Raw genomic sequence first — 124,106 nt, forward strand, 5'->3', positions numbered from 1 at the left:
CCTGAGAAGAAAGGAGAAAATCGGCAGCAGGAAGGCTGCAGCCTCAGCTGTGGAACCGGAGGCCTGCGGAGGGAGACGGAAGGGCAGCCCCACGCCCTCAGCGCAGGAGCCTGATAGAAGACATGCGTCAGTACCAGGGACCCGTGATCTCTGGGGGCCAGTGATGCCTGGGAGTTCTAGCAGGTACAGCAGAGGTGGCTCTGGGCACTCAGGGGTTCCAGGGTGGTCATCGTGCCGCCTGACAGCCAGAGGCTATACCGGACCATGGGGAAGACCAGAAATTTCTGGAGATGAATTCCCTTCACAGACAGAGAGGGGCTTGGATAGGACTCGATTTTTTTTTTTTCTGCACATTAATGTTTATTGCAGCTCAATTCACAATAGCTAAGACCTGGAATCAACCCAAATGTCCATCACCAGTAGACTGGATAAAGAAACCATGGGACATGTTCTCCATAGAACACTACACAGAAGTCAAAAACAATGAAATCCGGTCATTTACAACAAGATGGAGGAATCTGGAAAACATTATGCTGAGTGAATTAAGCCAGTCCCAATGTAACAAATATCATATGTTCTCCCTTATCGGTGACAACTAACTGAGCACCAAAGGGGAAACCCGTTGAAGTGAAGTGGACACCATGAGAAACAGTGACCCGATCAGCTCTTGTCCTGAGTGTTGATGTACAATGTAATACTTTATCCATTTTAACATTTTCTCTTTGTTTTGTTCTAGTACCATTGGTTGAACTCTGTGATTAACACACAATTTTTCTTAGGTGTTTAAATTTTAACTGAAAAGCAACCCCTGCTAAATATAACAGTGGGAATAAGAGAGGTGGAGATGTACAATTTGAGACATGCTTAATCTGACTTGCCCCAAATGGTGGAGTTAGAATCACGCCAGGGGATCCCAATACAATCCCATCAAGGTGGCATGTACCAATGCCATCTCACTAGTCCAAGTGATCAATTTCGGTTCACAATTGATCACACTGATAGGTCTAAGATTCAAAGGGATCACACAAACAAGATTAGTGTCTGCCAATACCAGCTGATATAATCAAAAAGGGAGAGAACGATCCATCATGGGAAGCGGGATACACAGCAGACTCATAGACTGGCAGATGTCCCAAACAGCACTCTGGCCTCAGAATCAGCCCTAAAGGCATTTGGATCTGGCTGAAGAGCCCATGAGAGCATTTCAGGCATGGGAAGCCAAAACACCCGTGGAAACTCTCGGGAGCACGTCCCCTTTCTTCAGGACACCTGGAGAGCAAAGCGGAAAGTGTGGGACAGGAGAAGTCGCTGGAACTTGGGGCCCACGGTGGCAGATGCAGAGGCACAGAAGCTGTGGGCGGCAGGTCTGGGGTGTGTGCTCCCAAACTGCCTGCAATTGCACTTGCAGAGCAAGACTCCCCAGTGAATGTGGGAGAAGGAGCAGTGCGGCCTCTCAGGGAACACTCTGATCAGTAAATGAGGACTCGATTTAATACTGCAGGTAGAGCTCCAATGTCAGTCTAAGTGATTTTTTGTTTGTTTGTTATACTGTATAATCAAACTGTATCCAGGCCTACAGAGCTAGGTTACAATATTTTTTTTTTTTTTACAGGCAGAGTGGACAGTGAGAGAGAGAGACAGAGAGAAAGATCTTCCTTTTTCCGTTGGTTCACTCCCAAATGGCCTCTGCGGCCGGCGCGCTGCGGCCGGTGCACCGCGCTGATCCGAAACCAGGAGCCAGGTGCTTCTCCTGGTCTCCCATGCAGGTGCAGGGCCCAAGCACTTGGGCCATCCTCCACTGCCTTCCCGGGCCGCAGCAGAGAGCTGGACTGGAAGAGGAGCGACCGGGACTAGAACCTGGGGTGCCGGCGCCGCAGGCGGAGGATTAGCCTATTGAGCCGTGGCGCCAGCCAGGTTACATTTTTAAAAATCCAAAATCTAGGGGCAGGCACTTGGCCTAACAGTTTAGATGCCATCCCAGTGCCTGGGTTTGATATCTGCCTCTGGCTCCTGACCCTGGCTTCCTACTAATGAAGCCCCCGGGAGGAGGTGGTGATACGCAAATATTTGGGATCCTGACACCCACGTGGAAGATCTGGATTGAGTAACTGACTCCCAGCTTTGGCTCGGCCCAACCCTGGCCATCCCAAGCATTTGAGGAGTGAACCAGTGGACAGGAGCTCGCTCTCTTTCTGTCTGTCTGTCTGCATTGCAAATAGTTAGATAAATTATTTAAAAACCAACTAAATCCACTCAAGGCAGAGATGGTTCCGTGGCCTCTTGAGGCCCCTAGGGAAACCTCCCTCAGCACTCCCAGCCCCCTCGGACTCATGCTCAGCAACCATCTTGCTAATTCTGCACCTGCATCTCCATACTAGGAGGTGCACTGGACAGAGGTGCATGAAACGCACTCTCTGCAAACATGTGGTCCAGGTGTGCCAGCTTGTCCGTCAGTCTGACATGACTTTGGCCAGCATCAGTCAGCAGCTAATGAACTTTTGAACCCATGCTTCTGCAGCCATGCACTGACTTCCTGGCACACCACACTTTCTGACAGGCCCGTGTCTCTCCAGTCAGTGTCCTTCACTGGCGAGGGACAGGGCAGACGAGACCTTGACCTTCCCCATCGTACCCCATGCCCACGCTTGTCTTATCGGGCACACAGTGCCAGTTTCAGGGATCTGTTTCCTGGAGGTTCTGAAACCACTACTCTGACTTCAAGTTAGTCCCCTGGATTCCTGCACACCCTCCTCCTCCCCCTCCTCCCCCTCTTCCTCAGCCCCCAACACAAGACAGGGTAGGCGTCTCTTTTATGCCTTTCATATCATGTCTTCGGCTTCCTGGCTCTGGCTGCCACTTCAGAAGACAAGGGCTGCTTTTGGAAACAATCCTTTGAAGCAAGTGTGATTATCCTCATTATGGACAGATAGGAAATCAATGATGAGAGAGTCAATTACCTCCGCCTTTGGTAGAAATGTGATTCCAGATCGGGATCTTGATTATGTTCAGTGGGAGCTGAATGAATGCAGAAAATTATTTCTCTCTGACAGAATCCAGTTTTCAAGCCCATTGTCCTCCCGTGGAATCCTATTTTGAATTTCAATAGATGCACATTCGCCCTTTCCTTCTCTTTATATTCCTACTGAAACAATTCTAATTCCACCAACAGACTGATGCCACACCAAATAAGGAGGGGGCAATTTCCTTGCTGGAGACAAAAAAGAAAAGGGTAAAAGTCAAAAACACATTAATCATTTCTCCTGCATTCTCCATCCCAGCTCCCTGCTCGCACCTGGTTCCCTGCTCCGAGGTCTGGAGACTTTTCATCTAGTTCATCTATGTGCAAGCACATATATGTGTGTGTAGGGACGAGAGCGTTGAGGAAAAAATGAACTCTCCAGTTATTCTTCCAAGCTGTTCTCTTTTTCTTTTTAATGTCATAGGTCTTGAAACTTCCAAGTCAAAAATTTGACTTACTGGGTGCCAGCATTGTGGCATAGTGAGTAACGCCACTGCCCATGATGCCAGCATTCCATATCGGCGCCAGTTTGAGTCCTGGCTGCTCCACTTCCTGTACAGCTCCCTGCTGATGCACCTGGGAAAGCAGCTGAAGATGGTGCAAGTGCGTGGGCCCCTGCACCCATGTGGGAGACTAGGATGAAGCTCCTAGCACCTGGCTTTGGCCTGGCCCCTCCTTGGCCATTGTGGCCATAAGGGACTGAACCAACAGATGGATGATCTCTGTCATTCCCTTTCTTCCTGTAACTCTGCCTTTCAAATAAGTGAGCAGATTTTTTAATTGATTCATTTATAATTGGTGTTCTATTATCACTTTTTTTTTTTTTTTGACAAGCAGAGTGGACAGTGAGAGAGAGAGACAGAGAGAAAGGTCTTCCTTTACCATTGGTTCAACCTCCAATGGCCACTGCGGCCGGCGCGCTGTGGCTGGAGCACTGCGCTGATCCGAAGCCAGGAGCCAGGTGCTTCTCCTGGTCTCCCATGGGGTGCAGGGCCCAAGCACTTGGGCCTTCCTCCACTGCACTCCCGGACCACAGCAGAGAGCTGGTCTGAAAGAGGGGCAACCTGGACAGAATCCAGCACCCCGACCGGGACTAGAACCCGGTGTGCCGGTGCCGCAGGAGGAGGATTAGCCTAGTGAGCCGCGGCGCCGGCCTCTATTATTCCTTTCTTTAGATAATGAAGCCAGAATACTTGGCTTTTATGGTGATACTAGGGAGAGGGAATGCAGGATAATAGGAAATATGAAATAATAGGTTAATATTTTTAAAAATCTTCTCTCTGTAGAATCTAAATCAGCAGCAACACGGATGGAAGAGAGGACAGTGGTGACCCAACCAAGCCGTTACAGAGCCGTCCAGCTGCTGGCTCCCTGACCGCTCTGGAGCAACACTCTGGCTCCGAGTCTCCCAGTGCAGAACAGTAAAGCCACGATTTATGAGTCTCAATACATACTAGGCAACATGTGATGTACATTTCATGTCATTTTATCTCCAAATGGTACCTTTTTTTTCTTAAAGATTTATTTATTTATTTGAAAGGCAGAATTACAGAGAGGCAGAGAGAGAGGGAGAGAAAGAGGTCTTCCATCTACTGGTTCACTCTCCATATGGCCACAACTGCCAGAGCTGGGCTAATCTGAAGCCTGGAGCTTCTTCCAGATCTCCCGTGTGGGTGCAGAGGCCCAAGGACTTGAGCCATCTTCCACTGCTTTCCCAGGCCATAGCAGAGAGCTGGATTGGAAGTGGAGCAGCTGGGACTCGAACTGGTGCCCATATGAGATGCCGGCATTGCAGACTGTAGCTTTACCCATTATGCCACAGCGCTGGCCCAGGGATGCACTGTCTTAACCACAGCGCCAAAAACCCACCCTCATACTCACTTATTAAAAAATGATCTATTTTGTTCATTTGAAAGGCACAGTTACAAAGAGAGAAGAGACAGAGAGAGAGAGATCTTCCATCCACTACTTTACTCTGCAAATGGCCACAATGGTTAGGGCTGGGCCAGGCCAAAGCCACTAGCCAGGAGATTCTTCTGGGTCTCAAGTGTGGGTACAGGGGCTCAGACACTTGGGCCACCTGCTGCTGCTTTCCCAAGCACGTTTGCAGGGAGCTGGATTAGAGGTGGAGCAGCCGGGAATCCAACAGGTGCCCGTATGGGATGCTGGTGCCGTAGGCAGCAGCCGAACCTGCTGTGCCATGGCGCCGGCTCCGTGGTCACTTTTTAATAACGAGGGAGCACAGGCTAAGAGGCTGAACAACCTCTCCAAGGCCACACAGCTAAACTACGAAGGAGGTGAGATTCCGACCCCGGCCCCTGGCACTGCTACACGTACTGTGCTTTCTCTGCATTTCCATTGTGCCAGCGCTATGGAGAGCACTCAGTACCGATGAGTGTTTTCTTCCTGTAGGAATTCATATTTTAAGACAAGAACAAAAATAAGTTTATGTAACCTGGATTTAAACCAGAGAGAGCAAGTTTAAGTCTGCTGCAGAGACAGCAGAAGCGGTGAGGCCGGCCCCCTGCTGTCTCCCCGCGGCTGGAGGGTGCTCATGCCAGGATGGGTCAGAAAGCCGCCCCATCAGGTGGTGCTGTTTGGGGCATTTCCCACTCTTGTCTTTAAACTTAGGCTTTTGAAGAATATAGCTATGGGTAAGGAAAAAAATGCCTATAGTTCATACTTTTTAAACGTTAAAATTCTAAAATGCATATTTTCAGCCTGTGCTATTTTTAAGTTTTGATTTAAAAAAAAATTATTTGCCGGCACCGCGGCTTACTAGGCTAATCCTCCGCCTAGCGGCGCCGGCACACCGGGTTCTAGTCCCGGTCGGGGCGCCGGATTCTGTCCCGGTTGCCCCTCTTCCAGGCCAGCTCTCTGCTGTGGCCAGGGAGTGCAGTGGAGGATGGCCCAAGTGCTTGGGCCCTGCACCCCATGGGAGACCAGGAGAAGCACCTGGCTCCTGCCATCAGATCAGCGCGGTGCGCCGGCCGCAGTGCGCCGGTCGCGGCGGCCATTGGAGGGTGAACCAACGGCAAAGGAAGACCTTTCTCTCTGTCTCTCTCTCACTGTCCACTCTGCCTGTCAAAAAAAAAAATTAAAAAAAAAAGATTTATTTTAAAAAATTGTTTGAAAATCAGAGAGAGAGAGAGAGAGAGAGAGCGCTTCTGTTTACTAGTTTACTCCCCAGATGTTGTAACAGTCGGGGCTGGGCCAGGCTGAAGCCAGGAGCCAGGAGCTCCTTCTGTGTCTCCCACGTGGGTACAGGGGCCCAAGCACTTGGGCTATATTCCACTTCTTTTCTCAGGCCATTAGCAGGGAGCTGGATCAGAAGTGGAACAGCTGGGACTTGAACCGGTGCCCCCATGGGATGCCAGTGTCACGGACAGTGGCTTCAGCGCTACACCGCAGTGCCGGCCCCCAACCTGTGCTTTTTGCAGTGTTCTGTTCAGCTTTGTTCAAGCACAGCTAAGTGTCAGCGGACCTTCCTGGCCCGTGGAAGAAGCCTCTCAAACACTCGCCTGGTTCAGTGTCGGGTATCTGCTGCCGTGTAACAAACTGCCCCACAACCGCATCTCACAGCAGCAGTCCTTTGAGTGTCTCTCAAGATTCGGTGGGCCAGGAATTGTGGCAGGGCCCCGCTCTGACCCCTGGGGTCTCTGCTCAGGGTGGGTTGCCCTGAGGACTTCCTCACTCCCACGTCCAGAGCCTCAGCGTGGAGGCCTCGAAAGGCTTGGCGGGGGGCGAGGGGCTGACGGGCACCCTCCACTGAGTGCTGTGTCCGGGGCGTCAGACCTTTTCAACAAGAGACTGTCCAGGAAGTTTGGCAAGAATGAAGAAGAGGAGGAGGAAGAGGAAGAAAGGAGGAAGAGGAGGAGGAAGGCCTAAACGTGCTGATAGCAGTTCTCAAGTAGCAGCCCAGCCAGGCCACTCTTCTGCCCACTCCATGCCTGCTGCTGACTTCCAGCTGGTACCCGTTGGAGACAGGGCAGAGCCAGGCCTCACTCGGGCCAGCGCTGCAGCACAGCAGGTTAAACCACCACCTGGCGTCCCATATGAGCACGCGTTTGAGTCCTGGCTGCTCCACTTCCAGTCCACCTCCCTGCTAATGTGCGTGAGAAAGCAGCAAAGATGACCCAAGTGCTTGAGCCCCTGTACCACGTGGGAGATCCAGATGGAGTTCTAGGCTCCTGGCTTTGGTCTGGCCCTGCCCCAGTCATTGTGGCTGCTTTAGAAGTGAGCCAGTGGATGGAAGAGCTCTCTCTCTCTAACTCTGATATTAAATAAATAAGTAAATCCTAAGAAAGAAAGAAAAAGAAAAGCAGAACCAGGACTTGCTCAGCCAGCACCTCTGGACCTGACACATGTCCATCTCCAACTCAAACCAGCTGGGTACAAGGGATGTCTAGACCACAACTGCAGAAGACCCCCTGCGGCCCTGTTAGTGACTTCCCCAACCCAGACACATGCCAAGAACAGCCTAATGCCACTGAATGTGACTTTCCTTGGGTGCAGTTGAGCAACGCCACCATTTTGAATGTGCTTTGTGCAAATAAACCAACAGCAGCCGTCAGAACACCGAGCCAGGTACCGGTGCAAACCGAAGTGACGTGTGCTGAGGGGAAACCAGCAGGCCTCCCCTCCCGATGGGAACCCTGCCCTACTCCCTCTGGGCACCAGTCAGCGGAGGCTCTTGCTGCTGTGCTGGCCATCCTGTGCTCCAGCAGGAGCCCCCAGTAAACCTTGTCTGCCTTACACGACGCCCTCTTGTCAGTGTCCACTACAATGGACCTACGGTCTGATCAGGAAGTCAGGGAAGGATACTCTGCCCTGGCACAAGAAGGTGGAAGTGCTAGGACATTAGCACTCCCAGCAGCAATTCCCTGCCACCGCCTGTGGCTCTGGGACGTGTAGGTACCCCCACTGCCTTGTGTTTGCTTGCAGCGACTCTGAGATGTGTGTTTCTCACCATCTTTCCAATGGTCCTCTGTAGGATTAAGCCTCAGTCACTCCTGGTTGTAGTTAGCATTCTTTTTTTTTAATATTTATTTATTTTTTTTAGACAGGTAGAGTTAAACAGTGAGAGAGAGAGACAGAGAGAAAGGTCTTCCTTCTGTTGGTTCACCCCCCAAATGGCCAGTAAGACCAGCTGCGCCGATCTGAAGCCAGGAGCCAGGTGCCTCCTCCTGGTCTCCCATGCAGGTGCAGGGCCCAAGCACTTGGGCCATCCTCCACTACCTTCCTGGGCCACAGCAGAGAGCTGGACTGGAAGAGGAGCAACCGAGTCTAGAACCTGGTACCCATATGGGATGCCAGCGCTGCAGGCAGAGGATTAACCAAGTGAGCCACGGCGCCGGCCCCGTAGTTAGCATTCTGACTGCCTTCATTCGGTGTCTCACCACACTCCCACTCAAACACAGGCCGCAGGGGCCACTGGTTGGGGGGGCACACTAAGACAATCACTTTAATGCTGCAAAGCCTCGTGCAAAATGAACAGAGCTTCTATTCAACTTTATTACTTATTTTTTAAAATATTTATTGGTTTATTTATTTGGAATGCAGGGCAACAGAGACACAGACGTAGAAAGAGATCTTCTGGCCGGCACCGTGGCTCACTAGGCTAATCCTCCACCTTGCGGCGCCGGCACACCGGGTTCTAGTCCCGGTTGGGGCGCCGGATTCTGTCCCGGTTGCCCCTCTTCCAGGCCAGCTCTCTGCTGTGGCCCAGGAGTGCAGTGGAGGATGGCCCAAGTGCTTGGGCCCTGCACCCCATGGGAGACCAGGAGAAGCACCTGGCTCCTGGCTTCGGATCAGCACGGTGAACCGGCCATTAGGGGTTGAATCAACGGTAAAGGAAGACCATTCTCTCTGTCTCTCTCTCTCATTGTCCACTCTGCCTGTAAAAAAAAAAAAAAAAAAAAAAAAAAAAGGTCTTCCATCCACTGGTTCATTCCCCAAATGGCGACAATAGCCAGGACTGGGCCAGGCCAAAGACAAGAGCCAGGAACTCCATCTTGGTCTCCCAAGTGTGGGTACAGGAGCCCAAGCATTTGGGCCATCTTCTGCTGGCTTCCCAAGCCCTTTTTTTTTTAAATTATTATTATTTTAGAAGATTTATTTATTTGAAAGACAGAGATGCAGAGGCATAGAGAGAGAGAGAGAGAGAAAGGTCTTCCATCCGCTGGTTCATTCCCCAGATGGCTGCAATGGCCAGAGCTACGCCCATCCGAAGCTGGGAGCCAGTAGCTTCTTCTAAGTCTCCCATGCAAGTGCAGGGGCCCAAGCACCTGGGCATCTTCCACTGCTTTCCCAGGCCACAGCAGAGAGCAGCATCGGAAGTGGAGCAGCCGGGACTTGAACTGTGGTGCAATGAGAAGGCCATGCCAAGATGGCCGCTGGCAAGCAAGCATCAGTTACTTAGGAATAACTTTGAAACCCCCTTGGCAATGGAGCCTGCCTGGCAATAGGCTGTGATTGGATGGCTTCAGATACTGCTTGGCAACAGGCTGTGATTGGTTAGGGCATAAACCGCCCCTTGGCTATATAAGCTGTTGTACCAACTGAAATAAACGAGTCTGTGGGCTGCTCACCTCTGGCCCGCTTTCACCTTGCTCCCGGGGTCTGTGTGGTGACTCCGCCCCTCTTGCCCCCACTACGCTCGTCCTCTCAGGACGAATCCACAGCAACATTGAACCAGCACCCACATGGGATGCTGACACTGCAGGCATCAGCTTTACCCACTATGCCACAGCACCGGCCTCCCCCTCCCCACCTCTAAGCCCTTTAGCAGGAAGCTGGATTAGAATTGGAGCAGACAGGACTCTGGCAGGATGCAGAAAGCTTAAACGGCTGCTCCACAATGCCAGCCCCAAATCAACTTTATAATGTCTTATTCTTTTTTTTTTAGCTTTTTTTTTAAGATTTATTTATTTTGCTTGAAAGTCAGAGTTACACAGAGAGATGAGAGGGAGAGGGAGAGAGAGAGAGAGAGAGGTCTTCCATCTGCTGGTTCACTCCCCAGATGGCCACAATGGCCAGAGCTGCGCTGATCCGAACCAGGAGCTAGGAGCTTCTTCCCGATCTCCCACGCAGGTGCAGGGTCCCAAGGACTTGGGCCATCTTCTGCTGCTTTCCCAGGCCATAGTAGAGAGCTGGATTGGAAGTGGAGCAGCCAGGTCTTGAACCGGTGCCCATATGGGATGCCAGCACTGCAGGAGGTGGCTTTACCCGCTATGCCACAGCGCCAGCGCCTATAATGCCTTATTCTTATACATAAAGAGGTGGTAAAGATGTCAGAAATATAAGCAAAATCTTTGACTTGAAATATATGAGAATACATCAAAAAGTTCATGGAAAATTTTTTAGATCCATGCATCATATTTTCATAATTTACATTTCCACGAATTTTTTGAAAATCCCTTGCATACATGGATTTCAAAATATTTTGTACCGACGGCAAAAGAGAAGAGACAGAGAGAGGTCTTCCAGCTGCTGGTTCACTCCCCAAATGGCCACAACAGCAGGAGCTGCACTGATCCAAAGCCAGGAGCCAGGAGGTACTTCTGGGTCTCCCTTGTGGGTGCAGAGGCCCAAGCACTTGGGCCATCCTCTGCTGCTTTCCCAGGCACATTAGCAGGGAGCTGGATTGGAAATTGTTCTGCTTCTGAACCAGCTCCCTGCTAATGGCCCGGGCAGGCAGTGGAAGATGACTCAAGTGCTTGGGCTCCTGTGTCCATGTAGGAGACCAGGAAGAAACTCCTAGTTCCTGGTTTTGGCTTGTCCCAGTGCTGGCCGTTGCGGCCATCTAGGGAGTGAATCAGCCAATGGAAAACCTCTCTCTCGCTGTCTGTTCCTTTCTCTCTGTAACTGATTTTCAAATAAATAAACAAATCTTTAAAAAAGCATACTATAGAAACATTCATAGAAAAAAATAGCACTCTTGAATATCAGGAAAAACTATGCTAGCAGAAATGAAAAAAAAACTAGGAAATTTGGAAGGTAAAGTTGTTGAAATTCCTCAGAAAGTAGAACAAAAAAGAAAGAAAAGGATTTTAAAAATTAGGGAGGGGTGGGGCCATGACTCACTTGGTTAATCCTCTGTCTGCATTGCCAGCACCCCATATGGGCACCAGATTCTGGTCCCAGTTGCTCCTCTTCCACTCCAGCTCTCTGCTGTGGTCTCGGAGTGCAGTGGAGGATGGCTCAAGTGCTTGGGCCCTGCACCCCATGGGAGACCAGGATAAGTACCTGGCTCCTGCCATAGGATCAGTGCAGTGTCGGCCGTAGCAGCCATCTGGGGAGTGAACCAACGGAAGGAAGACCTTTCTCTCTCTCTCTCTCTCTCTCTCTCTCTCTCTCTCTCTCCCTCTCACTGTCTATGACTCTACCTCTCAAATAAAAAAAATAAAAATGGGGAGGGGCAGGCAGCTGACACAGTGGCTGGGAAGCGGATGCAGTGCCCGTGATTCATGATGGCGTGCTGGTGTCCAAGTCCCAGATCCAGCATCTGATTCCAGTTCCTGCTAATCAACACCCTGGGAGGCAGCGGTGATGGCTCAAGGAATTGAGTTCCTACTGCCCACCTGAGTTCCCTCCACCCCAGTCACTTGGGGCATTTGCCGAGTGAATAGTGAAAGGGAGTGCTTGCCTGCTCCCCCACCCCCACCCCCACCCCAGTCTCTGCCTATGAAATAAACTTTTTTAAAAAATAATGAAAGGATGCAAAAAGAGATACTATGCAAACACTAATCAAAAGAAAGCAGACAGGTACATCAATACCAGATAGATTAAAATATACGAGGGCCAGCATTATGGCACAGTAGATTAAGCCACTGCTTGTAACGCCCCCATCCTGTATAGGACTGCTTGGTTCCAGTCCTGGTTACTCTGCTTCCAATCCAGCTTCCTACTAATGCGCCCAGGAAGGCAGGGGAAGATGGCACTTGAGACCCAGATGGAATTCCAGGCTGCTGACTTCAGCCTGGCTATTGTGGTCATTTGGAGAGTAAACCAGCAGATGGAAGCTCTCTCTCTCTCTCTCTCTCTCTCTCTCTCTCTCTGACACTTTTAACTTTCAAGTAAATAAATCTTTTTGAAATTATGAGCCTGGTCTCATGGCACAGCTGGTTAAGGTACCGCCTGTGATGCTGGCATCCCATATGAGTGCCGGTCTGAGTCCCTGCTGCTCCACTCCAATGCAACTCCCTGTTAATGCACCTGGGAAAGCAGCTGAAGATGATGACCTGAGTGCTTGGGCTCCTGCCACCCACGTGGGACACCCAGATGGAGTTCCAGGCTCCTGGTTTTGGCTTGGCCCAGACCTTATCTATTGCAACCCTTTGGGGAGTGAATTGGCAGATGGAAGATTTTCTCTCTCTCTCTCCTACTGTCTCTCCTTCTATCTCTATAATTATGCTTTTCAAATAAATCTTTAAACAAAATAAAAGAATATAACTAGGGATAAAGAGGGGTTAGAATGATAATGATAAAGAGGCATTCATGAAGAAGCTAACAGCCCTATGGTTCGTGCATCGAACACAATTTCAAAATATGCATTGTGGGGTGGGCGTTGTGGCACAGTGGGTTAAGCTGCCCCTTAGGATGCCCTCACCCCACTTCAGAGTGCTGGGGTTGAGTCCTGCCTTGGCCTCTGGTCCAGCTTCCTGATAATGCACGTGCTGGGAGGCCGAAGGTGATGGCTCAAGTGCTTGGGTCCCTGCCATCCACACGGGAGAACCAGATGGAATCCCAGGCTCCTGGCTTTCACCTGGCCTAACCCTGGCTGTTATAGGCCTTTGGGGAGTGACCAGGAGATAGAAGATTGATCTCTCTCTCTCTTTTTGCCTTTCAAGTAGATGAAAATAAATAAAAATAAACCTTACTGTAACACTCAAAGGACAGAAGGCAAAATAGATAAATCCACAATTACAGTTGGAGACTTCAACACGTCTGTTGTAATCAATAAAGCAAGTAGACAGAAAATCAATTAAGAATCTAGAAGACCCGGACACGCTGTCAACAGCTTTGATCTACCTGATATTTACTGTACACTTCATCTAACAGCAGAACACACGTTCTTTCCAAGGGTACACGGAGCATTCATCAAGACAGACCAAACTGGTCTATTCAACAAACCTCAACCAATCCGAAAGACTCGAAATCATAAAAAGTTGTTCTCTGACCATAACTGAATTAAAGTGACAATCAGTAACAGAAAGATATCTTAAAAACCCTCCAAATATTTGCAAAACAACACACTTCTAAAAAACCTCTGGGGCCAGCACTGTGAGTAAAACTGCCTCCTGCAGTGCTGATCTCCCACATGGACGCCGGTTCAAGTCTTAGCTGTTCCACTTCCAATCCAGCTCTCTGCTATGGCCTGGGAAAGCAGCAGAAGATGGCTCAAGTGCTTGGGGCCCTGCACCCACATGGGAGACCAAGAAGTTGTTCCTGGCTCCTGGCTTCAGATTGGCACAGCTCTGGCATTTGCAGCCTTTTGGGGAGTGAACCGTCAGATGGAAGACATATCTCTCTCTCCCTCCATCTCTCTCTCTTTCTCTCCCTCTGCCTCTCTGTAACTCTGCCTTTCAAATAAATAAGTAAATATTTAAAAATAAAATAAAAAACTTTTTGGTCAAAGACATTGGAAAATATTTTGAATTAAATGAAAATGAAGATATAAAATACATAAACTTGTGAGACAGGCAGGTGTTGTGGTGCAGCGGGTTTAGCTCCAATTTGGGACACCCACATCCAGTGTCAGAGTGCCAGTTCAAGTCCCCTCCCTTCACTTCCGATCCAGCTCCCTGCTAATGCGCCTGGGAAGGCAGCAGAGGATGACCCAAGTGCTTGGGCCCCTGCCACCCACATGGGAGACCCAGGCGGAGTTTCTGGCTCCTGGTTTCCACCTTGCCCAGCCCTGGTTGTTGTGGAAATATGGGGAGTGAACCAGCAGAAGGAAGATCTCTCTCTCTCTCTCTCTCTCTCTCTCTCTCTCTCTCTGTCCTTCCCTCTCTCACTGTCACTTTGTCTTCCAAATAAACAAATAAATCTTCAAAAAACTTTATGAGCCATAGTCAAAGTGGTGTTTACATGGGAATGCAAACAAAGAAGGAAATAAAGATTTAAGCAAAAATGAATGAATTGTTTCTTTTTTCTTTTTCAAAAATTTTTTTCTTCTTGCTTTTTAAAAATGCTTTTTTTTAAAGCAATGGAATTGATAACAGAAAAAGTAGAGAAAAATCGATTAAACCAAAATCTGCTTCTTTGGGAGCATCATTCAAATCAATAAACTTCTGGACAGCCACTCAAGAAAAATCTATTTTTAAAAAAATCTGTGAGGGGAAAAATCAATCAGTGCTTGCTGGGAGCTGCAGGCCGGGGTGGGAGCGTGAGGATTAACTACAAAGGAGCAGGAGGGGTACGTCAGGGGGTGGACCTGCTCTAGACGTCACTGCCGGGCTGCCCGCAGTTGTCTACATCAGGGGCCGGCGCTGTGGCGCAGCAGGTAAAGCCACCCGCTGCAGTGCCAGCACCCCATATGGGCGCCAGTCCCGGCTGCTCCACTTCCCATCCAGCTCTCTGCTATGGCCTGGGAAAGCGGTAGAAGATGGCCCAAGTCCTTGGGCCCCTGCACCCACATGGGAGACCGGGGGAAAAGCACCTGGCTCCTGGCTTCAGATCGACACAGCTCCGGCCATTGCGGCCATTTGGGGAGTGAATCAGCAGATGGAAGACCTCTCTCTCTGTCTCTCTCTGCCTCTACCCTTCTGTAACTTTGCCTTCTAAGTAAATATATACATCTTTTAAAAAAAAAAAAAAAAAAGACTCACAAACACATCCCACAACAGAAAAAGTAGGTCTGAACATCTGCCACAGCCAAAATAACAAACCACTCTGGTCTGTGTCAGGGAAGTGAAGCACCTGCACTCTCTCAACTGCCCTGTGTCCAGCTCTGAGGCGCAGGGTGGGGACCCAGCCATCAGGGGTGGGTGGGGGCAGAGAAGAAGAACACAAAGAAGCAGTCGGCGGCAGCCTGTCATAGCTGGCTGAGAGAAGAACTGCAATTCAGAACAAAGCTTGGAGGATTTTTTGTGCCAGGGATGGAGAAGATACACTTTCTGGTCTCGCGCCCATACAGGATGCCGGCACTGCAGGCAGTGGCTTTACCACTACGCCACAACGCCACAGCACAGGCCCCTTTTGTCTTTCATAAACTCACGATACCTTGAATTTGCCTAGGTGTTAGATTGCCTGCAATTTTCGGCCACTTCCTGTCTTTGGAGCCCCTTCAGTGGCCTCGGCAGCTACTGCTCTGGAATCAAAAGGTGGAGTTTGTGTGCGTCCTCCTTGAATCAGGACTGCCCTTGTGACTCGCACCGTGGGCCAGTGGGACGGAGGTAGGGCAGCAATGTGCGACCTCTGACTTCAGGCCCAGGGAGCTCTGAACCCCAGACAAGCTCGGGCTGGTCTTCTGGATGATGAGGTATGTGGTCCAGGCACCTGTCGTCACCCTCAACAACCCCCAGCCCACCTCCAGGGACCAGCAGCTGATCACAGACACATCATATGTATTTAATTTGTTCTACTTAGTCAATAAAAGGCTATATTCTTTAAAAAAAAATAAAGGAAGTGTGCTGAAATGAAAAGGATTGCCCGTATGAGCCCAGCCCATATCATGAACCATAAAATCATGAGCTGATTAAATGGTTATTTTAAGACACTAAGTTTGGGAGTATTTTCAACGCAACCCTCCTAACTGATAGAGTTGTTTAAGAAGTTATCTGTGCCAGGAGCTGCTGCTTGTGACACCGGCATCCCATATCACAGCACCAGTTTGAGTCCTGGCTGCCCTACTTCCAATCCAGCTTCCTGCTGATGTGCATGGGAAAGCAGCAGAGGATGGCCCAAGTGTTTGTGTCTCTGCCTCCCATGTAGGAGACCCAAATGGAGTTCCAGGCTCCTGACTTCGGCCCAGCCCAGGCTCGGTCATTGCATCCATTACAGGAGTGAACCAACAGATGAGATCTCTCTCTCTCTCTCTCTCCCCCCATCACTCTACCTTAAAATCTTAAAAAAAAAAAAAAAGTTATCTGCCAGGTGCATTCTGTTTCGTAATTTGCATGCCACAATTTTTATCATCCTTTCACTTTAAATATTTTGTCAGCTTTTAAAAGATTTTATTTTACTTGAAAGAGTGACAGAGAGAAGGAGAGAGAGAGAGAGATTCTTCTATCCACTGGTTTATTCTCCAAATGGCCACAACAGCCAGGGTTGGGCCAGGCTGAAGCCAGGAGCCAGGAGCTTCATCCAGGTCTCCCACACTTGGACCATTTTCCATTGCGTTCCCAGGCTCATTAGCAGGGAACTGGATCTGAAGTGGAGCAGCCAAGATTCAAAGGAGCACTCTATGTGATACGGTATGCCAGGCAGGCCACGGCTTAACCCACTGTGCCACAACACTGGCCCTTTCCTTATTATTATTTAGAAAAAGAAAACAGGAAAAGCAGTATTGTTTATCTTGGGTTTCTAAGCTATCTTTTTCCTGATTAAGGAGTTGACTTTAGCCTTGTGAGGGAGAGATTATTACTATCCTATTTTTTAAAGAAAGATTGATTGATTGATTGATTGATTGATTTGAAAGAGCTAGAGAGCTGGGGCAGAAAGGGTTCACTCCCCAAGTGGTTGCAATGGTCAGGACTGAGCAGAAAGCGTTCACTCCCTGTTGCAGTTGATTTCTCAACAATGTTGCAGTGGATTTGTTTTGTGGTGGGGGCAAGAGGCATGGAGTCAAGTGAAAGTAGGCCTGAGGTGAGCAGCCAGCAGTCTCGTTTATTTCAGTTGGTACAACAGGTTATATAACCAAGACCAGCCAATCCGGTCAAGGAGCGGTCTATGCCCCAACCAATCACAGCTTGTTGCCAGGCAGTTTCCAAAGCCATCCAATCACATCCTGTTGCCAGTCAGGCTCTTGTCGCCAGGCAGTTTCTGAAACCATCCATCAGTCAGGCTCTGTTGTCATGTGGTTTCCTCTGTTGTCATGTGGTTTCTGAAGCTATCCAATCACAGCCTGTTGCCAGGCAGTTTCTGTTGTCAGTGGCCATCTTGGCATGACCTTTTCACCTCATTCCACCACAACTCCCCAAGTGGTTACAATGGTCAGGACTGAGCCCAGCCAAAGCCAGGAGCCAGGAGCTCCATCCAGGTCTATTGCACGGGTGGTAGGGGACCAAACGCTTGGGTCATTCTCTGCTGCTTTTCCCAGGCTATCAGCAGGGAGCTGGATCCAAAGTGCGCAGCTAGGACTCAAACTGGTGCCTACATGGGATGCCGGTGTCACAGGCAGCAGCTTTACTCACTATACCACAATGATGGCCCTTACTATCCTATCTTATAGATAGTTAATCAGCTAAAGAAATTTTATGTTTTTATTTATTTCTTATTCAAAAGGCAGAAAGAGAGAGAGGGAGTGTTCCCATCTGCTGGTTCATTGCCCCAAAGCCTGCAATGGCCAGAGCTGGGCCAGGCTGGAGCTGTGAGCCTGGGGCTCAACTTGGGTCCCCCCTGTAGGTGCAGGTGGTACAGCTGATACAAACTCTGGCAACTCGTTATGGCAACTCGTTAACACTATCCACGACGAAGTATGAGGAAGAGGAACAAACCGAGAAGGCAATTTTTACCGAAAGACTTTTATTGAAAAGAGTGGAGAGATGGAAAGCGCAGAGGGAAAGCTCCCAGGGAAGCAGCTGGGAGGGGCTTCCTTGGGAAAAAGGGGGTGAAAGGCAGTGATGTGGGGCTTACACCCCTTGGGAAGTTTGTACAAAGTCCTTTTATTTTTTAAAGATTTGTTTATTTATTTGAAGGTCAGAGTTACACAGAGAAAGAAGGAAAGACAGAGAGAGAGGTCTTCCATCTGTTCGTTCACTCCTCAGTTGGCCACAACGGCCAGAGCTGCACTGATCCGAAGCCAGGAACCAGGAGCTTCCTCCAGGTCTCCCACGTGGGCGCAGGGGCCAAGGACTTGGGCCATCTTCTACTGCTTTCCCAGGCCATAGCAGAGAGCTGGATCAGAAGAGGAGCAGCTGGGTCTCGAACCAGCGCCCATATGGGATGCTGGCACTGCAGGCAGCAGCTTTACCCACTACGCCACAGCGCTGGCTTCTGTACAAGGTCCTTTTAGAAAAACACTTCCTGTGTGGTGAGCTCGTCCTGCCTTCTTATCTGCCCTCCTGCCTCTCGGTTATGACCGGCACAGGACAGAGGACAAGGCCTGTGGGTCGGGGGAGCTGTTGTCCTCAGCAAACTCCCAGCCAACCCAGCCACGGCGCCTGCTTCGTGGCCTGGACAGCAGAGCCTGCTTTTCTCCAGACCGAACAGTGAAACTCTTTGTCTCTTCTGTTATCACACTTGTTTTCCAGCTTAGGCCAGCTTCCCAGGCCCTTTGTCCTGTACACCTTCTTACCATCCCCGCTTAATGGGCTCCTTTCCAATTTGAGCCATCACCTGCTGTCTTCCAGGGTATGAGACCTGCAGCAGAGCCAGGACCAAACCCAGACACTCTGATGTGGACAAACACTCGCCCCAAGAAATTTAAAAACTGTGTCCACAGTCACTCTGCAGCGACAAGCAGAGCAGGAATGGGAACACAAGTAATGTGGCCCCAGGACTGATGCTATTAATGCTATCTATGCCGCTCCCTGCAACAGTTTTCCTTCTCCCCACAAACTTTTCGAAGACCCCTCGTATATAAAATATGCACTGCAGGGCCAGCGCTATGGCATAGTGGGTAAAGCCGCCACCTGCAGTGCCGGCATCCCATTTGGGCACTGGTTCGAGTCCCAGCTGCTCCACTTCTGATCCAGCTCTCTGCTGTGGCCTGGGAAAGCAGTAGAAGATGATCCAAGTCCTTGGGCCCCTGCACCTGAGTGGGAGACCAGGAAGAAGCTCCTGTCTCCTGGCTCTGGATTGGCCCAGCTCCAACCATTGCAGCCAACTGGGGAGTGAACCAGTGGATGGAAGACTCTCTCTCTCTCTCTCTCTGCCTCTGTGGCTCTGCCTTTCAAGTGAATAAATAAATAAATCTTTTAAAAAAACATATGCATTGCAGGAATGTGCATATTACTAAACTATTGGAAGTCGTTCTTCACCAGTAGATGAATGGTTAGATAAAAGCAACATTTATCCCCACAACAGAATGCAACAGAAAGCTTAAGAAGAATGAGACGGGCCAGTTGTACAGTAGCGGGTCAAGTCACTGCCTGTGATGCCAGCAGCGCGAATCAGAGCGCTGGTTCCAGGCCTGAGTGCTCAGCTTCCCATCAAGTTTCCTGCTAATGCACCTGGGAAGTCAGGAAGTAATAGTCCAGATGCTGGGGCCCTGCCACACACATGGGAGACCTGGATGAGGCTCCTGGCTCCAGTGTGGCCCAGACCTGGCTGATGCAGGCATTTGGAGAGTGAAACAGTAAATGGGGGATCCCCCTCTCTGTCTCTCTGTCTCTCTGTCTCTCTGTCTCTCTCTGTTACTATGCCTTTCAAATTTAAAAAAAAAATAATTGAGGCAACTCTATAAATGTTTGGTTTCAAGAGATTAAGTAAGAAAAGGCAAGGCAGAGTGTATTTTTGTATGTTTATGTATGCAAGTATGTGTAGTTACACAAATACATGCACCAGAAAGCAGTGCTGTGGTCTGAACAGGATTGGCCTTTTGAACTCACGGGGACACTTCAACCCCACAGTCTTAAGTGAGGGGTACTAAGAGTGGAAACCTAGCCCAATGACAGTGTGTAGGAGGTGCCTAGTGGGTGTTTCTGAGGTCACTGGGGGTGTGCCTTCAGAAGGTGGGTCTCAGGAGAGGGTTGGTTAATAAGGCCTCAGGTGGGAGGTGCCTACCTCCTGGCTCACTATGGGATCCCCCCAACATGTGACAATCTGTGGTGCCTCGGGGCTCCACCTGCAAGAACCCATCACCAGATGCTGAGCCAGTGGGGACGCCCGACCATGGCGGCAAGCCTTCAACACTGTGAGCCAAAATAAATTTCCTTTCTTCCTCAGTAGCTTGTCTTAGACACTTCGCTGCAGTAATGAAAAGCTGATTGACAGAACCCATAAGGGGCCTCACCCCGAGAGGCGCTCTGGGTGGTAGGGGACAGAGGACAACAAGCACGCACCTTGATCTCTTCGGGATTTTGTGCATGTGCTGTCCGTCCAATAGGAGGGGATTTTTGCAAATTAACTGCAACATCAAATCAATATAATTCCTAAGTGACTGGGATGATCAGGATAGCAATTTCTCAATTTCTGTCATTTTCAAGAGAAAAAAAGAGGATGGGTATATTTTGTTGGCTGTTTGTTGCAAGTATATGAAGACAACTATTATTTTATTTTTTAAAAGGTTTGCTTATTTATTTGTAAGAGTTACAGAGACAGGCAGAGAGAAAGGGAGATCTTCCATCTGCTGGTTCACTTCCCAAGTGGCTGCAACAGCCAGGACTGAGCCAGGTCAAAGTCAGGAGCCCAGAGTTTCATCCAGGTCTCCCACATGGGTGCAGGGGTCCAAGCACTTGGGTCATCTTCCACTGCTTTCCCAGGCCATAGCAGGGAGATGGATCAGAAGTGGAGCAGCCGGGACTTGAACCGACACCCACATGGGATGCCAGCATTGAAGGCGGCAGCTTAACAACCCGCAGTGCCACAGCCCCAGCCCCAACTATTGTTTTTTAAATGCCACAAAAATAAAATCTAGCTCTTACAATTGGACTTTCCACTTCTGTTGCTCTCACGGCACCCCCCCACCCCCCCCACCCCTGGTCTCTCACAACACGCTCTTCTGATACCGTCTCTTATCTAAAAGGAAGATTGTTACAGTTGTGCAAAGTTTTCCCTTCTGTTTCCTCGGTTCTCCTTTTTAAAAGTTTTTTCAATTAAAAAAATGTATTTATTTTTTTGAAAGGCAGAGTTACAGAAAAGCAGAGAGAGGTCTTCCATCCACTGATTCACTCCTCAAATGGCCCCAATGGCTGGAGCTGGGCTGATCCAAAGCCAGGAGCCAGGAGCTTCTTCCGGGTCTCCCACATGGGTGCAGGGGCCCAAGGAGTTGGGCCATCTTCTGCTGCTTTCCCAGGCCATAGCAGAGAGCTGGATCGGAAGTGGAGCAGCCGGGACTTGAACCAGCGCCCAGATGGGATGCAGGCAGCAGCTTCAACTGCTGCGCCACAGCGCCGCCCTTGGGTGCTCTTTTTCACTTTCTCATGTCTGAAGTCTTCCTCAAATATCTGGTGGTCCTTAACTAAGGATCCTGTTTAGGAGAGAGGGCCGCCCTTGAGCTGGTGGGCTGCTTGGTATGCCGGCTGGAACCAGCAGAACTAGTAGAACTAACACCACAATGTGACTGAGAGAGAGCCCAGCGTTTTCTTTCTTTGGGTAACACCCAAACGTCAATATCTGCGGGTGCGTCTTTTCATGGGGTCAGTTTCCTCAGAGATTCAGAATCCTGGGGGGTAAGAGTGCATTTCCAGCCCCCTGACAAACAGCAGGAGGGAGGGGCTGGATGAAGGCTCTTCTACCCAGAGTGTAGACTCCCACGGATTTTGAGCTCGCAGCCTTATCCCACTGGTTTGGCTCCACCCTCAGTGTGATGCGCAGGCCTGGAAGTTGCCTAATTACCAAGCAGAGGGTGAGGTCAGGGTGGAGAACTAGCCTCACAGAAGGTGGAATCTGTGTGTGTGTTTGTTTTAAAGATTTATTGCTTTTTTGAAAGGCAGAGTTACAGAGAGGCAGAAGGAGAGAGAGAGAGAGGTGGGGGGGGGGGTCTTCCATCTGCTGGTTCACTCCCCAGATGGCCCCAACAGCCAGAGCTGAGCTGAGCTGATCCGAAGCCGGAAGCCAGGAGCTTCTTCCGGGTCTCCCACATGGGTGCAGGGGCCCAAGGACTTGGGCCATCTTCTACTGCTTTCCCAGGCCACAGCAGAGAGCTGGGTCAGAAGTGAAGCACCCAGGACTTGAACCAGTGCTCATATAGGATGCCGGAACTGCAGGCGGCAGCTTTACCTGCCACACCACAGTGCCTGACTTACTTACAGAAAATCAATCCTAAAATTCATACAAAGCCAGAAAAGACCCTGAATATCAAAGCAGTCTTGAATAAAAAAGCAAAGCTTGGAGGCAATTTAATACCTCATCTGTAAGACATACTCAGTACTATAGTAAACAAACGGCATGGTACTAGCAGAAAGAAAAGACACACAGGCCAGTGGGCAAGCATGGAGATCCCAGAAATGAACCCACACATCTGCAGCTAACTGATTGGTGACAAGACACCAAAAATACACATAGAGAGGGGGTGGGCATTTAGCACAGGGCTAAGAAGCACACATACGGCCGGCGCCGTGGCTCACTAGGCTAATCCTCCGCCTTGCGGAGCCGGCACACCGGGTTCTAGTCCCGGTCAGGGCACCGGATTCTGTCCTGGTTGCGCCTCTTCCAGGCCAGCTCTCTGCTGTGGCCAGGGAGTGCAGTGGAGGATGGCCCAAGTGCTTGGGCCCTGCACCCCATGGGAGACCAGGAAAAGCACCTGGCTCCTGCCATCGGATCAGCATGGTGCGCCGGACGCAGCGCGCCGGCAGCGGCAGCCGTTGGAGGGTGAACCAACGGCAAAGGAGGACCTTTCTCTCTGTTTCTCTCTCTCACTGTCCACTCTGCCTGTCAAAAAAAAAAAAAAAAAGAAGAAGAAGCACACATACGACATCAGAGTGCCTGGGTTCGACTCCTGACTCCACTCTGGGTTCCATCTTCCTGCTGATATGTGCCCTGGGAGGCAGCAAGTGATGACTTGAGTAGTGGAGGCCCTGCTGTCCACGCTGGACATCCCCAAGATTGAATTCCCAGCTCTAGTCTTCAGCCTGGCCCAGCTCTGGCTGTTGCAGGCATTTGGGGAGTGAGCCAGCAAGATTGGAGATCTGTAGCTCTGCCTTTAAAATAAAATAAATTAAAATTTTAATAACCGTTCAAAATGATACACTGAGGAAAGGAGAGCCTCTTCAATAAATGGTTCTGGAGAAACAGAAGAGTGAAACTAGACTCTGTCTCTTGCCATATACAAAGTCAGCTCAAAATGGATCAAAGACCTAAACGTCAGACCTGAAACTATGAAACTACCAGAAGAAAACAGGAGAAATGCTTCAGGACATCAGTATAGGCAATGATTTTTCAGGTGAGACCCCAGAAGCACAGGCAACAAAAGTGGAAATAAATACATTGGGGGGCCAGCGCAGTGGCATAGCAGGTAAAGCTGCCACATGCAGTGTCGGCATCCCATATGGGAACCGGTTTGAGTCCTGGCTGCTCCACTTTTTTTTTTTTTTTTTTTTTTTTTTTGACAGGCAGAGTTAGACAGTGAGAGAGAGAGAGAGAGACAGAGAAAGGTCTTCCTTCCACTGGTTCACCCCCAAAATGGCTGCTACGGCCGGCGCACTGCACCGATCCGAAGCCAGGAGCCAGGTGCTTCCTCCTGGTCTCCCATGTGGGTGCAGGGCCCAAGCACTTGGGCCATCCTCCACTGCCTTCCCTGGCCACAACAGAGAGCTGTACTGGAAGAGGAGCAACCAGGACAGAACCAGCACCCCAAATGGGACTAGAACCCAGAGTGCCAGTGCCACAGGCGGGGGATTAGCCTAGTGAGCCGCAGGGCAGGCCACCGGCTTCTCCACTTCCAATCCAGCTCTCTACTATGGCCTGGAAAAGCAGTGGAGGATGGCCCAAGTCCTTGGGCCCCTGCACCAAGTGGGAGACCCAGAAGATCCTGGCTCCTGGCTTCGGATTGGCACAGCTCCAGCCATTGTAGCCAACTGGGGAGTGAACCAGCAGATGGAAGACCTCTCTCTGTCTCTCCTCTCTGTGTGTAACTCTGACTTTCAAATAAATAGATAAATCTTTAAATTAAAAAAAAAAAAAAAGAATGGCCAGCGCCCTGGCTCACTTGGCTAATCCTCCACCTGTGGCGCCAGCACCCCGGGTTCTAGTCCTGGATGGGGAGCCGGATTCTGTTCCAGTTGCTCCTCTTCCAGTCCAGCTCTCTGCTGTGGCCCGGGAAGGCAGTGGAGGATGGCCCAGGTGCTTGGGCCCTGCACCTGCATGGGAGACTAGGAGGAAGCACCTGGCTCCTGGCCTTGGATCAGTGCAGTGCGCCAACTGTAGTGGCCATTTGAGGGGTGAACCAATGGAAGGAAGACCTTTCTCTCTGTCTCTCTCTCTCACTGTCTAACTCTGCCTGTCAAAAAAAAAAAAAAAAAAAAAAGGAAAGAAAGAAAATAATGAACACGTTGGATTATATGAAACTAAGAATTTCCTGGGAGTAAAGGAAACAGTGAACAGAGTGAAAAGGCAACCTGCAGAAAACATCAGCCAACTACCCATCTGACAAGGAGTTAGCATACGGAATTCAACAGCAAAAAATAAAATAAAATAAAAAATAAATTCAATTTTAAAATGCTGCAATATTTTGAGTAAACGTGTCTCCCAAGGTATGCAGGCCCAGGTGTTTTGTACAGCGGTTATGACACTGCCTTAGATGCCCACGTCCTGCATTGGACTGCCTGGTTTGAATTCTGGCTCCTTCATTTCTGATCCAGCTTTCTGCTAATGTGTGCCCTCATAGGCATCTGGTGATGGCTCAAGTACTCGGGTCCCTGCCACTCAGGTGAGAGACGCAGACAAAGTTCCGGGTTTCTGGCTTCAGCCTGGCGTGGGTCTGACTGGCTGTTGTGAACATTTGGAGAGTAAACCAGTGGATGGAAAAATCTTTCTTCTCTCTGTCTTTCTCTTTTTGTCTCTGTCTCTCTGCCTTTCAAGTAAAATGAGTATTTATTTATTTAGAAACATTTTGAAAAGAAGACATAGAAGGGCCAGAAATAAATGAAAAAAATACCCACATCACTAATCATTAGGGAAATGCAAATCAAAACTACAAGGAGATGTAGATAAACTCTCACCTCGGTTGCAATGGCTCTAATCAAAAACACAAAGAGGCCGGCGCCGCGGCTCACTAGGCTAATCCTCCACCTAGCGGCGCCGGCACACGGGGTTCTAGTCCCGGTCGGGGCGCCGGATTCTGTCCCGGTTGCCCCTCTTCCAGGCCAGTCCTCTGCTGTGGTCAGGGAGTGCAGTGGAGGATGGCCCAGGTGCTTGGGCCCTGCACCCCATGGGAGACCAGGAAAAGCACCTGGCTCCTGGCTCCTGCCATCGGATCAGCGCGGTGCGCCGGCCGCAGCGCGCCGGCCGCGGCGGCCATTGGAGGGTGAACCAACGGCAAAGGAAGACCTTTCTCTCTGTCTCTCTCTCTCACTGTCCACTCTGCCTGTCAAAAAAAAAAAAAAAAAAAAACACAAAGAAATAACAAATACTGGTGAGGCTGTCGAGAAAGGGAAACTCTTATATCCTGCTGGTGGGAATGTAAATCAGTCCAGCCATTACGGAAAACAGTACGGAGGCTCCTCAGAAAACCAAAAATGCATCTGCCGTAGGATCCAGCTAGCCCTCTGCTGGGTTTACATCCAAAGGAAATGAAGTCAGCATGTCAAAGAGACACCCAACATTCCACACTGACTGCAGCACTATCTATAACAGCAATTTGGTACCCAACCAGGTGCCATCAGCAGATGAACAGACAGAAGAAACGTGTATTTTAATTCAGCTTTCCACAAACATTTTGAAGCCTCCTCTTGTTTATGGCAACATGGATGGAAATGGAGGACACTGTGTTAAGTAAGATAAGCCAGGACCCTTTAAAAAAATGATAAGGCAGGCACAGAAAGACAAGTACCAGATGTTCTCACTCATATGTGGAGGCTAAAATGTGGATTTCATGGTAGAAAGTGGAAAAGCGATTACTAAAGGCTAGGAAGGGGACGAAAGGGAGCCTGGAAATGGGTATCAACCTACAGTTACACAGGAGGGGTAAGTTCTAATGTACAGCACAGTGGGGTGACTACAATGCACAGCCGTTTACATGTATTCTGTAAAGACACGGAAGGCTGAAAGCTTCCAACACAAAGAAATGATAGATGTTTACGGAGATAGAGATGCAGATTACCCTCGTCTGACCATCCTACGTTGTATATTTATACTGAATGATCACACAATACTATGTGATTATGGACAGTCATTGTTTATGAATTTAAAAAGGAATTAAGAGGTGGGTGTTTGGCCTAGAATGCCCACAGCCTATGTCGTCAGAGTACTCAGGTGTGAGTCCTGGCTCTGCTCCCAAGTCCAGCTTCCTGCTCATGCAGGCCCCAGGGCAGCTCCCAGCTTTGGCCCGGCTCGGTCTAGCCATTTCTGGTAGCTGTCAGCTTTCTCTGTTTATGTTTATTTCTTTCTGCCTCAAATTAAAAAAAAAAAGCTTTTAAAAAAAGTAAAAAAGATTTTAAAAATTGAAATAAAAGTGATATAATATACTTTCAAAGAAATTGCCCCAAATTTAAAACTGATCAAGTAGGATGCCTGTGGGAATCTACATTTTTGGAAAGGAATTTTAACAATATCAAACAATTTATAAGTATTGTTCTCTTTCCATGTTAACCCAATTTGCACTTTTCTAGAGCTTTCCCAAAGAAAACATATACATTTGCCCAAGAACTTACATTCAGTGATCTCTATCTCTGCCTGATTAGTCATAAGAACAAATGAGACATAGTTTAGGCATCCATCAGAACGAGAATGATTAAATTAATTATGGCACAGTCATGGTTGGGCCAAAGTCAGGAGCCAGGAACTCAATCCAAATCTCCCATGTGGGTGGGAGGAGCCAGCCACTTCAGCCATCACTTGCTGCCTCCCAGGCTCTGCACTGGTCGGAAGCTGGAACTGGGGCAGAGCCAGGACTCAACCCAAGCATTTGATGTGGGATGCAGGCACCCCAAGCACCTAAGAACCATTTTGGAAGGCTTCCTAATTCATGCAGCATGGGTGCAATCACCTGTTGTTATAACCAACACTATTCAGGTCCCAAAGAAATGTGCTTCCACACAGCTTGTACTGTCGCTGAAGCAAAGGTGATGGTGACCAAATGCTGGCAAGATGTGTGCGACTGCCGATCCTAGAGAGGGGCCCTTGTTTAGAATTCAGGGAGAGGGAGAAGGGCTGGCACTTTGAGCGCAGCAGGTTAAGCCACTGCTGCAGCACTGGCATCCCACTTGGGTGCTGGCTGCTCTACCTCTGATTCAGCTCCCTGCTAATGCACCTGGGAAACTAGCAGGAGACCCAGAAGAAGTTCCTGGCTCCTGACTTCAACCTGGCCTAACCCTGGCCATTGCAGCTATCTGGGGAGTGAACCAGCAGATGGAAGATTCTCTCTCTCTCTCTCTCTCTCTCTGTAACTTCTCAAATAAATAAATCTTTTAAAAAATGGAATTCAGAGAGAACTTGAGCAGGAAAAGTGCTTCGGGAAGTGGAAAGACAAATTCATTAGCTTGTCAGCCTTTCTCTTACTCAGCATGAATGCAGACTTTTTTTCATAACTATCATTTCTTAGTGGCGCCACAGTTGCACGTGGTGGCTGAAAGATACTCTCTCACACTAAAATATTCATATTACATTCAAGTTGGTATACAGAGGCACTTTCATTCAGTCCCTATACACCCATCCTTAAGTTGAAAATGTCGCAAACAGAAAATGAATTCCATACATGTTCCTAAGCGACTGCATATCCTGCCTTAGGACGCAGGTTGAGGGTAGTTTTCCTTCCGGACTGCATGGATGACTGGCAGCTGTGGCTCTCTGCTGATGCCCATCAGAGAGAGTGTGGGACTGCATACCCTAGCCCCAGAAAAGATCCAAATTCAAAGTACAGTTTCTCCCAAATCTGTATCACTTTCACACCACCATAAGTTGAACAATGCAAATTGGGAACTGTATACGTGCATAACAAGTATGACCGTGAAGTCACACTGGCAACTTAGGCATCCAAGGCTTGAATTACAGTTTTATTTTTTAAAAAAGATTTATTTTTATTTATTTGAAATTCAGAGTTACAGATTGAGAGGGGGAGACAGAGAAATCTTCCATCTGCGGGTCTACTCCCCAAATGGCCACAACAACCAGAGCCAGGCCAGACTAAAGCCAGGAGCCTCTTCCTGGCTTCTTCCGGGTCTCCCATGCGGGTGCAGGGGCCCATCTTCCACTGCCTTCTCAGGTGCACCAGCAGGGAGCTGGATCAGAAGTGGAGCAGCTGGGATTCGAACCAGTGCCCTCATGGGATGTTGGCATCACAGGCAGAGGCTTCACCCCCTTCACCACAGTGCTGGCCCCTGGTCTTATTTTTATAAAATACTTAGAGCTGAGAGGTGTGCACAGCAGTTAAGATAATGCTTGAGACTCCCATAACCCACACCAGAGCCTGCATTCATGCCCCGGTTCTGCTTGCCATCCCAGCTCCCTGTTAATGTGCAGAGATGGCTCACATAGTCAGATCCCTGCACCCTGTGGGAGGTCTGGATTGAGTTCGCTCTCCCGGCTTCTGCCTGGCCCAGCACCTGTTGTAGGCATCTGGGGGGTGAAACTGGGTGGAAGGTCTCGCTCTGCCTCTCTTTCAAATAAAATACAAAAAATCAATTATTTAAAACTATATTTAATAAAATGTCAACTTTAATATATAACAACTTTATTTTAAATTTTAACAATTATAATTTGTATTTTGTACTTTAAGTAATTTATACATTAGAAAAATGTCATTTGAAAGCATGAAAATAATCTTAATTTAAAATTTTTATATAAAAATATATTCAAAGTATGTAAAGCTTATTTGCTTTTAATTTTTTAATTCTTTAATTCATTATCATTAATAGAATACAGATTATGTGAAAATCTTGATTTATAATAATAAAATTAGTGACTTCATTGAAATGAAGCCAAGAAAAAATTGATGGTGTGTGTGTATGTACTTGGGATGCCAGCATCCTGTTTGAGAGAGCTCTTTTTGAGTTCCTGCGGCTCGGCTTCTAATGCAGCGTTCTTGCTGATGCACCTGGGAAAGCAGTAGAAGATGGCCCAAGTACCTGGGCCTCTGCAACCCACGTGGGAGACCCGAAGAAGCTCCTGGCTCCTGGCCTTGGCTTGGCCCAGTTCTACACGTGTGACCCTTATGGGAGTGAAACAGCAGATGACCCCTCCCCCACCCCTTTGCTCTGCCTTTCAAATAAATACATACATAAATACATACGTAAATACTTTTTAACAAAATAATGTGTGCTTATTTTATCATTCATTCAACCATATCCGGTCTACCAACAGAAAACCTAAATACAGGCAATAATAACTAAATATAATTGGTTTTGATATTCTTCTGAATGTGTAACTCCAGTAAAAAAAAATTCCTTCCTTTCCTCTCCCACTCAATGCACAAAACGCTTCTGTGACCGGTTAGGTGTGAGTCTCCCCGGTGGACCCTCACTGCGTGTCCTCCATCCCTGGGGCTCCTGTGAGACCCCTCGGGGCGTGTGCAGGATGTCCTCCGCACTTCTGACTGGCCAGCTGCACCCCAGGCTCCTCCCGCCCCTCCCTGGGTCAGAGGACTCAGGGAAACACTTAGGTTTCCCGGTGCTTTCAATAAAGGACATAATTCAGGTGAACAGCCAGACGCGGAGGTACAGGGTCCCCGGGGCAGGCGCCACCCCGCCCACCCGGCAAGCTCATCAGCGCAGGCAGCTGCCCCAGCCCCTCCTGGAGCTGGGCGGCAGGACGCGAAGTTTCAACCCCAAACCAATCCTCTAATCCCTGTCTTTCTAGGGACCAGCCCCATCCGTAGGCTCTCTAGGGGGTTCCGCCTCATGCGCATAAACTCAGGCGTCCCGAAGGCAGCCTCTGGGGCCGCAGCCCCCACTGCGACCTGGGGAGCTGGACCCCACCCCTCGCCGCAGTGCCTCGCAGTCACACACCCTCGCCCCGCTGACCAATCCCAAACTTCCCGGCGGGACTCCGGTTGCGGTCCTCCCGCACCGCAGGGACCGGAAGTTAGGAACCCAGCGCTCCGGGACCGGCGACCGCCGCCCGCAGTGCTCCGTCCCGTGCTCGCTCTCTGAGGGGCCTGAGCCTTGAACCCAGGGCCCCAGCTCCAGGTCTTGTTTCTGTGTTGGCTTTCAGTTTGCAAACCACAGGACTTCACTGTGGTAAAGTTGAACAGAATTTAGGGGTCGTTTGGCCCAGGCCTTCCACATCGCATGCATGACTGAATAATTGTTCGGAAGGCTCAGAGGCCGCTCTCTCCTTTCTGGGGTGCGAATTAGGGTCAAGACCGGCAGGTGCAGTACGTCCACAGCGATGCCCCTTAATCCTGGCTGTGCTGACCAAGGGCTCCTAGCCCCAGCCAGCTGTCAGACCCTGGGTTAAGATGGCAGAAGAGGAAGGTGATGTGGATGAGGGGGATGTATTCCTAGCATTTGCCCAGGGGCCCTCTCTTCCCAGGGGTCCCATTCAACGCACCTTGGACAAGGTCTTCTTCATCTTCCTCACCCTCTTTCTGACCCTGCTCATGCTGGAGGCCGCTTACAAGCTTCTGTGGCCACTACCATGGGCCAAGTTTGGGGACTGGCTCTTGGGGAGCCCCCCGAAGGAGGAGGAGCTGGAGTTGTGACCACAGCGTGTTTGCCTGCCACAGAGGTGAGAGGGGAGCCGAGAGAGAGAGAGAGAGAGAGAGAGAGAGAGAGAAATGGGGCTGTTGGGGGCTGTGGAGGGGACACTTGGAGGGTGTACAGCAGTCACCCTAAGTTTCTGCATCTGTTCTTGAGGCAAATTTTTGGAAAAGTATGTAACCCCTCACACATTTCAAAAAATGTCTGACACATTCTAATTGTACATATTCGTGGGGAAAGTGTGATTTGACACATGTATTAGAGTGTGCGATATCAAATCAGGGTAATTTGCACACCTGTCAGTTCAAACATTTATCATCTCTTTGTGTTGGAAACTTTCAAGCATTCTCTAGCCATTTTGAAGTATACATTAACTGTAGTTACTCTACTGTGCTGTAGAACACTAGAATCGACTCCTCCTGTCTAACCTCATTGTCCCTGTCTCCCTCTGCTCCCCACCTTCCTAGCCATATTCTACTTTCTACTTCTAGAAGATCAATGTTTTTAGCTTCCACGTATGAACGAGAACATGCTTTGTCTTTCTGTGCCTGGCTCACTTTAACACAACGACTTACTCATGTTGCCACAGATGACAGGATTTCACTCTTTAGTGGCCAGACAATATTCTACTGTGTATATATACCACGTATTCTTTATCCATTCATCACAGATGGATACTAGGCAGAGCCCATACTTCATCATATATAGTCTGGGTTTCAATCCATTATTGGATGAATAGCTTTCAAACAGTTATTTTTTTCCCCATTCTGCAGGCTGTCTCTTCACTCTGATGCTTGTTTCCCTTGCTGTACAGGAACTGTTTGCTTTGCTATCCCTCACATATTTTTAAGTATTCATCTAAAATTTTTCATCATAGGTGCTGGTGTTGTTGGTCCCTTGCAAGGGACACCAGTGTCCCCTATAGAGTACTGGTTCAAGTCCCAGCTCCTGTGTTCCTGACCAAAATTCCTGCTGATGCACCTGGGAAAACAATGGAAGATGACCCAAGTACATGCCACCCATATGGGAGACCCAGATGAAGCTCTTGGATTCTGACTTTGGACTGGCCCAACCCTGGCTCTTGTGGACATTTGGGGAGTGGACAAGCTGACGGAAGATTTCTTTCTGTGTGTCTCTCCTTCTGTGTCACTCTGCCTTTCAAATAAACCCTTAGTGGCCAGCACTGTGGTGTGATAGGATAAGCCTCTGCCTTCATCAGTGGCATCCTGTGTTGCTGACAGTTCGAGTTCCGGCTGCTTTACTTCCCATCCAGCTCTCTGCTATGGCCTAGGAAAGCAGTGGGAGATGGCCCAAGTCCTTGGTCCCTTTACCCATGTGGGAGAACTGAAAGAAGCTTCTGGATCCTGGCTTTGGATCAGCTCATCTCTGGCTGTTATGGACATTTGGAGAGTGAACCAGCGGATGGAAGACCTTTGTCTCTGTCTCTCCCTCTCACTGTCTGTAACTCTACCTCTCAAATAAATAAAAAAGTTCAAAAATCTTTAAAGTGAATAAAAATTTCATAAATTAAAATTGTTTCTAGAATATAATTCTTGATATGTTAAAAATACTCAGTTTAAAATAATCATCTTTTTTGGGGGGCTAGCGCTGTGGCGCAGTGGGTTAATGACCTGGCCTAAAGCGCCAGCATCCCATATGGGTGCTGGTTGGAGTCCCGGCTGCTCCACTTCCCATCCAGCTCTCTGCTATGGCCTGGGAAAGCAGTAGAAGATGACCCAAGTCCTTGGGCCTCTGAACTCACATGGGAGACCCAGAAGAAGCTCCTGGTTCCTGGCTTCGGATCGGCGCAGCTCTGGCCGTTGCAGCCAATTGGGGCGTGAACCAGTGGATGGAAGACCTCTCTCTCTCTGCCTCTCCTCTCTGTGTATAACTCTGACTTTCAAATAAATAAAAAATCTTTTAAAAAATCATCTTTCTGAGTGGTCAAGAGAATAGAAATATTGTGACTTGGTACCCACCAACACCCACTTAAAATAAAAACAGTAGGGAACCATTTTTCTCTTCTTCATTTTTTTCTTCTTGAACTTGAACTCCTACCATTCCATCTCCCAACAGACTTCTTAAAATGTTTACTTATTTATATGTATTTGAAAAGGAGGGAGGGAGAGAGGGAATGAGAGAGAGAGAGAGAGAGATATGGAGAGAGATAGATATTTTCCATCAGTAGCCAGGACTTGAACTAACACCCAAGATAAAGGATGCAGGCATCCAGGCAGGGGCTTAACACCTTGCACAATGCCCACCCCCCACCCCAGACAACTATATGATTTTTATTCTTTTAAAGACATTCATTTAGGGGCCGGCACAGTGGCGGAGCGGGTTAGCACCCTGAAGCGCCAGCATCCTATATGGGCACCGGTTTGAGATTTGGCTGCTCCACTTGCGAGCCAGCTCTCTGCTATGGCCTGAGAAAGCAGTAGATGATGGCGCAAGTCCTTGGCCCCTGCACCCTCGTGGGAAACCCGGAAGAAGCTCCTGGCTCCTGGCTTCGGATTGGCACAGCTCCAGCCATTGTGGCCAACTGGGGAGTGAACCAGTAGATGGAAGACCTCTCTCTCTCTGCCTCTCCTCTCTGTGTAACTCTTTCAAATAAGTAAATCTTAAAAAAAAAAAAAATGTATTCATTTAGGGGGACTGGCACTGTGGTGTAGTGGGTAAAGCCACTGCCTGCAGTGTATGGGCACCAGTTCAAGTCCCAGCTGCACCACTTCCCATCCAGCTCTCTGCTGTGACCTGGGAAAGCAGAAGATGGCCCAAGTGCTTGGGCCCCTGCACCCACATGGGAGACCCAGAAGAAGCTCCTGGTTCCTAGCTTCAGCCTGGCCCAGCTCTGGCTGTTGTGGCCACTCAGGAAGTGAACCAGCAGATGGAAGACCTCTCTCTCTCTCTCTGCCTTTCAAATAAATCTTTTTATTTATTCATTTGAAAGGCAGAGGCAGAGAGAGAGGGAGAAAGAAAGAGAGAGGAAGTCTTTCATCTGCTGGTTCACTCCCCAAATGGCCAGTGCTGGGCCAGGCTGAAGCTTGGAACCAGGAGCTTCTTCCAGGTCCCCCAGGACCATTAGCAGGGAGCTGGATTGGAAGAGGAGCAGCCAGGACCTGAAATAGCACCCATATGGGATGCCAGTGCTACAGGCGGCGGCTTTGCCTGTTACTCCACAGCACCGACAGCAACTACATGCTCTTTTTATCTTTTTAAACATCTACTTGAAAGGCAGAACTACAGAGGCAGAGGCAGAGAGAGAGAGGTCTTCCATCCACTGGTTCACTCCCCAAATGGCTGCAACGACCAGAGCCAGGCCGATTCAAAGCCAGGAGCCAGGAGCTTCTTCCAGGTTTCCCACGCGAGTACAGGTGCTTAAAGAATTGAGCCATTTTCTACTGCTTTCCCAGGCCATAGCTGAGAGCTTGATTGAAAGTGGAGCAGCTGGGACTCGAACCATCACCCATACATGGGATGCCAGTGCCAGAGGCAGAGTCTTAATCCACAGCACCAACACCAACTATATGCTCTTATATTTGAAAATCTTTTATTGACCAACCTCTTACGTTTTCCTGAAGGTACATATATACTAATTGAGATGAAAAATGTCTTTCTTGGGGCCGGCGCCGTGGCTCACTTGGTTAATCCTCCACCTGCGGCGCCGGCATCCCATATGGGCACCGGGTTCTAGTCCCGGTTGCTCCTCTTCCAGTACAGCTCTCTGCTGTGGCCCGGGAAGGCAGTGGAGGATGGCCCAAGTGCCTGGGCCCTGCACCCGCATGGGAGACCAGGAGGAAGCACCTGGCTCCTGGCTTCGGATCCGCGCAGCGCCAGCCGTAGTGGCCATTTGGGGGGTGAACCAACGTAAGGAAGACCTTTCTCTCTGTCTCTAACTCTACCTGTCAAATAAAAAACATTTTTTTAAATAAAAAAGTCTTTCTTGCGATTTTGACTCTTTGTTAAAAATATTTATCGTTACAATTATGAAAAACGAATTTATCAAGCAGCACAAAGATTGTGCAAATTTTTGCATTACGAATTTTTAATAAGCTAGAAGATTGTGTTCATGGTGCATGGCTGAAATAGACCACGTGTCTTTTGACTTCAGCCAGGTAAGAGACCCAGGCAACTTCACGGCTGTGAATTATTATAAGATGGAGAAAGTCCATTGTGAAGGGGAAGGAAGAGGGAGAACCTCTACCGCAGGCGCTCGCTCTGGGAGCCCAATTTTGGGAAAGCTGAGAATCTGAAACTTAAATCCTCTTTGTCAAGACCCAGTGGTCTTGGCGAGTTTTGTTGCTCAATTTGAAGGCTGTAGGCCTGGACGACTGGCGAGAAGTGACAGGGATTCTCAAAGGAAGCGTCAGGGATGCAAGGGCGTCCGCGGGCCTGAGGCAGGAGGCCACCACCCGCGCGTGGGCTTCGCGCTGTCCCCGCAAGCGCGCCTCGGGACGCGGCCCGGCCTCCCCCACGCGAGGCGTCTCCTCCGGCTCCTTCCTCACTCTGTCCTCGGCTCTCCCTGAGGAGCAGGAGACCACCGCGTCTCCCCGCACGCGCGGGGGCCATCGCCCAGCTGCTCCCCCCAGCCCCCGGACCCCACGACAGAGCCTCGAGGGGCCGACGCCGCCGCAGCGTCCAGGCCCCACTCGGAGAACAGCGCAGCGCCGCTCGGGTCCCGCCGGCTTGGACGCTGATTAGTTCTGAGGCGGAGCTCGGAAAGCCAGTCAACAACAACGTAGCGATAGTAATACCACCACCACCACCTTCAGGGAGCGCGGTGCTCGTTTGTACGCATGCGTCGACATTTCCCGGCCGGGGACGTAGCACCTGGAAGTGGAAGCGGCGGCCGGGCAGCGGCGAGGGGCGCAAAGCCCATTAAGCGGTGGAAACCGGTACCTGGGAGATAGGAAAGCAGGACCGGAAGCCTCACTAATTGCCCAGCGGAAGGAAAAGGTTTTATTTCCCCGTTTAGACACGCCTGCCCTTTCCTGAAGCCATGCACAGCCTTGGCGACCCCAGTTCTTCAGCCAGCCTATTCCACTGCCCCCCTCCCACCCCTGGGAAAGGTGGCTCAGTGGTCTCGGCACGCGACTAGCTGGCGGTTGGGCTCGAGGCAGGAAGTTTCTGATTGGCGGAGTCCCAGAAGCACCAGGTGAAAATAACTCCGCCGGCTGAGGGCCCAAGTCACTGCAGAGCTGGGGCCGTACAACAAAATGGCGGCCCCCAGCAACTTCGGGACGCCCTGAAGGGGGCAGGCCCCGCCCCCTACAGGTCAGGGGGAAGGGAGTCGCGGGCTAGGTGGGCGGTACTAGGCACGCTCGGTAGGGCCTTCCGGAAGCAGGAAGGCTGGGCTCCGTACGACAATATGGCCGCGCTTATACGCATGTAGGCGGAAACTCCGCGGCTTCCGGTCTGTAGTGGGGCCTGCGGTGGGAGGGGGAAGGAAGGCGGAGGGAACCATGCGAGGTTCTGAGATCAGCGGCGAGGGTCGTCTCGTGAGACCGTTTCTGAGGTGCGGGCCGGACTGTGTGGGGAGCGAAAACGGGGGAGGGGATATCGAGGAGGCGGTACTGGGGAGACGCGGGCTCTGAGTCTGAGAGGCATGCTCTGGTACCTTATTCCTGAAGGGAAGTGGGGCGGCTAGGGGTCTGACCTGGGGGAGGGGGACTTGGCGGGAAGCTCATCTACCCTGCCGGCGCGACTCAAGGGTGGGATCCGAGAAGAATCGGGAGAGCCCACTGTAGGTCTCACGATCGGTTACAAGTCACAGAGAGCGACCAGGTAAAATCAGGGTGGGGTGAGAGGGAGGGCTCTTGAGGTGTCATACTCCAACCCAGTGCCCTGGTTTGAAGAAGCCCATCAGAGGGTGAAATACGGAGTTAATTCCAGGAGGGGAAAGGAGAATGGATCGTTGAGAGGACTGTTGGATTGTCTAGGAGTTGGGGTGATCATTAAGGGTGGGGTATGGGTTTGACATGTTTCGGGGTGAAAGGGGCCAGACGTGAGGCAGCCAGAGCGAGTGTGTTTTCCGTGTGTGAGGGTGTCATGGGAATCTGGGAAGCGGGACTGGGGTTGGAAGAACCAACTTGACAACTATGAGAAATAGTGGGGAGATGGAACAGAAAGACCGGAAGCCAATGTGAGAGGTAGAGCTGGGTGTGGCGATTGAATGTTTGCGGTTCCCTGTCCTGGGCCACTTGAAGGGCCCGGGAAGGCATCCAGAGCTAATGGTTGCAGAAGACAGGCAGTGAGGACACTGTTGGGCAGGGCTGGGTGTTGCTGAAACCCACGGAGATTGGAAACTGAGCTGAAGGGAGGGGCTATGCTGGAGGGGCTCTTTCTGAGGCCCCATCCCCTTCCAGCAGGAATTCTGAAACCCCCAACACTTCCTCCCTCCGGGGGATTTGATCCCTCATGGCCACCGCTAACAGCATCATTGTGCTGGATGATGATGACGAAGATGAAGCAGTCGCTCAGCCAGGGCCCTCCCACCCACCCCCCACTCCGGCCTCACCCCAGGCAGAAGCCCCTGGCTCCTCTGAGCCCCATGGGGCCGGAGGAAGCAGTAGTTCTGGCGGCAAGAAATGCTACAAGTTGGAGAATGAGAAGCTGTTTGAAGAGGTGAGCTTTAGGGGAGAAGATTCTTATACCCCAGGGAGGGGGATGGCGCACTGGCTCTCTGGTCCTCTCTCCCCCACTAACTGCACCCCCCCTTCTCTCTCTCAACCCCCTCCCTTGTCTCTTGTCCGCTCTCTTCTTCCCCTGAACCCTCCAGTTCCTTGAACTGTGTAAGACGCAGACAGCGGACCACCCTGAGGTGGTCCCGTTCCTCTCCAGTCGGCAGCAGCGTGCCCACTCTGTGTTTTTGGCCTCAGCGGAGTTCTGCAACATCCTCTCTCGGGTCCTGTCCCGGGCCCGGAGCCGGCCCGCCAAGCTCTACGTCTACATCAACGAGCTCTGCACCGTTCTCAAGGCCCACTCAGCCAAGAAGAAGCTGAACTTCGCTCCTGCTGCCACCGCCTCCAGTGAGCCCTCTGGGAGTAATACTTCTGCAGACCCGGCCTCGGAGCCCAGCAATGCTGAGGCCGCTGTCTCCGAGGCCCCAAGGACCCGTGGCTCCCGCCGGCAGATCCAGCGCCTAGAGCAGCTGCTGGCACTGTACGTGGCGGAGATCCGGAGGCTGCAGGAGAAGGAGCTGGATCTGTCAGAACTGGATGACCCAGACTCCACGTACCTGCAGGAGTCGCGCTTGAAGCGGAAGCTGATCCGCCTCTTTGGGCGACTGTGCGAGCTGAAAGACTGCTCTTCGCTGACCGGCCGGGTCATAGAGCAGCGCATCCCCTACCGCGGCACCCGCTACCCAGAGGTCAACAGGCGCATCGAGCGGCTCATAAACAAGCCAGGCCCCGACACCTTCCCCGACTACGGTGATGTGCTGCGGGCCGTAGAGAAGGCAGCTGTCCGGCACAGCCTCGGCCTCCCGCGCCAGCAGCTCCAGCTCATGGCCCAGGACGCCTTCCGAGATGTGGGCGTCAGGCTACAGGAGCGACGCCATCTCGACCTCATCTACAACTTCGGCTGCCACCTCACGGATGACTACAGGCCAGGTAGCGGGTTAGCGGGGTGCCCGTCGGAGGCAGAGGGGACCGCTCGCCCTCTCTGCCAGGGTGTGGGCTGAGTGCTCTGCTGTCATATCTTCCCATGTAGGCATTGACCCTGCACTGTCAGATCCTGCCTTGGCCCGGCGCCTTCGGGAAAACCGGACCTTGGCCTTGAGCCGCCTAGACGAGGTCATCTCCAAATACGCAATGATGCAAGACAGAAGTGAGGAAGGCGAGAGACAGAAGAGAAGAGCCCGCCTCCCCCAAGGCACCTCTTCCCAGCCTGCAGATTCCCCCACAGCCTCCTTGGATTCTGGTGAGGTGTGGAAGGGACAGCAGCCTTCAGAGAGACCTTGTCCTCCCCCTGCGCCGGCCGCTAGGGGTTCCAGGGTGATGGATGGGGGGGTACAGAGGGAATGCAAGAACCAAACCCCCTGAGGCCAGGGATTCCTTAGAGAAACTCCTTTGTCCTCCAGGGTCCCAGTGGAATGGCTTCCCAGGAGTGCCCTACTACCTCCAAAGCTGAGACAGATGATGAAGAAGATGAGGAAAGTGAGGAGGAGGAGGAAGAGGAGGAGGAGGAAGAGGAGGCCACAGATTCCGAAGAGGAGGAGGATCTGGAGCAGATGCAGGAAGGTCAGGGGGAAGATGAAGAGGAGGAGGAGGAGGAGGAGGAGGGAACAGGTATGTAAGCAGCGTGTCGCCCCGCTGTCAGTGCCTCCTGCGCGCGAGCCGCCCGTGGGAGACCTGGCCCTCGCCCAGCGGCGCTGTCTTCCGTTCTCACAGCAGCTGTCCCCTCTCCTTTTCCAGGTGAGGCTGGAGACAGGAGTCCCGGGCCTCCACCACAGGTCTCCACTGAAAAGAATCCGGAACCCGGCCGAGAGCTCGGCAGGTCTCCCAGGGAGCAGCACAACACAGGACTCAAAGCGCTAGCACCCTCACTGTTGGAAGAGCCCGCGGCCCGCCCCAGCGTGGGTGCGGAAAGGAACGGGGAGCAGCTTGCGGAGGTGCCCCCGGAGGAAGAGAGCCCCGTGTCTCAGCTCTTTGAGCTGGAGATTGAAGCCCTGCCCCTGGATACCACGTCTTCCCCTGAGGAGACGGACGTTTCCTCTTCCAGGAGGCACGCGGAGGAGCCCGTCACCACTGTCTTGGAGAACGGGGCAGCCGCGGTCACCTCCACCTCCTTCAATGGAGGTGTTTCTCCCCATGCCTGGGGAGGTGCCAGCCCCCCCTGTAAGAAGTCTCGGAAGGAGAACCGGCAGATAGCGTCCGGGCCTTTAGGAAACAGGTAACAGCGCCGGCGGGGGAAGAGGGAAGGAGCCAGAGGGATGCCAAGGGGCTCTCAGGCTGGACTCCCTCCAGCTCCAGCCCCGTGCCCCACTGTGAATTTGTTTCCGTACCCAGCTGCGTGGACCGGGAACGAGCCGTGCCTGAGAAGAACGGGAGGAGGAGCCGGCCCCTGCCCAGCCCACCCTCCCCGCTGGCTTCCACGGCCTCAGCCGCGGACTCCTCCACGAGGGTGGACTCTCCCAGCCATGGCCTGGTGACCAGCTCCCTCTGCAGCCCGTCGCCAGCCCGGCTGTCCCAAACCCTGCCGGCACAGCCTGCCCGGGCCAGCACTTACAAGGTAAGGGCGAGGCCCGCTGGTTGTCCCGCCCGCTCGAGCTCCCCGGGTGCGCGCCCTGACTGTGCCTCTGGTTCTCCGCAGACGAGCGTGGCCACGCAGTGCGACCCCGAGGAGATCATTGTGCTCTCGGACTCGGATTAGCTGCCCCGTCCTGCCTCCGTTCGTTCCGGGATGACAGTGGAGGGGGACGGGGGCGGGGGACTGAGTGACCCCTTCTGGTGGTTTCTTTTAAAAAATAAGCTTAAGTTTTACACAGAAACGTTAAAAACAATAAAATGCTTTTCTTACTGTATCCTGCCTGTTCCTTGTCTGCCGCTGAGGGCCGAGCTCCGGACTCGGATCTGCCCTTTCCTAGCCTGGCCCCTACACCGCTCTCCTGATGCCCCGGGTCCCCGGTGTCCGCTACCGAGAACTTTTTAAAAAAAATGTGCTTCGGCCTCCTAACGCGCTTTACTTTCTCACTCCTAGCGGTAGGAGTAAAAGGCCAATCAGGGCCCGACTCGAGGTTATCTGGCCAATCCAGGCCCGGAGGAAGGGGGCGGGGCTTCGAGGGTCTGTCAGCGCTGGGAAGAGGGCTCTCGGATCTCGCAGACCTGCTAATGGACACGGCTCGGAGGCGGGGCCTGGGGAGCGGCGGCCAGGACTCGTCGCCAATGGGAAAAGGCAGGCTGGTAAAATTAAAGGGGAAGGAAGACTTCGGCCGAAACAAGTTCCGAGTCTCCGGCGGAGGAGGGGGCCTGACACCTTTAAGGTGGGATGAGGCCACGGCTCTTTAAAGGAAAAGCAGCCGAGTCGGCCGAGTATTGCCCAGCGGCACGGGCGGGGTGCTTGTCTGTGCCTTTAAAGTCGGAGGGACGGGAGGCGGAGCGGAGGCGGAGGGCGGAGGGAGTCGGCGCAAGATGGCGGCGGGAGGGGCCCAGGCTGCAGCTCTGGCCGCCGAGTGAGGGGCGGGGGGGGCCCGGGGGCGCGCGGCCCGGTAAGCGGGGACGCGCGGGGTTGGGGGGCGCCTTCCGGGTGGGAGAGGAGGCCGAGGTAGCGCTTGGGGCGGAGCAGGCGGGGGCGGGGTCCGGCGGGGGCGGGGGTAGACAAGGGGCGGGGTCGAAGGGATCAAGGGGGGCGGAGCGCAAGGCAGGTTCAAAGGGGGCGTGGTTATAGGTGAGCTGGGGCGGAAGGGGCGTGGCCTGGGGAACTGGGGGGCAAGGGGAGATGGAGGTGGTGTTCTGTGGGGAGGCAGACGTGCCTTCTGTCGAAAAGGAAAGCACCAGACACCCAAAAGGTGGATTTTGGGAAGTCAGGCTCCCAGGGTTACAGGGTCTAGTTCCAAGAGAAGGCGCCCCACTCCCTAGGAGCACCGTATTTCCCTAACCTCCCAGGAAAGGGCCCTGAATTCGGAGTCAGGACACCTGCATTTGCTGGCAGTGGCACTTGCTGGCTGTGTGACCTTGAACGATCTCTTAATCATTCGGAGGCTCAGTTTCCTCATCCACCAAATGGGTTGAGAGGCATATCTGCCTGAGTTGTGGGGAGTTACTCAGGTGACCAGTGTGAACATGTTTCTAAACGGTGAAGGGCTGTGTCGTTTTAAGGTCTTAGCGCTCTTCTCTCTTTTTTCTCCCCAGAGACCCCCCCGGCCGCCCTTCTCCTTCCTTTGTTCCTGTGGCTGGGGGGGGTATCCCCTCCCACCACAACATGGAGCCATCTCCTCTCTCCCCCAGCGGGGCCGCACTCCCCCTGCCTCTGTCGCTGGCTCCACCCCCGCTGCCCCTGCCTGCAGCCGCGGTGGTACATGTGTCCTTCCCCGAGGTGACCAGTGCCCTCCTGGAGTCCCTCAATCAGCAGCGGCTGCAGGGCCAGCTCTGTGACGTGTCCATCCGAGTGCAGGGCCGGGAGTTCCGGGCTCATCGGGCTGTCCTGGCCGCCTCCTCCCCTTACTTCCATGACCAGGTCCTACTCAAGGGCATGACCTCCATCTCACTACCCAGTGTCATGGACCCCGGCGCCTTTGAGACTGTCTTGGCCTCCGCGTACACTGGCCGCCTCAGCATGGCTGCTGCTGACATTGTCAACTTCCTCACGGTGGGCTCCGTGCTCCAGATGTGGCACATTGTGGACAAGTGCACTGAACTCCTCCGAGAAGGCCGGGCCTCTGCCAGCACCACCACCGTCACTACTGCTGCAGCCACCTCTGTCACTGTCCCTGGTGCCGGCGCCCCATCAGGGAGCGGAGGCACCTTGGCCCCCACCTCCGTGGGCTCCGGGCGCTCCCATGCCTCCAGCCGGGCCAGTGAAAATCAGTCTCCCAGCAGCAGCAACTACTTCAGCCCCCGGGAGTCCGCTGATTTCTCGTCTTCCTCCCAAGAGGCATTCACGGCTTCTGCCGTGGGCAATGGGGAGCGGCGAGGAGGCGGCCCTGTATTCCCAGCCCCCGTGGTTGGCAGTGGGGGAGCCAGCTCTGGGAAGCTGCTGTTGGAGGCAGACGAGCTGTGTGATGATGGCGGAGATGGGAGGGGTGCGGTGGTCCCTGGGGCTGGGCTCCGGCGACCCGCTTACACCCCTCCCAGCATCGTGCCGCAGAAACACTGGGTCTATGTGAAGCGGGGTGGGATCTGCCCAGCACCAGCACCCCTTGTTCCCCAAGACCCAGACCTAGAGGAGGAGGAGGAGGAAGATCTGGTGTTGACCTGTGAGGATGATGAAGATGAGGAGCTGGGGGCTAGCTCTGGGGTCCCATCAGGGGGAGGGCCTGAGGCCACCCTCAGCATAAGCGATGTCCGGACTCTGACGGAGCCGCCGGACAAGGGGGAGGAGCAGGTCAACTTCTGTGAGTCCTCCAATGACTTTGGCCCCTATGAGGGTGGGGGTCCTGGGGCCGGGCTTGACGACTCAGGGGGGCCGACCCCCTCCTCCTACGTCCCCTCCCACCCCCCAAGAGCCCTCCTTCCCTTGGACATGCAGGGCAACCAGATCCTGGTTTTCCCGTCATCTTCGTCCTCCTCCTCCTCCTCCTCTCAGGCTCCAGGCCAGCCACCAGGAAGCCAAGGGGAACACGGGCCGACAACGCTGGGGGGCACGTCCTCCGCGGGGAGCCTGGGCGTGGCCAGCACCCCCGGGGGGACTGGCAGTGGGGACGGAAACAAGATCTTTCTGTGCCACTGTGGAAAAGCTTTCTCCCACAAGAGCATGCGGGACCGGCACGTGAACATGCACCTCAACCTGCGGCCCTTTGACTGCCCTGTGTGCAACAAAAAGTTCAAGATGAAACACCACCTGACCGAGCACATGAAGACCCACACAGGCCTCAAGCCCTACGAGTGCGGTGTCTGCGCCAAGAAGTTCATGTGGCGAGACAGCTTCATGCGCCACCGGGGACACTGTGAGCGCCGGCACCGCATGGGTGGGGGTGGGGCCGGACCCGGACCTGGACCCGGACCAGGACCAGGGGGGCCCACCGCACCAGCCCTGCCGCCCAAAAGAGAGTCCCCTGGAGCTGGTGGGGGCAGCGGCGATGAGGCGGGTGGGGCCACACCCCCGTCCAGTCAACGCGGCTGGTCCCCCGCCAGTGTCCCCAAGGTGGAGATGGGCTTCAGTGGGGGTGGAGCAGCAAACTGAAGGGGCAGGCTCCTTGGAGTAGCTTCAGAAGAGAGAACAGGAGCGCCGCCATGGCCCCTGGGTGGTTTCCCACCACCCTTACTGTCTTCCTTGTATCTCTACGGACTTGTACATATGCTGGAGGGGGAACCACGGTGCCTCCCAAGGTATCCCTGGAGCTAAGCCCTTCCTTCCCCTCTGATGGGTACACCCAAGCCCCAGCTCCGCAGAGCAAGGCGCACATTGTGGTGGGGAGGGGAGGGCAGGGGTTCGGCATCCTGGAGTCAAGGGTTAAGGGTCAGGTGATTGTAGTCTGTGCCTGAAGTCTGTGTTTGTGTCGTCGTGGAGACCAGGCCTTTGACCCCCACCCTTGTCCTAGAACCTACCTTCTGTGGCAGGAAGCATCCCTCATTTCTGTCCTGTCTCAGCCCGTGGGGATCCCCAACTCCGTTCTCATGGGGTGTGGGTGGAGGGCGAGGGAGTGAGTCTTAGGAGTACAAGGTTTTAATTTTTTTAAACAATAATTAAAATATTTATTGGTCATTTCACTTGGCTTCCGGACCGCCCCTATGTGTTTGCTGGTTACCCAGCAGAGGTAGAGGAAAGCTAGGATAATGGTTCTGGGGGAACGGGAGGGGAGGGGCGGGCAGGTGCGGGGAGGTTCTCTGAGAGGGAGCCCAGGTTCCGGGAGGGTTCCAACTTGGCGCTGCTGGGTGGTCCAGGAGGGCGCGGCAGGGCCGAGGTGCCCACCTGAACTGGGGAGGATGCTCCTCGGTCCCTACGTGGCCAGTGCGGGAGGCACCCGCCGCCCACGCACGCGCCCTCACCTAACCGAGCGGGGATTTCCTCCGTCCGGTTCTGCTGGCTTTCGGAGGAAAGTGAAAGTGAAAGAGGGAACTGGAACGAGAGGCTTCGGGGCTGAGAAGACTGAGGAGAGCGCAGCGCCATGAAGCCCCTGTCCCTGCTCGTCGCCGTGGCTTTGGGTGAGCGACCCCCGCGACTCCTCGCCCGGGAGCTGCGAGATGGAAATGGAGGGAGGCGGTTGCATCCCGCGCCAGGGTGAAGGGTGGGTCACCCGACGTCCCGGCCGCCCCCCTCACTCGCGCCGCTCTCCCCCAGGCCTGGTGACCCGCGTCTCGGCTGGACCCGCGGTGATCGAGTGCTGGTTCGTGGAGGACGCGCGCGGGGGCGGCCTGAACAAGAGGCCCGCGGCACTGCTGCTGCGCCAGGGACCCGGGGGACCGCCGCCCCGGCCGGACCTCGACCCTGAGCTCTACCTCAGCGTGCACGGTGAGTCTTCTGGGACTCGCCCTCCCCTCTGCCGCCCCACCTGAAGCCCCTGCCCTTTGGATAACCTCAGTTTCCCCCTCGGTGACTGAAGCTGGCCCAGCCTCACCTCACTACCGGTAGTCCGTGCATTTGAAATTCCCCGAACGCTGCCCTTCCAGCCCCTTTCCCCGCCGTGCGCCTACAACTGCAACTCCCCTCCTGGGCTCTCGCAGATCCCGCGGGCGCCCTGCAAGGCGCCTTCAGGCGGTATCCCCGAGACGCCCCTGCGCCCCACTGCGAGATGACCCGCTTCGTCCCGCTCCCGGCCTCCGCCAAGTGGGCCAGCCGCCTGACCCCGGAGCAGGACTGCCCGCGGGCCCTGGACGGGGCTTGGCTGATGGTCAGCGTGTCCAGCCCGGTCCTCAGCCTCTCCAGCCTCCTGCGACCTCAGCCGGAGCCTCAGCCGGAGCCGGCTCTCATCACCATGGCAACAGGTAGCGGGGTGGAGGGAGGTGGAGATGGGCGGGTGCCGGCTGCGGGTCCCGATCGGCCGGCGACTCGCAGTGCGGACCAGGTTCAGTTTCCGCTTTTGTAAAGCGGAGCGGGTCGGCCTGAGCTACTCTACCTCTACCGCGCCTGCCACCCAGCAGAAGAGGGCGGGAACCGCGGCGGGGCGGGGCTTCCGCCCCGGGGCCTCAGCCCTGCGAGGTGATGGGGCAGGGAGGGGCTCGGGAGCGGAACTTCTGTCTTCGCTTCTCCCCGAGCTGTGCCTTGCCAAGCACCCTCGCCTTTGGCAGTTCACCTGTTTCAAAATCCAGCCTCCGAGCCTCGCCCGTGCCCACCCCGCGCGCGGCGGCCGCCTCTCTCAGGCGCACGGGCCTGCGGTGGCTCGGCTCGCCCGAAAGAGGGCGCTAGCGGGCCGTGGGGCCGCGGCGAGAACGGCGGAGCCCGCTCAGTGCGCAGGCCCAGGCGGTTCGGGTGCCCCCGGGGCCCTGGGGCGAGCCTGTCGCGGGGCTCGGCCGGGGTGCGGAGTCGGGGGCTGGTTTCTGCCTGGGCTGCCTGGGAGCGTTCCCGCTCCGTAGTCGGGGCCAGGGTAGCGGCCCGGCCTCCCTCAATCTCGTTTTAGTTAACAGTCCAGCCCGCAGACAGGTGGATCACAGCCGAGCCCCTGCACCCCGCTTCCGCCGTGCTCTCCTTTCTGCGGGTCACCCGCAGGACCCGAGGAACGGACGGCCCCCAGCCCGAGCCCCCAGTTCTGCCCAGGGCTGCGCTCTTAGCCCCAGCGCCTCCTGAGGCGGGGCGGCACTGGGGAGGGGTGTGTCGGAGGGCTGCGGGCTTCCCCGAGGTGGGGGGCGAAGGCGCTTCCAACTGTGAAATGTGGATGCTACTTCCCGGCTGCCTTCCTGTTGTTGTGACTCTCAGGGGAGGCAGTGTGTTAATTTATTCACTGAGTCAATAAACATGTATTAGCACCAAGAATAAACTGGGGCTCAGTAATTCGCAGTCCAGGCTGCAAATAAGAATCTTCCTGAAAGCTAAAGAATACCCACACCAGTGGGTATACTCTCTCCAGGCCAATTACCAGACTCTGTTGGGTGGCCTGGAGCACTATTTTTTCTTCTTTTTTATAAAACTCACCGGAATGTTATGCTTGAAGAATACAGCATATGAAATCACAAGAAGGTCCAAATGAAGTCACTAGGCTTCAAACGTATAATACATTATCAGATGCAGCAAAATATTAATTAACCTGAATTCCGCATCAGAAAGAAAACAGGTGTGGAAAATAGCTAAGTTTACTTGAGAAACAGATGTACTGAAAATAGAAAGTGTAAGGATGTGACAGTACAAATTAGAAAAGCCAACACTTACTAACTTATTAACTAACCTTTGGTACTTAAACGTTTTATTTTTATTTATTTATTTTTTAAATTTATTTATTGGGGCCAGCGCTGTGGTGCAGTAGGTTAAAGCCCTGGCCTGAAGCGCCAGCATCCCATATGGGCACTGGTTCTAGTCCCAGCTGCTCCTCTTCCAATCTGGCTCTCTGCTGTGGCCTGGGAAAGCAGTAGAAGATGGCCCTCGTCCTTGGGCCCCTGCACTTATGTGGGAGACCTGGAGGAGGCTCCTGGCTTCAGATTGGTGTGGCTCTGGCCGTTGCGGCCATTGTGGAGTGAACCAGTGATGGAAGACCTCTCTTTCTCTCTCTACTTCTCTCTGTAACTCTGTCTTTCAAATAAATAAAATAGATCTTTCGATTTTTAATAAATCTTTATTTTGCAGAGGCAAAAAGACAGAAGAGATCTTCTGGCCCCTAAACTTTTTTTAAAAGACAATTCCTTCTACCTTATCCAAATGCACTTCGTGTGTATGACATCCATGAAGTGACTTCAACTTAAAACATTCAGCAAAATCAATATTTTTGTTATACAGGAATGTGTCCTTAATAAATGTACAAGATTTTCCTTTTTCTAAAACTGTGAAAATATGATCATTAAGAAATTTAATATTTTACTTATTTAGCCTTCCAATTAAAATTGGAATTCTGGCTGTCACAATCTATTTTGGGGCTTGGGAATATAGAAATTTAAATGATTTGGCAATTGACAGAAATTCAATTACTTCATACTAGCTTTTTTTAAAAAGAAATTATTTATTTATTTGAAACTCAGAGTTACACAGAGATAGAAGGAGAGGAAGAGAGAGAGGTCTTCCATCTGCTGGTTCACTCCCCAATTGGCCGCAATGTCTGGAGCTGCGCCAATCTAAAGCAAAGAGCCAGGAGCTTCTTCTGGGTCTTCCATGTGGGTGCAGGGGCCCAAGGACTTGGGCCATCTTCTACTGCTTTCCCAGGCCACAGCAGAGAGCTGGATTGGAAGAAGAGCAGCCAAGACTAGAACCGGCACCCATATGGGATGCCGGCATTGGAGGTGTCGGCTTTACCCGCTATGCCACAGTGCTGGCCCCTACTTCAAACTATCTTAAGTGGCTTTTCCTTTCTGGTTCCAAAATACAAACAATATGCCTTTCTTCAACACACTGGATTCCAATAATCACTGCCACACTTCATTGAAATCAAATTAAATCTCCCTTTTAACGAGCAGGTTAAACTGTTTTTCATTTAGGGCTGATCAGTGATGACAGGCTTTCCTGAAACCAATCTCAAAGTATCACTCAATTATGCTGAAGGAGACAATGATGCCATTTCAAAAGGTAGCATTGGACTATCTAGGCCATCTGGTCAAGAAAATGAAAATATAATGTTAAAAACAATAAGTAAACTGTAAGTTAAGTTAAAAAACAAAACCCTCTTTCATAGTAAGCATGCTCCTTAACTTTTATTTCTTTCCCCTGGCAAAGCTTTGCCTATTAATGAACCTCAGTTAAACCTCAGAACCCAAGCAATTGTTTCACAAGCCCTGGAGTACTTTTTTTTTTTTTTTTTTTTTTTTTTTTTGACAGGCAGAGTGGACAGTGAGAGAGAGAGACACAGAGAGAAAGGTCTTCCTTTGCCGTTGGTTCACCCTCCAATGGCCGCCGCGGATGGCAGGAGCCAGGTACTTATCCTGGTCTCCCATGGGGTGCAGGGCCCAAGCACTTGGGCCATCCTCCACTGCACTCCCGGGCCACAGCAGAGAGCTGGCCTGGAAGGGGAGAAACCGGGACAGAATCCGGTGCCCCAACCGGGACTAGAACTCGGTGTGCCGGCGCCGCAACGCGGAGGATTAGCCTAGTGAGCCGCAGTGCCGGCCAGTCCTGGGGTACTTTCAAGGGTTGAAGAGATGATCAGGTAGATGTACACCTGCTCTAAAGGGCGTCCGGGCAGCGTGAGGGGCAGACCAGCTCAAGCCAATGCAGGAAGTGCAGGTGGGGTCCCTGACGGTTCACCAGGCAGGAGGATGGTCCGCAGCTCACAAAGCAGGCAAAAACCAAGGACCTGTGTTCTGTCTTTTCAAGATTTTCTGCTTGATAAGGGATTTCAGGAAATGGATGCTGTTGTTTTGTGTGACATTTCTCCAATGCTGAGATCATTGATAATCTTGCTAATATACATTTATACATTTTTAAAGATTTCTTTCTTTATTTGAAAGACAGGAAGAGAGAGAGAGAGTGAGTAATCTTCCATCTGCTGGTTCACTCCCCCAGATGGCCACAATGACCCAGGCTGGGCCAGGCCCAAGCCAGGAACCAGGAACTTCTTCCAGGTCTCCCACCTGGGTGCAGGGGCCCAAGCACTTGTGCTATCTTCCACTACATTCTCAGGCCAGAAGCAGGGAGCTGGATCAGAAGAGGAACAGCTGGGACATGAACTGGTGCCCATATGAGATGCCGGCACTGTAGGCAGAGGCTTTACCTGCCAAGCCACAGTGCTGGCCCCAATACATTCTTCCTTACTAAGTAGCTTAGCGTGTTTGTTGACAAATCTCCTTTCTCAACATACTTTGTATGTACATGCTGTTTAGTTTTCACCATTCTAAAACATTGCTATCAAAATCTCAAATTTACAAAAGTAGGGATAGGATAATGGAGCCCTCTGTGTTTACCCTGCCCGCTTGTGTAGCTATTACATTTTACCAAAATCTTCACTTATCCTACCTCTCCTCCATGTTTTTTTTAAAATCATTTTAAAGCACATCCCAGGCATCCTATTATTTTACTCATAAATTCTCAGTAAGCATCCCTGAGGATAATTTGTGGGAGGCAGGGCTAAAATTGCTTCCAATAACCCTGTTAGCTTAGGGGTTAAACTTTAAACATCTTCCTGTGGATCTTTTCCACCAGTTCAATAGGTTTTTGGATTTTGAGAAACTAATTGAAATTTCAGACCTTCTTTCTTTTCTCTACTGAACTAAGACAATCTGATGAAGTTGAGAAAAGTTTTTTAAAAGATTTATTTATTTGTTTGAAAGGCAGAGAGTTTCAGAGAGAGAGAGAGAGAGACAGAGAGACAGAGAGATCTTACATCTGCTGGTTCACTCCCCAAATGGCCACAATGGCCAGAGCTGTGCCGATCTGAAGCCAGGAGCCAGGAGCTTCTTCCAGGTCTCCCACATGGGGGCAGCGGCCCAAGCACTTGGGCCATCCTCCACTGCTTTTGAAGGCGGGTTAGCAGAGAGCTGGATCGGAAGTGAAGTAGCTGAGACTTGAACTGGTGCCCACATGGGATGCTGATGTCCCAGGCAGATTTACCCATGATGCCACAGCCGGCCCTGAGAAAACTTTATAGGCCTCAGCAGCTGGGATTAAAAAATAACAAGAGAAAAAAATGACTTCTATGTATAGAACCTCGTCCCTTGTAGGAGGGAACAGCAGTGGCACTGAGCTTGAAGGACATGGAATACGTGGATGTTAGAAAACTGGAAAGACGTGGGAAACGGAAGGAATTGTATGACCTAGGCAGAGCGGTGCTCAGGGATTCAAGTTGCTTGCTTCTTTGAAAGCTAAGCCACAACGCCAGCCCATGATTCGAGTTTCTTTGGGGTACAAGAGAGGGACTCTATGTGGCTGGTTCTTAGGGCATAGGGGAAATATGAAGAGATGATTAGGGGCTGGATTTTCAAATATGTTGAAAGTGAGAGGGGCCAGTGCCATGGTGCAGATTAATCTTCCGCCTGCAGCGCCAGCATCCCATATGGGCGCTGGTTCTAGTCCTGGCTGCTCCACTTCTGATCCAGCTCTCTGCTGTGGCCTGGGAAAGCAGTAGAAGATGGTCCAAGTCCTTGGGCCTCTGCACCCACATAGGAGACCGGGAAAAAGTACCTGGCTCCTGGCCTCAGATCGGCACAGCTCCGGCCGTTGTGGCCATTTGGGGAGTGAACCAATGGAAGGAAGACCTTTCTCTCTGTCTCTCCCTCTCACTGTCTGTAATTCTACCTCTCAAATAAATAAATAAATAAATAAAATCTTTAAAAAAAAAAAGTGAGGCTTTATTCTGCAGATGACAGTGAATGTCAGAAGTTGGGTGTATTTTGGGGGAGGAGAAACATTATTCTAAAAAGCCTATTCTTTTGATTCTTATAAAAGGTAGGTGAGGGGGGTGGTGTTTTGGCACAGTGGGTGAAGCCACTGCTTGTTGTGTTGCCAGCAGCCCATGTGGGCATGGGTTCAAGTCCTGGCTGCTCTGCTTCCAACCCAGCTTCCTGCTAATTCACCTGGGAAAGCAGCAGATGATGGCCCAAGTGCTTGGGCCCCTGTACTCACAAGGGAGACATAGATGAAGCTCCTGACTCCTGGTTTTGGCCTGCCCAGCCTCAGCTGTTGTGGCCATCTGAAGAGTGAACCAGCAGATGGAAGATCTCTCTCTCTCTCTCTCTCTCTCTCTCTCTCTCTCTGTAACTTTTTAAATAAATAAAAATTTTAAAAGAAAAAAAGTAGGCAAGGATCAGATCATTGAACTAGTAAGCAGAATATAGGTCAAGAGATTTTCCCAAGATACCTAGCAAGCCCATGATGGTAATGAGAACAGCAAGAGCTAACATCATCAAGCATATTCTAGATACCAGACCCTGTTCTAAGCAGTTCTCTGCACAGTCTCTTTTATTCTGCTTCATAATCATCAGACATGGGTATTAATGCTATCCCCAGATTGCAGATGAAGAAATCTGAGGCACAGAGCAGTTAGGTAACTTATCCAAGGACACACAGTTTGTAAAAATCAGGGCTAGAAATTGAACTGTGTCGTTAGCTGCTGACTTCCCAGGTAGCTTGGTTTTAAACAGGCCAGGGACCTGATCGGACTTGTAGCCACACGTTTGACTTCCACGTGAAGGAGGAGTTGAAGGGGAGAGAGACTGAGGATAAGGCAGACAAAAGAGGAAGCTGTTGTCATTTTCCAAAAATATGTTGATGAGAACCTGAGTGAGTACCGGATGTGAGATCTGTTAGGGTCTGGTGGAGACAGCACACAATGTGTGATTTCTGGCAATCCGAGGCCAGGGACTTCTGTCTTGCTCACTGTTCTCTACCTCTACATGATTATATCCTGAACATCCGTGGTGCTTAATAAATACTTATTGAATGAGCAAATGAGAGGAGGTCTGAGTGCCTCCAAGTGTTTGCCCTTCGTGTCTGGGGGCTGATGGTGCATTCTTCACAGCCAGGAAAGGTGGGCGTAGGGGCAGCATGGGCGTGTTGGAGAGATGTGATGTGTTGGAGCCCATGAAGTGTGCCTGGCAGACAGTTAAGTGTGAGCAAAACGAGCAGCAGACGTAGTGCATTTCAGGCTCTGTGGTAAGCACCTGCCATGGATTGAATCCCAAAGCAGGAAGTTACTGGATATGGCTAGCAAGAGAAGTTAAGTGATCTACTCCTCACAAGGACCCCAGGAGGTAACTAATATTCTTATCATAACTATCTTAGAGATTAAGCTGAGCCATGGAAAAGGGACCCAAGACTATACAATTAAGCTGCTGAGTTTGTTTTGTTGTTGATTTATTTATTTGAAAGAGAGAGAGAGAGAGAGTGAGCGCTCCCATCTGCTTATTTACTCTTCGGATGGCCACAACAGCCAGGGTTGGGCCAGGCCAAACTCAGGAGCCTGGAACTCTCCCACGTGGGTGCAGGGGCCCAAGCACTTGGCTCATCATCCGCTGCCTTCCCAGGTGAGAAAGTGAGAGAGCTGGATTGGAAGTGGAGCAGCTGGCACTTGAACAAGTCTGGAGTGTCGGTGTTGGGTGTTGCAAGCAGTAGCTCAACTTGCTGTGCTGCAGTGCTGGCCCCTAGAGTTGTTTTGAACGAAGACAGCGAGGCTCCAGGCCCTTAACCATTGCGCTACACTGCTTCAGGAGACAAAGGTGTCTGTGCAAAAGCCAGACTTCTGGAGTCAGTAAATGTTCTATACAGTAGCAGAAGGGTCGACAGCCGTAGCTTCATCGGGAACCGGGGAAGCCCTGGCTTTTCACGGGTGGTGCCTGAAGACTGGGTTGGTACAGATGGTGTCAGAAATGCCCTCAGATGTCACTGGCCCCAGAACCTGAGTGGGCCGTGTCTTCAGAGCCGGCTTCCAGGCCTGCACCCGCTCACCATCCCTGGGCACCCTTACACTAGAAAGGTCTCACCCTCAGCCACACCGGCTCCCACCCAGTCCCAGGGCAAAGGAGACCTGTAGGGAGGCCTGGCAGAGATGAGTATCAGAAAAGGTGTCCTCAGGGGTGGGAAAACTGGAATTCAGGGCTCCCTCTAACTCCACTTCTCTCCCTCTCCTTCTCTCCCTCATGCCCACCCCCCTCCTGTCCTTCCCAGCGGTACTGACCGTCCTCACCCACACCCCTGCCCCTCGAGTCCGTCTGGGACGAGACGCCATGCTGGACTTGAGCTTCGCCTACATGCCCCCAACCCCTGCAGCTGCTACCTCGCTGGCCCCAGGCCCTCCTCCCTTTGGACTCGAGTGGCGACGCCAGCACCTGGGTAAGGGGCACCTGCTCCTGGCTGCAACTCCTGGGCTGAATGGGCAGATGCCAGCTGCCCAGGAGGGGGCGGTGGCATTCGCTGCTTGGGACGATGATGAGCCCTCAGGCCCATGGACCGGAAATGGGACCTTCTGGCTGCCTGCAGTGCGGCCCTTTCAGGAGGGCACCTACCTGGCCACCGTACACCTGCCATACCTTCAAGGGCAGGTCACCCTGGAGCTTGCTGTGCACAGTGAGTTGGGGATGAAAGTCGCCAAGGGTAGAGGGTGGGACCTGGGGTTAGGGGGTACCCTGGGAGGGATGGGGATGCTGAAGAAGTAGTCAGGCAAGGGAAGCCGGTGGACGATCGGTGGCCACCTGAGGAGCTACGGGACAAAGGCAGGAAGGTGAAGTGAGGGTCCCTGAAAATTGGGGGGAGGGTTAAACGGGATTCCCGTGAAGCACCAATGGGGAGATAGCGGGGGTCCCCATGGCAGAAGAGAAAACCTGGCTAGAGCCCCGTATGGAGGCAGCTAGGGGAGGCGGGAAAACCCAGGACCTCAGAGGGAGAACGTTGTGGGTCCACTCTCTCATGCTCCGTTCCTACTCTGCCCAGAGCCCCCCACGGTGTCCCTGAAGCCCGCTCCCGTCGTGTGGGCTGCCCCCGGGGAGGCACCCCCGGAGTTGCTCTGCCTCGTGTCCCACTTCTACCCTTCCGAGGACCTGGAGGTGGAGTGGGAGCTCCGGGGCGGCGCCGAGGGCGGCTCGCGGAAGGTCGGGGGGCAGAGCTGGCTCTCCGCCCTGCGCCACCATTCCGACGGCTCCGTCAGCCTCTCCGCGCACCTGCGGCCGCCTCCGGTCAGCGCCGAGCAGCACGGGGCGCGCTACGCCTGCCGCGTCCTCCACCCCAGCCTGCCTGCCTCGGGGCGCAGCGCCGAGGTCACCCTGGAGGTGGCAGGTGAGTGGGGGGGCTCTGGGGAGCCTGGGCCAGCGGCGGGGACAACTCGGAGCTCACGAGCCCCTTCCGCGTGCCAGGTCTCTCGGGGCCCTCGCTGGAGGACAGCGTCGGCCTTTTCCTGTCTGCTTTCTTCCTCCTGGGACTCATCAAGGCGCTGGGCTGGGTCGGTGAGTGTGGTTCTCAGGCGGTGGGCATTCCCCCCACCCTGCCCCGCGAGCACTCCTACAGCGTTCCTTCTCATTCTTTCCCCACAGCTGCCTGCCGGTCCACTCGTCCGGGTTCAGAGGAGAAGGTAACCGCACTCAGCCTCCCCCTGTCTTTCTCTCATTGTACCCTCCTCCCCAGCTGTCACCGCAGGAGAGGGGGCCCAGACCAGGAATTCACGGAGCTGGGTTAACTGCCTGCAGGCCCCGTGACCACGCTGCTGAGGCTACAGCTGTGTCCTTGGCTGTGGGGATTGAGTTTATTTAAGCTGTGCTGTCCAATAGGAATAGAACGTATACATTTATATATGTAAATTTAAACAATGTGGTTAAACAGGCACAATTAATGGAACAAGACACTTTAAGTAATATATCCACATACTGCCATTTTACATGTATACAATCAGTCTTGTTTGCATTCTAAGTCTTCACAAACAAGTGTTCATTCTAGATGGTCAGCACATCTCCGCGGGGACTGGCTGCCCTCCACACGGGGGTGGGGCCTTTGGAGACTCAGTGCCGGGCTGGCAGGCAGTCAGCAAAGCCCCATGCTTCTCCCACAGAGGTTCACGTTTGTGGATGGGCCCCTCAGCCTACCTCCTTAAGTCCCCCAATTCCTTACCCCCTTCTTGCTTCTCTTCCAGAAAACCCAGTGAGGGCACCCGCCACCACCACGCGGACGCCTCCATCATCTCTGGCCCGAGCTACTGCAGTGGCCCCGCAAAATATTACCGCACCATCTGCTCCTACTCCCTCGTTTCCAGCCACTGAGTGGCTTTTCTAAAAGACACAAATCACAGGGCATTCATCTTCGAACTCTAGGGCAATGGTTCTCACAGTTTTTGGTCTCAGGACCTCTTAGAAATCATCAAGGACCTCAGAGAGCTGTGTGCATGACGAGTAGCGCTATTTACCGTATTTAAAGCTATTTACCGTATTTAAATGACACGCACACGTCCCATTTGCTGTGAGGGGGACGGTGTGGCTTCACATCAGGTGGCTTTCTGGGCAGCGCCACCGCACACTCCCTGAAAATGATGCTGGACACGATGTTGGCGCGATCCGCTCTTGATTCTACATACCCCCCCCCCAGAACTAGACTCGGGGGCCTCGGGGACAGAGACCACACTTGAAGAACCAGGGCTCTAGGGCCAGATCCATTCTTCTGGCTCCTGCCAACGTGTCCCCTCGCGCGGGAGCCCCCAGCCTCCTCCCGGCGCCCCTTCCACAGGACGGCTCTCCTTTCCCCCGGTGAGCTCAACGCCGCCCGCCGGGCCCGGGCCCGGGCCCGGGCCCCAGCGCTCTGCCCCCTCTGCTGGTCACCCCTCACGCTCCCTGGGCTACAGGCCGGGTCAGCCTCCTCGTCCTCCCGGGCTGGGGGCTTCTCCAGGGCAGGCAGCGGCCCGGCGACGCCCACCAGAGGGCGCTCCTCTAAAAGCTGCTGATGCTGGAGGACGGGAGCGGCGACCGCGCGGCTTAGGGACTCTGAGGGGGCGGGGGTCGGGTCTAATCGTGTGGCAATAAAGTTGTCTTCCGGTACTTCCAACTGGATCTCATTCTGCCCCAATGAACCTTCCAGTCACATCGGGCCCCGATCTCCCAAAGGGGCCCAGAGCATCCACCACCCAGGCGAAACAGTTTGAGTGCTCGCCACAGGTCGCCAAGGAGCCGACTCCCCGCGGGAGCGAGACGACGCCGCGCGCCAGCGGAGGTCCAGGCCCCGAGCACCGGAAACCCCGGAGCCCCGAACCTGGGACCGGAAGTGGCGGCTTCCTGTCCCGCCTCCTCACAAGAGGGCGGGAACTGGGGGCTCTTCGGAAAACCCGGAGTGGATTTCGGTCCGCTGCCAGGCTTGGTTGCAATGGGGAGTGTGGCCCGGGGGTAGGAGCCCGGGGTCTTTCCCCGCCTAGAATGCTTGCCGCGGGAGATTTAGCCTCGCTCTTGTGGAGAAGGCATTGTTTAATTCTGCATCTGTCCTCCCCGGGGTCTAGAGACTGGAATCTTTAGTCCCACTCAGTGCGCGGCGACGTGGGCTCCGGAATCCCCGAGTGGGGGCGGGGAGGACACTGGCGCCGGGGACCCGCGCTCCCGGGTCCCGGACCCTGGGCCGTCCAGCGCTGCCCTGGTCCGCGGCCCTGGCTCCTGTTCTCACTTCCTTCCCCTTTTGGCTCCTGCTCTCGGAGCGGGCGGACGCGGGGGGGAGCGGAAAGGGCGGGAGGGCCAGAGAGCGGACGGAGGGGTGCAAGGGGGGTGGTGCGGCGAAGCCGAGGAGGGGACTCGGTCGGGGGCCAGAGGACGACCGGAACAGCGGCCTGGGACCCACGCTGCCCCCACCCCTCCCGAGCAGGTCAGAGCCAGAGCACCCTGTGACCCTGCCCGCTCCCCGTCCTTGTGAGCCTCTCCTCTGCAGAGCGCACCCAGGGCCCCCAGTGTCCAACCCCCGCGTCGCCCGCCTGCCCCGGCCTCCTGCAGGACTCTCATCTGGGCGCCTGGACGCTCGCGCCCGCCTGACCCCGCCACCCGCACCCCTCCCCCGTCTCTCTCCAGGCGCCCCCATGGCCCGACCCCGCTGACTCCTGCACTCGGCCATGCTCCCGCGGCCCCTGCGGCTGCTTTTGGACACGAGCCCCCCCGGGGGAGTCGTGCTGAGCAGCTTCCGGAGCCGAGACCCCGAAGCGGGTGGGGACCCAGGTGGCCGGGTCGTGGGCGGGGGGCAGGCGCAAGAGGAGGAGGAGGAAGAAGAAGAGGTGAGACGCGGGCGGCGGGAGGCAGGGGCGTGAACGTGGCCGAGACTGTCCGCCTTTCTCCCGCTGCCTCTGGGCCCTGCCTCTCCCCTCCCTCCCAGCTCCAGGGACTTCCGCGCCTCGGCCTGGGTGTGTGCCAGCCGCCCTGCCGCAGGGAGTGCTGGCGTCTGTGGTTTGTGTCAGTGCGGCTCGGGAGCTGTCCGCAGGAACATGCCCTGGTCCTGCCCGGCCGTCCCGGCTGGTCCCCGGCCCTCCCTGCCTACACCTGATCTGGGCGCTGGGGTCGCGCTCCCCGTCGCCCTCCTGGGTTTTGTTTGGCGGGGAGGGGTTTGTTGCCACAGTAACCAGCTTCTCTGACTCTGGGATTGGGGAGGGAACCCTCTGGTTTCTTGACCCCTCCCCTTCCCAGCGTCCCTCCCCCTCCCGCTGCCTGGTGCTTAGGCCGAGGCTGGACACACGGGGTGGTCATCTGCTTTTCCTGGGGACGAATGATGGTGGCCAGGAGCAGGGTTTGGGGCCTCAAGAGAGGCCGGAAGTTGGTTTTGGGGCCCTCGGGCCCTGGACTCCCGGGTCCAGACACTGAGTGAAGGCAGGGAGACTGGCAGGGCTGGTTTTTCGAGATTGGCAGGGGGGAGGGGCTGGGGCCACGTGACTCTTGAGTCCACCCCCCCCATCATCCCCACTTCCCCTTCTCCTTCCTGTATTGGGATTGGAGCAGCTACCTTTGGGGTCCCCAGGACTGAGATAGTGGAGGCCCCCTAGCCGGGGGACCAGGGTAGAAGAGGGCGGGGGAGAAGGAGGGTCCTTGGTTGGGAGGGCGGGGCATGAGGCCGCTCTGCCGGTGACTGGGCTTTCAGCTTCTCTGTGCCTCTGGTGCTCTGCCTCTCCTGCCCTTTGCGCCCTGCTCCTCTGCTGTGTTGGGGTTCAGCTCTGGGGGGAAGGGGCTTTGGGGGTCTCCAGGATCAGAGTTTCTGCACTCCATCCGCTCCCCAACTGCAATCCCCTCGACTCCATCGGGCCCTGAGGCGGCTGGGGGGGGGCTGTCTGGGCCCCAGTGGGAGAGACCTGGGGTCGCCAGCCCCCCCGGCCCCCCGCACCCGCTGGTACTGGTCCCTGCCGCCACAGGTGAGGGGTGCAGAGGGAGGCGGAGGGCCCGGGCGAGGGCTGGGCAGTGGGCGGTGGTGTGTGGAACTCTATGACTTCCCCTTCCTCGCCGCTGCAGGCCCCCGTGTCTGTGTGGGAAGAGGAGGAGGATGGCGCCACGTTTACCGTCACAAGCCGCCAGTACCGGCCTCTTGACCCCTCGGTGAGATGGTGGCTCTGACTCCGCTCTGGCTGACTTTCTGGCCCGAGTGCTAGGTTGGACATCTGCTGTCCTGATGGTCTTTGGCCCCTCTCTGGGTCTCAGCAACATGAACTGGCTTAACGTCTAGATCTGGGACTGTCCCCGAGACCCAGGGGCAGAACTGAGGGCGGAAGTCAGTGATGGGTCTTCTGCATCCTGCAGGCTCCCCTGCCTCCCCCGCGTTCTTCCCGACGGCTCCGAGCTGGCACCCTGGTGGCTTTGGTCAGACACCTGCTGGACCCTCAGACGTCAGGGGCTGATGTGACCTTCGTGTCCGCCCTCCTGGCCACCCACCGGGCCTTCACCTCCACGCCTGCCCTGCTAGGGCTCATGGCTGACAGGTGAGGGACCTAAGGGACCAAGGATCATGGCGGTGTCGGGATTTCCTGAAGCCCCAGCATCCCACAGCGGGGCGAGGTGGGCAGGGGGATGTGGTTGGAGAGATGTCCTTCCCTCTGCAGACTGGAAGCACTTGAGTCTCATCCTGCTGATGAACTAGAGCGGACAACAGGGTGAGTGACCCCGGATTCTTAGCCTCGCCGTCCCCTCCGCACCAGCTGCAGCCTGACCTCTGACCCTTGGCTGATTCCCCTTCTCCCAGGGTAGCCATCTCTGTCCTGTCCACCTGGCTGGCCTCTCACCCTGAGGATTTTGGCTCTGAGGTCAAGGGTCAGCTTGACCGCCTTGAGAGCTTCTTGCTCCGGACAGGGTATGCAGCAGGGGAGGGTGTTGGGGGGGGCACCGCTGACCTCATCCGAAACCTCCGGTCTCGGGTGGACCCCCAGGCCCCCGACCTTCCTAAGCCCCTGGCCCTCCCCGGCGATCCCCCTGCTGACCCCACGGATGTCCTGGTGTTCCTCGCTGACCACTTGGCCGAACAGCTGACCCTGCTAGATGCGGTGAGACCCTGACCTTTGCCCCCATGCCCCCAGCCCTTTACTAACCTCTCCTCGGCTCCACACCCTTCCCTTGCCTCCACCTCTTCCCGATCCAGCTCCCAGCCTCCTCAAATCCCACTTGACCTTTCCCCTTTCCCCTTGGTTGTTACCCTTCAAACCCCGGGCCGCTCTGGTTCCCTGGCCACCCGAGATCCTCAGATCCCTGATATTGGAAGTCTGGCCTCATATGGCTTTGAACTTTAATCTTTGACCTCTGCCTTCCAGGAGCTGTTCCTCAATCTGGTCCCCTCTCAGTGCTTGGGGGGCCTGTGGGGCCACAGAGACCGGCCGGGACACTCCCATCTCTGCCCATCTGTCAGAGCTACTGTGACACAGTTCAACAAGGTGGCAGGGGCAGTGGTCAGCTCTGTCCTGGGGGCCACCTCAACTGGAGAGGGGCCTGGGGAGGTGACCATACGGCCACTGCGACCCCCGCAGAGGGCCCGGCTCCTGGAGAAGTGGATCCGCGTGGCAGAGGTGAGAGGGGATTGCCTTGTTGGGGGCGGGGGTGTGCACAGGGGTCCCACAGCCTTGGCCTCCCTCTCGGACCCCCGCAGGAGTGCCGACTGCTGCGGAACTTCTCGTCCGTGTACGCCGTGGTGTCGGCCCTGCAGTCCAGCCCCATCCACCGGCTCCGGGCAGCCTGGGGGGAAGCAGCCAGGTGGGGCAGCCAGGCGCTGCACTGGGCGTGGCGACCCCTCCGAGGGCTGGGGAGTAGGGGTGGCCACATCAGGCCTGCCCTCACGGCCGCCATGTCCCCTCCTCCAGGGACAGCCTCAGAGTCTTTTCCAACCTCTGCCAGATTTTCTCCGAGGAAGATAATTATTCCCAGAGCAGGGAGCTCCTGGCACAGGTGAGGCTCTGCCTTCCGGCGTTCCTGGCCACCCTTGCCCCTGCCCCCACCCCTGCCCCTCCTCCACATCTCCTTGTTCCGTCACCAGCAGGAGGGGAAGCTGCAGGCCCCTCTGGAGCCACACTCCAAGAAGCCCCCGAGGTCTGGCTCCCGGGGTGGGGTGAGTGACTGGCAGGGGTGCTTGCGAGGGAGTAGGGAGCGTGTTATGGGGGTTGCAGCCCGAAGGGTGGGACAGGGCCAGGAGAATGAAATCTGTCCTCTGGGGCACTGGGGAGGCAGAGTGGGCAGGTGGGACGCGGCAGGAGCCTCTGACCCTGACCCTTGACCTCAGGGTGTGGTCCCATACCTTGGCACCTTCCTTAAGGACCTGGTGATGCTGGATGCAGCCTCCAAGGATGAGCTGGAGGTGAGTGGGGTGTGTGTGTGTTTGTGTGTGTGTGGTGCTGGAGGTGAGTGGGGTGTGTGTGTGTGTGTGTGGTGCTGGAGGTGAGTGGGGTGTGTGTGTGTTTGTGTGTGTGTGGTGCTGGAGGTGAGTGGAGTGTGTGGTGCTGGAGGTGAGGAGTGTGTGTGTGTGTGTGGTGCTGGAGGTGAGCGGGGTGTGTGTGTGTTTGTGTGTGTGTGGTGCTGGAGGTGAGTGGAGTGTGTGTGTGTGTGTGTGTGTGTGATGCTGGAGGTGATGGGGTGTGTGTGTGTGGTTCACGTTACAGCGACGTAATGAGTGGGCCCCAGAGGCAGGCAGACCTCCCCCCAGAAAAGCAGAGCCTAAGCAGCTGAAAAAGCCAGATTGTGGGGTGCTCACTCTGACCCTCCGACAAGTCGCTTAACCTCTCTGGGCCTGGCTGGTCTGTAAGTGGGCGTGCATATGGGTTCAGTGGGAGGGCGCGCCTGAAGCGTCAGCATAGTTTGTTAAAGTTCCTCATCCTCTGAGCCCCAGTTTTCTTATCCATAAAACAGGCACCTTTAGAAATTTGTATCTACTTATTTGGAAGGCAGGGTTACAAAAAAAGGCAGAGAGAGAGATCTTCCATCTGCTGGTTCACTCCCCAGATGTCAGCAATGGCTGGGGCTGAGCCAGGCTGAAGTCAGGAGCCTGGAACTCCATGCTGGTCTCCCACGCAAGTGCATGGGCCCAAGGACTTGGGCCATCCTCCATTGCTTCCTCAGGCGCATTAGCAGGGAAATGGATCAGAAGTGGAGCACCTAGGCCTTGAACTGGCGCCCATATGGGATGCCAGTGCTGCAGGTGGCAGCTTAACCTGTGCTACAGTGCCAGCCTCAGCAAGCACGTTTTCTAACCAAGATACTCAATTCTCTTTTAAAGATTTTATTTATTTGAGAAGTAGAGTAATAGAGAGAGAGAGAGAGAGAGAGAGAGAGAGAGAGAGAGAGAATCTTCTATCCACTGTTTTACTCCCCAAATGGCCACAATGACTGGAGCGGAGCTGATCCAAAGCCAGGAGCCAGGAACTTCTTCCTAGTCGCCTATATGAGTGCAGGGGCCCAAGGACTTGGGCCATCTTCCACTGCTTTCCCAGGCCAGAAGCAGGGAACTGGATGGGAAAAGGAGCAGCTGGGACTAGAACTGACGCCCATTTGGGATGCCAGGACTGCAGGCGGAGGCTTAGCCTATTACGCCACATTGCCCTCCCACCCCCCGCCAAGATACTCGGTGTAAAGGGCCAAGTGGAGTGCTGAGGGCAGGGTGGACGTGAGGGGCGGGCAGGGGGGGTGGGAGGCATGTGCTGTGTGGCCTGGAAGGCAGGGCCAGGCCATTCGCCCCACCCCCATTTTTAATCCTTGCAGAATGGATACATCAATTTTGACAAGCGGAGGAAGGTGAGAGGCGCGTGCGAGCTGGATGCCGGCCATCCCTGTCGCTGTCCCAGGAAGGGGGCACGGGGACGTCAGGGGTCCCTGGGTTTCGGCCCCTGCAGTTGGAGGACTCCTTCCTAGGAGTTCGCTGTCCTGTCTGAGTTGCGGCGGCTCCAGAACGAGTGTCGCGGCTATGACCTCCGACCCGACCCTGACATCCAGCAGTGGCTACAGGGGCTCCGGCCACTGACAGAGGCCCAGAGGTGACTGGCTGGGTGAGGCTGGGACTCCGGGGCCCTGGCTGGGCATGGGGAAGCTGTCCTGTCCTGACCTCCGCCTATCACCCCTTCTGCAGTCACCGCGTGTCCTGCGAGGTGGAGCCGCCGGGTACCAGTGACTCTCCTGCCCCCAGAGTGCTGCGGCCAACCCTGGTCATCTCACAGTGGACAGAGTGAGGCAGGGGGCGCCTAGGGGGTGGTTTCCTGGGAACGCGCCGCCCTCCCTCTGACCCTGTCCATCTCCTGCCATTCCAGGGTTCTGGGCTCTGTCGGGGGCCCCACCCCCATGGTGTCCTGGGACCGGCCCAGTGTTGGGGGAGAGGAGGCGCCTGGAACCCCTGCTCCTCTGCTGACCCGCTTGGCCCAGGTGCGCGCTGCTCCCGACCCCGACTCTGAAGGCTCCCTGCTGACCCTGCCTGCCCTCATGCCGCCTCTCACGCTGTCTGTCTCCAGCACATGAAGTGGCCATCCGTCTCCTCTCTGGACTCTGCCCTGGAAAGCAGCGTGTCCCTGCACAGCCCCGCTGACCCCACTCACCTCTCTCCCCCAGCCTCCTCCCCCAGGCCCTCTCGAGGTCACCGGCGCTCCGCCTCCTGTGGCTCCCCACTGAGTGGGGGTGCAGAAGGGGCCTCCAGGGGGCCTGGATGTGGGGGAGGGGCATCTGGGCCAGGGGCCTCTGACTGCCGAATCATCCGAGTCCAGATGGAGCTGGGGGAAGATGGCAGTGTCTACAAGAGCATCCTGGTGAGCGGCCGTGGCTGCGGTGCGGTTGGGGCGTGCCTGGTCGGACCGTAAATGTTGTCTTAGGTCTGGGCAGCCAAATGATTCCAGTTTTACTTCATTTTTGAAGAGTTACTTATTTGAAAGGCAGAGCTACAAGGAGAGGGAAAGGGCTTCCACCCGCTGGGTCCCTCCCCAAGTGGGTGCAACAGCTGAGGCTGGGCCTAGCTGAAACCAGAAGCCAGGAACTCCATCTGGTTTCCCAGATGTGGCAGACCTGGGAGTTCTTGCTTCTCGGCTTCCTGGCCTGGCCTGGCCCCAGCCATTGCGGCCATTTGGAGAGCGAACCAGCAGATGGAAGATCTCTATATGTATTTCTCACTCTCTCTAAGTCTGCCTTTCAAATAAATAAGAATAATTTTTTAAATTATTATTTATTTGAAAGAGTTACAGAGAGAGGTGGATACACAGCTAGGTCTTCCATCCACTGGTTCACTTCCCAAATGGCCCCAACAGCCAGAGCTGAGGCAGTCTGAAGCCAGGGGCTTCTTCTCCCACGTGGGCACAGGGGCCCTCGGACTTGGGCCATCTACTGCTTTCCCAGGTGCATTAGCAGGGAGTTGGATGAAAGTAGAGCAGATGGGTCTTGAACCTGCACCCGTATGGGATGTTGGTGCTCCAGACTAGGGCTTTAACCTGCTGCGCCACAGCGCTGGCCCCAAAGTAAATATTAAAAAAAAAAAAAAAAAAAAGTGGAGCAACTGGGACTTGAACTGGTGCCCACGTGGGATGGCAGTGTTGCAGGTGGCAGCCTAACCTGCTGCACCGCACTGGCCCCTCCTCTAGTTTTAATCCATTACCAGGTTTTCAGAACCAACTGCAGTCTCCTCACTGGGAAGCAGCCTCTCCCTTTTTTAAAAAAATTTTTTACTTATTTGAAAGGCAGAGAGGCATAGACAGAGCTCTTCCATCTGCTGGTTCACTCCCCAGATGCCTTCAACAACTGGTACTGGGCCAGGCTGAAGCCAGGAGCCCAGAACTCAGTCTGAGTGTCCCAAGGGGTGGCAGGGACCCAAGTACTTGAGCCATGCGTCACCCGCTGCCTCCCAGGGTGTGCATTAGCAGGAAACTGGAACCTGTAGTGGGGCGGGGACTTAGAGGATAATGGGATGTGGGTATCTGAGTGGCAGTGTGTTAACTGCTGTGCCAGCAGCCCTCTTGCACTGGGCACCACATGGGCTGGCTTTATGGGGTACAGGGACCCACCCTGTTCATTTTAAAGTGTTGGGCAAAGGTAACCGTTTATGGTTGGGGCAGTGGCTGATTGGAAGGATGGGGAGCAGTGGTCATCAGGGCCACTCTTCTGCTCTTTTGGTCCCTGTTCTACCAGGTGACAAGCCAGGACAAGGCTCCAAGTGTCATCAGTCGTGTCCTTAAGAAAAACAATCGTGATCACGCGGTGGCTTCCGAGTACGAGCTGGTCCAGCTGCTACCAGGGGAGCGAGGTGAGGGGCCACGAGGGAGATGTGGATGTGGGAGGAGTGGCGCCCCTCGGTGGAGTTGTCAGGGGCCCCGTCTTGTGCTTGACGCCCACCCTGTGACCCGACAGAGCTGACCATCCCGCCCTCGGCTAACGTCTTCTACGCTATGGATGGCGCATCGCACGACTTCCTGCTGCGCCAGCGGCGGAGGCCTTCTGCTGCTACCCCGGGCTCCACCAGCGGCCCCTCGGCCTCAGGAACTCCCCCAAGTGAGGGAGGAGGTGGCTCCTTTCCCAGGATCAAAGCCACAGGGAGGAAGATTGCACGGGCCCTGTTCTGAAGAGGAAGCCCCGTTGGCTCGAAGAAGTCATGGTGTTCATGGCAGACGTGGGAGGTGCCCTGGGTGGGGCTGATGGGTCACACCGGGACAGAACTTCCTAACGGCGGCCAGCCACCCTGGGGCGGTGAAGTGCCACCGGCTTACCAGACTGAGAGATCCAGTCCTGTGGGAGCTGGCAACCTTGCAACCAAGTTGGATACCTGTACACAGCTCCCTACCTCTCGTCAATGTGCCACGTAACTAGTTGTGGAGAAAGGCACTGGTTTCTGATTCCTGGCCACATCCTAGCAGCAGCGGGCCAAGGAAAAGCCTGGAGGCCTAGAAACGCAGGATAGAGATGGGGCAGGGAAGGGCAAGGCCGAGGCTCTGAGCCCCAGGGCACATGGGGACGGCTGGTGGGTTCTAGTGGGAGCGCCTTTTCCCACGCTGGGGGTTCCTGTCACTGTGACAACACTAATAAACCAAAACACTACCTGGACTGTCCGTGGTCTTGCAGTGCATCCGCCTTGGCCAAGGATAAAGCTGGGGAACAGGGCAGCAGTGTTTTCTACCCCCATGATGAGCAGAGTGAAGTCTCCGTGAAAATGGTTTCCATAGAATAATGTGTTCTTTCCTTCATTTACTCTGAAGATTTTCTCATTTGTCATGACCCACGTGAGGCAGGAGCCCCAAATTAAAGCCATCTGTATGAAGGACTCCCCTGGCTGCAAATTAAGAAACAATTTTAGGACAAAGAAATGCAAGAACCACTTTGTGGGCGATGTAAAACTTGGAAATCTCCTAACAATGTAAAGCATTATGTGTTGGGATTTTTAAATCAGTCTAAACTACACATTCTAGGCAGGCAGAAGCTACAGAGAACTAGGATTCCTGGGCTTCCTGGTGGATGTACGAGGGCACTGCAAAAAGTTCATGAAAAAACAGAACACGAGAGAGATGGTTATTTTGGTACAGAAGCTTTGGAGTCATGCATGTGATGGGTCTTCAAAGAGTACATGGAAAATGCTTAAAAAAAAAAAAAACCATGCATGATTCAAAATGTCTTGCATGGAAATATTTTTATTAAGTTGAGAAGCAGAGTCAAAAGCCCCCACCTGCTGTAACCCAACCTTTTATTTCCATTTTCCCATGAGCCCTACGGAGCACTTGTATTCACAGCAAGGGGAGGAGTCACATTTCATCCTGGGTTCTCAGAGAATTCTGAGTTCTTCAATTTAAACGACACTCCCAACAATATGCTTAGGTTGTAAATGTCCTTGTGTTTCCTAAAAGGCCGTGTCTTAGGAAAATAACGGAGAATTAAGGGCTGTACATACGAGTACAGGTGAGGAGCAGCTTTGAGACATTTTAGAGTTTAGTTCCAGAGACTGCAGGTGCTGGAATGTGGGCTTGAGGGAGTAACAGTGGTGTGTGGTGTGTGGGTCAGGTGATGGAGGCCGGGGGAACAGACAAGCAGGACAACAGAGCCAGGTGTTTACATTTTATTAGGTACTTAGAGTGGCCCATCCCACCCCGCCCCGCCCCGAGGTCAGGCCTTCCCGGGAGCCCCTGCCTTGGCCGCCTGGGCCCGCTGGAACTCCTGCTGCAGCTGGGCCAGGGTCTCCCTCTGCTGCTCTGACTGCCGTTCCAGGTCCCGGAGCTGGGATTCGTATCGCTTACTGAGGAGAGGCCAGGGGCCAGAGAAGACAGGGAGAAGTTAGAGGGACTTGCTAGGGGGAGGGGCAGACCGCGTTAAAAGGGGAGGCTTCCGTGGGCTGCTCCGAAGGGCAATCCACTCAGGTCCCCAGCACCCGCCGGCCGACAGCCAGGGCAGTGGGACAAAAACTCACATTTCAGCTGTGATGTAGTCCAGCCTCTTCCCCACCGTGGCCCGCGCCTCCCCCAGCTCCTGCTTAACCAGCACCGGCCCCAGCAGTTTAAAGACCACGTTGGACCCGTCCAGCAGAGCCAGTTCCTGGTGGGCGAGCGGGACGGGTCTGATCAGAACCGCAGCCGGTCCAGGCTGCTCCGCCCCCACAACTCCCGGCCCCTCACCTCCTTCACGATGTTGTTTTCCGTTAGTTGGGCTTCAAGCTTCTGCCTCCCTGACATGGATTTACTCAAGTCTAGGGAGGAAGGGAGACGTGAGTGGGACACCAAGAGTGCCACGGGCTCCCACAGTCCTGGCCCAGAAGGCGGATGTGAGGAAGCAGACCGGGAAGAAGGGGCGAGTATACAGGCGGGGAAGGAGCGGGCCTGGCTGGGGCGGAGAGCTCGTTTCGGCTAGTCTGCGGGCTGCGGCGAGACTACGCCCACCCGGTCCCTTACCCTTCTGTAGCTGTTGATACTTCTCCACTTCTCCCTGCAGCTTCTTCTGGATCAGCTCGGCCATGGCGGGGATGAAAGCCTGCGGGAACGGGAGAGGGGCGCTGGGGTCGAGCTCCCCTTTCTGGTCGGGCCGACGGAAATGACAGTCCTCTTGAGAGGCAGTCCTTCGGGGCACCGCGGCCTCTCCCTGTCCGGGAAGTCGAATCGACCCGACCCCAGTGGGTGCAGGACGAAAAGAAACGCAAAACCCCTGAAACGGTACCCTAACCTACTCACGTTCTCCCTTCTGTATTAATCAACCCGGAAGTAAACATGGACTGCTGGGAAAATCAATCCGGAAGTTGCCTCCAGGTTGCATGTCGGGAAATGTAGTTCTAACATTTTTAATAAGCGGCATTCGGCTGAAATGACTGGACTCAGAAGGTTTTAGGCAAGACAGAGAAGTTAATCCGGAAAAAGACTATTCTGTTACTGGTTTCTGGCCCGGACTTGACTTTTTTTCCCCATTCCTCGGGTATAAGCTGCGGCGCCCGAGGGAGATGCCACAGCATGCCCCGCCCCTTAAAGGAGAGTGTGCCCTCACTCAAGATGGCGTGCTCAAGACTTCATCCTTGGAACGATGCTGATTGGCTGAGGCGGAACAGAAGACTTCCGGGAGAGTCTAAGCCGACTGTGGGACAGCTGAGAGATTTGCACGTGGATCGTTGTTCCAGTGGGCGAGATGGAGACAGTCCCAAAGGCCAGTCAGGATGCCCCACCCAAGAAGGACAAACCTCAGGCCAAGAGGAAGGTACAGGCCTCTCTGGACGGGCAGGGAGGTTTTAGCTGTGGGGTTCGGGGGCGGGACGTGGGCCGCGGAGTTCCAGGGCTCCTGATCTGCCCGTAGAAACCGCGGCGATACTGGGAAGTGGACACCACTCCGAGCGCCACCGGCGCCTCTCCAGGCCCGCCTCCTAAGAAGAAGCGGAACCGGGAGCTCCGGCCCCAGAGACCAAAGAACACTCAGGTCACAAAGAAGTCGCGCATCTCCAAGAAGACCCTGGTCGCGAGGAAGTCTCGAGGGCCGAAGAAGCCGGAGCCCCAGCGGAGCTTGTCTGGGGTGAGCCTGCACCGCGGCAGGGTGGCGGGGGCAGGTTTCTCTGTGCTTTGCGAGTGAAAGGGTTGGGGGGTCAGCCCGAAGCTGTGAGCTGACTGCCTCCTCTCTGCCCCAGGCCCAGGACCCCTTCCCGGGCCCCGCCCCCGTCCCGGTGGAGGCAGCCCGGAAGTTCCGTCGCATTGACAAATCTAAAAAGGTAAGAATCGCTGGACGGTGGGGAAGGACTGGAGGCTGGGAGCGCCTGGGTGAGAAGGATGGAGGTGGGGCCCGGTGGCTCTGCTGTGATTCTCCGTGTTCTCCCTCCGCTCCTCCTCCTCCTCCTCCTCCTCCACTCCCAACGCTGTTGTAGCTGCCGCCTTCCAAGTCCAAGACGCGCAGCAGACTTGAGGCAGCTGAAGCTGAGGAAGAGGAAACCAGCGTCCAAGCTGCCCGCTCAGAGTTGCTGCTTGCTGAGGAGCCTGGGTGAGTGGACCCCGACCTGGCCCTGCCGGCCCTCGTCTCGCGGGATTTCCCTGCCTCCTTTTATGTTGGCGCGCCCACTTCATAGAGGGAGCTTTACTGCAGTATGGACGCTCTTCCAGGTTCCTGGAAGGGGAGGATGGGGAAGACACAGCAAAGATCCGCCAGGCTGACATTGTGGAGGCCGTGGACATCGCAAGTGCAGCCAAGGTGAGGCTGAGGAGGGAAGGAGCCCCCGGGCTGATCGGGGGAGAGCAGCAGAGGCAATACGGAGGGGAGCCCATTCGCTCCTCTGTAGCGTTTACCGGAAAGTCAGACACAGAGAGAGACAGGGAAATCCCATTTGCTGGTTCACTCAACAAACGCCTGCCACACCAGGGCCAAAGCTGAAAGCCATGAATGCAGTCTGGGTCTCCCACGTGGGTGGCAGGAACGAAGTGACTTACGCCATTATTGCTGCCTCCGGAGTGGAGCTGGGAATTGAACCCCAGTCTTTCTGGATTTTTTCTTTTCCTTTCAAACTCCCCTCTCCCGCAGCACTTTGACTTGAATCTGCGGCAGTTTGGACCGTACCGGCTGCATTACTCTCGAACTGGAAGGTAAGGCTGAACTCCAGTGACCCTTGAAGCAAGACGTGGCCAGGCTTTCTGAAACGCCTCAGCCATGCCCACCGCGGCCTCACACAGTGTGTGTGGGGTCGTGGGTGTGGGGAAAGGCTTGAGATTTGCTTGGATGTCACATCTCTCCCCTTACCCTGGACAGGGAGCTGGCACGGGGTGGACCTCCTGCTCTTTGAGTCCCGGGGTTCCGCCTGGACTAACGTGTGCCTCTTCCTCACTTTTAACAGACACCTGGCTTTAGGCGGGCGTCGGGGTCACGTGGCTGCATTCGACTGGGTGACAAAAAAGCTCATGTGTGAGATCAATGTCATGGAGGCAGTGCGGGACATCCGGTCAGTGGCCTCGCTGTCGTCGGTCGGGGGCTAGGACAGCCCACTCGTGGTGGACCCCACGGCGTCCCATTGACCCCCTCCTCCTCGGCCCCAAGGTTCCTTCATTCCGAGACTCTGCTTGCCGTCGCTCAGAACCGCTGGCTCCACATCTACGACAACCAGGGCATCGAGCTGCACTGCGTCCGCCGCTGTGACCGAGTGACGCGCCTGGAGTTCCTGCCCTTCCATTTCCTCCTGGCCACGGCTGTGAGTGCCCGTGGAGCCCGGGCCCGGGGCAGCCCTGGGAAGGGCCTGTGAGAGGGCAGATGGAGGACCATCAGGACTCCTCTCTCTCTCTCAGTCAGAGACAGGGTTTCTGACCTACCTGGATGTGTCGGTGGGGAAGATCGTGGCCGCTCTGAACGCCCGGGCTGGGCGGCTCCGCGTCATGGCTCAGAACCCTTACAATGCCGTCATCCACCTTGGGCACAGCAACGGTCAGTCCCCGGCTCCGCCGCAACGTCTCCCGTAGGGTTGATAGCTTCAGGCTTGGGTTTGCGTTAGTAACTTCGGCTCTCCCCTCTCATTTCCAGGCACGGTGTCGTTATGGAGTCCGGCCATGAAGGAGCCCCTGGTGAAGATTCTCTGCCACCGTGGTGGCGTCCAGGCTGTGGCAGTAGATGCCACAGGCACGTAAGTTAGTGATTGGGGACAAAGGGTTGGGGCTCACAGGGGCAAGGTCTGAGAGATACCTTTAGAAGCACAGGTGCTATGGCCAGGCCACCTGGGTTTCAATTCTAGTGTGCCCACTGCCTGGCCAGGCACACCTCTGGGTGCTAGAATTTTCCAACCCTGGCTCAAGGGCAGGAAAAACCTTCTTTGAAGAGGTAGATGGTAAATGTTATAGACTTTGCTGGCCAGGAGGCAAAATGAAGGGTATTATGTAGATTTTTTTTTTTTTTTTTTTTGAAAGAGTTAGAGAGGGAAGAGAGACAAAGATCTTCCATCTGCTGGTTTTCTATCCAAATGGCTATAACAGCTGGGGCTGGGCCAGGCTGAGGCCAGGAGCTTCATCTGGGTTTCTTATGTGGGTGGCAGGAGCCCAAGTGCTTGGGCCATCTTCTGCTGCTTTCCTAGATGTATTAGCAGGGAGCTGGATAGAATCTCCTAAGATTTATTTTCTTATTTATTTGAAAGGCAGAGCAGTGGAGACAGGGAGAGAGCGAGCGAGCTCTTTCATCCACTGGTTCCCTCCCACGAATGCCGCAACAGCCAAGGCTGTATCAGGTGGAAGCCAGGAGCCTGGAACTCCATCCAGGCCTCCCACATGGCTGGCAGGGGCCCAAGCACGTGAGCTATCATTGCTGCCTCCCAGGGTGTGTTAGCAGAAAGCTGAATTGGAAGTGTGACAGTTGGAACTGGAATCAGGCATCCTGCTCTGCGATGTGGCATCCCAGGGGATGGCGTAACTGACTGTCCCACCCGCCCCATCACAGCATTTGAAATGGTGAACTTAAAAATGTAATGATTATGGTATTCTTGTAATACAGGTCCGCTAATGGGAAGAACTGAGTTACTCTTTCTGAAAATAACATTTTGCTTAATTGAGGTTCAAGGTTAGTGTTCCAGACTATGAAAGTTGAGTGTTCATCTGTTAATGCTGACCTGTAGAGACTTTACATATTTTATCTTTTGGGCCTTTTTCATATGTTCGTTTTTTTAAGATTTATTTATTTGAAAGGCAGAGTGACAGAGAGACACAGAGACAGAGGTCTTCCATCCATTGGTTCACTCTCCAGGTGGTTGCGACAGTCGAGGCTGGGCAGACCAAAGCCAGGATCCTGAAACCTCATCCAGTTCTCCCACATGGGCACAGGGGCCCAAGAACTTGGGGCCATCTTCCTCTGCTTTCCCAGGTGCACTAGCAGGGAGCTGGATCAGAAGTGGAGCAGCAGGAACTCAAACTGGCATACATATGAAATGCCAGCCTGATAAAATGGCTTACCCTCTGTGCCATAACACTGGCCCCCATATTTCAACTTTAAATTTAAAGGTTTGTTTATTTGAAAGAGTGACAGGGGGCTGGCACTGTGGCACAGCAGGTTAAAGCCCCGGTCTGCAGCACTGGCATCCCATATGGGCACTAGTTCGAGTCCCAGCTGCTCCTCTTCCAATCCAGATCTTTGCTATGGCCTGGGAAAGCAGCAGAGGATGGCCCAAGTGCTTGGGCCCTTGTACTTATGTAGGAGACCTGGGAGAAGCTCCTGGCTCCTGGCTTTGGCCTGGCCCAGCCCCAGTCATTGCGGTCATTTGGGGAGTGAACCAGTGGATGGAAAACCTCCTCTGTCTGTCTATCTCTACCTCTCTCTGTAACTCTACCTTTCAAATAAATCTTAAAAAAAAAAAAAAAAAGTTACAGAGAGAAGAGACAGAGACCTTCCATCTGCTGCTTCACTCCCCAAATGGCTGTGATGGCTAGGGCTGGGCCAGGACAAAGCCAGGAGCTTCATCTGGGTCTCCCACGTAGGTGTAGGAGTCCAAGCATTTGGGTCATCTTTTGCTTTCCCAGGCACATTGGCATGTAACAGGATCAGAAGTGGAGCAGCCAGGACTTGAACCAGAGCCTATATAAGATGGGCATTGCAGGCAATGACTTAACCCACTATACGACTCCATCGGCCCCCATAGTTTATCTTTTTTTTTTTTTTTTTGACAGGCAGAGTGGACAGTGAGAGAGAGAGACAGAGAGAAAGGTCTTCCTTTTTGCAGTTGGTTCACCCTACAATGGCCGCCGTGGCCAGCGCGCTGCGGCCGGAGCACCGCACTGATCCAATGGCAGGAGCCAGGTGCTTCTCCTGGTCTCCAGTGGGGTGCAGGGCCCAAGTACTTGGGCCATCTTCCACTGCACTCCCGGGCCACAGCAGAGAGCTGGCCTGGAAGAGGGGCAACCAGCAAAGAATCCGGCACCCCGACCGGAACTAGAACCCAGTGTGCCCGCGCCACAAGGTGGAGGATTAGCCTAGTGAGCCGCGGCGCCGGCCCCCATAGTTTATCTTTGCAAATGTCTTTTCACACAGATAGGTAAGGAGGTCGGTGGTATGTGACATACTCTGAGTGCTGTCAAGGTTTAGCACTGGTCGTGCTTCCAGTCCCAGCCTCTGCCTCGTGCACCCTGATGATGACTTACATCTGTAGGTCCCGGAATCCCATGTCGGAGAGCTGGATTGAGTTCTGGGCTCCTGGCCTCAGCCTGGCCCAGCCCTGGCTGTTGCTGGCATTTAGGGAGTGAATCGGGGTGGGAGTTCTGTCGGTCTCTGCAGTTCTGCCTGGTGAAGTGAGGGTGGGCTGGTGAGCCTGCTGTGGACTCCTCGCTGGAGAGGCCAACTGCTCTGCACTGCTGTCCTGATTCCTTCCACCTGCCAGGCTGTCACTGGCGTCTGTTTCAGGCTGGGTTCTGTGTCGAGGTCCTGAGGATGACCATGATTCGTTGAGGCTGCCCTAGTGTGGTGTTCCAGTTATGCTGTCTTTTTTTTTTTTTTAAAAAAAGATTTTATTTATTTACTTGAGAGGTAGTTATAGACAGACAGAGGGAGAGACAGGAGAGAGAGAAAGGTCTTCCATCGGCTGGTTCACTCCTCAAATGGCCATAATTGCCAGAGCTGGGCCAATCTAAAGCCAGGAGCCAGGAGTTTGTTCCAGGTCGCCCACGTGAGTGCAGGGGCCCCAAGCACTTGGGCCATCCTCCACTGCTTTCCCAGGCCACCGCAGAGAGCTGAATGGGAAGAGGGAAGAGGAACAGCTGAGACTTGAACCACCACCCATATGGGATGCCAGTGCCACAGGTGGAGGCTTAGCCTACTACACCACAGTGCCGGCCCCCAGTTACGCTTTTTATACAAAACCAGGTGACCTTAATTTATAGGGATGATTGGCCAGTTGATCCATTTCATTTCCACCTAGTTCTTTTTTTTTTTTTTTTTTTTTTAAGTGCAATATTATTTACTTGAGAGAAAGAGCAAGAACGGTTAACTCCCCAAACGCCCTCAATGGCTAGATCTGGCCATTGCCAAAGCTGGGAGCTGGGAAGTCAATCCAGATCTCCCACATGGAGGGCAGGAACCCACCTTCTTGAGCCATCACCACTGCCTCACAGGGCCCGACAGGAAGCTGGAGTTAGGAACCAGAACCAGGAATTCAGCCCAGTGTGAGAAGCCGGCATCATCCCTTCCTGCTCAGTCATTATCTGTTGTCCCCGATGGAGTGTGTCCAGCACTGGAGAGGTCTTCCCACTCCCAGGACTCCTGTAGCTGCCCGACCCCCAGAATTTCTCTTTCCTGCAGCTGGCCCCGTGGCAGCCCCGTGGCTCCTGCGTTCTTCAGCCTTCAGGACTCACAGGAATCGAGGGCGCTGTTTCCTGAGTGTTTTCTGGGTCCGCAGGCAGTGATACTTTGGGGGAGTGCTTCTTTGACTATCCATGATCACCTCTGGGATTCGGGCTGCTCTTGCTCAGGGTTCCCTCCCAGGTCAGCTCCTCTCCCTCCTTGAAATCTCCCATGGGCATGAACCTTACAGCCGGTTTCCAGCCCCAGGTCTTCCTAGCATTGTCCGGGCGCTGTTGTCACATGATCTTTCCTGTAAAATGCTTTCATTGTGTACCTGCTGCTCAGGAATCTTCTATAATATGTATAGAATATTTAAGGGTTTTTGTTATTTTTAAAAAATATTTATTATTTATTTTATTTGACAGATAGAGTTAGTGAGAGAGAGACAGAAAGGTCTTCCTTCCGTTTGGTTTATCCCCCAAATGGCCGCTATGGCCGGAGCTACACCGATCTGAAGCCAGGAGCCAGGTGCTTTCTCCTGGTCTCCCATGTGGGTGCAGGGCCCAAGCACTTGGGCCATCCTCCACTGCCTTCCCGGGCCACAGCAGAGAGCTGGACTGGAAGAGGAACAACCGGGACTAGAACCCGGTGCCCATATGGGATGCCGACGCCACAGGCGGAGGATTAACCAAGTGAGCCATGGCACCGGCCAATATTTATTTATTTATTTGAAGGAGTTAAAGAGAGTTTCCATCTGCTAGTTCACTTCCCAAGTGGCTGCAATGGCCAGGGCTGAGCCAGGTCGAAGCCAGGAGCCAGGAGCTTCGTCTGGGTCTCCCACTAGGGTGGCAGGGGCCCAAGTACTTGGGCTATTGTCCGTTGTTTTTCCCAGGACATTTGCAGGGAGTTAGATAGGAGGTAGACCTGCTGGGACTTGAACCAGTGCCCATATAGGATGCTGGCATCACAGGTGACGGCTTTACCCACTACACTACAATGCCAGCCCCTGTTTGTTCTTAAACTCTGTTAAAGAAAATCAGTGAGCAAATGCACCTGGAAATGGAAAACCCAGTGGTCACCAACTTATGCCTTTGGGATGCTCGGACCCCCTGGGCCTTGCATAGTTGTAGCTTTGTGGCCAAGTAATTTGGCTCTACCCTGTTTTTACTCCCCTGTCGGCAGTGGGATGGCCCTGAGAAGGTGGCATTGTCTGCTCAAGGCTTCCTGCAATCTATGAGTCCCTGGGCCTATGCTGTCATTTGTCTCACAGGCCGCCTGGGTCAGCCACTCCTCTGCCGCAGCCTTAGGCACTTAGTTCACTGAAGCCCGGGATTTGCTCATACCAACACCCTGGTGCAGTAGTTCTGGTCCTCAGGCACCCATGCTCATCTTGTCCTCCTCAGCTCTGCAGACAGGCTATGGGGACACCAGGGACGAAGCTGAGCATCTTCCTCCTGCAGCTTTGTGGAGTCTTGCGTTAGGATTGGACTGGATTCTCAATGTTGTATTGCCTCTTGCAAGTCTAGTACGGCAGTGAGGCCTGGACTCCTGGCCTAGTGTTTACCCAGGTTTGCTGGGCAGAGGGGAGCTGCGTGTGCTCAGGGGCTGTAGGTAATTCCTGCTGCAGACGGCCTTTGTCTCTGGCCGAGTCAGGGCCCTGGTTATCTTGTCAGAAGTGTCCCCCTGGGCCTGTGTTGGGCTCCCTCACTGGCTGAATCTCTACTCATAGGACTGCTTTAGTTCCCTCCTGGGCTCACAACCAGGGTGAAAAAGAGACTCCTATGTTCTGCAAACATGTCCCCTTCAGCCTCGCTCTCTGAGAAACTAGGACAGAAACCCAGCCTCCTCAAGGAAGCAACGGAAGCGGCGCAGGCAGGGTGGGAATCTGCTCCCTGACCTCGTGCTTTCTCTGGGCTCCTGGCTTCCACCTGGCCCAGCCTTGGCTGCTGTGGGCATCTGGGGAGTGACCCAGTGGGTGGAAAATCCCTGTCTCCTGCCTTTCAAGTAGATAAAAGCAAACTTCTTCTTCTTCTTCTTCTTTTTTTTTTTTTTTTTTTTGACAGGCAGAGTGGACAGAGAGAGAGAGAGAGAGGGAAAGGTCTTCCTTTTGCCATTGGTTCACCCTCTAATGGCCGCCACGGCTGGTGCGCTGCGGCCAGCGCATCGCGCTGATCCGAAGCCAGAAGCCAGGTGCTTCTCCTGGTCTCCCAAAAAGCAAACATTTTAAAAAATAAACAGAAAACACAGGCCTGAGTTGAATTCCAGCCCCACATTCACTCAGATTTGCTTGCTCTGTGCCTCAGACTCCTCACTGTGACAGGGAAATCCGCAGAGGGGTGGTGTGCAGCAGCTTCTGCTGCCACTTGGGGTGACCCCAATCCTGCCGGGGGGCCTAGTGTGTGTCCCAGCTTCTCCACTTCCAATCCAGCGTCCTGCTAAGGCACGTGGGAGGTAGCAAATGACAGGTACTTCCTCCCCCAACCTCTACTGCCCCAACCCAGCCAGAGTGCCTAGGGAGTGAGCCAGAGAATGGAAGATCTTCCTCTTGTCTCCCTCTGTGACTGTATCTTTCAAAGAAGCAAATAAATCTTTAAAAAGTAAGTCAGAATGTGTGAAGCTGAGTTGAGATGCTGTTGGTGCATCTAATGTGACGGTAGCGGTAGTAGTTAGTATCAGTCTCCTCTCCACGCAGATCTGACATCTAGACGTAGCCACAAGCCTGCTTAGTAACCCAGCGCGCCGATTCCCCTTCCCCTCCCAGGTACATGGCCACCTCCGGCCTAGACCACCAGCTGAAGATCTTTGACCTGCGGGGGACATTCCAGCCTCTGAGTGCTCGGACGCTGCCCCAGGGAGCAGGGCACCTGACCTTCTCCCAGCGAGGACTGCTGGCTGCGGGAATGGGCGACGTTGTCAGCATCTGGGCCGGGCAGGGCAAGGCCAGCCTGCCCTCCCTAGAGAAGCCCTACCTCACCCACCGGCTCACAGGCCATGCCCATGGCCTTCAGTTCTGCCCCTTTGAAGATGTTCTGGGAGTGGGACACAGTGGGGGCATCACTAGCATGCTGGTGCCCGGTGAGTGGCCAGGGAACGGGGCAGTCAGTGAACTCCAGGTGGGAATCAGTGGGTCCTTGATGGCAGGAGCAAGGGGCTTGGCTGGCTGGAGCTATAGGCGTTTCTCCTCACGGCTCCGTGCTCCTCTCTTCAGGGGCTGCTGAGCCCAACTTTGATGGTCTGGAGAGTAACCCGTACCGGAGCCGGAAGCAGCGCCAGGAGTGGGAGGTGAAGGCCTTGCTGGAGAAGGTGAGCTGCTCCCTGCTGGAGGCGTCTGTGCGCACTTCGGGGCTGGGAAGAGTGGGGCTCAGCCGCATCCCTGGCTTCTGTCCCTCTGGTGCCACCCCCAGGTTCCTGCAGAGCTCATCTGTTTGGACCCACGAGCCCTGGCCGAAGTGGACGTCATCTCTCTGGAGCAGGAAAAGAAGGAGCGGATAGAGAGGCTGGTATGGAGCAGACCCCCAGCACCCAGAGCGTCTCACTCCCACTTCCTCATTCCACCATGGCCTGCCCCCAGAAGTGTGGTGCGCGGGGGTGTGTGTTTCCTGCCAGTTCCCTGACCCTGGTGCTTGTTGGGATTTCACTTCTGTCCCCATAGGGCTATGACCCCGAGGCCAAGGCTCCCTTCCAGCCAAAGCCAAAGCAGAAGGGCCGCAGCTCCACAGCGAACGTGGTGAAGAGAAAGAAGAAGGTCATGGACAAGGAGCACAGGGTAACAGCCCTGGCGGGGCGGACTGCACCTCCTGCACGTGGCCCTGGCCTTCCAGCCGGCTGCTTTTCACCACACCGCTGTCTTCCTCTTATCTGTCCCCAGGACAAGGTCCGGCAGAGCCTCGAGCAGCAGCAGCAGCAGCAGCAGCAGGAGGAGAAGCCCAAGCCCACGGGGGCCCGGCCATCTGCCCTGGACAGATTCGTGCACTGAGCCGGGCTCCGGCTTGGCTGGGAACAACCATCTTTCACCAAGATCACCTGTATGGAAATGACGATTTCTTGGAATATCAGGGCAAGGTGGGAGGGGGCAGTGTGCCCCCTTCCTGGGGTGGGCTGGTATTAAAGAGGAAAGTGGTTTATTTTTTGGATAATACATCTGGATCATCCTGTGGACCTGCTCCCTACCCTGCATGGGCCTGTTCTAGGATCAGCAGGGTCATAGGGCCCTGCCTCCATCTCTCCCCTATCCCTGTGGTTGCTGTGGCCTTAGCTTTGCCTTTTTTTTTTTTTTTTTTTTTTTTTAATTTGAAAGGCAGAGTTACAAAGAAAACAAGAGAGAAATCTCCCATTTGCTGGGTCATTCCTCAGTGGCCTCTATAACCAGGGCTGGACCAGGCTGAAGCCAGACGCCAGGTCTCCCATGTAGTTGTAGGGGCCCAAGCACTTGGGCCACCTTTGCTGCTTTTCCAGGTGCATCAGCAAGGAGCTGGATAGGAAGTGGAGCAGCCGGGACTTGAACCAGCACCCATATGGGATGTCAGGACTGCAGCCAGCAGCTTCACCCGCTGCGCCGCAGCACTGGCCCCCTTAGCCTTGCGTTCTAGAGACCTGCCCAGAGAGGCTCTCCCCTCTCCACTGTCCCTGCAGATGTCCTTTCCATCCAGCAGGCCTGGCAGCCTCTGGGTTCCAGGAGTCCTGGTGAAGACCACACTGCACTCGGAGAGGTGGAGAGACAAGTTTATTGAGGAGCTCATGCCCCTCTCCTGCCTGACTGGGAGAAACAGCTCCAGCAGTTTTTTTCTCTTACTGAAGACCATCTTTGGGGCTGGTCAGCCAGGGCCCTAGATATCTCCTACACCTGTCTTTGGTGACAGACAGGGTCTACTGTGAACACATAACAGCCACAGCCCAGCGAGGGCCCCAGCCTTAGGCTGGCCTGGGCCCTACCACGGCTCTCTCCTCTTCCGTGGCCCCGGCTACACTCAGCTGTGGAGCCAGGCCATGACCCGACACCGCAGGATGCCCAGGGTCCCCTGGAGCCAGGAGCAGAAGGGCGCAATCCTTTCCCCATCAGAGCCGCCCACCAGCTTCCAGGCTTCCTGCATCTCCCAGGGGTCCAGCTTGTGGGACGTCAGCAGGAACTTGCCGTAGCAGCAGCGGTCCAGTGGGTAGTGGGTAGCACCAGCCAGCCTGACACAGTGGGTTGGGGCAAGGCCGCCTCGTCGAGCACTTACCCCCACAAAGACGTCCTCCAACGGGAGAGGGGGTGCCTGGCTGGCCACCCTCAGAACGAGCTGCACGGCAGAAGCGGACAGCACGTACCCCGTGCCCGAGGCATAGGGTGGAAAGGGGCCCAACGTGTGAGGCCACTGCTTCTCTGATACGTGGTGGCGGCCCCCTGGCAGCCGAGAGGGATTCACCCTCCAGTGCACCCGGCCTAGGTACAGGAGAGGTGTGGCCTTGGCACCCAGAGCCAGGCTGCCCTCCCACGTTTTGTCTTCATGTGCAGCCTTCCTCTGGGACTCCTCAACCCTCTCCCATTGCTCCCAACGGCCCCCTCGCAGAACCAGTTCGGATACCAGTTCCGGGACATTGACATACACATCATCGTCTGTTTTGAGGATGTAGCGGGCCAAGGGGCAGTGTTTGTCGGCCCAATTAAGCCCACTGAGGGTCTTGAGGGTGAGGTTTCGGTAGGAGTCCTGGAAGGCTGCCTGTAGGATATCCCGCTGTGTGGCTGACTCCCACGCCAGGTCGTGCCCGTGAGAGCCCCACGCTGGTTGTGGCCAATTGGGTTCTCCCAGCAGGAAGAGCGTCTGCACCCTGAGCCCCCGGGCCTCACGCAGCCCGCCCCACGAGGCCCGGATGGCATTTCTCTGCTGCAGGTTCTCCGGGGCTGTGCACACCAGGATTAGCAGGAACGGGGGAGCTCCGGGACCACCGCAGGCCTCCCGGTTGGGTATCAAGAGGCGGGGCAGGGCCAGGGGCGGGCCGGGCGAGGCAGGGGCTGGGAGCCAGGAGGCCAGGGAGAGGCTCAGCAGCTCCTCCCCGATGCCCGAAGGCCCAAAGAGGGTCCAGACGATCACCAGCAGCAAAGCGGCAAGGAGGAGGCGCCGGAAGGGGCTGAGGGGCATGGTGTAGCAGCCAACTGGGATCTGCAAGGAAAGTAGGGCGTTAAGGCGGGGGCCTGGCCCGAGCTGCGGGGCGGGGCGGGCGGCCGGCACCCATGCACAGGGCGGATGCGGGGAGCGACGCGGCAGGGGCGGCTTACCTACCTTGTGGCCACGCCGCGGCCAGGCCGGGCTCCATGGCGGCCCGCAGCCGCGCCGGCCGCCCGCCCTGCTTCCTCTCGGCGCCGCGCGTCCGCATCATCGCCGCCGCCGGAAGCTGCGCCGGAGCGCGGGGGCGGGGGGCGGGGGGCGCGCGTGTGCCGCTCTCCCGCATCTGCCGGCGCCGCCGCCCTCAGCTCTCCCGCACCAGCCCGTCCCTCACACAGGCCAAGTCCTGGAGTGACTCACCGGAGCCGCTACGCGCTGCTCAGCTACCGCCCACGTGTCGCCCAACGCCGGCGGGTGTCGCCCGACTGAGCCGGACTCCCCCTCGAGGCCGCGCGCGGGGTCTGTGCCACCCGCTCCACCCGCCAGGGACCCCACAGCTGTACACATTCCCCGCAACGCGGTGGCCAGCACTGCGGCTTCACAGGGCAGCGGTCAGCCTCGCTAGCGTGTGGGGTGTGCGTGTAGACCGACAGAAGGGCACTGCACGGCCGCCCAGCACTGGGACTTCAGAGGGCCGGCTGTCTGCGCGTGTTTGGGGTCGGCTCGTGTGTGTGGGGGGCTGTCGGGTCCTGTCGTGGTGGGGGCTGTGTACAGTGTGTGATGGTGGTGGTGGTGGTGGGGTGGCCTCAGCACCGCCCAGCCGCCCCATGGGGCACCTCCAGCCACCTGGAAAGCAGGGTAGCATCCCCTTTCAGCGGCACCAGAGGAAGGAGAAAGCACAGAGGAAGCCATAGGTACAGAAACTATTTATTAACAGAGAAAGCCCACAGACTCATTTCTTCTTGGACACACCCACAGTCCGGCCGCGGCGGCCCGTGGTCTTGGTGTGCTGGCCTCGGACGCGAAGGCTGCAAGGGAGAAGGGTCACAGGTGAGGCAGGCGGGCACGGAAAGGGCTGGAGACGCTGCGCCCGCCCGCCCGCCGGCACTCACCCCCAGAAGTGGCGCAGCCCCCGATGGGCGCGGATCTTCTTCAGCCGCTCCAGGTCCTCCCGGAGCTTGTTATCCAGACCGTTGGCCAGGACCTACATTGGGAGGGGCCAGGATGTCTTACCCCTAAGCTCTTAGGTCCAGTGCTATTTGGGGGGCGTCCCCAATCCCCGTGAGAATACACACCTGGCTGTACTTTCCATCCTTGACGTCCTTCTGTCTGTTCAAGAACCAGTCCGGGATCTTGTACTGACGCGGGTTCTGCATGATGGTGATCACCCGTTCCACCTGGCAAGCGATGTCAGAGCTAGCCGGGCCCTTTGCCAAGGAAGGCCAGGCCTCCCACCCCCTCCCGGTCCTCCCGTCCTCACCTCGTCCTCAGTGAGCTCTCCTGCCCTCTTGGTCAGGTCAATGTCTGCTTTCCTCAGCACAACATGGGCGTACCTTCGTCCCACACCCTGGAATTACAGATTTCAGTCACTCAATTTTTACGTTTCCCATATAGGTCCGTTATTTAAAAAGGTATGCCAAGGTAGGATCTGCAATAACGGAGTACGTCACCATCTCCCAGGTCATGCTTCCCTCACCCACTTTTCTGGACACAAAGCCTACCGCTTAAACATAAAGGAGGGGACCAGCACTGTGGCGTCATGGGTGAAACTGCCCTGCTCACATCCAATCCAGCTCCCTGCCTACCTGCCTGGGAAAGCTACTTGGGTCCCTGCATGCATGTGGGAGACCCGAATGAAGCTCCTGGCCTGCCCAGCACCTGCTGCTGTGGCCATGTGGGGAGTGAACTGGCAGATAGAAGATCTCTGTCTCTCCCTAACTGCCTCTCAAATAAAATAAATCTTGGGGGGGGGGGGGAACCATAAAGAAGATACTTTGTTCTGGGGCAGGGTCGGACCAGTAACAGAAAACTTGGGACAATAACCTACAGAAAGCAAGAAGCCTTCTTTCTCCTCACTGCCTAGCAAATGCAGTTGTTAGTAAGTGGCCTGATTCCTGCATTGTGGACAATTAAGGTTTTGCTTCTCCAAGCTGATGCAGCAAAACTAGGCTTTTGGTGAGGCTAAGTGGGTTAATCAAGTTGTAGGATTGTCAGTTATTCAGGGTCCCAATTCGTTGGGGAAGTTATCTTATCCTCCTGAAAAGTTCTCCAAGATCACACACTGATTGTCAGTGCCAAGAGATAACCAGTGCCTAGTGACCAATGCTTATGTCTATGGCACCCCATCAACGCCAGTGACCACTGCCGGCACCCTTGCCGCCTGTATTCAGAAACCACACTGATCCGGACAGTGAAGGAAAGCGCGCTGGCTCAAAAGCTGCCCGTTCGTCTACCTGGATCACAGTGACATTTGGAACTAAGATCTTTGTGGAGAGAGGAAACGAGAAATCAGAGCCCTAAAGCCCATGACTCACTGTGATGAACTGGTGATGGGGGGCAAGGAAGGACTCAGCGCTGAGGGGAAGCTCGGCCCTGCTGATGCAGAATTCGGGCTTTGCTGAGAATGTACATTTCTGTTGTGTTAAGTGAGTTAACTTCTTACCAACAGTGCTGGGAAACTAACACATGGTACTTCTCCTCTTTATCTTAAAGCAACCTCCTAAAACCAAATTATCAGGCTGATTCTAACAGAGAAGGTCTAAGTCTCCCTCAGATTTAAATATTTAAGCAGATGAAACAGTACACGAGATTTACTTCAAAATGGAAGCAAGCAGATCTACTCTTGAATGTTTCCCTTTTTCTTCTTTGTAGTCCAAGGGTGTGGCACCTCACAGAAGAGTTGATACCAACTTAGCATTATTCAAGTACTTAGAGCAGGGGCGGGCACTGTGGCCAAGCACTGTGGCCAAGCTCGTAGAGCAACCGCCAGTAGTGCTGGCATCTCATCCAGCTAATGCGCCTGGGAAAAACAGCAGCAGACTGGGCTCCTGCACCCACGTAGGAGACCCAGAAGCTGCTCCTGACCGACACAGGCCTGGCTGTTGTTTCCATTTGGAGAGTGAACCAACTGATGCAAGACTCCGTCTCTCTACCTTTCAAATAAATCAATCTTAAACGTTTCCCATGGGGACAGTGGCATTTTGGTAGGTCAAGAATTCTAGTAAACCTGGTCAGTCGGTATCTCACAGGTTTCAACCAGCCCCAACCTCTCCCCAGTTTCCAAATCTCTGCCAATGACAGGCAGACCATCCTGACCTAGAGCACAGGCAGATGACAGCCCATGGGATGGTGCTGTAATGCACATGTAAGGCCAATCTCATTCTCCATCCTACACAGGCGGATTTACTTTGCTTACCACTGCTTTAACCACCCCTTCCCATACTCACCTTCCCTTTTCTTGGCTCAGTCTTCCAATGTCCAAGAATTATTCTGCCAGCTATACAAATCCATCCAAGATTCCCTCCCCCCAGTTTTAATACTCTCACCAGGGGAAGAGTTCATTGTTTCCCCACATAATTAGCAAAGCCTCAGTATTCATCTAACTTTAGAAACAGCCTTTCCCAGTGACAAGTAGTGCTGCAGAATCCCCAGGAGACATCACAGGTTAGGTCACTCAGTGCCTGAAAAGTGACTTAGTCAAACTGTTCTTCCCATGTGTTGTAAACTTAGTTGATGTTTGTTGGCATGTCGACTCACGCCCACCCAAAATAAAAAAGCCACCTAATTTGGGGGGCATCCACACTTTACAGGAAGGGTTGCTGTTATGATGCACTGGGGAGAAAGGAAAAGCCGAAGGAACCCATTCTAGAAATATCACCAGCCCAAGAGCCCCAGGAAAATCCTAGCGCGTTCAGACAGTCAACCTGCCCCACTCCCCGCCTCCCCAGATGGGAGGCTTGGACCTCAGACCTCCGTTAGGTTTTGATTACTTTCTGCCATAAATGCGCCATGTCAAGGGGACTGATTTGTCAGCCGTGCCCTTAGCCATTTTTGTCAGCCCAGCAGCGGAAGCGATATGGCCGTTAACGGCTCAACCCTGCCTCGTTCACGGTTTAAACCTTAACAGCCCCCAAACTCCTTACTTACTTTACCTTAATGGCAGTGATGGCGAAGGCTATTTTGCGCCGCCCATCGATATTGGTGTTGAGTACTCGCAAAATGTGCTGGAACTTCTCAGGGATCACTAGAGACTGATTGAAAAATACAGGAGAGAAAATCAGACGCTCAATTACCCTTGGCCCCCAAGGTCGCTCAGGCGCACAGCCACCTCCGCAGGAGCCACGACCACCACCCTCCGCTTCAATTTCGTACCACAGCAAACTCTGCAGTAACAGCAGGAATGTGAAGTGGTCAAGCTCGGGAAAGCGTCGTCTCTTGACGGTGTCCTGCCCGTTCCCAAAAGTGCAACCCGCGCGGCGGAAGCTGGGGGGCTCTACACACGCCCAAACCTGCGGCAGCTTGCGCGCGCCGGGGCCGCGACCCTTCCCCGGGGCCCCGCTTCCCGGAATTGGAAGCCTTTGGTCGACCCTCCCCAGAGTCGCGACCCAAGACTCCACACGGAAAGCTGCAGGCCCCCACAGTATGCTATTCTTGGCATTCTGACACCAAACCTTCCCTGCCCCGGTTCCGATGTCGCAGGATTCCGGTACCGATCTCAGGCTTACCATGGTGGCGGCAGAACCGGCGCCGAGCAGGCCTTCTGTGGAAGAGAGAACGGAAGTGACGTAGTGTCCTTTTATAGCCCCAGGGCGGAAGAGGCGTGGCTATGTCGGGAAAAACGCTTCCGGAAACTCAGTGGGAACCGACTCGATTTCTGATAGTTCGTCTGGAGAGCCACAACTTCCGGTGCGGTGTCTCTTTACAGTCCGTAAAGTTCCTGCGTATGAAAGCAGCGAAGGTTCCGGAGGGAAGTTGTGCTTGAAACTTCCGCATCTCTATTTGCATTTGGGTGAAGTGCTCTGAGCTGAAAAGGGAAAGCGAGAATCACGCAATTTATATGAAATATCTAGGGACGATTTCGCGGTGTGCCAGACACCCTGGGATTGGGAGTTCCACTCCGGGTAACGGACTCACCTGGACTGTCAGCTGCCGGAAGTGAGGCTGTGAGGAATGGCCGCTGCGGCGACCATGGCGGCCGCTGCGCGAGAGCTGGTGCTGCGGGCTGGGGCCTCAGATATGGAGGAGGAGGAGGGCCCGCTGGTGAGCACCTGGGGCTGTTTCTCCCCAGCAGTCCCGTCCAGTCTTCCTGTGTCCTAGGATGGGTTTAGGCACCAGGGCTGGAGCTCGCCAGCTACCGATACCTGTTTGGCTCCCCACACCCCTTTTTGGGAGGGACCCGACCCCGAGTGCGAAACAGAACGGAGAAATCCAGGTTCTGGAGGCACAAGTTCAACTTCCCTCCACATTTTTTGTAGAATAGAGAAGCAGGAAGATGTAAAGGTTAAGAATATGTAGACTCTGAAGCCAGTCCACCTTGTGTTCGAATTCCAGCTCTGCCACTTACACGCTGTGTCCTTGGCAAGTTAACCAGCTTCTCTGTGCTGCCACTTTCCACAGACCATAATTGGACCTACCCTATAAGTAGGTTGTCGTTAGGGTTAGATGGCATCTGATAAACATCATGTGTTTGCTGATATTTCTAGAAGTCCGGGTGTTCCCTAGGAAAGTGGTGACAGAAGGAGCCTGAGGGCTTTAAAATTCAGCTGCAACTTCTGCTGTGTCTTCAACAACCTTTATTTTTCCTCATTCGGGCCCTTCTGCTGTTACTGATTGCCTGACTCCTTGTCATATCCCCTCCCGGTTAGCCCAGCATAACTGAGTGCACTGTGAGAATTAGACATTTTTGACTCCATACAAACAGCCTCAGGAAAAACAGCCCCCTCACTTGAAGGACTAGAGGCATCCAATTTTGTTTTATTCTCCCCCTCTCTCCTGTACGCCCTTCCCATCAACCTGTTCCTTTCCAGGGAGCCGGTCCAGGGCTTCAGGAGCCGCTGCAGCTTGGCGAGTTGGATATCACTTCTGATGAGTTCATCCTGGACGAAGTGGACGGTGAGTGACGGCAAGGGCGGGTGCAGAGCACAGTTCTCCATTATCCTTAAGGGATATCTCCCAAGACCCTGGCACATGCCTGGAACTGTGGGACATATAAAACCCTTTTTGCCATTTTTCCCTATGTATACGTACATAGGAGCCACTGATAAAGTTTAGTTTCTAAATTAAGTACAGTTAGCATGTTATGATAAAATTGCCGGCATCACCATTGCTCTTTGGAGCCATGATTAAGTCAAGTGAGTGTTTTGAGAACACGGGCTCTGGCAGCCCAGCGTCTGCCGAGAGGGCTGTTAAGTGGGTCACACACGCAGCACGGGTGATCTGGAAAGGGGGATGCACTGCTGCGTGGTAGGGAGCAGGGCGGCATCAGATTTCATAAACCACTCAGCAGGGTGCGTGACTTAAAATTCACGAATTGTTGACTTCTAGAATTTTCCATGGGCTATTTTCGGGGCTACCTGAAACCGTGGAAAGCAATAGTGCTTATAAGGGGAGACTGCTCTCCCTGATGATCTGGAAGGAATAAGGCAGAGATTGGTGTGTCCATGTCAGGTACAGGTAGGAAGCTGTGAGGCCTGGGTGCTTATTGTAAACTTTTATTTCCAGTTCACATTCAGGCAAATCTGGAGGATGAATTAGTAAAGGAAGCTCTTAAAACGGTGAGGCTTTCCACTGTACTAATCTGTTCCCCTTGATCCAGTCTCCCTCCAAAAGAAAAAAAAAAAAAAAAAAAAACAGCTCTTCCCTTGACATCCTACTCACCAGCCCTTCACTGCTTCTGCTCCTGTATCCCATCACTGCGTTGTCCTCCTAACCTGCCACCTTTGTGTTTGCCTAGGGTGTGGATCTCCGTCACTATTCAAAGCAAGTCGAGCTGGAATTACAGCAGATTGAGCAGAAATCCATTCGGGATTGTATCCTGCAGCTCCGGGGAGGGGTGGTGGTACAGACGTTGGTGGGATGTGGTGCAGCCAGCCCTGTGGGTCCAGTGTCTTCTCTCTGAGGTTTCTGTGCCTCCAGGAAGGGCTTGGAGGAGTGCTGCAGGCTAGGCTCTCCATCTCCACCGCGAGGCCCCTTGACTTTCTGTGGGTTAGATATCCAAGAGAGTGAGAACATAGCTTCACTGCACAACCAGATCACAGCCTGTGATGCCGTCCTGGAGGTTAGTGTGGGACCTGTGACCCCCTGCCAACTCTGGGCCAGGCCATGGCCTCTGCTGCTGTTCTTTGCTTCATTGCCCTCAGCTGAGGACAGGTGGGGTCACTTTCAGGATGGCCTCCAGCACCTGCTTTGTTGTTAGTGTCGTAACTAATGCTGTTTCCCGCGACCTTGGGGGCACTTTATCATCTTCCTCCTCATGGATGGGAAGGCACTGGGGACTTTGCCAAGACTCAGAAGGCCCACTTGTCCCCTGCCAACCTGCAGCACTGCAGCGCCTTCTTCTGTCCTCCCCCCAGCGCATGGAGCAGATGCTGGGAGCTTTTCAGAGTGACCTCAGCTCCATCAGCTCTGAGATTCGGACACTGCAGGAACAGTCAGGAGCCATGAACATTCGCCTTCGTAACCGCCAGGCAGTGCGGGGGAAACTTGGGGAGCTGGTGGATGGGCTGGTGGTGCCCTCTGCTCTGGTCACGTGAGTCACTGGTTGGAAGCGTCACAATGTCCCCAGCAGGTGGACGGCTGGGGTGACCTACCCTGTTTACCTCCTGGGTCTCCTGGCTCCCGGTCATCTGGTGCCTTCCAAAAATTAGTGGGTGGGTTGACAACCATTTTCTTTCTTTTTGTTTTGTTTGATAGGCAGAAAGACAGAAGAGACAGAAATACAGACAGATCTTCTATCTACTGGTTTATGTCCCAAGTGCCTGCAACAGCAGAGGCTGTTCCAGGCTGGAGCCACACACTCCACGTGGGTCTCCCACATGGGTGTCGGGGACCCAAGTACTTTAGCCATCATCTGCTGCCTCCCAGGGTGTTCATTAGCAAGAAGTTAGACTTGGAAGTGGAACCAGGACTTGAACCCAGGCCCTCTGATACAGGATGTGGGCTTTCCGAGAGGCATCTTAGCTGTTGCATCAAATACCCGCTCTGTTGACAGCTGTTCTAACCTCGGTGTATGCTTCAGGTATCCCAGGTTAGGTACCTAGGAAGGGGATCTAGGACTAGAAGCTGTACGTACGTCCTGACTGAACAGTGCAGGGTAAGGAGGTAGAGGTGACAGGCTAGAGGTAAGGGCTGTGGTTCGGGTCGAGTTTAGGGGTGTCGGTCTCGCTTCTAATCCAGCCCACACCTGCCTGCTAACAGGGCGATTCTGGAGGCTCCAGTGACGGAGCCCAGGTTCCTAGAGCAGCTGCAGGAGTTGGATGCCAAGGCAGCCGCAGTCCGAGAGCAGGAGGCCAGGGGCACTGCAGCCTGTGCAGACGTCAGAGGCGTGCTTGACCGGCTCCGGGTCAAGGTAGGCAGAAGTGGGGGTGGAGACCCCGGAGACCCCTGGAGCTGGCCTTTCTAGAATCTTCCCTCTGGACTTCCCTGGCAGGTCTCATTGTAGCCTGTCTCCAGGAGCCTCACCCCTGCCTCCTCCTGGCAGGGCTCAGCCCTGTTCCCTGAGCTTCCCTGAAAATCTTAAGGAAAACTGGAGAGCTGCTCTCTGCCCTTCCTCCTGCACTTGCTCCCACATCTAGGCAGTGACGAAGATCCGAGAGTTCATCCTGCAGAAGATTTATTCCTTCAGAAAACCGATGACCAACTATCAGATCCCTCAGACGGCACTGCTGAAGTACAGGTCACCTTGCGAGGGAGGGGATGGTGCCCCAGGCGTTAGAACAGCGCACAGTGAGTGGCTTGTTTCTTGGCGGTCAGGAAGACTGACTTATCCTCGGCTCCTCCAGGTTCTTCTATCAGTTCCTGCTGGGTAACGAGCGAGCGACAGCGAAGGAGATCAGGGATGAATACGTGGAGACGCTGAGCAAGATCTACCTTTCTTACTACCGCTCTTACTTGGGGCGGCTCATGAAGGTGCAGGTGAGGCCAAGGACAGGCATTCCTGGGCCCGTGGAGCAGGGGACAACCCCGGCAAGGAAGGAGTGGGATTTTCTGCTGTGCTGTGGGAAGAGATGGCCACCAGTTCTCTTTTCTCTTTTCCCTAGTATGAGGAAGTAGCTGAGAAGGATGACCTAATGGGCGTGGAAGATACAGCGAAGAAAGATATCCTGGAGCTGGGGACCCTCCAGCCAGGCCTTCAGGGTGGGGGACCCTAGTGCCACTCTCCAAGGGCCTGCTTCTTACCTCTCTCTGTCTCCAAGATCTACTTCTTGCCTTTTTCTGTCCCCAAAACTTGGGAGAATGCGGTGAAAGCTGTGGACCCTCTTCCCAGATAAAGGCACCTGCCATCTAGACACGGTTTGTCACGTGATCTCCTGGAGTATGGACTCCCTGGTGCCCATTCACAGATGTCAGGTGAAGTGGGGCCCTGTCATTAGAAAGAGCAATACGGGGGCTGTCGCTCTTTCTTGAGTGATAGTCCCGAGGTGCTAAGTCCCCGGGTCCAGTTGTGTTCTCATTGGTTCCCCTGACTCGGGCCGTTCCCACGATTCTTCTCGAAGCCGTCGCTCCGCAGCAGGAACACCATCTTCACCCTGGGGACCCGTGGCTCTGTCATCTCCCCCACTGAACTTGAGGCCCCCATCTTGGTGCCTCACACAGCCCAGCGGGGAGAGCAAAGGGTACGTGCGAAGAGGAAGAAGCTCTGTCGCTGTGGGACTCCGTGTGTGGGGCAGGAGGGAGAGATCGCTGGGCAGTTTCCCAGCTCGCGGCTCCAGCATCAGTACCCTGAGCCCTGGGAGCACCTTCTGCACTCGCTGCAGCCTGCCGTGATGGGATGGGGTTGGCAACCACCGAAGGAAGGGCATGCCGAGGGGAGGGGAGGGGAGGGGGGCTGGTGTTGCGGTGGGTGCAGGAGTGCAACCCTGGCTGGGGGATAGGCTCTTCCTCTCGGGGCCCTCATGCTCCCCGACTTTTTCAGTGCCTATTCAGGGTGCTCTTTTAGCCTGGACTGAGATGGGATGGGAAGGGTCTGCCGAGCTCTTGTTACCGGGGTTGCTGATTTGCCAGTCATATGCACGGAGGGGTCAGTGTGGGGGCCACCCCTTTGCCTCTCTTTACTTCTCCTCTAGTATCCATTCGAGGCCCTGTTCCGCAGCCAGCACTATGCCCTCCTGGACAATTCCTGCCGTGAATATCTTTTCATCTGTGAATTTTTTGTCGTGTCTGGCCCAGCCGCCCACGACCTATTCCACGCTGTCATGGGCCGTACACTCACCATGACCCTGGTAAGATCCTTGTGCTCGTCCCAATGCGCACCACAGCAGGGCCATAACTCCTGCAGTACTGCACTAGGACCTGCCTCCCCCATTCTAGAATGCCTGAGCCTCGAGCTCGCGGTATGACTCCCCATGAAACCCTCAAAGCCTGAGGTCCACAGAGACTGCTCCTATTTCTGATCCACAAACCAGGCAGTAACTCCTGAAGACTGAGGGACCCCTAAACCTTGGCACTCCAGCTCAGCCCTGAGTTCCACTGGGATAGAGCCTGCTGGGCAGGGCACTTGAGCAGCCAGTGCCCAGGGAAGGGGGGCATTTTCCTTCTAGATATCGTCCTTCCCTGCTACCTCATCCCCAAAGGAGCCCATGCACTTATCCGGAGGCACTGGGATGCCAGACTAACGCTCTTGCAATCTGCGTGTTCCCAAATCACAGAAACATCTGGAGTCCTATCTAGCTGACTGCTACGATGCCATTGCTGTTTTCCTCTGTATCCACATCGTTCTCCGATTCCGCAACATCGCAGCGAAGAGGGATGTTCCTGCCCTGGACAGGTCACTGAGTTCTGGTCCTTGATGCCCTGCAGGCCTTGCATTCTTGGTCTTAACGCGACTCTACCCTCATCCCGGGCCCCTGCTGACCTGACACCTTTGGCCCTTCCTCCCTGTCACCTGTTCAGAGGCCAGCTCACCCTTCACACACCCCTGCCCCTCGGTCAGCCGTCAGCCAGTAACCTCAGGTCAGCCGCCGCCGCTCCCCATTCCTTGCCAGCTGACCTCCGATTCTGATTGAGCCCACAGGTACTGGGAGCAGGTGCTCGCCCTTCTGTGGCCACGGTTTGAGATGATCCTGGAGATGAACGTCCAGAGCGTCCGAAGCACTGACCCTCAGCGCCTGGGTGGGCTGGATACTCGGCCCCACTACGTGAGAAGGGGCAGGGGTAACCAAGGGCTTCCTGAAGGCAGGGCTCCCAGCTGCACCGAGGGGCTGGCCAAGGTCACACTTGTGGTTTGGGCCACACTGTGAGAGGCAGTCTAGGTGTATGGTATAACTCACCCTGGGTTGGTCGGAGGGAGTAGAGGCGGGAGTCGTGTGGAGGGTGGTTGGCCAAGGGAGTTGGGAGTTGGCGTTGACTGGACCAGGAGGGTGGTGTGATTTTCTTCCCGCCTCTTGCTCCTAGATCACACGCCGGTATGCCGAGTTCTCCTCTGCTCTTGTCAGCATCAACCAGACAATTCCCAATGAGCGGACCATGCAGCTGCTGGGACAACTACAGGTGAGGGCAGGCCTGCTGCGGGCGGCCGTGAGGAGGGGCGGGGGCCCTTGCTTCCCCTTGTCACCGCCTCCTGTCCGTGCTTGCAGGTGGAGGTGGAGAATTTTGTCCTGCGGGTGGCAGCTGAGTTCTCGTCACGGAAGGAGCAGCTGGTGTTTCTGATCAACAACTACGACATGATGCTGGGCGTGCTGATGGTAACAGACGCGGTTTCCCCACGGCGCTCTGTCAGTTCCGCGAGGGCAGAGAGTTTTGTTCAGTGGCAACTTTTGAGTCAGGCAGAGCCTGGCCGTGTCCAGTAAGTAGAGGACTGCTGTGCCCTGACGTGGCGTTCCGCGCCTGTGTTCCCTCAGGAGCGGGCTGCAGACGACAGCAAGGAGGTGGAGAGCTTCCAGCAGCTGCTCAATGCGCGGACTCAGGTAGGAGGGGGCGGGGCGTGAGGGGCCTCCGGGACACAGCTCTTAGTTCACAACATGCTGTTGTTGGTATATTAATTTTTTTAAAAAATGCTTGTTTTTGTTTGAAAGGCAGAGTTGTAGAGAGAGGTGAGATAGAGGTAGAGAGAGAGAGATCTTCCGTCTGCTGGCTCACTCCCCAGATGGCTACAGTTCCCAAGGACAGGCAGGCCAAACCTAGGAGCCAGGAGCTTCTTCCAGGTCTCCCACAAGGGTGCCAGAGGTTCAAGGACTTGGCCGTCTTCTGCTGCTTTCCCAGGCCATAGCAGGGAGTTGGATCAGAAGGGAGCAGCCAGGATTTAACTGGAGCCTGTATGGGATGGTGGCTTAACCCACCTGCCACAACACCAGCCCAATTAATTTTTAAGTGATCTGAACACCTGTGGTCCTACTGTACAAGCCAAGAACTCGCATCTTGACAAAAACCAACATCAAACTGTGAAGTCCTGCCCTGCCACTGTGCCTCTCATGCACCAGCACTGATTGACCTAAATGTTATGTTTATCATGTTCTTGCTTTTCAGAATTTAAGTATGCCAAAACCATGATTGGTTCTGTTTTTCAGTGTTGTGAAAACAGAATCATGGGATTTTTTCATATAGAATTTGTGTAATATTGTCACAATCCCGCATGTGGACTCTAGCTCACTCTCTGTCATTGCCATGTCACCTTACATGTGTGAACATGAATTTCCCCCGTAAGTGGGTGTTAGGATTGCTTCCAGTTGTTTGTTTCTGGCAACATTATTTTATGAACAATCTTAGATATTGATAAGCTTTATCAAAAGTTTCTCTTGGAGACAGCGTTTGGCTTAGCAGTTAAGACAATGGTTAAGAGGCCTCCATCCCACATTGGAGTACTGGGCTGAGTTCTCAGTTCCAGCTCTTGACGCCAGCTTCCTGCTAATGTCTCTCTCAGGAAGCAGCAGTGATGGCACAGGTAATTGGCTTCTTACCATCCACCTGAAAGACCTGAGCCAAGTTCCTGGCTCCCAGTGCTGGCCTAGCACCAGTGTTGCAGGCATTTGGGGTGTGAACCAATGAATGGAAGCTTGCCTCTCAAACTAATTACATTTTTTAAAGATTTATTTATTTGAAAGGCAGAGCAACAGAGACAGGAGGGGGGTCTTCCATCTGCTGGCTCACTTTCCAAATGACTGCAACAGCAAGGTGTGGGCCAGGCCAAAGCCAGGAGCCAGGAGCCAGGAACTCAACCCTAGTCTCCCACATAGGTGGCAGGGGTGAGGTCCTTGGGTCATCATCTGCTGCCTTCCCAGGGGTATTAGCAGGGAGCTGAATCAGAAATGGAGCATCAGGGACTGAAATTGGCACGCTGGGATGGGATGTCAGTGTCAGATGCAGCAGCGTAGCCCTCTGTGCCACAATGCTGTTCCCCTTTTTTGGTTTGTTCATTTTTAATTTTCCTCTTCTTTTTTAAAAATTTGATTATTTTTCTTTGAAAATTCTAATTAAAAAAATTTTTTTCAATTTTCAATTTATTTGAAGGGCAAAGAGAGAGAGGCCCAGACAGAGCTCTCCCATCTGTGAGTTCACTCCCCAGATGCCCACAGTAGCCTGGGTTGGGTCAAAGACAGGGGTGTGGAACTCAATCTGGGCTTCCCACCTGGCTGGCAGGGACCCCAGTACTGGAGCCACCACCTGCCGCCCCCCAGTCTGCGTTAGCAGGGAGGTGGAATCGGAAGTGCAGCTGAGCCTTGAACCCCAGGCGCTCCCAGTATGGGATTCGGGTTTCACAGGCCTGTCTGAAATGCTGAGCCAAACATCAACCCCAAATTCAACTTTTTATTGTGGAAAATTTCAAATAGGGTGAGCCCGAGGTACCATCACTGATCTCCCCACCAGTAACAATGTACAATTTTGTTTTGTGTGCAGCGTTACTCATTCTCTTCCCAGAACACCCTCCCCCAGTTATTCTGAATGAAATCTTACGCATCATTATCACTACAGCTGAATCTGTGTTTTATAAAACACAATACATTATCAGACTTCATAATTTTTAATTATCTCATTTTAAATAGCTAGTATGCAAATGTCTTCAGTTACCTCATGTTTTATATGGTTCAAATGAAGATTGATATAGGGTCCATACGTGTCTTTTTACAAAAGATTGGTTTATTTGAAAGGCAGAGTGATAGAGAGAGAGAGAGAGAGAGAGAGAGAGAGAGAGAGAGCACTGCCATCCACTGGTTCACTCTTCAAAAGGCCACCAGGGGCTGTGCTGTGGTGCAGTAGGTTAATCCTCCTGTGGCGCTGGCATCCCATATGGTCGCGAGTTTTAGTCTCGGCTGCTCCTCTTCTGATCCAGCTCTCTGCTGTGGCCTGGGAAAGTCCTTGAAGATGGCCCCTGTACCTGCATGGGAGACCCAGAAGAAGCTCCTGGCTCCTGGCTTTGGATTAGTGCAGCTTTGGTCATTGCAGCCCTTTAGAGAGTGAACCAGCGGATGGAAGACCTTTCTCTATCTCTCCCTCTCACTGTATGTAACTCTACCTCTCAAATAAATAAATAAAAATCTTAAAAAAAAAAAAAAAAAGCCGCCAAAAGACAGGCCTGGGCCAGACTGAAGTGAGGAACCCCACCTGGATCTCCCACATGAGTTGCAGGGACTCAAATACTTGGGCCCTCCTCTGCTGCCTTCCCAGGTGCATTAGCAGGGAGCTGGATCAGAAGTGGAGCAGCCAGGACACGAACCGGCACCCATATGGGATGCTGGCACCACAGCTCTGGCCCCCACATACCTTTTTTAAATCTGCAGGCTTTCTTTCCTTCTTTCCCCCACTACTCTGCAATTTGTCAGAGAAACTGAGTCATTGAGTCATTTGTCAGGTAGAATGATGGACAGTCTAGGTCTTGCTCGTTGCAATTGCATGGTGTGGCTAAACTGTTCCTGTCTAGAGTATTTCCCATAAATGTTTAGTAAGATGGAAAGACTTGATCAAGTTCCAACTAGATTTTTTTTAACAAGGATTTTAAGAATAATTAATTTGAAAGGCAGAGAAAGAGAGTTCCCATCCACTGTACACTGCCCAAATACCCACCACAACCCCTGCTAGGCTGAGCTAAACCTGGGAGCCGGGAGCTCAGTCCAGGTCTCCCACGTGGGTGGCAGGGACCCAGCCACCTGAACCATCACTTTCTGCCTTCCAGGGTGCACATCAGCAGGAAGCTGGTATCAGGAGCCAGAACCAGGGGGGCTGGTGCTGTGACGTAGTGGGTAAAGTGCCTGCATCCCATATGGGTGCCAGTTTGAGTCCCAGCTGCTCCACTTCCAATCCAGCTCTCTGCTACAGCCTGGGAACGCAGTGGAAGATGGCCTAAGTGCTTGGGCCCCTGCACCCATGTGGGAAACCTAGAAGCAGCTCCTGGCTTCAGATTGGCCCACTCTGGCCATTGCAGCCATTTGGATAGTGAACTAGCAGGTGGAAGATATCTCTCTCTGCCTCTGCCTGTCTGTAACTCTGCCTTTCAAATAAATAAATAAATCTTTAAAAGAAAAAAAAAAAAAAAAAGAACCATGACTCAAACCCAGGCACTCTGATAATGAGATATTAGCATCCTAACCAGTGTTTTTTAATTGCTAGGCTAAATACCCACCCCTACATTGGTGTCTCTTTGAGGCTCTCAAAAGAGACTGAGCCTTGGTTTCCCCACCCAAGACGGTATCAGACCCAGTTTCTGGATATCAGAGTTGCCAAGTTATTTGCCTTGTGGTATCCCTGCTGCTCCCACCCCCTGGGCTCCAGCTCTGATCCCAATTCCCTGTTTTTGTGCTCCCAGCTCAAGTTAGTTTTTTGTTTTTAAAAAGGGAGATCCTTGGAGATTTCCGCTATCTGTTATGAAACCAGCGATGTCTTAAAGTGTATGACCTTCTCAGAGATGCGCTGTTCTGCTGTGGGCGTGTACTGAGCACCTACCTGGAAGTCTGCTGACTGGGACACTTGCCCGTGTGTGTGTGTGTGTGTGTGTGCTTCTCTCCAGGAATTTATTGAAGAGTTGCTGTCTCCCCCTTTTGGGGGTCTGGTGGCATTTGTGAAGGAGGCCGAAGCTTTGATCGAGCGTGGGCAGGCTGAGCGACTCCGAGGGGAAGAAGGTGTGGACGCAGTGTGGTAATGGGGTGAATGGAAAAGAAAAATGCCAGGACACAGGTTACTTGGGGAGGAAGTGAGGCAGGAAAGATGGGCTTGATAGGGCGGATGGCTGTGCCTTGGGGAGGGCTTAGTGGGCTCCGTGGTCACCTGACCTCGTCCCTGTCTATTACTCTCCTTTTCCTCCTGCTGCCAGCCCGGGTGACTCAGCTGATCCGCGGTTTTGGCAGCTCCTGGAAGTCCTCAGTGGAGTCTCTGAGTCAGGACGTAATGCGGAGTTTCACCAACTTCAGAAATGGAACGAGTATCATCCAGGTGACCTGCGGCTCCCGTGTGTCCCCATGGCTGCTTACTGCCCTTTCCCCTGGGCTCGGCGTCAGCCCAGCCACCCTCGCTCTTCACCACCGGCGGTGCTGGACGATTCCTAGTCATCCTCCCTAGCGCCACCCCACTCCCCAGTCTGACCCCTCGGTGGCTTCTCTGACCAGGGGGCGTTGACCCAGCTGATCCAGCTCTACCATCGCTTCCACCGGGTGCTGTCCCAGCCCCAGCTCCGCGCCCTCCCTGCCCGGGCTGAGCTCATCAACATTCACCACCTCATGGTGGAGCTCAAGAAGCACAAGCCCAACTTCTGAGGCGCCGGGACCTCTCCAGGGACGCCGCACCCCAGCTCCTGCCCTTCTCCTCCTGGGCGTCCCCTTCCTGTTGGCCCCGGCCCCCCAGGCCTTTGACATGCCCCAGTCTGCCCTCGCTCCCGGGACCCTGCTCCGCAGGGTGAGCTGGAGCCCTTGGCCTGCTGAATCTCCCAGTGTCTTCAGGCTGCCCCGGACTCTCTCCTGGTTTTCCAAACGACCTTCCTCCTATTCCCAATTTTGTCAGCCTCCTCCTCTGCCCCCACACACCCCAGGCTCTTCCCCAGTGAAAACCTTTGCTGCCTCCGTCTCTCACTCAGCTCTTGGCAAGGGGAGATTGCCTCCAAGTCATTTCTTTATTCTTTCACTCAAAGTGATGCATTTTCGGGAGCTTTCTGACCTGAGATCTCAGCAGTGTGAACACTAACCCATTCCCTCCTGGCTGGAGGATTAGGCCAAGGCCAGTCTGCAGAAAACAATAAATATTTAATACGACTTGATACTCTTCACCCATTTTCTTGCTCCTGCCTCCTGGGGCCTCCAAGGGTTCATCTCATCTCCAGAGTCCGTTCCTTCTCTGACCACTTCCTGGGCTCACAGCCTTTTGGGGGATGTCTCTAAGGAAGGGGCAGGGATAGTAACATCTGACCTCTAGTGGCCTCAGGGAGGGGACTAGTTCGTGAGTAACCAAGCTACTGGAGGACGGCGGCTTCTGGTTAAAATGGCAGATGCGGGCAGGCACTGTGGCACAGCAGGTTAAGTTGCCAGTTAGGATGCCCATATCCCAGGTGAGAGTTCTGACCTCGGTCTCAGCTGCTCTCTCCTTATTCCAGCCTCCTCTAATGCCTGGGAGGCAGCAGGTGGTGGCCCAGCAACTGGGTCCCTGCCACTCACCTGGGAGACCGATGTAGTTCCTGGCTCCTGGCTTTGGCCTGGACCAGCCCTGGCTGTTGAGAGTATTTGGGGAATGAACCAGAAGATAGAAGATCTGCCTTTCAAATAATTTTTAAAAGACATTTATTTGAAAGCGTCACAGAGACAGCTTTCATCTGCTGGTTCACTCCCCAAATGGCTGCAACAGCCGGAACTCGGCTGATCTGAAGTCAGGAGCCAGGAGCTTCTTCCAGTCTCCCAACATGGGTGTAGGGGCCCAAGCATTTGGGCCGCCTTCCACTGCTTTCCCGAAGACCATTAGCAGGGCGCTGGATCAGAAGTGGAGCACCCAGGTCTCAACACGGTGCCCATAAGGGATGCTGACGACGCAGTTTACCCACTACACAACAGCACTGAAAATGCTTTTCATGTGAATGGTTTAAAACATATTTAAATGGCAGGTACCTCGGTGCACGAGGCACAGCTGTGCAGCCCCGGCACTGTCCCTAGTTACCTGTGATGATTCGACTGTTTCCATGACTCCCCTAGCGGCGGACACAGCCTCTAGCTGGAAGTGTAGCACCCACGCGCACCCTGTAGCGTGCGGCAGGGCCGGAGCAGCCTCCCGATTTATCTCATCCGTTTGCGTGTTTGACGTGGAGCCTGCTTGCTGCCTTCCCTCCTCCCATACACCTCATTTGAACCGAGGCTCTCGCTGGAGAGACGCAGGGCCGCCTCTACGTGCTCAGGGGAAGGGAAAGTGGGAATTCAGGGATGTTTCCTCCATTCCTATGGCCTAGCCTCCCTCCCAAGGTCCCGGGCGAGTCGGGGGAGGAAGGCGGTTTCCGCTCTTCCCTCGGGCCCCCGGGCTGCGGGCTGAGCCGCTGGGACCGGAGGGCTGAGCCGCGGAGTCCCGGGCGTGGCAGCGCGACAGAACTGACTCCGCTCCCGCCTTCCTCGGGCTCCGATTGAAGCTGTCTGATTGGCTTTGGAAACTCAGCTTTTCGGCCTATCCGCTTTGAGAGTCTGAGGCCGAATCGCAGAGGAGGGCGGGGACCTGGCGGCTCCTGACTGGTCTGATTCATCGGGGGCGGGGTCACGGTTGTCTTTGAGCGATCTCGCCCCGCCCACGGCCACTTTCCCCGCCCCTTGGCGTAGTTCCAGCTCTCACGCTGAATGCTCCCCACGCACGTTCGTTTGGGCCTCCTGGTGCTGCGTTAGGGTTTGCGGGCCCGCGAACTCTCCCCAGACGCCGGTCCCGGGGATCCTCGGTCTCTACTTTCTTCCCGCTTCTAACTCTTCGCCCTACTCCCCTCCGCTTTCCATGAATAACCAGACGTTCAGCGCCGGGAGGACGGCGGAAGACCAAGGGTTGGGATTCGGGACTGGAGAGGCATAAGCTGTTTGACAGAGGTGGGTTCCAATAGAAAGGGCTCCCGGATACCCTTTGGGAGGCGTGCAGCTGGCTCGTGGCTCGTCACAGCTCTGATCTTTCCTTCGCCTGCCATCCCCGAGCCCAGACATGCAGTCTGGACCGGTAATTGCATGTCTTTGCAGATCTCACTGACGGACAGTGCTGGAATGACAGTCGTGGGGCTAAGGGATAGCTGTGGAGGCTCTGGTTCTGGAAGCCGGTGGAACACACAGTGTTCGGAGACATCTAACTCCCGCGGGGGTCCTCAGATCCCTGGTCCAGAACTGGGAACCTGGAAAGCACGGCGCGAAGGGAAGCCGCGACTCACACACTGACCTGCAGGGGGCAGCACGCACCGGGGCTGGAGCTCTTCGACAGCTCACATCCCCAGAGGTCCACTGTGGTCCACCGTGGTCCACCTGCTCACCCGGGCGGCGAGGCCTCCCCTTCTCACTGAAGCCTCTCAGGGGCTTTTCCATCAGCTCTCCCAATATCTATTCTGTGGCTTAGAAAGGGCCTTGTGATCCGTAGGCGGAGCATCACACCCCTCAAATTTCTCCCTCACTTCTTTCGCTGACGGCAAACACAGTGGCCTCCCAGATCCCACATCTGGGGTCACTGTGTCCGACAGAGCCGCGTGAATTTGCTGCTTCTCTCTGCTAATCCCTGAGGCAGTATCCGGTACAGAGGGGCCCCAGCACTGTTCCTGGACCCCTGTCCTGTAAAGAAGCACCCCTTTTCCCCTGTATTTCCCTACTTTGTGCCTCACATTGCCCTGCTGCTTTGCTGGGCTCCCTGGGAAATGTTGACTCTGTTTTCCACAGCGCTGCCTCCACATAAGGGGACGCCCACCTTGGCTCAGTTTCAGAGCTGTTGAATCTGGACATGTGCCTTGAGGACCACAAAAAAAGTGAGGGAACATTCCCCTTTCTTCTCATTCAATAAATAGGGACCAGCTACCTTCCTCACAAGAACGGTAGATTTTTTGATTTTCTGGCACTATGGGGAGAAGACAAATTGGCTGAGTTCCAAAGTAAACTAGATCTATTATAACGACTCAAGGAAAGAAAGACAAAGCAAGACCAGGATATAACTGAGAAGGAGAAGTCAGCTCTCTCCTGCCGGGCAGAACGGACACAGCCATCGTGTCACCTGCTAGACAAACCACGTGTTTTCGGATGCAATAGTCATAAAGCCAGCACATTTACTGATGCCCTCTCTGGGCTCTGTGACAGGCACTGTGGCTTCAGCAGAGAGTGAATCGAATCCCTAATCTCACAGAGGACGTATTTCATCTCTCTGAGTGTAGGGACCAGTGCTTTTGCCTGTTTCATGTAATGAAATTGAATTTCAAATAATGAGCTCAAAATCATAAAGCCACGTACTGGGTGGAACCTTCTGTGTCCACATTCACCTCTCTCCTGAGTCCATAAAGAGTCATGGGACAGAGGAAGCAGCCAGTGATAGAGAAGCAATAGATTAAGAGGTAAAAGTGAGGCCAGTGCCGTGGCTCACTAGGCTAATCCTCTGCCTTGTGGCGCCGGCACACCAGGTTCTAGTCCCAGTCGGGGGTGCCGGATTCTGTCCCGGTTGCCCCTCTTCCAGGCCAGCTCTCTGCTGTGGCCAGGTGTCGCTCCCCCTCTTCGTGGAGGAGCAACACAGGACCCTGTGCTGTTCTTTCGTCTGCTCGGCCCTCCCCGGGTTTGCTGCTGGTTCTTCCCGGGTTGGCTACTGTCCCTTCCACCTCCGTGGAAGGGCGGTTCCCCCTGCCACATTCCCCACTTCTGCAGGGGAGCGGCACACCGCCGGCCGGCTCTCTCGGGGGCTGCACAGGCGTTCCTTCAGATGTTCCCCTTAGATGTTCCCCATAGATGTTCCTGGTGCATGCCGTCTCTCTCCTCCTTTATAGTCCTCCTCCGCCAATCCCAACTCGGCTGCCCACACGCCGAGTACGCTGCTCTCCAATCAGGAGCAAGTCCTACAGTTTATTGGTTGAACTGGAGGCAGCTGTGCGGAAGCTGTTTACTTCTCTCCCAGCGCCATATTGTGGGAGAGCAGATGCATAGAATAAGTCCTAATTCCAGTAACTCAGTCCAGTCCGGGCTGCTCCCCACAGCCAGGGAGTGCAGTGGAGGATGGCCCAAGTGCTTGGACCCTGCACCCCATGGGAGACCAGGATAAGTACCTGGCTCCTGCCATCGGATCAGCACGGTGCGCTGGCCGTGGCGGCCATTGGAGGGTGAACCAACGGCAAAGGAAGACCTTTCTCTCTGTTTCTCTCTTTCACTGTCCACTCCGCCTGTCAAAAAAAAAAAAATTAAAAAAAAAAAGAGGTAAAAGTGAATGATTGGAAGGATGTTTGTGGGACTGAAGGAAAGCTGGACAGGAGTCTTTGGAGAGGAAAGAAGTCAGGAGACTCTGGCATGCAGGCAGCCAGGGTCAGTGCTCCTGCCCCGGCTCCACGGAGAGAACTCTGGGTTGGCTGAGTCGGGGGCCTTGGCTGAGGGCTGCAGGGTCCTTTGACTAACAGTGCCGCCAGACTGTTCCATGAGGGGGAGCAGTGGCCCCAAAGCAAAAATGGGAGCCCGCTGGGGAATAGATGCTAGGTGGCCAAATCCAACAGATGTCCCTTTGTTCAAATACTGATTCCAGCATCACAGACATGCAACTCTTGGAGTACCCGTTAGATGACTGTCAGATCTCTTTTCCTCTCACCGCTGTGGTACACGCAGTAGTCACCATGTCTCCCTACAAGACTCGTAAGATCAAGCAGTGTTTTTTTTTTTTGTTGTTTGTTTTTTTTTTTTTTTTTTTGGACAGGCAGAGTTAGACAGTGAGAGAGACAGAGAGAAAGGTCTTCCTTCCATTGGTTCACCCCCGCAAAAGGCCCCTATGGCTGGTGCTGCACCGATCTGAAGTCAGGAGCCAGGTGCCTCCTCCTGGTCTCCCATGCGTGTGCAGGACCCAAGCACTTGGGCCCTCTTCCACTGCACTCCCAGGCCACAGCAGAGAGCTGAACTGGAAGAGGAGCAACCGGGACAGAACCGGCGCCCCAACCGGGACTAAAACCCAGAGTGCTGGCGCCGCAGGTGGAGGATTAGCCTAGTGAGCCATGGCGCCGGCCAAGATCAAGCAGTTTTTAATAAAAGAATGAAAGCAAAGGGGCCGGCGCTGTGGCATAGCCAGTAATGCTGCCTCCTGCAGTGCTGACATCCCATATGAGTGCCAGTTCAAGTCGCGGCTGCTCCTCTTCCAATCCAGCTCTCCTCTATGACCTGGGAAAGCAGTGGAAGATGGCCCAAGCCCAGAAGAAGCCCCTGGCTCCTGATCAGCGCAGCTCCAGATGTTGCAGCCATCAGGGTAGTGAACCATCAGATGGAAGATCTCTCTCTCTCTCTCTCTCTCTCTCTCTCTGCCCCACCTCTTTCTGTGTAACTCTGACTTTCAATAAATAAATCTTTAAAAAAATAATAAAAGCAGAACTCTTTATTGTCTTAGCCAATTCAAACGTAAACTAGTAATGGTAAGTGTAACTCAAAGAGGGTTCATTGGAGGACCAAGAGCAACTTGGAAGGAGCAGCGCACAACGCTGTGTGTCCGATGGAGAAAGCGTTTGTTCTGCCCCAGGTACAAGTCATGTCCAAGCCTCCCTCAACAGAAGCTTGCCTCCATCTCCATTGGAAGAAGTTTATTTAAAATACTGCTTTAGGGGCCAGCACTGTGCCATAGCAGGTAAGTTACCTCCTGCAACGCTGGCATCGCATATGGATGCAAGACCTGGCTGCTCCACTTCCAATCCAACTCCCTGCTAATGTGCCTGGGAAAGCGGTGGAAGGTGGCCCAAGTGCTTGGGCCCCTGCACCCACGTGGGAGACCTGGAAGAAGCTCCTGGCTTCAGATCTGTGTAGCTCTGGCTGTTGTGGCCATCTGGGGAGTGAACCAACAGATGGAAGACCTCTCTTTGTGTGTGTGTTTGTGTGTGTTCCTGTGTGTCTCTCTGTAATTCTTTCAAATCAATAATCTTTTTAAAAAATAAATAAATAAGGGGCCGGCACTGTGGCTCAGTGGGTTAATGCCCTGGCCTGAAGTGCCAGCACTCCATATGGGCGCCGGTTCTAGTCCCGGCTGCTCCGCTTCCGATCCTGTTCTCTGCTATGGCCTGGGAAAGCAGTGGAAGATGGCCCGGGTCCTTGGGACCCTGCACCCAGGTGGGAGACCTGGGGGAGGCTCCTGGCTCCTGGCTTCAGATTGGCTCAGTTCTGGCCATTGTGGCCATCTGGGGAGTGAACCAGCAGATGGAAGACCTCTCTCTCTGTCTCTACCTCTCTCTATAACTCTGCCTGTCAAATTAAATAAATAAATAAATAAAATAAAAATAAATTAAATGCTGCTTTAGGGGTCGACGCTGTGGTGTTGCAGGTCAAACCACTGCCTACCACTCTGCATCCCTTATGGGCACCAATTCATGTCCCAGATGCTCCACTTCTGCCCTGGAAAAGCAGTGGAAGATGGCCCAAATATTTGGGACCCTGCCACCCATGTGGGAGACCTGGAAGAAGCTCCTGACTCCTGGCTTCAGATTGACTGGGCCCTGGCCACTGGGCCATTTGGGGAGTGAACCAGCTTATGGAAGGTCTCTCTCTCTCTCTCTCTCTCTCTCTCTCTCCCTCTCTCTCTTTGTAACTGACTTTTTTTTTTTTTTTTGACAGGCAGAGTGGACAGTGAGAGAGAGAGACAGAGAGAAAGGTCTTCCTTTGCCGTTGGTTCACCCTCCAATGGCTGCCGCAGCCGGCGCGCTGCAGCCGACGCACCGCGCTGATCCGATGGCAGGAGCCAGGAGCCAGGTGCTTTTCCTGGTCTCCCATGGGGTGCAGGGCCCAAGCACCTGGGCCATCCTCCACTGCACTCCCTGGCCACAGCAGAGGGCTGGCTTGGAAGAGGGGCAACCGGGACAGAATCCGGCGCCCCGACCGGGACTAGAACCCGGTGTGCCGGCACCGCTAGGCGGAGGATTAGCCTAGTGAGCCGCGGCGCCGGCCTGTAACTGACTTTTAAATAAATAATCTTTAAAAAATGAAAAGAAAGCAAAACAAAGCACGTGCTTTATGAAGGAATAGTGATGATGAATGTGAGATCCAAAACGTGCTGGGCCCTGGTGCAAAGCAGATCCTTGGGAAGTGTTAGTTCGCCAGGAGCTCCCGCTGGGTCTCCCATGCGAGTGCAGGGGCCCAAGCACTTGGGCCATCATCTACTGCTTTCCTAGGCCACAGCAGAGAGCTGGATCAAAAGTGGAGCAGCCGGGACTTGAACTGGTGCCTATATGGGATGCTGGCACTGTAGGCTACAGCTTTACCCACTACGCCACAGCCCCAGTCCCTCCATTATCTTTTTTTTTTTTTAAGATTTATTTTATTTACTTGAAAGAGTTACAGAGAGAGGTAGAGAGAGAGAGAGAGAGAGAGAGAGAGAGAGATTTTCCATTCCTATGGTTCACTCCCCAAAGGACAGCAACGGCCAGAGCTGCACTGATCTGAAGCCAGGAGCCAGGAACTTCCTCCAGTTCTCCTACACAGGTGCAGGGGCCCAAGGACTTGGGCTATCTTCTGCTGCTTTCCCAGGCCATAGCAGAGAGCTGGATTGGAAGTGGAGCAACAGGGCTTGAATCAGTTCCCATATGGGATGCCGGCATTGCAGGCTGGGGCTTTAACCTGCTGCACCACAACACTGGCCTCCAGATATTTTTGTACCAGCTTCTGGCTGATACAAAAATTTCAGAACTGTCGTGCACACTCATCATCACTATGCAGATGATAATAGTCGTTAGATCCACAACTAGATCTTATCAGTAGAATTTTTAATTTTAATAACTGCTTCAGTATTGTCATTCTCCTTTGTTGTCCCATTGTTTCATTGTAGCTGCTGAAGGCTAATCCGATGCTCCCTACTTCGCCAGGATGCCAAAGGCAGGTCTGAGGCATGCAGTTAAGAAGCCCCAGATGTCTAATGAGATGGTGTAGTTTCCTGTTCTGCATCACTTTACGACCATGGTGGTTGGGAAGTCTTCGTGTTCACACTAAATGCTTCTGTAATTTCTCCTCCTATTTTCTTGGCTCCATTTATTGATTCATTCACCAAATATTTAGAAAGCAACTCTCTTACACAAAACCATGGTCCCATGGACAAAATAAACACCACTCACACGCGGGGCCCTTGCTGCCCAATCTGGGTGAGGAGCCGGCCTCTGCTCGCACAGCCACTCAGGCTGCAGCGCACCGGGGGAGGGCACAGGAGAGCTGCCCCAGATGTGGTGAGGAGAGGCTGTGCTGCTTGTAGAGAATTTAAGAATAATTCTAAAACCAACTTTGTATTGTTCCCATGCACCGGCAATGACTAAGCAATGCTAACAAAATAGTTCTCCCTGCCGCCCAGCCTCCCCCTCCCACCCTGCCTGGTGTGCCACTACCCATGGGCAAGCTTAACCAGTTCTCCTCTCTCTCACACACAACATGCACACACAACACATGCACACGCATGCACACATACAGACACATGCACGACACGCGTGTGCACACACACACACACAGGCAGCCTTCGGATGCTTCCTTTCCCCCTTGCTCTCCTGCAGGCCAGTTCTCACCTCTCTCTGCTCAGGGTGCCATGTGCAGAGCCGCTGGGCCGTCTGCCCGACGTGAGGCTCTGAGGCCCCAGCGCTAAGCCCCTTGGCCTTGGGTGTCCTGATTCCTCGGTAGCCCAGTGTAGTCCTGCACGCCCCTGTGCTGCATGCGACAGCTCAGATTCCTGTTCTCACTCTGCAAGCAAACGCTGGCTTTCCCAGTGGCCGCTGGGCTTAACGAGCTGGCCTGTAGGTGGCTCTGGTCTCTAGGACTTCTGGGAGTTTTGCTTGGAAGTGTCACTGATTCCATTTTTGACTCCTGCACTTTCTGCGATTTTTCCCCCTGCAGGCCCAGCACCTTCTCCAGGGCCCGCAGAGAGCTGCCGCTGAGTGGATCCGCCTGAGGCAAGGAGGCCCCTGAGAATAGAGATGTTTTCTCCTCCCCAGCCACTACTGAAGGCCTTGGGCACCAGGTGGGTCAGACCTTCCCCACACAGTCTCCCTTTGGATGAAGGGAACCAATTTGCTCCCTTCCTGGCAGCAGCTGGACTAAAACATGATTGTCAGGGAGGGCGTGTTAGCCAGGAGCCAGGGGCTCCATCCCACCGGTCCCTGTGCTCCACACTCCCAACTGCAAAACGTCAAGTTGTGAAGGTCCTGCCGAGGACTCTCCCTCCACGTTCATCGCCGGCGTTGATGTAAATGAATCCAGCCATGTCCTTTGCAGCAGGTGTCTGAGGAGCGTGGCGGGGCTCGGGCGCAGGGGTCTGAATGGAGGCTCAGTCCTGTCTCTGCTGCTGTGACCAAACACCTGTAGCTGGTACTTACCTGGAGAAGGAGGTTATGTAACTCACAGTTTTGGAAGCTGAGGGCCCAAGATTGAGCGGCCCCGTCTGTTCTCGCGAGGAACCCTTGGCCTTGAGGCAGAGAATCTGGAAACGGAATGTGAGCGAAGGGACTGAGGGTGCATGTGGGGGTGGGGGCACTCACTTTACAACAACCACTGTCTTGGGAGCTAACTCAGTGGGCCAGCCTCAGCCCTCCCAAGACTTAATGGCTTTGCACCAGGCCCTACTTCTCTGGGGTTCTGGCTCCTCCCAACATGGCCACAGCGAGGACCCGGCCTCCCGCGCGTGAGCCCTGGGGGTGCTGGAAGAGACCAGGTGTCAGCTGGTTGAGGGTGAAGAGGTACCAGCGCCTTGACCTTTCCTCTCAGCCTTTCCTCCCTTTCTCCTGCAGCCTCCGCAACCTGCTGGTCTATGACCCACCCCCCACCCCAGCCCCACCCCCGGACCCACCATGCCTGGGCCACCAAACCACCTCCGTGGAGGATGTGAACACAACGGTCTGGGGCACAGACTCCATGTGTCTGTCTCCACGCCCTTTAAAAGACAAGGGTCCTGACTTGTTCCCACTTTTTTTGAGTGTTCAATATTTAAAAAATATTTTTTAGCTATTTGAAAGTCAGAGTTACACAGAAAGAGAAGGAGAGGCCGAGAGAGAGAGAGAGAGAGAGAGGTCTTCCATCCGTTGTTCTCTCCCCAATTGGCCGCAGTGGCTGGAGCTGTGCCGATCCGGAGCCAGGAGCCTCCTCCAGGTCTCCCATGAGGATGCAGGGGCCCAAGCACTTGGGCCATCTTTCACTGCTTTCAGGCCATAGCAGAGAGCTAGATTGGAAGAGGAGCAGCCAGGACTCGAACCAGTGCCCATAAGGAATGCTGGCACTACAGGCAGTGGCTTTATCATTATATCACAGTGCTGGCCCCTTAATACTTTTTTTTGGAAAAGAAGATTTACTTACTGGGCCGGCGCCGCAGCTCAATAGGCTAATCCTCCACCTTGCACACCGGGTTCTAGTCCCAGTTGGGGCACCGGATTCTGTCCTGGTTGCCCCTTTTCCAGGCCAGCTCTCTGCTGTGGCCCAAGAGTGCAGTGGAGGATGGCCCAAGTGCTTGGGCCCTGTACCCCATGGGAGACCAGGAGAAGTACCTGGCTCCTGCCTTCAGATCAGCACGGTGCGCCGGCCGCGGCAGCCATTGGAGGGTGAACCAACGGCAAAGGAAGACCTTTCTCTCTGTCTCTCTCTCACTGTCCACTCTGCCTGTCAAAAAAAAAAAATTTACTTACTTATTTGAAAGGCAGTGTTACAAAGAGGGAGAGGCAGAGAGATAGAGATAGAGAGAGAGAGAATCTTCCATCCAATGCTTCACTTCCCAAATAGTTGCATGGGCTGGGGCTGGGTGTCAGAAGCCAGGAGCCAGGAACTTCTTCTGAGTCTCCTACATGGGTGCAGGGGCCCAGGGACTTGAGCCATTTTTCTCTTCTTTCTCAGGTGCATTAGCATAGAGCTGGATCAGAAGTGGAGCAGCTAGGACTTGAACCTGTGTCCATATGGGATGCCAGTGTCTCAGGCAGCAGCCTACCCCACTGTGCCACAACAGTGGCCCCCCTGTTTCCACTTTAAACATTCAACTCAGAGGTTGTCTCTGACCTCATTTATCACCCATGGGTTATCTTTAAAATCACAGGATGGAGCATTTTTGTGACTATAACTTGCTCATGTCACATTGTGGATGATCCAGCTCTTTTCTCAGGTCGCCAATCAAATGACTTTTTTTTAAAGAGGTAGGGACGTGGATTTGGATTCCAGCCTGCTACTTCCCAGAGTTCTTTCCATCTGCTTATTTTTTAAAGATTTACTTTATTTATTTATTTGAAAAGCCAAGAGTTACAGAGAGGCAAAGGCAGAGAGAGAGACATCTTCCATCCACATTCCATTCAGTCTCCAGATGGCCAGAATGGCCGGAGCTGCACCAATTCAGAGCCAGGAGCTTCTTCCAGGTCTCCCACATGGGTACAGGGGCCCAAGTACTTGGGCCACCATCCACGGCTTTCCCAGACCCATTATCAGGGAACTGGGTGGATCAGAAGTGGAGCAGACAGGCATTCTGCTGGCATATCAGAACTGGCATTCTGATATGGGATGCTGGTGTCACAAGCAGCAAGTTCATTGGCCCCCAAAGCAAACCTTTCTATCCAGGCCCCAGTTTCAGGGGGTGTCAGCCCTCTGTCACCTGAAAGAACCCATTTTTTCTCCCCACAGGGGCATTCCTGAATGTCACTATCCTTGACATCTCCATTTGCAATCACGAGTCAATCACACATCACTTAATGGTGGGGGTATATTCTGAGAAACAGGTTGCTAGGCCATTTCAATGTTATGCAAACATCATAGAATGTACTAACTCAAGCCAAGATACTAGAAGCCGCTGTATGCACAGACTACACGGCATATATATAGCCATGTGGTATGCTGATGGTGTAATACAATAAAGTCCTCAGTGAGCATGAGATGGAAGGGGTTGTGGCCAATGTAACAGGAGGTATCATTTTAAAAGAAAGTTCATTATAAGTTGAAGGTGCATACTCTATTGAAAAAAGTATAGTGTAGTGAATATATAAACCAGTCACACAGTCTTTTTTTTTTTTAAGATGTATTTATTTGAAAGGCAGAGCTACAGAGAGGCAGAGAGAGAGAGAGAGAGGTCTTCCATCTGCTAGTTCACTCCCCAGATGGCCCCAAGGCCAGAGTTGTGCTGATCCTAAGCCAGGAGCCAGAAGCTTCCTCTGGGTCCCCCACGATGGTACAGGGGCCCAAGGACTTGGGCCATCTTCTACTGCTTTCCCAGGCCATAGCAGAGAGCTGGATCAGAAGTGGAGTAGCCGGGTTTCAAACCAGCGCCCATATGGGATGCAGGCACTGCAGGCAGCAGCTTTACCCACCACGCCACAGAACCAGCCCCTAACAGTCTTTTATTATCACTATCAAGTGTCATGTGCTGTATGTAATTGTATGTCTGTGCTGTTATAGGCCCAGTGGTGATATTGGAATAGGCCCCCTAAAGTATGATATTGGAATATGACCTTCTAAGAGTCTCCCAAAGGTCCCATCTGGGGTGCCATAGGAAATCGGAATATGGGTGCCATAGGATATCACCTTGTGCTTATTAACACATTCCCCATATTAATAAGCCCGTGTGGGTTCTTGCCTAATGTTCAGAGAATACTGGCATAAATGAATGAGGCAGCATGGTACATTTTAAACTTTTATTCAGCAGGAAAGATGCATAGGAGAGTGAGGGCCCTGTCTAAAGGAGAGAGGTAAATCTGGGTTCATCCTGAGTACCAGAAGCCAGCCACATGGAGCATCTAGGCCAGGAAATATGGGGTGGGGGTGGCTCATAGGCCACATGCCCTGGAGGCGCAGGGCCACAGCAAACCTGGCACTAGCAAAAGGCCAAATAAAAGAAAGGGGTGAGCCAAGGTGTCCCAGGCTTTTAATCCACTTCCAAAGGGGAGTGGTTAATTAACCTGATTGGCTGGTGGATGCACAAGGTATGGCCAGGTAGGGGCATGAGGTCACACAGGGGTGTGGTGAAAGTGTGGTCTTCCAGCTCAGAAACCTAATCAATGTTAACCTGAATGCCTCCCTGTAACAGTGGTCCAGCATGCTCCTTTACATCAACAGCACTACAGACACCTTTTGCTACATATAATGCACCTAGGCTGCCCATTGTCAACTGCAGGGCTGTACTTTTTTTTTTTTTAAAAAGATTTATTTGAAAGGCAGAGTTACAGGGAGGCAGAGGCAGAGAGAGAGAGAGAGAGAGAGAGAGGTCTTCTATCCACTAGCTCACTCCCCAGATAGCCCCAATGGCCAGAGTTGTGCCAGGAGCCAGGAGCTTTTCCAGGTCTCCCATGCAGGTGCAGGGGCCCAAGGACTTGGGCCATCTTCTACTGCTTTCCCAGGCCATAGCAGAGAGCTGGATTGGAGGTGGAGCAGCCAGGACTCGAACGGTGCCCATATGGGATGCCGGCACTGCAGGCAATGGCTTTACGGGCTATGCCACAGCTGCCACAGCGCTAGTCCCAGGACTGTAAATCTTGAATTCACACCTGCTCGTCAAGTTTCTTGTTCCTGTTCAAATGGTTGCTGCTCCTGTTTCTTACCTTGTCAAAGGTAGGTGCCAGGTAAACAAAGAGACTGCGCTGCCAGACCTGGATGCACCTCCCCTCACCTCCTACTGGGGGTATTTAACATTCAGGTCTTTGAATTGTCACAGCGCCCCTAGGAGGCGGATACTATTGTTATCCCCACTTTACAAAAGGGGACACTGAGGTCTCAAGACTTGTCTAAGCGCCTAAGCCTCAGCAAGGCTGCGATTTAGATCTGGGTAGGGCTGCTTTAGCCGCCACAGCCTTAACTGCCACTTTCTCCGAGAGACCACCGGGTGGCGTCCCGCCTGCCTCCCATCCTTGTTTTTAGCACTGGATATCGAACACGTGAGCTCCCCAGCCCTCTCCATTGCACGGCTGTCTGCACCGTTCTCTCTACTGCGCTCTCTCTCTCTGCACCTTCTGGCTGCAGCCTGGCTCCGCTTGCCCCCTCCCTAACCTGCCCTTCTCGCTAGGGTACTGCAGCCCTTCCGTACGCTTCACGTCTCAGGGCGTTCCCTGCGCTTCCTGGCTGTAGCTGAAATTTCACTCTCCCTTGAGATCACTGCCTCCTGGGCCGGCTTCTGAAAGGAGAGCTGTTTATTTCTCGAGGGTGAGGGTGCTTTCCCTGCTCCGCGAGCTGCCTCCAGGCTACCCACACCACTCCTCCTCCAGCCTCCAGTTCTAGTTTAAAATAACGGCTGCCTCTGAGGCTCAGCCAGTGTGCTAATCTGCCCTCTGCCACTTGGCGGACCCCTCTACCTGCCCCACCCCCACCCCGGAATGCTGTGTCTTCCCATTGAGTCTTCCTCCTGGGGGACTTCATCGTCCACAGGGAAGGGCCAAAGGACCTTCTCTACTCCACAGAGCCACTCATTCTCACCATCACCCCCTGGACCTTGTCACCGGAAGCAGCCCCTCGCTGGGAGTCACTCCAGCTGCCTGCTTTCGGCCCCAGTGCCCACCCTTCCTTTCGTCGGCTTTCGTCCCGTCTCGACCAGTTCCCAGCGTCCTGGACCCTCCAGGTCAAGGGTGACTCCCTTCGTCCGACTTCCCAGCGTCAGCTCCAGCGCCCTTCATTCCAACAACTCTCAGTGACAGCCTCAATTCCCTCGACCCTCTATGTTTCCATGCTTCGCACCAACCTGGAAAGAGCCTGGTCCTGGATGAATCCTCTGTTTCTGTCAGGACTTGATGCTGGTAGTTAAACAGTGCTGAGAGAAACCCCACAGCCAGGAAATGGTCACTGGTCCTCAACCGCAGTCATCACCACTAAGGAGGTGGCCAGCATCACTTCAGTGAGGTGACCCTCACTCCCATCACCGGCTGCTTTCAACCTGGCCTTGAACCTGTGAAGCTTTGCTCTCTGTCTCTCATCTCACTCTCCCTGAATGATCTTTTTTTTTTTTTTTTTGTACAATTTTATTTTAAAGTGGCAGAGAGAGACAGAGAGAGAGAGAGGTATCTTCCATCCACTGAGTCACTCCCCAAATGGCCACAACAGCCAGGGCTGGGCCAGGCTGAAGCCAGGAGCAAGGAGCATCTTCCGGGTCTCCCACGTGGAGGCAGGGGCCTGAGGACTTGAGCTACCCTCTGCTGCTTTTCCAGGCACATTAGCAGGAAACTGTATTGGAAGTGGAGCAGCTGGGACACCCATATGGGATGCCAGTATCATTGGCAGTGGCTTTACCTGTTATACCAAAATGCCAGCCCTGATTTAATTTCTATATTATTAATAAGGTTGAGGTTCTTTTCATATGTTTATTGGCCTTTTGGGTTTCCTGTTTTATGACTTGCCTGTTCCTGGCTTTTGCTCATTTTCTCTTGCTTTTTCTTTTGCTTATTGATCTGCTAGAGTCCTTTATAAATCCTTGGTTGGTTATTCTGTAAACGTTCTCCAAGTCTGTGGCTTATCTTTTTACCTTATTAATATGTCCCTGGGCTTATCCAAGATACCAAAATTTTTAATGTGGACATAGTGTTAAATCTTTATTCTAGTGTTAATACTTTTTAAGATTTATTTATTTGAAAGGCAGAGTTACAGAGAGGCAGAGGCAGAAGCAGAGAGAGGTCTCCTATCTGCTGGTTCATGCCCCAAATGGCAGCAATGGCCAGAGATGGGCTGATCTGAAGCCAGGAGCTTTTTCTGGGTCTCCCACATGAGTTCAGGGGCCTAGGCACTTGGTCCGTCCTCTACTGCTTTCCCAGGCCACAGCAGAGAGCTGGCTCAGAAGTGGAGCAGCTGGGACTCAAACTGGTGCCCATATGGGATGTCAGCACTGCAGGGAATGGCTTTACCCACTATGCCACAGTGCCGGCCACTATTGTTTATACTTTTCTAAAAAACTATTTTTATTTTCATTTATTTGAAAAACAGAGTTACAGAGAAAGGGGGGGAGAGAGAGAGAGAGAGAGAGAGAGAGAGAGAGAGAGACGTTCCATTTGCTTGTTCAGTTTCTAAATGGCTGCAGTGACCAGGGCTGGGCCAGGAGCCTGGGATTCCATCCAGGTCTCCCACATTGGCCCTTGTATTTTTATTTATTTGTTTATAACTGACAAATAAGAGTTATATATGTTTGTGGCATACAACATAATATTTAGATTAATGTATATATTTGGAATGATAAACTAATTTGCATATCCATTACTTCACATACTTAAAACTCTAAGTGTGACAGCATATAAAATATATGGCCTCCACAATTTTCTCTTTTTATTATTTTCATTTTTTAAAGGATTTATTTATTTCCTTTGAAAGAATTACAGAGAGGAGAGGGAGAGAGGGAAGGAGGGAGGGAGGGAGGGAGGGAGAGAAAGAGAGATATATATCCTCCATTCACTGATTCACTCCTCAGATAGCTGAAACAGCCAGTACTGGGTCAGGCTGAAGCCAGCACCTTCGTCAAGTCTCCAGTGTGGGTGGTAGGGGCCCAAACACTTGGGTCATCTGCTGTTTTCCCAGACTATTAGCAGGGAGCTGGATTGGAAGTGGAGCAGCCGCTTAGGACATGGCTCCTGCTATGGCACAACGCTGGCACCTTCTTAAAAAAAAGTTTATTTATTTGAAAGGCAGAGTAACAGAGAGAGGGATAGATAGATAGATAGATAGATAGATAGATAGATAGATAGATAGATATTTGCTCTCCCCAATTAGCCATACTGGTGGAGGCTGGGCCGGGCTGAAGGTGGGAGCCTGGAACTCCATCTGAGTCTCCCTTGTGGGTGCAGGGGCCCAAGCACTGCTGCTTTCCCCATCTCGTAGCCAGGAGTGAGATGACAAGTGCAGCAGCCGGGACTCTAACCAGCGCTCGCAGGGGATGCTGGTGCTGCAAAGGGCAGTTTCAGCTGCTGGGCCACAACCTGCCCTTCACAATTTTCAGGATCGGAGTTAATACATTGTTGTTAACTCTGGCCACTGTGTTACACAATAGAGCTCCTGAGTTTTTCTACTTGTCTAAATGAAATTTTGTTTCCTGTGACTAAGTCTCTCCAGCTGCCTCCCCCAGCCCCTGGTAACAAACACTCTTTTGCCTGTATGAGGTCCACTTCTTAGATTCTACATGTAAATGATATCATGCAGCATTAGTGTTTCTGTGCCTAGCTCATGTCATTCGGCATAATGTCCTCCAGATTCATCCACGTTGTCACGAATGACAGGATATGGACTGGCGTTGTGGCACAGCAGGTTAAGCTGCCACCTGCAGTATTGGCAACCCAAATGGGCGCTTTGCTAATGCACCTGGGAAAGCAGCAGGAAGATGGCCCAAGGTCTTGGGCCCCTGCACCCATGTGGAAGACCTGGAAGAAGCTCCTGTTCCTGGTTCCAGCCTGACCCAGCCCCAGCTGTTGCAGCCTTTTGGGTGTGAACCAGCAGAAGGAAGAGCCCTGTGTGTCTCTCTTTCTCTCTCTCGATAACTCTGTCTTTCAGACAAAGGAGAGGAGCTCTTCCATCTGCTGCTTCACTTCACAAATGGCTGCAACAGCCAGGTCTGAGCCAGGCTGAAGCCAGGTGCCAGGAGCCAGGAACTCCATCCTTGTGGCCCAGGTTCTTGGGGTCCATCTTCCAGTGCTTTCCCAGGTGCATTAGCAGGGACCTGGGTCAGAAGGAGTGCAGCTGGCAGTCCAATGTACGACGCTGGCCTTACAAACAGCAGCTTACCTCCCTGCATCACAAGCTGGCTTCTTGGTGGGGCTTTGGGGTTTTGTATTTTTAAGACCGTGTTGTCTACAAACAGCGACAATTTCTTCGTTTCCAATTTGGATGCTTTTTCTTCCTTTTTCTTACTTCCTCTGATTAGGGCTTCTGGGACTTTGTTGAAAAGAAACGGGGAGCGAGCATGTCCTTGTCCCATTTCTAATCCTGGAGCAAGAGCTTCCCGCTTTCTCCATGAGCTTGTGGATGGCTCACATTGTGCTGAGGTGTACATACATAGTCTTTCCACATCTCGCTTGCTGAGAACTTTTATCATGGAAGATGCAGAATTTTGTTTTTTTGTGCCTCTATTGATAGTCATATGGTTTGTGTCCTTTTATTTGTGAATTGTTTTATTTATTTATTTAAGATTTATTTATTTGCTTGAAAGGCAGAGTTAGAGAGAGGCAGGGGCAGAAACAGAGAGAGAGGTCTTCCATCCATCCCCTGGTTCATTCCCTAGATGGCCACAACGGCCGGAGCTGAGCCAATCCAAAGCCAGGAGCCAGGAGCTTCTTCCTGGTCTCCCACACAGGTGCAGGGGCCCAAGCACTTGGACCATCTTCTACTGCTTTCCCAGGCCATAGCAGAGAGCTGGATCAGAAGTGGAGCAGCCAGGACTCGAACTGGTACCCATATGGGATGTTGGCACCACAGGCTGTGGCCTTACCCCCTACAACACAGCGCCAGCCCTGAATAGTTTATTCTTATTTTGTAACTTGTTTAAGAAATTCTTCCCTACTCTGATATCATCAGAAACCTTATATTTTCTTTGAACAGTTTTAAGTCTTACTTTTCTCATAGGTAAGCTATTTGAAATTTGTTCCATTGATTTATGTCGTTTTTATCATACTTCAAGTCTCCTGGCTCCTAGCTTCTGATCAGTCCAGCCCTGGCCATTGTGGCCATTTGTGGAGTGAACCAGTGGATGGAAGATCTCTCTCTGTCTCTGTCTCTTTACCTACCTCTCTTTTTGTAACTCTGCCTTTCAAATAAATAAATAAATCTTTTATTTAAAAATTAATTTATTAGTGGTAACCTTTATCCAATGGGTTCTCCATACCTACTGATACATTCATGTCTTTTTCCTTTTTCTTTCCCTTTCTTTCTTCCTTCCTTCCTTCCTTCCTTCCTTCCTTCCTTCCTTCCTTCCTTCCTTCCTTCCTTCCTTTCTTTTTTGACAGGCAGAGTGACAGTGAGAGAGAGAGACAGAGAGAAAGGTCTTCCTTTGCCGTTGGTTCACCCTCCAATGGCTGCCGCGGCCAGCGCACCACGGCCAGCCCACCGCACTGATCCGAAGGCAGGAGCCAGGTACTTATCCTGGTCTCCCATGGGGTGCAGGGCCCAAGTACTTGGGCCATCCTCCACTGCACTCCTAGGCCACAGCAGAGAGCTGGCCTGGAAGAGGGGAAACTGGGACAGAATCTGGTGCCCCGACCAGGACTAGAACCCGGTGTGCCGGCGCCACTAGGCGGAGGATTAGCCTATTGAGCCATGGTGCCGGCCTCCTTTTTCTTTTTTTTTTTTTTTTTGACAGGCAGAGTGGACAGTGAGAGAGAGAGACAGAGAGAGAAAGGTCTTCCTTTGCCGTTGGTTCACCCTCCAATGGCCGCCGCTGCAGCCGGCGCACCGCGCTGATCGATGGCAGGAGCCAGGAGCCAGGTGCTTTTCCTGGTCTCCCATGGGGTGCAGGGCCCAAGCACCTGGGCCATCCTCCACTGCACTCCCTGGCCATAGCAGAGAGCTGGCCTGGAAGAGGGGCAACCGGGACAGAATCCGGCGCCCCAACCGGGACTAGAACCCGGTGTGCCGGCGCCGCAAGGTGGAGGATTAGCCTATTGAGCCACGGCGCCGGCCCTCCTTTTTCTTTTTTTTAAGATTTAATTTATTTATTTGAAAGACAGAATTACAGAGAGAGGTAGAGCTGAGCCAGAGGCCTGAGCTGAGCCTATCCAAAGTCAGGAACCAGGAGCTTCTTCCAGGTCTCCCCTGTGGGTACAGAGGCCCAAGGACTTGAGCCATTTTCTACTGCTTTCCCAGTTGCATTAGCAGGGCGCTGAGTCGGAAGTGGAGCAGCCCAGCCTTGAACCAGTGTCCATTCTGCATGCTGGTGCTGTAGCCTGAGCTTTAATGCACTGCACCACAGAGCTGTCCCCTCCTTGTTTCTTTTTAAAAAGTTATTTATTTGAAAGGCAAATTTACAGGGGGGAGGGGAGAGAGACAGAGAGAGAGAGAGAGAGAGAGAAGGGGAGGGAAAGGAAGGGAAAGGGAAGGGAAAGAAGAGGGAGGGAGGGGAGGAAAGCAGAGGGAAGAGGAGGGGAAGGGGAGGGGAAGGGGAGGGGAGGAGAGAGGAGGGGAGGAGAAGGGGGAGGGGAAGGGGAGGGGAGGGGAGAGGAGGGGAGGAGAAGGAGATCTTTCATCCACTGGTTCACTCCCCAAATGGCCATGGTGACCAGGGCTGGGCCAGGCCAAAGCCAGAAGCCAGTAGCTTCTTCTAGGTCTCCCACATGGGTGCAGGGGCCCAAATACTTGGGACATCCTCCTCTGCTTTCCCAGACACATTAGCAGGGAACTAGATCAGAAGTGGAGCAGCCAAAACTTGAACCGGTGCCCATATAAGATGCTAGCGTTGCAGACAGCAGCTTAACCTGCTATACCACAGTGGCGGCCCTATCTTTTAGCATGTATGTCGCTCCCCCATTTGCAGAGGAACAACACTGGACCCTGCGCTGTTCTCTTTGCCTGGCCCTTCCCGGGTTAGCTGCCGGCCCCCCCACCTCCGCGGATGTTCTTCAGATGTTCCTCAGATGTTCCTGGTGCATATTGTCTCTCTCTTCCTTTATAGTCCTCTTCCACCAATCCATGCTCTGCTGCCCACACGCTGAGCATGCTGCTCTCCTCCAATCAGGAGCAGGATCAGCTCCTGCAGCTTATCAGTCAAATTGGCAAGGCAGCTGTGTAGAAGTTGTTTGCTGTCGCTCAGCACCATATTGTGGGAGATCAGATGCACAGAATTAGTCTTAGTTCCAGTAATTTAGTCTAGTCTCAGTTGCTCCCCACAATGTAAATGTTGTAAATATTATTAATAGATTTTAAAGTAGGATATCCTTGTGCTCTTAGAATAAACTCTGGCCAGCACCGTGGCTCAATAGGCTAATCCTCTGCCTGCAGTGCCAGCACCCCAGGTTCTAGTCCTGGTCGGGGTGCTGGATTCTGTCCTGGTTGCTCCTCTTCCAGTCCAGCTCTCTGCTGTGGCCCGGGAAGGCAGTGGAGGATGGCCCAGGTCCTTGGGCCCTGCACCTGCATGGGAGACCAGGAGGAAGCACCTGGCTCCTGGCTTCGGATTGGCACAGCACATGGGTCGCAGTGCGCTGGCCGCAGCGGCCATTGGAGGGTGAACCCATGGAAAAAGGAAGACCTTTCTCTCTGTCTCACTGTTCACTCTGCCTAACAACAACAACAACAAAAAAGAATAAACTCTGCTTGGTCATTCACTAAATATAGACATACATAAACATATTGTATAAACTCCCCTGGATTCAATTTGTTATCATTTTATTCAGGATCTTTAACCTTGTTTTGTTGCCTTTTTTTTTTTTTTGCTGCCTGTTGTCTGAAACAGTTTATATAAATAAATAACATGGTTTTTTTTAGAATTATTTTATTTATTTGAAAGAGTTACAGAGAGTGATAGAGCCACAGAGAGAGAGAGAAGTCCTTCATTCCACTCTTTCACTCTCCAGATGACTGCAATGGCCAGAGCTGAGCCGAAGCCAGGAGCCAGGAGCTTTCTCTGCGTCCCCTAGGCAGTTGCAGAGGCCCAAGGAATTGGGCCATCTTCCACTGCTTTCCCAGGACATTGCAGAGAGCTGGATTGGAAGTGGAGCAGCTGGGACTTGAACTAGAGCCAATATGGGATGCTGGTGCTGCAGGCTGGGGCTTTAACCTGCTGTACCACAGCACAGCCCCATTTAAAAGAAAAAAAAAAAACTGTTTGAGAATACACACGTAGAACTACCTGAATACTGATGATGCAGCTTTTTTTTTTTTTTTAAAGTTTATTTGTTTATTTGAAAGGCGGGGTGGGGGGAGAGAGAGAGATCTCTTCCACTCATTGGTTCACTCCACAAATACGTGCAACAGCTGGGGCTGGGCCAGACTGAAGCCAGGAGCCAGAACTGCATCCAGGTCTCCCACAGGGGTGGCAGAGACCCAAATACCAGAGCCATCACCTGCATTAGCAGGAAACTGGGATGGAGAGTGGAGCCAGGACTTGAACTCAAGCCCTCAGATATGGGTGCACGTGTCCCAGGCGGGGGCATCACCACTGCGCCAAATGCCCCCTGCTGTTTCTTTGCATCAGCTCTGGCCAGCTGTGCTCTGGTTTCTTCACTGCTCCTGGACCAGACCCTCCTCCCCTGCACGTGGGCAGCCGGCAACAATCAAGCCCTTGGTTCCCAGAACCCGTCCCCCCATCCAGCTCAGCCCAGCGCTTTTGGTTTTCACTCTGTTGCTAGTATCTGGGGTTTTCCTTTCCTGCTGAGAACTGAGCATATGCTTGTTTTGTCTTATTTTGTTCAGTATTTCCACGTGATGGGGGAGGAGTGCTTGGAGATGTTCTAATGATCCCATCATTTTTGATTCTGAACTTCTTCCCATTTTCAGACAGGAAAGTCAGGGTCCAGATCGGTTTAATACCCTGCTGGACCATCATTAATACCTCTAACATAATTACTGAGCCAGATTTTCTGGTTCTGAATCCTGTACTGTGACCACCTTAGCTCATGAGGCAGAACCAGAAAGGGCACCAAAAGTTCAAGTGGAAGGGGACCTCAAGGGCAAGATGCAAGAGGACCGGGATGAAGACAGGGCTGTGGAACCAGGTGATGCGGCACAGCATGGAAGTGACGGTGTTAAGGAAATGGCAGGTGTGTGGCACCCCTGGGCTGCAGCTGCTGGAGGGAAAGCGATGGCTCCTGGAGTCCTCAAGTACCCAGCCCCTTGCTCCAGCTCCTGCCGCACAGGCAAACAATTCAACCAATGCCGGGCGTTGACTGCTGGGTGCAGGGAAGAGCCAGCAGCATGAGCCTCTGCAGCCCGGGTCCCTGCCCTCGCAGAGCTCACATTCCCGGGGATTGAGATCAATCAGATAATCACCAGCACAGCAGGACTCCAACAGTGCCGAGCGTCTCCCAGGGAAGGTGCGAGCGCTCAGAAGGGACCTGAGGGGAAGGTGCGGGGAACTTCCCTGGGGATACAGAGAGGAAGGAGGGAGGAGCGTTTGAGGCAGAGGGTCTCGCCCACCCAAAGGTTCTCAGCAGGAGGAAGCAAGATGCAGTCAGAAATTGGCACAGACGAAGGGAGGCAGAGAGTGAGGGGTGGGAGATGAGGCTGGAGAGGCGGGACTGCACCTGTCCGGGCCTCAGAGGTTGGGTTAACAACTCGGGTCTTTAACCTAAGATTAATGGAAAACCATTGAAAGAGCTAAAGCTGGGTCACCCAAACAATCAAATTTGCATTTGAACAAGTTCCTGCCAGTCCCCCCTGTGGCTCTGAGGCTACACCAAAACACTCAGGGAAAATGGAAATAAAAGGTCTGTTTGGCTCAGAGGTTAAAACCTGGGTTAGGCTGCCAGGATGTGATGCCACCTCTGACTCCTGCTCCAGCTTCCAACTAACGCAGACCCTGGGAGGCAGCAGTGACAGTCAAGTGATTGGGTTCCTGCCACCACAAGAGAGACCAGCTTCTGGCTTTAGACTCCCCACCCCCACCCACTCTGGCCATTGTGGGTATTTGGGGAGTGAAGCAGTAAGATGGGATCTCTCTCTCTCTCTCTCTCTCTCTCTCTCTCTCTCTCCCCTTCAAAAAAAAAAAAAAAGCATTGAAAATAGCTAAGTTTATTTTGGTGCAAAAAAATTGACATCCATGCAATGTTTTCATAATACACATTTTCCACAAACTTTTTGATGTACTTCATACCGCCGTGACTCCGAGCGGAGCTCAATGGTCTAGACAGCGGCAGGACTGGGGAGGTGGAGGGATGGAGGCCTGGGCAGACTCAGACATAGTACCACTGATGGAGCTGCCAGGACCAGATGGGGGGTTCAGCACTGAGATGTTCACCCCACAGCCCCTAGGTTAAAACTTCTGAAGGAAGGGGGCTACCTCCTGTGCCGGTCTGTGATTTCCAGGTCCCCCCACGGTCCCTCACATTTGGTACAGTCCATGCACGTTTCCTGAAAGGGTGGAACTGCTTTTAGCAGTCTGCCAAGTGATCCTTTTATCTGTAGGGGAATGTGTTTCCCTGTGTTTCCTTCTTCCATCTGTCAATCAACTTCTCCCATACATCATAGGGAGAAATGTTGCCAAGTCCAAAAAGTAGACTTGGGGCAATTAGTACAAGAATCAAGACCTCACCTATGCTGGGACAGTACGCTTGCTCCAAGCGTGGCCTAAGACAGTAACTCCCCCGAAGGAACCTTCCATAAGGGTAAAGGCAGCTCAGCACTGGGCTGGTGGAGGGCTGTCCGTGTCACTCTGGAGGGGTCACTGGGACTCCTGGCTGAGGCCTTGTCCAGAACCAGTTGCCTAGCACATGAAAAGTTTGTAGAAGTACAGATGGCAGGGTCCATGGTGTTTGTGGCAGTAGCTGTCTTGGCGGTGCTGGAGCAAAGGTGGACAGTAAAGAGGAGGATGGTTGGATGGAGAAAGGCATTTCTAAGTCTTTGTGAGATGTTTTCTGTCGCACACAGCCTTGTCTTCTCTTCTCCCTCTGTCCCCCAATCTCTCTCAGCTCCTTCCTCTGTTTGCTCTCCCGCCACTTCCCTGCCTTCTTTCCTTGGATGGTCGTGCTTTTGTCTGTGTTCACCTGTCAATAAGAGGCCATCTACCATCTACGCAGTTGGAAAAGGCAGTCTGCAGCTGGGAACTATTCTTAGTGTTAGGCACCACAAAGGTTAATAGAGTCCTAGGGTCCTGGGAACAGGGCCCGGCGAGGCCAGGAGTGGGCGCCAGGAAGTGGTGCTGGGTGTGGCGCTAGCACCTGCGGCAAGAGGGGCCCAGCAGCCTCCTGGGGGAATTGCTGGAGTTGGGTGGGATTCATGGGGGAGGCGCTGGGATTGGATGGTGGGGGCCGTCTGGGGACCCAGTTATCTCTTTAAAATGATCCCAGCAGGAGAGTCTTAGGACTCCAATCCATCCGTGGCAACAGCAATTTAACGGCCTGGTTAAATTTCCTGGGTGAGGGACCAGAGAGGGAGCAGTGCCCGGGCATCATCTATGCATGTAGTTATTTTAACTGCAAGGTGAAGATTCCTTTCTACGAGACAGGGAGCGCTCTCGCGCAGGCTTGGGCTCCCTCAGAGATCTCCCCGTGGACCTCACCATTCCAGCTTCAACTCTGCCCACCACCGTGATGACTGAAGGTGGAGTGGGAGCTGTGCTGGTCCCACGGGTCACCAAGGCCTCTGCCCTCCCTGAGTGTAGCAGCATTGAGGGGATGGCACTGCCACAGGGGCCCTGGCCCGTCCCTCCTCACTCTGTGTGGCCTGGGTGCTCAGGGTGAAGCCACAGCCCAGAGAACAGAGCAGCAGAGCCTGTTCCCAGCATGGCCCTGGGGGTGCTGTATGAACCTCATGCTTGCAGTTGCACCCCTGCTGGCTCACGGTGCTGCGGCATCCCCCTCTGCGTGGGCCATGGTGGTCTTGCTGCCTGCGTTGCAGCTTGGAGTGGTGGTGAGGCTGTCACCACACACGGGGTGCAGGAAAGGCTTCTCACTGTGTGCCAGGCTACACAGCAGGGAGCCAGTGCCAGCACCTGGAGGCAGAACAGACCAGAGTCGTAGCACATGTGGCTGATGGGGATCGCCAGGAAGCAGCAGGGTGGACACCCTGGTGGATCCTGAGCCTGTCACCACACAGGCGGGGCACCCCTCCTATGGGAACACATAGGGGCCAGGCCATGTTGGCATTCTGGGTAAAGTGGGGGTGCTGAGTGGTCCTTTCTGTGGTGAATGAGGCCAGAGTGGCACCTACAACCCCACCCACAGGTGACACAGGTGTAAGGCTGCTCACCAGTGTGTGCGGTGGCACCGCAGCAGGCTGGAGCTCATGGGAGAAGCCCTTGCCACGCTGGCTGCCGTGAACACGACTTGGGCAGGCACGTGCCGTGGCATGCACGCTTCAGGAGGAGGGCTGTCCCCAGGCTGTGCTGGGAGAGGTGGGAGCAGTGGGAGGAGGTTCCCCATGCCAGGCAGAAAATGGGAGCCTGGTAGGAAGAGGGGGGAGGGCAGGGCAATGGCTGAGGAGTTGTGGGCTGCCGCAGTAGGCAGGGGTAGGCAGCCTGCTCTGCCTTCTCCTCCTGTGGCAGAGGGGACACAGCACGGGGAGGGTGCTGTGTGGGTGGACAGAAGCTAAGTGCCGCTCTCCCCTCAATGGAAGACAGACGGGGCTGGGGGCTTTGGTGACTCTGCCCTTCTCCCAGAGCTCAAGGCCACAGCAAGCAGCTCACCAGGGTTTGCTGGCTGCCAGGCAGGGCCAGGGCCTCAGAGCTGGACTCACCTGGGTCTCCCAGAGAGCGCTTTAGCTCTGCTCGGCTGTGGGAACTGAGAGAGGTAAGATGTTGGGGTAGGGGGTGGTGGGTAAGGGAGGCCCCTCACAGAAAGCTTGCTGTGTTCTGTTCCTCTCCCAAGTCCAGTCCCCCGGGACCTCCTCCATGAGGTCCTTCCTGACCACCCCGCAGCCCCGAGTAATCACCCTGCTCCAGAGTAGAGCCCCTCCCTCACAGAACATTTGCCAGCTGCATTGCATTGGGCATCTCCCTGTGCCTTCGCTGTCATGGTCTTGCGTGCACATCGGAGCCCCAGGGAGCAGGGCCAGCCCCAGAGTTTCCAAAACAGCGGGTCTGGGGTGGGCACTCTACATCCTGGTGTCCCTTGTCCACCTCGACACTCTGCCAAGCCTCCCGTGCCATTGTGCCTGCTTGGGGAGCCCCATCCCCATCCCTGGATGGGGCATCTGCCGCACACTTCCTGCGTGTGCCTGGGAGGGAATGCATCACCTCACTTCCCAACGTGGCCTTCTCCATGAGCTCCTGGTGCCCCTTGTCCCCACAGACCCCTAGGGTTCATGGGGGAAGGGCTTCT

The 124,106-nt window shown here is 53.7% G+C and overlaps 10 protein-coding genes and 1 long non-coding RNA gene across 36 annotated transcripts; 7 read left to right on the plus strand and 4 right to left on the minus strand.

The window, feature by feature from the left end:
- Nucleotides 1–30,269: 30,269 nt before the first annotated feature.
- Nucleotides 30,270–31,651, plus strand: SMIM40 (small integral membrane protein 40). Its single transcript, XM_051854865.3, has 2 exons — nt 30,270–30,667; nt 31,517–31,651. The coding sequence occupies exon 1, from the start codon at nt 30,399–30,401 to the stop codon at nt 30,639–30,641; it is 243 nt and encodes an 80-aa protein (XP_051710825.2). The 5' UTR covers nt 30,270–30,398; the 3' UTR covers nt 30,642–30,667; nt 31,517–31,651.
- Nucleotides 31,652–35,655: 4,004 nt separating this feature from the next.
- Nucleotides 35,656–40,162, plus strand: DAXX (death domain associated protein). Of its 8 annotated transcripts, none has more exons than XM_017345027.4 (8): nt 35,656–35,794; nt 37,005–37,263; nt 37,418–38,249; nt 38,350–38,564; nt 38,720–38,927; nt 39,054–39,531; nt 39,648–39,870; nt 39,952–40,162. In XM_017345027.4, the coding sequence occupies exons 2-8, from the start codon at nt 37,057–37,059 to the stop codon at nt 40,009–40,011; spliced, it is 2,223 nt and encodes a 740-aa protein (XP_017200516.3). In that variant the 5' UTR covers nt 35,656–35,794; nt 37,005–37,056; the 3' UTR covers nt 40,012–40,162. The 8 variants fall into 8 exon arrangements, with proteins under 8 accessions (XP_017200516.3, XP_017200517.3, XP_051710808.3 ...); XM_017345028.4 differs by having other exon boundaries at nt 35,774–35,913; XM_051854848.3 differs by having other exon boundaries at nt 35,775–35,794; nt 37,008–37,263.
- A 281-nt stretch (nt 40,163–40,443) lies between these two features.
- ZBTB22 (zinc finger and BTB domain containing 22) lies at nt 40,444–44,006 on the plus strand. Of its 2 annotated transcripts, none has more exons than XM_008262782.5 (2): nt 40,444–40,621; nt 41,490–44,006. In XM_008262782.5, the coding sequence occupies exons 1-2, from the start codon at nt 40,470–40,472 to the stop codon at nt 43,477–43,479; spliced, it is 2,142 nt and encodes a 713-aa protein (XP_008261004.3). In that variant the 5' UTR covers nt 40,444–40,469; the 3' UTR covers nt 43,480–44,006. The 2 variants fall into 2 exon arrangements, with proteins under 2 accessions (XP_008261004.3, XP_002714511.1); XM_002714465.6 differs by lacking the exon at nt 40,444–40,621 and adding an exon at nt 40,742–40,846.
- Nucleotides 44,007–44,296: 290 nt separating this feature from the next.
- On the plus strand, nt 44,297–55,814 carry TAPBP (TAP binding protein). Its single transcript, XM_008262783.5, has 8 exons — nt 44,297–44,441; nt 44,578–44,748; nt 44,961–45,221; nt 52,969–53,367; nt 53,731–54,072; nt 54,150–54,239; nt 54,327–54,364; nt 54,920–55,814. The coding sequence occupies exons 1-8, from the start codon at nt 44,405–44,407 to the stop codon at nt 54,929–54,931; spliced, it is 1,350 nt and encodes a 449-aa protein (XP_008261005.1). The 5' UTR covers nt 44,297–44,404; the 3' UTR covers nt 54,932–55,814.
- Nucleotides 55,815–56,321: 507 nt separating this feature from the next.
- Nucleotides 56,322–65,264, plus strand: RGL2 (ral guanine nucleotide dissociation stimulator like 2). Of its 8 annotated transcripts, none has more exons than XM_002714446.5 (18): nt 56,322–56,622; nt 56,823–57,022; nt 58,242–58,325; nt 58,527–58,705; nt 58,826–58,876; nt 58,966–59,263; nt 59,528–59,779; nt 59,860–59,963; nt 60,071–60,155; nt 60,247–60,315; nt 60,487–60,561; nt 61,959–61,991; nt 62,109–62,230; nt 62,323–62,418; nt 62,501–62,612; nt 62,699–62,989; nt 64,356–64,470; nt 64,575–65,264. In XM_002714446.5, exons 2-18 carry the CDS (start codon nt 56,864–56,866, stop codon nt 64,784–64,786), a joined length of 2,337 nt encoding a protein of 778 aa, XP_002714492.2. In that variant the 5' UTR covers nt 56,322–56,622; nt 56,823–56,863; the 3' UTR covers nt 64,787–65,264. The 8 variants fall into 8 exon arrangements, 4 of the variants coding, with proteins under 4 accessions (XP_002714492.2, XP_008261002.2, XP_089190210.1 ...); XR_016234664.1 differs by having other exon boundaries at nt 56,351–56,622; nt 60,244–60,315; nt 62,090–62,230; XR_016234662.1 differs by having other exon boundaries at nt 56,351–56,622; nt 60,244–60,315; nt 62,796–62,989.
- A 988-nt stretch (nt 65,265–66,252) lies between these two features.
- Nucleotides 66,253–67,507, minus strand: PFDN6 (prefoldin subunit 6). The gene is made up of 5 exons (XM_089334094.1): nt 67,370–67,507; nt 67,094–67,172; nt 66,821–66,891; nt 66,616–66,740; nt 66,253–66,444 (listed from the first exon to the last, which is right to left on the minus strand). The coding sequence occupies exons 2-5, from the start codon at nt 67,155–67,157 to the stop codon at nt 66,315–66,317; spliced, it is 390 nt and encodes a 129-aa protein (XP_089190220.1). The 5' UTR covers nt 67,158–67,172; nt 67,370–67,507; the 3' UTR covers nt 66,253–66,314.
- Nucleotides 67,508–67,739: 232 nt separating this feature from the next.
- WDR46 (WD repeat domain 46) lies at nt 67,740–78,039 on the plus strand. Its single transcript, XM_008262778.5, has 15 exons — nt 67,740–67,883; nt 67,980–68,192; nt 68,305–68,385; nt 68,539–68,651; nt 68,771–68,858; nt 69,186–69,247; nt 69,496–69,600; nt 69,696–69,846; nt 69,941–70,076; nt 70,173–70,272; nt 76,663–76,976; nt 77,110–77,204; nt 77,306–77,401; nt 77,554–77,667; nt 77,770–78,039. Exons 1-15 carry the CDS (start codon nt 67,815–67,817, stop codon nt 77,875–77,877), a joined length of 1,845 nt encoding a protein of 614 aa, XP_008261000.2. The 5' UTR covers nt 67,740–67,814; the 3' UTR covers nt 77,878–78,039.
- LOC138849810 (uncharacterized) lies at nt 73,105–76,460 on the minus strand. Its single transcript, XR_011389026.2, has 2 exons — nt 73,704–76,460; nt 73,105–73,351 (listed from the first exon to the last, which is right to left on the minus strand). It is a non-coding gene; the product is annotated as an uncharacterized LOC138849810 (long non-coding RNA).
- A 570-nt stretch (nt 78,040–78,609) lies between the features above and the next one.
- B3GALT4 (beta-1,3-galactosyltransferase 4) lies at nt 78,610–80,301 on the minus strand. Of its 2 annotated transcripts, none has more exons than XM_017345039.4 (2): nt 80,162–80,301; nt 78,610–80,041 (listed from the first exon to the last, which is right to left on the minus strand). In XM_017345039.4, exon 2 carries the CDS (start codon nt 80,018–80,020, stop codon nt 78,869–78,871), a length of 1,152 nt encoding a protein of 383 aa, XP_017200528.2. In that variant the 5' UTR covers nt 80,021–80,041; nt 80,162–80,301; the 3' UTR covers nt 78,610–78,868. The 2 variants fall into 2 exon arrangements, with proteins under 2 accessions (XP_017200528.2, XP_017200529.2); XM_017345040.4 differs by having other exon boundaries at nt 80,158–80,295.
- Nucleotides 80,302–80,895: 594 nt separating this feature from the next.
- Nucleotides 80,896–84,752, minus strand: RPS18 (ribosomal protein S18). 5 transcript variants are annotated; one of them, XM_089334090.1, is made up of 6 exons: nt 84,709–84,752; nt 84,131–84,234; nt 81,465–81,551; nt 81,280–81,381; nt 81,097–81,188; nt 80,896–81,012 (listed from the first exon to the last, which is right to left on the minus strand). In XM_089334090.1, exons 4-6 carry the CDS (start codon nt 81,358–81,360, stop codon nt 80,937–80,939), a joined length of 249 nt encoding a protein of 82 aa, XP_089190216.1. In that variant the 5' UTR covers nt 81,361–81,381; nt 81,465–81,551; nt 84,131–84,234; nt 84,709–84,752; the 3' UTR covers nt 80,896–80,936. The 5 variants fall into 5 exon arrangements, with proteins under 5 accessions (XP_089190216.1, XP_051710824.1, XP_089190218.1 ...); XM_051854864.3 differs by having other exon boundaries at nt 84,136–84,234; nt 84,655–84,752; XM_089334092.1 differs by having other exon boundaries at nt 84,655–84,752.
- A 53-nt stretch (nt 84,753–84,805) lies between these two features.
- On the plus strand, nt 84,806–97,376 carry VPS52 (VPS52 subunit of GARP complex). Of its 6 annotated transcripts, none has more exons than XM_008262777.5 (20): nt 84,806–85,243; nt 86,011–86,095; nt 86,705–86,757; nt 86,937–87,012; nt 87,193–87,260; nt 87,556–87,731; nt 88,400–88,550; nt 88,777–88,877; nt 88,984–89,116; nt 89,242–89,299; nt 89,684–89,817; nt 90,268–90,423; nt 90,850–90,968; nt 91,215–91,338; nt 91,595–91,690; nt 91,777–91,884; nt 92,041–92,106; nt 96,138–96,249; nt 96,441–96,559; nt 96,733–97,376. In XM_008262777.5, the coding sequence occupies exons 1-20, from the start codon at nt 85,154–85,156 to the stop codon at nt 96,877–96,879; spliced, it is 2,172 nt and encodes a 723-aa protein (XP_008260999.1). In that variant the 5' UTR covers nt 84,806–85,153; the 3' UTR covers nt 96,880–97,376. The 6 variants fall into 6 exon arrangements, with proteins under 6 accessions (XP_008260999.1, XP_051710809.1, XP_089190213.1 ...); XM_089334087.1 differs by having other exon boundaries at nt 84,950–85,243; nt 87,556–88,295; XM_089334088.1 differs by having other exon boundaries at nt 84,965–85,243; nt 87,556–88,295; nt 88,379–88,550.
- The last annotated feature ends 26,730 nt before the right edge of the window (nt 97,377–124,106 follow it).

This window comes from Oryctolagus cuniculus, chromosome 5, assembly GCF_051225735.1.
Source record: "Oryctolagus cuniculus isolate XC-2025 breed Fujian yellow rabbit chromosome 5, ASM5122573v1, whole genome shotgun sequence".
In the NCBI taxonomy this organism is placed as follows: Eukaryota; Metazoa; Chordata; class Mammalia; order Lagomorpha; family Leporidae; genus Oryctolagus; species Oryctolagus cuniculus.

Excerpts from the sequence above, each read along its gene's own strand:
- TAPBP (XM_008262783.5), top strand. The coding sequence starts at position 44,405 with ATGAAGCCCCTGTCCCTGCTCGTCGCCGTGGCTTTGG. Across the intron at positions 45,222-52,968 it reads TCTCATCACCATGGCAACAG|CGGTACTGACCGTCCTCACC; the intron begins GTAGCGGGGTGG and ends TGTCCTTCCCAG. Across the intron at positions 53,368-53,730 it reads CCTGGAGCTTGCTGTGCACA|AGCCCCCCACGGTGTCCCTG; the intron begins GTGAGTTGGGGA and ends TACTCTGCCCAG.
- DAXX (XM_017345027.4), top strand. The coding sequence starts at position 37,057 with ATGGCCACCGCTAACAGCATCATTGTGCTGGATGATGATGACGAAGAT. Across the intron at positions 37,264-37,417 it reads ATGAGAAGCTGTTTGAAGAG|TTCCTTGAACTGTGTAAGAC; the intron begins GTGAGCTTTAGG and ends TGAACCCTCCAG. Across the intron at positions 39,871-39,951 it reads CCCGGGCCAGCACTTACAAG|ACGAGCGTGGCCACGCAGTG; the intron begins GTAAGGGCGAGG and ends GGTTCTCCGCAG.
- ZBTB22 (XM_008262782.5), top strand. The coding sequence starts at position 40,470 with ATGGACACGGCTCGGAGGCGGGGCCTGGGGAGCGGCGGCCAGGACTCG. Across the intron at positions 40,622-41,489 it reads GGGGGCCTGACACCTTTAAG|AGACCCCCCCGGCCGCCCTT; the intron begins GTGGGATGAGGC and ends TTTTCTCCCCAG.
- PFDN6 (XM_089334094.1), bottom strand. The coding sequence starts at position 67,157 with ATGGCCGAGCTGATCCAGAAGAAGCTGCAGGGAGAAGTGGAGAAGTAT. Across the intron at positions 66,892-67,093 it reads GTATCAACAGCTACAGAAGG|ACTTGAGTAAATCCATGTCA; the intron begins GTAAGGGACCGG and ends CTTCCTCCCTAG. Across the intron at positions 66,445-66,615 it reads GACTACATCACAGCTGAAAT|TAAGCGATACGAATCCCAGC; the intron begins GTGAGTTTTTGT and ends GCCTCTCCTCAG.
- RGL2 (XM_008262780.4), top strand. The coding sequence starts at position 56,864 with ATGCTCCCGCGGCCCCTGCGGCTGCTTTTGGACACGAGCCCCCCCGGG. Across the intron at positions 62,613-62,698 it reads TGCTGACCCGCTTGGCCCAG|CACATGAAGTGGCCATCCGT; the intron begins GTGCGCGCTGCT and ends GTCTGTCTCCAG. Across the intron at positions 62,990-64,355 it reads GTGTCTACAAGAGCATCCTG|GTGACAAGCCAGGACAAGGC; the intron begins GTGAGCGGCCGT and ends CTGTTCTACCAG.
- RPS18 (XM_051854864.3), bottom strand. The coding sequence starts at position 84,711 with ATGGTAAGCCTGAGATCGGTACCGGAATCCTGCGACATCGGAACCGGG. Across the intron at positions 81,552-84,135 it reads TCGCCATCACTGCCATTAAG|GGTGTGGGACGAAGGTACGC; the intron begins GTAAAGTAAGTA and ends CTGTAATTCCAG. Across the intron at positions 81,189-81,279 it reads AGGATGGAAAGTACAGCCAG|GTCCTGGCCAACGGTCTGGA; the intron begins GTGTGTATTCTC and ends CTCCCAATGTAG.
- WDR46 (XM_008262778.5), top strand. The coding sequence starts at position 67,815 with ATGGAGACAGTCCCAAAGGCCAGTCAGGATGCCCCACCCAAGAAGGAC. Across the intron at positions 68,386-68,538 it reads GCATTGACAAATCTAAAAAG|CTGCCGCCTTCCAAGTCCAA; the intron begins GTAAGAATCGCT and ends ACGCTGTTGTAG. Across the intron at positions 69,248-69,495 it reads CATTACTCTCGAACTGGAAG|ACACCTGGCTTTAGGCGGGC; the intron begins GTAAGGCTGAAC and ends CACTTTTAACAG.
- B3GALT4 (XM_017345039.4), bottom strand. The coding sequence starts at position 80,020 with ATGCCCCTCAGCCCCTTCCGGCGCCTCCTCCTTGCCGCTTTGCTGCTG.
- VPS52 (XM_008262777.5), top strand. The coding sequence starts at position 85,154 with ATGGCCGCTGCGGCGACCATGGCGGCCGCTGCGCGAGAGCTGGTGCTG. Across the intron at positions 89,117-89,241 it reads GGCGGCTCATGAAGGTGCAG|TATGAGGAAGTAGCTGAGAA; the intron begins GTGAGGCCAAGG and ends TCTTTTCCCTAG. Across the intron at positions 96,560-96,732 it reads ATGGAACGAGTATCATCCAG|GGGGCGTTGACCCAGCTGAT; the intron begins GTGACCTGCGGC and ends TTCTCTGACCAG.
- SMIM40 (XM_051854865.3), top strand. The coding sequence starts at position 30,399 with ATGGCAGAAGAGGAAGGTGATGTGGATGAGGGGGATGTATTCCTAGCA.